This window comes from Parambassis ranga, chromosome 8, assembly GCF_900634625.1.
Source record: "Parambassis ranga chromosome 8, fParRan2.1, whole genome shotgun sequence".
NCBI classification, from domain to species: domain Eukaryota; kingdom Metazoa; phylum Chordata; class Actinopteri; family Ambassidae; genus Parambassis; species Parambassis ranga.
The window spans coordinates 17,000,637-17,121,946 of record NC_041029.1 but is presented as its reverse complement, the minus strand read 5'-3'; the positions used below and the strand labels follow the sequence as shown (position 1 = coordinate 17,121,946).

The window sequence follows — 121,310 nt, the reverse complement described above, 5'->3', positions numbered from 1 at the left end:
GATCCCTGTGAATGGGAGATAGGTGATGAGACCCAAGACCTCCACGCTGCTCTTTAAAGCTGCTCTTCAGAAATGTAAGGTTTAGCAGCATCCACCCTTTGTAAAGATGAACAGCATAACAGGTCCAAAAAGTCAGGCCAAACATCTGGACCGCCCCCTGCTGGCCAGCTACAATATGAGAGAGTTTATTTATTCAACGTAGAGAAGGTTGAAGCAAGGCGTCTGGACTTGTAGAGTTTTCTAGAAGACGTTTCGCTGCTCATCCAAGCAGCTTCATCAGTTCTAACTGTTTGGTGGGGAAACATGGTTTATATGTGGTTACAGACCTATGTGGGTGGGTCTGGGTAAAACTTACAAAACTTACAAACAATAGCACTAAATGTTTCCATACTTACCTGTGATGTTCTGGCTGACTGGGCCAGGTGTGTCTAACGACTGGCTAACGACTATGAAACTGCCGGAGGGGGACTGGTTGACCGCCCTTTGTTCTTACTGTGAGTATGTGCAAACTTCCTGGGAATGGATGGAATCACTGCATTGTATGTGGTGGAAAGATGATGTCTGAGGCCACCACCTCTGTTAAGGGAAGGTTTTTCCAGCTTAACATAGATGCTTCCTTGACTCCTCTTTCATACCACCTTTCCTCTCTGTCTAAAATGTGAACGCTGTTGTCCTCAAAGGAGTGTCCTTTGTCTTTGAGGTGGAGGTGAACAGCTGAGTCTTGTCCTGAGGAGGTGGCTCTCCTGTGCTGAGCCATTCTTCTGTGGAGTGGTTGTTTAGTTTCTCCAATGTACAGATCAGAGCATTCCTCACTGCACTGGACTGCATATATCACATTGCTGTGTTTCTCCCTGGGAATCTGATCCTTCGGGTGAACCAGTCTCTGTCTCAGTGTTGTCATAGGTTTGAAATGGACCGGTATGTCATGGTTGTTAAAGATCCTGCGGAGTTTCTCTGATACTCCTGACACATATGGAATGGAGATGTTCTTTCTCCGCCTGGTGTCGTCCTTCTTCTTGTTGTTTATTTATTCAAGCTAGTTTTTAGTCTTTCTGATCTGTTTTTAGGTGCTTGTTTTCACATCTATTTGCATATGTTTGGCTAAAAAAATAGACCATCCAAGATGGTGTCTTTCTCCAACATGGCGGAACCGCTTTGTTCATCTGTTAGGAGGGAGTCACCACACATATTTATACCGTCCATCTTTATTTACAGTCGATGGGGAGCGACTCACTTTTAGAAGCCATTCCATGAACTGCAACTGTGTTTGACCATTTCTGCACCACTGGCTTTATTTTTAAATAAAGATTTTTTTATATTCAAATTATATAGGTCATTTAATATTTTAGTATTTAAAATATTTTTTAAAAGTTTTTTCTTGTTGTAAATATTTTATTTCTATATTTATACATATGCACACTAATGCAATAACAGTTCAGTACTGAAGTCACTTTATTCTGTTATTTATTCATTCACCTTGTGTTTATTTCTATTTATCTATTTTTTTTTTTACATTTTTATATTGTTTGCTATTGTTTTTTCTTCTTACATGTGCTTCTACTGCTGTAACACTGTGAATTTCCCCTGTGGGGGAATAATGAAGGATTATCCTTATCTCTCCATCCTGCCCCCCGTGGACCCCTGGCCCGTCAAAGCGCGCGGTGCGGCCCTGGAGGTGGGCTTGGTTTTCACACGGAGAGCCGCGCGGCGCTCAGTCCGTCAGTAAGCCGACACCTGTCCGCCACGTCCCCCGCCTCCACCCCGGCCTGAGCGCGCTGACTTGTGCGGACATGAAGAACAAACACAGCCAGCAGGTGACGGCCGCGGACATGTCCAGCTTCGAGGTGTCTCTGCAGCAGCTCAACGACCTGCTGACGGACGACAGCGGCTTCTACAGCTGGCCCACCAAACACTTCCACGAGGTCCACGCGAGGATCTACGTGGGCAACGCGTGAGTCACTGTTATTGTTTACATTCACAGCTGACATGAACAACAAGCACAGACCCAGACACATTATTATTAGATGATCATATGTCTCTACATGGAGTCAGTGTCATCTCCTGCATGTGTTCTGGAACCATCTATGGAACCAGACTCCTTCCTGTGGCAGAACTCACAATGATTTTTATCATTTGTTTTTTTTTTATGTGCAGTAAATCTTATTTCGAACATGGATGCATGCTTTAAATGTTTCAGTAGAATGTTGTGGAATGGAGCAGAGCAGGGAGAGATGGCAGAGATGCAGGAGTTTAAAATAGCAGCTCCTGTATTTAACCCCTTATAGTCAGTCTTCCTGGAAACATCCACAGAGGCGTGCTCCATATTTATTTTTTTTTGGTGTGTCTGCAATTAACGACTCCAGTGACACAGTTTGGAAGAAAAGCACGGCGAGGAAGAGGAAGAGGAAGATGATGAAGACGGAGATACTTTATGGCGGAATGTTTGTCACCTTACAGTGATGATGATGTTAATAAATATCAAAACACCCTTACTGCTATTCTTGTATTGCGCACACACACACACACACACACACACACACACACACACACACACACACACACACACACACACACACACACACACCATAAATACGGTCATTCAGTTGAAAAGGCAGGTGTGTAACTCATGATCATGTGTTACAAAAACTACAAACGCACAAATTAATGAATTATTAAATTAATTAAACTTTAAATATTTAATAATTGCAAAGCAGGCTGGGCTTCTGCTTATGCTAATGTTAGCTAATCAACTGCTAGCCAACTGTCCATCCACACTGCATGGAACAGCTGAGCATTTTGTGTTATCCTGCACTGTATAGACACCATGTCCTCAGCTCTGAGCATCTGTTGATGAGAAGACATCAAAGTGTTGTGTTTTTATTTACATGTAATTTCATGATAACATGTAACAACAGGACTACTGGGATGTTATAAGTGTATGAAACGAGATCCGGCATGCAGCAGGATGACAACTGCTGACGCAAATTAGGAGGAAAACATGAATTTTACATGACTGAGCTAAAGGCTTCGCTGTTTTTAGGACAGTGAGTCATGGAGCTGGCCTCTGAAGAGAGTCTAGAATCCAAATGGGACATCAAGGACGAACTGAAATATGTGTCTGCTGTACTAAGGTCTTCACAGATGTAGGCTGACATATACAGTCTACAGCTGCGTGAAGCATCGATCTGAGTCTGCTCTGAGCTGTTTGGATGTTTGGATCCGTCCTCGCCCCCGTGCTGGATTCAGTATTAGCAACAGTCTGCTCTCGACTCTATTTTTAGCTCTCGACATCAAAAAGGCGGGAGGTGCCAAGAGATGCTGCAGCAGATCTCAGCATCAGGAGTTTTAGCTGGCACCATATATGTATATATATACTGTATATATATATGTACTTATCTACAGCTGTGTGGCTGTTTAAAAACATATACAGCAGAAAGTAGATCCATGGTTATAAGGTGCTGTTCCACTGCAGGAACTAGAGGAACTGCCCTCTAATGTGCCCCTCTGCTCTCCAGGTTCCTCTGGGATGTGGGATCTGTTACACTTCCCAAATCGGACACACACACTAACAAAACCTGCTCCTCCTCATCATCAGTCCATACCTGATACCCACACCATCCTCTGAGTTCTCCCTTTCTGTGGCTTCCATCTCTGAGTTTGACTCTAAGCGAACCGAGATGCTAAAATGAATCCGTTCCAGGCAGGTCGTCCATCGACCCTTAAACTTACTACAGCACTAAAAGACGGCCGACAGGGACACGCAGAGTTAATAGAGAACCATTGGGTCACCTAAACATCTGTGTGTGTGTCATGTGCCATCGGTCCAAAAACAAACAGGTTTTTTTTTTTAAATGCAGATTTGTGGCGACGAACGTGATGCGGCTGAAGCGACTGGGCATCACCCACATCCTGAACGCCGCGGAGGGAAACTCCTTCATGCACGTCAACACCAACGCCGAGTTCTACGCCGGTACAGGCATCATCTACCACGGCGTGCCAGCCAGCGACACCGACCACTTCGACATCAGCGTTTACTTTGAAGAAGCGGCGGATTTCATCGAGAAGGCGCTGGCGTACAAAAATGGAAAAGGTCAGCTGACCCGAAACTATTCTGTTTCAGAGACCGTCACGTCCACTAGAGAGGCCCAAGCTACAACTCACTAGGTTAAATGGTTAAACATTAGTGTCTCTCAGGACAAAGCCGGTTCAGATGATGGATGGATGTTAGCGAGTGATCAGAATTTTGCTGGTTAACTAAGGCATTGTTAGCATGGTGTTTGTCATGTCTAGCTGGACAAAAGGGACACTACATGATCCTTGACTACAAAAGTTAGCAGCTAGCTTGTATATGTTGCAGAATACTTGGCAGCTAACAATGCTAACTCAAACTTAGCTAAGCGGCGAGAGACTTTGACTCAAGTTTGTGAGTGAAAAACACATTAGCGCTGGTATGCTAACACTTTAGCCACCTTCACAAGCTGCATGTGTGTTGTGTGTGTTGTGTTACGTCTTCGGTCGTGCAGGGAAAGTGTACGTTCACTGCAGGGAAGGCTACAGCCGCTCACCGACCTTGGTCATCGCCTACCTGATGCTCCGCCAGAAGATGGACGTCCACGCGGCTCTGGCCATGGTGCGACGGAAACGAGAGATCGGTCCCAACGACGGCTTCCTGCAGCAGCTGTGCCGGCTCAACCAGAGGCTGGCCGCCGAGGGAAGGTTCTGGAACAAGTGAGGCCGACCAGGCGGCAGGCGGACTGGAAGAGAGGAGCAGAGAGGAGGCGCTGAGCTGCACGTCGGGTTCTGTGGTTTAATGAAGGAGCTGCAGGTCAATGAGGGAAAGTTCTAGAAAGGAGGCCGGTGGATCATTTATACCAAGGCTGACAGCTCGGCATGTATCTACAGTTCAAACACACAGTGTTTTAAATTGTACACTATATTCAGGTCCTCTGTATTTATGAGTGTTTGCCTGATGTTTCTTCTATATTCTGGATATTTATCATATTTCAGACCACATGTTTATGTATAGTTTGTTTCTGCTCAGTGTTTTCAAGGAATTTAAGGGAATTTGTGGAAAACAGTGAAAACAATATTGTGTAAATAGCGTTAAACTGCCTTTTGTCGTACAGCCTCGCTCCTGGACACACTGCCAAACGTCTGAAACGTCCCAGCCGCTCCTGAAGGAGACTCCGAGTGGACACTGTGATTTTTCATAATGATGATTAAATGTGTCTTGTGTTGTTTTGGGTAAACTGCACAGTTTTCTGAAGACGTGTGTGTGTCTGTGTGTAGTCACAGCGTGCTTTATCATGCCTGTACAGTGACGTGTGTGAATCATCCTGTGCGTCGCAGAGTAGGATGTGATGTGACCGCTGATGTCTGTAGGCTTTCCTGGAGTCTCACAGGGGACACGGCTCATGTGAAGTGCACTTTATCTACTGACACTGGTGATTGTTGTCGCTCTCTTTTCATACATTCAGAAATAAAATTATGAAAACGTCTTTTTTCCTTTAATGCACTTATTGACAGTGGTGGAAAGTAACGAAGTATTTGTACTTCGTTACTGTACTTAAGTCATTTTTATGTATTTCTACTTTACTTAAGTAAAAATAACAGCACATACTTTCTCCTCTGACTCCATGCTGCAGCTGTTACCTGTCCTTTCTCCTCCACTACATGTCTCCAGTGTCTGTAGTTCCTTGTTCCATGTGATGAACACAGTGCTGGACTGATGAGAGGTCAGACTCTGCATGGAGGTGGTGTCACGCTGCAGCTGTGTTTCTATAATGAGCCTCAGTCATGATGCCGGTGCTCTGGCTCAGTGAGCTAACTAGTTAGCTGCTGTCTGCTAACACAGGTCCATCCATGAATGTCTGATGAACATGAATCATCACATGAATCTACAGCAGGAACACTGACACAGTAAACATGCTGAATGCCTGTTTGTTATCAGCAGCCTCTCTGTTCACTTGATGCCCACAGCCTGCCTCATGACACACAGACCTGTCCACAGCTGCTTCTGGACTGAACATGGACATTAACTACACATGCTCCATTTTCATTTGATTATTTTAACCTGTTCACATCCTTTGCAATGGAAATCAATCATATATATTCAGTGTGTGAGTACTTTTACTTTGAATACTTTAAGCACATTTAAAAGTACTTAAGACTTTTACTTAAGTAGGTTTGTTGATGCAGCACTTCTACTTCTACTTAAGTACCAAGCTTCAGTACTTCCTCCACCTCTGCTTATTGACTACAGTCTGAAACCACTTGTACTTTGCAGCTCTGCAGAGCCTCCACTAGGGGGAGCAGCAGGGCTTCTGGAGTGCCAGTGCAGGCAGAGAGACAGAGTTCAGCAATTCATACTGCAAATACACAACTACACTCAAACCTAATATTATTAAATCAGATTTTATAACACAAATCAATAGCTTTCTAAGATACTTGTGTGATTGATAAGTTCATGGCCCCAATTAAATGCACCTTTACAGTGCAGGAGGTATAGAGAGTTATTGATGTCATCACTGTCAAACATGGCACCCACTCAGCTCCTCTCTGTCTTTAGGAACCTGGTAGTAGTTTTGAGGGGACGTGTATGAGAGGCGGTCTGATTCACGCTGATCTCCTCCCACAGATCAGCGTCGTCGGCCCCTGTAACAGCGTGACCTCTTTTTTCAGGTCATCCACCAGCAGGGTGTGAAACCAGCAGCCATCATGTCGGTGCAGACCTCACACATGATTGGTCTCATATCTTCATATATTACTAAACCACACAATAAATCATCGTGCAGGTAAATCGGTTGTGTAACTACATCCGCTGCCAGCTGAAAGCAGGCCGAGCTTCTTCACTGATGAACTGATCCAGCGTCTGTTTTTGTCTCGTGTGAGTATACAGCCGACATACTGATGTTTACAAATATTCACATTTAAAGGGGCAGTCCAGCATTTTACATAAAGGTTAACTGAGTATAAATATGATCACGTGTAGCTCTGGAAAAGAACCTGAGTGTAGTTCCCAGAACTGACACTAGAGGGAAAATGTGTGTCTTTTATTACTTTTATCCTGCTTCTAAATGTGTGTGTGTGTGTGCATTCCACAGATTTTGCAGGTCTGTAGTGCCCCCCCCCCTCTCCCCGATGTTTTTCTTTCCTTCTTGTCTTTGTCGGCTCGAGTTGACGCAAGGACATGTCTGTTAGTAGACGAGGGTAACTCTCTTACATAACAGCAGTCTGCATGAATGAACCCATGGGGGTGGGGCAGCTGTGTGTGTGTGTGTGTGTGTGTGTGTGTGTTCCACTGTGTGTCTAAAGCTGCAGCATTTGGAAGAATTTCCCCTCAGTGGGTCAGTCATTGAAATTATTTTGAAATTAATGTGACGTCAGACAGTGTGTAACTGCTAACATGCTAACATTAGCATAACATGTGATGTGGAGCAAACAGAAAAGGGTAACGGTTAAAGGTTAAAGGTTAAAGGTTAACCCAGTAAGCAGCATCTTTCACTTCTGGAACCTCATTTGAACCAATGCTGTGGTTCTTTTGATGTCACAGAGGGTCTGAGCGGGTATTTCTCTAAATATTGATCAGAGACTGCAGATTTTCAGAAGCTCTTTATGTAATGATGTCATATTTTATTCTCTTAAATGATCAGCACCATGTGTGGAAGATAAAATCATGTGCATCTTAAAAAATAGATCATAAAAAATTATTAAAATTATGAGCGCTGTCTGAGTGTGTGAGCATCATGAAAATACAGTGTTCTATATTTAGAGGCTTGCTGGGAGCGCTTTTCCTTTTGTTGAGGGGAAAAATCTGTAATGGATGTCCGGCTCTGTCAATCTGTGTCTGCATACAGGGGTGTGTGAGTGTGTGTGTGTGTGTGTGTGTGTGTGTGTCGACCTCACACACACACACACACACACAATCCATGGCAGTCTGCAGCATGAGTGTTATGTACCGACTGCCCTTGTGTGTGTGTGTGTGTGTTTTGGGGCAGTATGGAGGGGCGGGGCGGGGTGTGGGGGTGGTTGCTGGTGTTGGGCCTGGGAGACTTTGGATTGGTGGAAAGCAAAGCTGCTCGTTGTTACATCATCTCCTCCACAACAACCCTCGAACAAAATTTGACATCGACTGGCTTTCATGAGCCGCAGAGTTCGAAATAATTCAGCAGTTTGTTTCCAAACATGGCAACACAAGCAGATTATTTAATCTGTAGAGTTCAATACACTGCCCGTACTGACGTACAGATTATGTGGATTATTTAAGGATCGATATGTTTAAAAGTGGAATGTGGCTGTGGATTTAATTCAGTTTTGTGTACCTGCTCTAACAGTGCGAGGTTTAACTGTCAGACACAACAGCCTGCGGGATTATTCATGTCAGCTGACGCTAATCTGGAGGACTGATGTTACTCTTACAAAAGGGGACAGGATGAACGACCTTGCAGCGACTCCAGCACAGTAAAGTAATCACCTCCTGGCCGGCTGAAGTGGAAAATGTCGAACAAGACATTGTAACTGCAACATTAAACTGAATGTGACAGATGTCAGAGAGACTTTATGATGGGGGGGGGGGGGGGGGGGGGGGGTCTGAAACAACAGCCCACAGGGCGGAGAGAAGCGCCCAGGTCCACGCCACGAGAGAGATGCTCCCTCACAGACCTCGATGTTAAAATACTCTGCTTCAGAAATAAGATGTGTTTGATGTATACTTGTGCAAAAACATGACTTGAATGAATCAAGCACCGCCAGGATGGCGACACCCAGAGGGTCTGAGGTCACAGAGGGTCCGAGGTCACAGAGGGTCCGAGGTCACAGGGGGTCTGAGGTCACAGAGGGTCTGAGGTCACAGAGGGTCCGAGGTCACAGAGGGTCCAAGGTCACAGGGGGTCTGAGGTCACAGAGGGTCTGAGGTCACAGAGGGTCTGAGGTCACAGAGGGTCTGAGGTCACGCAGCCTTCATGACACATTTGCTGCAGCATTTTCTTAGCATCAGCCGGGTGTAGGCTACACTTCTGAGATCGGTTGTGCTCCTAGCTTGTTAGCAACAGCTAAAGCTATGTAGCTTGTTATTAGCAGCAGGAGTGAGTGCAAGAGCTTAAAACCTGTGTCTGAGGTTTACTTACTGATATGAAGTGGGTGAGGCGGGCCCAGCTCCTGCTGTCCTGCTGAGACCGTGCACGATGGCAGCACCCACGGTCACTGGGGGTTCACTTCTGGCTGGCTGTCACATCCTGTCCCATCACATGGCCCCGCCTCACAGGAGTTATGTTTCAACATGAGGATCCAGATGCAGCACACACAAACAAACACACCACAACTCTGAGAGCACAAAGCACGGCTGATGAGACGCAGGTGAAACCACTCAGGCGACCACAGGGGGACAGGAAGTAGAGACAAACATGAGATAACAGAAAATGACCTACCAAAATAAAACAGGAAGTAGCACACAGCAGTTAGCTCTCACTGTCTCACCACAGTTGACCTCCTCTTCACCACAGTTGACCTCCTCTTCATCACCACTGTGATGAGACAGTGGTGATGAAGAGGGTCGGCTCTCCCTCTCTCTACCTCCCACTTAGCCAGGCGTTTCAACAGAGAGCACCTCCTCCACCAATCAGCTGCGACCCGTCCCTCTCCTGCCCAATCACAGCTTAGCAAGAAATATAAAAAGTCTTCGTCTCTTCTCCAGCCGGCCTCTCCTCTTGCGCTTCCCCCTCTTCTGATGTGGTCTTTATGATTCTAATCATTGGACTATAACAAATCTTTTCTCATGCAGTTTGCTGAGTCTCTCATGATTGATGCCTGCCTTTAGCTTTTAGCATTAGCATCATGCTGGACCAGTCCTTGTAACCTACCACTAACCCACATCTCTAAGGCCCCGTTCACACTGGAGAGAGTCAGTCCAGCTAGAGTAGGATTGAATCCAGATCCAGCTAGATTCACCTCCAGGTGGGGAAAAAAATCTGGCTAAAGCGGGATTCGGGCCTATCCAGATGTTTTTTTCTGAGTGTGAACACCTCGAATCCGGCTGTATCCAGTTTGATTTCAATCCAGCTAGATCCACCCACGAGAGTTGGATCTAGCCGGATTGGCTCAAATGTGGCTCAGGTGTGAACGCAAATGTGGCTCGTGAATCCGGCTAGCGACATGCTACTTCCGGCTAGCGACATGCTACGTCCGGCTAGCGACATGCTACTTCCGGTTAGCGACATGCGCGACACGGGACAAAAAAACGCATGACGCATGACGCATGCGCACACGCGGTCCTACCGCAGCCTGAACGGACTCTGTATATTACGAGGCTCCACCTAGTGGTTTGGAGGACAGCGAACATGCTGGATGAAGCCGGATTGAGTGCGGACACAAGTGTGTGCTAGCCAGATTTGAAAATAGGTCTGAACGCATCCAGCTCAAAGGCTGTCTGGGCTCAATCCTACTCTAGCTGGAATGACTTTCTCCAATGTGAACGGGGCCTAAAACATCTCTAAATGTGCATTCAGTCCTTCAGCCTCCCGTTCCCAAATCCCGTTCATCCGTCACACAGAGACACAGCAGACGGGCTGATATCAAATCATTTTTATAATGTCCAAAATGAATGTCACATAGCCACAAACACAAACAGCTTTTGCGCCATTGAGATGCCATTCTCTGATTGTGCCATGAAGGATTTGTCACAGAAAACAAAGACAAACAACAACCGTGCTGTTTCTCCCATAATACACTGCTTCTCACGCGCCTTTACATTCAACACTGTGCTCTGCCAACAGAACCAAAGAAAACAACACATGATGGGGGGGGGGGGGGGGGGGTTTCCTCAGATACGCCAATCAGGGCCGCGTTGTTTGCATAAAGTCACTTTTTAAGTGAGTTTGCAGGGAACAAAAACAAAGAGAGAACAACTGCATCATGGGAATAGTAGTCCACCTACACCTCTCTGGTTCAAGGCACAATTTTTCTGGCCTGCATCATAAAACACAGGATGCACACAGTGACCTCTTAGCAGCTGCTAGGTGTGTGAGCCTGTCATTTAAGCTTTAAGCAGTAAATGCTTCATTTGGCGCGTCCAGCTCGTCTCATCCTGATGATGAGGCTGACGCCTCGGTCGTCAGGGCAACACACACATACAGAAGGGACCAACCGATGATGAAACACTGACAGCAAGGCTTCATATTTCATGCTGTCAAGATGATGTTTTTTTCTTTTTTTTAAGCCACAATGATGCATCTTAAACCCAATTATTTGACATAATTTAGGCTCATGTTTAATCATCTTCTTCTTTGTCTCATCACTCCGCTCCTCCGTTCAGCACACTGAGGTGTGAGTAGTTTATAAATCTCTCTCTTTTTGTATTTTTTGTATATAGAGGCCTATTTTCCATTAAAAGGCAATAATCACAACATTGAGATTTATACATGGAAGACCTGCACACTGCAGAAACGAGCGCTGATCTGAGGTCAGATTTTCATGACATCAGCTTCTTTCTGTCTTTATGACCCGGATCAGGTAAAAGAGCAAACACCCAGCGAGTGAACAGCAGCCCAAGCAGCCGTGCAGGACTCAGTTCAGTTCTAACTAACTCTGCTTTATTAATTGTGTTCAGGGACCAGTATGGACATTATTGGCAAGGAAATTGGATACAAGGGGTTAATTGTAAGTTACTATTAATGCAAAGATAATTTATCATAAAAAAAGTCAGAATAGCTCAACGGTTGGTTTGTAGTTTGCTCTTATTTCAGCTTCAGTAAATTGTCGGACAACAAGCCCGGCATATTAGCATATTAGCATATTAGCTAGCAGATTAAAGCATTCAGAAAAGTGATGTTATTTTGCACCATGCAGACAGATTTTAAAGAGGGGAAGCTATGACTGTTTGTACGGCCGGTGTCTTCTTTACAAGCTGACATGCTGAGAAAAAGACAGGAAACGTAAAATAAATAATTTTACTTCATCTTCAAAGACCAAATATGAATCTGTGGCAAAGTGTACAGCACTAACTGTTTCATATTCTGTCGCTCACATGCACACGGCGGCTCCTATTTACCTGAACCGTTAGCATTGGCTCGCTCTGATCACCAGATATGTGTAACTGGGACAAATGCTTCTTTATCGTTTGTCAATTAGCTCAAAACTGAAGGTGACGTTAACCCCGTGGCCCCTGGGTGATGATGTGTTTTAGCACTAGCTACCACTGCAGCAGTGATGGTCTGAGAGTGCACACACAGTCATATTCTCACAGTAAAGCATCGACACAGATACACATTCACTTACCAATAAAATCAGATGCAAATTAATAATGACAAAAAAATAAATCATCGTAATAAAACAGCTTTTTTCTCTTGTCCCTGCTGAAAGTCGCTTTAAGCTTTTCAGACATTACAAACATCTCATCAGCATCACGTCTGTCATGCTGGATCTGGATATTTTTTTTTTTTTTTTTACCCGACCTGCATCCATCGCAGAAGAAGCAGAACAACGAACACTTGGTGCACGACGAAAAGCAACATCAACAACATCAAAAAACAACATGAGTGTGGGACGTCACACCGTGTCTTTAATTGTACAATTTTCAGTATTTTACATTCCACATGTGGACATATTCCTGCAGGGATTGTCGTCTTTCCTCCACCAAAGAGTGATGGCGTGAGTCGGTAGGGATGGGGGAGGATTGTGCATTGGGGGGGGGGGGGGCTGAGGCGGAGGGGGCGGTCAATAGAGAAAAAGGGGGGATCTCAACTTATATAGGGAGGAAGGGAGGATGCTGACTTACACATGTTTTCCCTGGGTAAGTACTAAAAGCTGTAGCTGAGTGGTTGTTAAACGTGTGGTGCCATGCTGCAGCTGATCACATTTTAGATTATTGTAAACTTTAATCTCAGACGGTACAAAACAAAACAATTAGTGCAGAGAAGAGGAGGATTTTTTTTTATGTGTGTGTTTGTGTGTGTGCTGGAGGGAGGTTCCAGCCTGTGCACACACATTTTGCCTCAGTGTATTAGAACTTGGGCTGCATTCAAGCACACAAAGCCAATCAATGTTTCTATTTTCAGATCAGAAAGCAGGATTGTGTTTTGTAAATCCTCTGTCATGGATGCACGGCAGAGCGACGATAAAGGACTCCGTGTCATCAGTGTTTAACTGGTTGTGCCGTTACTTTGACAACCAAGGCCGTAAAAACAGCAAAAATGGACGCAGCTATTAAAATGTTCCTGTTTTGTTCAGATGTGTGTGTGTGTGTGTGTGTGTGTGAAGATGATGGTCGACGTCTCTCTGCTATGCTGGTGCGATGGCTGAAGGCAGTGTGCTCTGTGCTTGCTGGTGTGTTTTGTGAGGACAGGGAGAGGGTTTCTCCATGATCATTTGGCTGAGCGAGAGAGAGAGAGAGAGAGAGAGAGACAGGGAGAGAGAGAGAGGGGGGCTGGCCTGCCAGGTCGAATCTAAATCACAAATCTCTCAACATTTAGCGATCAAAACAACAAAAAGTTCAATAAATATGGCCGACGTTCATCAAGCGCCTCTTTGCTACACAGGTGATTTGTGATCTGATCGGAGCTGGCAGCATAGATCCAGCCCCTGATAGCCTCTAATGCCACATACAAACATAGATCTATCTATAAATATATGCTTCTTTACACCATGTATCTGTGGTAGCGACCTGTGCGAGGCACGTTAACACTGCATCACTAAAGCCAGCGCTTCCTGTCTGAGCCATGATCCGGAGCACGCTGCACGGCCTTCATTCACAGTGATAGTGAGCGGGGTACACACACAGTAGGCCTGTGTGAACCTGTACAGCTCCATCGTCCTATTGCTGTGAGTGTGTGTGTGTGTGTGTGTGTGTCCCTGTTTAAATACCCTGCCACATACTGTAGGTTAGTAACACTGAGAGCGGCGGCGCCTCCAGGCCGTGTGTCACAGTCCTGTCGGCTGTTTAAGAGATGAGATAACAGAGTGTGTGTGTGTGTGTGTGTGTGAGAGTGTGTGTTACAGTTAAGACTGCTACAGACAGGAGGAGATATATTGGTGGAGGAGAAAGGGGGGGCGGAGTTTGGGCGCTACTCAGGGATACAGACATTGTGGTTTTAGTGCAACAGAAACAAAACCTGATCATTGTTCGTGGTGGATGGCGTTTCGGGACACAGTTAGTGGAGATGTCTTCAGCAGTGTTTTCGTTCGTTCTGTGAGTTTCTGGCTCACTCAGAATGTCTCGGCGAGGAAGGGGAAGGATCTGGAGGTCCATCGCCACAGTCTGTTCGCTCGCCGTTTCCCCATCACTTCAGCCGGGATTCAAACACATCCACAGGCCAATCCTGCCGCCTCGTATTCACCACCCACCCATAAGAGTCTGTTGGCCTGACCCAACAGGGCCAAAACATGGCTTCAACTGGAGTCCCAGCTTCCAGCTGACAGTGTCCTGACAGTCCACACGGTCATGTGACAGATTCAGCCCCCGCCCCCCCTCAGTGTCGTTTCCACAGTAAAATCTCAAAGTGACTCTTGGTCTCGTTGTGTGTGATGAAAATGAAAAACAAAAATGGAGGAAAAATTACAAGGTCTGCCATGTCAGCTGTCAAGTGGCCCGTTCAGAAGATGTAGTGGGTCCATGCTGGCACTGCGTGTGTGCACTGTGTGCATGCATGCGTGTGTGTGTGTGTGTGTGCTGCAGACAGAGGGGCAGCTGCGCTGAGATGAGAGGTGAGGTAGAATCTGTCGGCTTCAGGCGGGATGTGAAAGGGGATCAGGTGAAAGAGGACGGGGCTGGAGGTGGTGTGGGGGGGAGGGGGTGGAGGGTTGGGGCCCCACCTCGCACCACCACAACCACCTACTGCATGCTGGGGGCTCCAGTGACACACACACACAGGAAGTGGAGACAGGAAGTATGTGCGGCCCAGTGGTTATCCAGAGGAGCAGGAGATGAGCAACAAAACGACTGAGGTACTGAGTGTGTGTGTGTGTGAGGTAATGAAAACAGGACTCTGTGCTGTATGTCAGCAAACATCCTGTGTAGGCTACGATAGTATGATAGTATGATATATATATATATATATATCATATATATATTTTAGATACTTTAGTAATCCCAGAGGGAAATTGTTTAAGGCTGCTGCCAATTTAGGGAGGAGTTGGGATTGAATCACCAACCTTCCGGCTATTGGACAACCCTGCTCTACCACTGAGCCACTGCTGCCCCAAATTTTAAATGCAAAAGTAGATGTGGTGAATATGGAACGAGGTTAGAGCGTCCTTCACTGCCTGCACCACCTGTCACTGACCACAGGGGGGGGGGGGGGGCTTCACAACATGAGGCGTCGCACTGTGCCACTTCTCACTGATACATTATGATCGACCAACAAATTATTAAATAAATTATTATTAAAGCTCCAACCGACAACATTATTTTATAAGTGCATTCGCCGGAGTGGGGCTAACTGATTTTTGGCCACTTGGGGGCACAACACTGACATTTCGCTGCTTCTTTAGCTGCTAAACGTTGCGCTACTAATTTGACTCGGCTTTACATCATAGCTAACAAGAGCTGTTGCTATGGAAACGCAGCTAATATTTGCTAATCAGCACAAATCAAGAGCACTTGAGCAGGATCTGTGTTTGTACACAGAGTTAGGATAATGATTTCCCCCTGTTTTGCTAAGCTATGCTAAGCTAAGCTAAGCTAACTAGCATGCTCCCTTCATCAGAGCACTGTGAGACTTCTCTTGTGGCTTCTCCTGAGCAGACAAGGATGGCCAAAAACCACACTCCATATTCACAGAGAGCATCATATTATAATAATAACATCTTATCTTATCTTAATAACATATTATTATTATTATAATACCTATAATGGCTGCAGAAGTGTCAAAAATAATATGTGTTCCCACTGTATCGTCTCCCAGCTGCGTGAGTCACAGGACTCTCGTTAGCCTACCCAACACACAACACACACATTTAACAAGGTATGAGGTAATAGTGTAAGGCTGTGTTTTGTGCATGTACCGTACACTGTGTGTGTGTGTGCACAAGAGAAAGGTAGAGGAGTCAGTACGTGGAGGGAGGTAGGTTGACAGACACTCACAGGGCCTGGGTGGGTCCAGGGACAGGAGGAGGAGGAGGAGGTGGGAGGGGCTAATGGTCAGGTCCCAGAGATAAATAAAAACAACAACACTTATCTGAGGTGACAGGTGCAGCTAGTGGAGGCGTAGCCCCTCGGTTTGCATTAGTCGCAGGAACAGTGCAGCTGTTTTCCATCCAGGTGCAAAAAGGGTTAACTGATTTGCATATAGATTTTTGTTTTTTATACTTTTATGGCAGTGTGTTTTTAAATGTGCGAATATTTATAGAAATCTTTACAATTGTGTGTGTGCAATTTTCCAGAGTGACAAAAAAAGCCTGATTGCCAGTGTGATGATGTTCATGTGTGTGTTTGCTGGTGGCAGGCGGTGGAATTAAAAAAAAAAAAAAAGGGCGACAGAACATAACTTACAGGGCATGTTCTCACTGAAGACAAAAAAAAAAATCATATTTTCCTTCTCCGTTTGTCTCTCACCCCCACCCAAAATATGTGTTCTTTTTTTTACAGGGGGTGGTGGAAAAGTCACACTTCCTGGTCCTCGAAGACCTCCAGGAAGAGCGGGGGGAAGAGTTCGTTGGGACACTCCACCTTCATGTGGAGGAAGCGGCTGGCGTGGCACGCCCCGATCATGCGCAGGTCCGTCACCTTCATCAGCAGCTTGGGCCAGAAGTGGGGAATGTTGTGCTTGCGGTAGTTGATGTAGTGCTCGAACGCCAGCAGGTAGGCCTCCTGGCACTGCTCGATCTTCTCCATGCTGGTCAGCCCCGAGCGATCTGCCATGAGAAATGATAGAAAATTAGCATGCTAACAAGCTAACGAAAGCACAAAAAAACATCCCTGTTCACTCCTCACCTGAGCTCATGAGCAGCACGGCCTGCATCAGCGCCACCTCCGAGTCGTCCAAGTTGAACAGCGCCAGGCTTTTGCCCAGATCAAAGATGGCGTCCGAAACCACGCCCAGCCCGCCGTTCTTCAGCTGCTCGCGTTTGACAGCCATCTCGCCGCTTAGTGTCAGCGTCTCGCTGTCTGGATCGTAGCGCACGGCGGCGCGCAGCGACATGATCTCCATGCAGCAGCCTTTCAGCAAGATGATCTGGTCTTCACAAGGCAGCTAGGAACCAACACAAGAGCTCATAAGAGAATATTGATCCCAATAATGGATAATTATGGGTCCATATTGTGTCCACACTAGGTTTCTGCTGCCCCTTGTGGCCAAATGCATGCAGCAATGTATTCATACCTTGAACTAAACATCACCTGTACTCAAAGTAGGTATGAGGTATTTGTGTATGTGTATTAATTGGTGGGCGGGGCATACTCTGGCTACGCCTGCTCTGACCAATCAGCGAAGGCTGGGATCACTATGGGGGTGGACTGCCTCTCAGCTAACACCTTGTTAGCTAACAAACTCTATAACTTTTAATATTTAACACAGATCTGATCATCACTCAGCCTTTTCACTGCCTTTGTCAGATGTGCTCTCACATCTTTTCCGCCACTCCCAACCAGTGGCGGTTTTGGGCACGGGCAAACCAGGTGGTCGGCCGCGGCGCGAGCAGTTGAAAAAAATATCATCTGTGAGGTTTTTTTATGTATATTATAGATCACTGTGTGGAGAATTGGCAAATTAGCGCCCCCTGCTTGCTGAGAAGTTGCCGTACAGAAGCTGTGAGAGGAGGGGGCGCGTGGGACAGCTCACCACTGGGGGGGCTTCTTGCCCGGGGAGTAATTCAATGTAGAACCGCCACTGCTCATCATACATCATTATTTCGGAGTGCTTCACGCAGAGAAAAGCTTATACTGACACTACAATCCCTCTGCCTGGGTTTATGTAACAGGGAAGCCCTTACAATATACATGAAAGCACCGACAGCAGAGCGATATCAGCGAGCGGTGAGTGGTGAGTCATCACTCCATCCAGAGATAGGGAGAGGGCTGGGCGGATGGGGCTGGATTATTGTTATTTAGTGTAATCCCAGTCGACAAGCAGCAGGACAAACGCAGAAGACAGAGGAAGTGCCCAATCAATAGATGATTCGTTTCTGTTAATTATTGATATTCACCACCAAGGTAAGAACATGTAAATCTGATGGAGGGCTACAGCTGACAATGAAGATTATTTATGATTCTTAATCTCTATTCACTGCTTACTAGGAAGGACACTTGATGTATTTAGGAAACTGTGAGTGCTAACCTAAAAGCTAAGGCAACCTTGTGAAAAGGTGTTATGAACCGAGTGTCTACTACACTGACTGTAACATTTGCTAACTAACCTCAGGTTAAAGGTCAGCAGTCTTACAAGCTACGTCTCTACAGAAGACACAAACAAAGACAGAATGTTCTCCTGCAGATGTAAATGTGATGGAGAACGGTAGCCACAGGGCTTTTGGCTGGTTAGCATGCGAGTAAGTAAGATGAAGGACTAAACGTAAAAAAAGCTGCGACAAAAACGCGTTCAGAGACTGGTCAGGTGTTGAGGAAGTGCTGCGGAGCAGCAGCGGCGCCAGCTTTCAGGATTAGGGTAAAACGTCAGAGGCTGATGAAAAAGTGTGAGTGACTCAAAACACATTTAAACCCACACACACACACAGACACCACCTACCTCTGAAAACATGGGCAATTTCTTGGCAAAGTCGACGACTCGAGTGATGGCGGGCGTCATGATCTTGGTGAACTCGCTGAAGGCTTCCAGGTCGACTTTATCGCCGTCTGAGGTGGGCACCATGGGACCCTGGCCGATATCATCCGGCTACAGAAAGAAGACACGTGCAGGTGATCAATGACTTTATCAAGTAGACAGACTCTGAAGGGGCAACATCCTGGAAACAGTGTGTGGACTGACCACTGATCAGGTCACACAACAACACGGACTTCACGGTCCCCTTACAAGGTTCACACACAGACATCTTAGAGGGGGTCACAGAGCTCATCCTTCCTCATCCTGTTTGGATCAAATGGGAAGTTGACAGGAAATAGCTTCAGCCAGTGATAGAGGAGCTTTATGAATCACTGGAGAGATGATAGAGGGTCGTGGATGGTCAGGATGTGGTGAAACAGGAAGTCAAACTAAACAGCAGTGAAATCAATAAAGTCCTCTACTCGTGTTCCGCTGGGTCTGCTCAGCATCAAGCGACCCCGTGAAACAAAAGCCTGCGCTCTGATTGGCTCTATCGCTCGTCCTTCTTCCCTCTTTGTTCACCAACTTTTTAAAAACAACATTCAACTGTAAAAAAAAAACGTCTTTTATCTTTCACAGAGCGGTTGCCTGGTAACTGTCGTCTCAACTCTGTGTCAAGGCAGCCGTCAGTAAAGGTTTGAGACACGTGCGTGTACGCGTGGCGCTGCTCACATGGGACGCCGCTGAGGAAGTTGCTGATGCAACAGAGAGCGAGAGAGAGAGAGAGAGCGATCAGATCTGTCTTCTTTTTGAAAATGAAAAGAAGTCTTTCAAGCTGTAGCTTGATTTTTGTGAAGTGGAAAAGACTTTCAACACACTGCGGGTAATGAGCTACATAAAAGAAGAACCCGACTGCTGTGAAGACGCACACTTCATTTGATACAGCTTGTTTTTTGGGTTATCTTGGTTTAATTAGAGGCCATACCTTCTGCAGGAGATCTGTGAGGAGGCGCCAGCCAGCCCTGAACATGTCATTGCTATTCACTTTCATCTACTCATCATTACACAGCAGCGCTCTGCTCCGTCTGAACGAGCTGAACGAGCGAGCGCTCGCGGCTAAAGAACTTACCAGAAACTTGCGCTTCTGTTTCCAGCTGGACCCCTGAGCGTTGGTGTGCCGGTGGGCCTCCGTCACCATCCTGATCAGCTCCCACTCGGCCGTGTCGGGCTCGGGCCTCTGCTGCATGGTCCGCACCATCTCCTCCCTCTTCCGCTTCTCTCGATTCTCCTCGATCAGACGCCGCTTGGCCACGCGCTTGGCCTCGTCCAACACCACTGATGAGCAGGACGGGAGAAGAGGAGGATGTAAAGTGATATAAAAGCAGAAACATGTGGTCATTCAACTCGGCGCATCCGGAGCCGCACTTTGTTTACTTCCTGATCTATGACCTGTCAGTGAATTTAATTTCCTCAGTGTCTACAGGGCCTCACAGGAGAGTGACATTAAAGTACCAGGTGGCTAATTGGAGGAGCCGAACACTTGCAATTATCATAGCAGGAGAGGATGGACTCACATGAACTGCATGCGATCGACCCTCAGGAGGAGACACACACACATGGAGGGACAAACTTTAACAGTGGACAGCACACTTCAAGGACTGAGTACAGAAGGTGTCTTTTCAGTGTGATCGTAGCGTCTCTCTTCACTTTACTGCACATTTGAGCTTTTAGATCAACCTGAAGGCACGAGGCCGCTGTGTGACTCACTCACTGAGCGCCTGTGAACTGACAGCTTCTTCAATGAGTGTTTTGTACGCAGCATCAGTGAAAACTTGTTGCTACGAGGACACGGACTAAATGAGTTTTAGCAAAAATAAAAAGCAAGTGATCTGAGTATTAAAATGATCAGCGTGGGGAATGTTTATGTATTGCATTGTGTTGCATAGTACTCCAAGCAGCTAAATAAGACCCCGTTCACTTTGGGGAACTCAATCCGCCTAGAGCGGGATTCAGGCCGTATCTGGATATATCTGGATTGATTTCAATTCACCTCTCAGAGGTGGATCTAGCCGGATTGGCTTACATCTGGCTCAGATGGCTTGAACGGACTCTGTATTAAGAGGTGCCACCTAGTGGTTTGGAGGACAACAAACAAGCCAGATTAAGCTGGATTGAGCGTGGATACATGTGTGTGATAGCCAGATTTGAACATAGGTCTGAATGTATCCAGCTTAAAGGCGATCTGGATTCAATCCTACTCTAGCTGGACTGACTCTCTCCAGTGTGAACGGGGCCTAAATGGTGTTGTTTACACCAGCTCAGTGACAGCTTCCAGTTTTATTGTGTGCATGATATGCCACAGTTGCAACAAGCATAGTTAAAAAAAGAAGTTCTGTGATGTCACCAAAGCACATTCTGTGTGGTTATGAGGTTATGTCTCAATAATCAGATTTATCTTTTTATTCTTTAATAAGACCTCCACTGCAACAGATTTTAAATTTAAATATTAAGTGCAGCGAGCGGGACGAGGAAGTCCAGATGTTCTGAATGCGTGTTTTCATCAAAACATCCTGAGGAAAGGAAACCTTTATCCACAGCAGCAGATGTACGGCTAAATTAACGTCATCGCAAACACAGAGCGGGATGATGCTGATAACAGAGAGTGAGTGTGTGTGTGTGTGTGTGTGAGTGTGTGTGTGTGTGAGTGTGTGTGTGTGTGTGTGCTCTGCTATTCATCTCTATAACTAATTAGACTGCGAGGCAGTGAGTGAATCTGTCAGCGTACACCTGTGAACACGATGTTATTATATATATATTTGAATCTAAAATTAGCCTTTAGCGCTGAGTTCCTACACAACAATGGAAATTACAAAGTAAACTGTGCTGCATTGAAAATAAATACACAAGCGCCGCTATGCTAACAAAGACACCAAAGCTGAATGCTGATGTTAAAGAACTCATATTACAGCCAGTAACACACAGGCTGCTTCAGTGTCCGTAGCTTTGAATGCTAATCAGATACTGCTGCGCTGTTTTGAAGAAGAAGGCTGCACCTTTTCCTGAGGCAAGAAGAACAAAACATAGGGCTCTCCCCTTATGATGTCATAAGGGGCTGCAAACCTGATTCAAGGAGAGAGTAAAAAAAATGAGGGGATGGTCTGTTGTAGTATTTGGCTCTCTAAGCTCAATTAGGCAGATTTAGCATCATACATGCTTTAACAGGTACTTTTTGTATCTGGCTCATCAAATTTAGATTAGCATGTTAGCATGCTAATCTAAAGATGATGCGTTCATCTTGCTCATCATCTTTAGATTAGCATGTTAGCATGCTAACACTTAAAGTGCCATCAGACTTTGCCATTAGGCTTTTAAAAATAGTGGGTGTGGTCAGCAGCGGCTCATTTCAGACATTCTAAGAACATGTGCGGTGCTTTGTAGGGTTTTTACAGAAATCTATTGACATGTTGTGAGGATACTTCAGCCTGGATCAAAGTGGAGTGGAGTGAAGGGTCACACACTGCGGCTAAAAATATGTCCGCTATGATGTAGCAGCCAGAGCCTCATAAATACTATACATGATAAGAGTTCAGGAGCTTATAATAACTCACAGTCCATGGCCATGCCCACGGAGATGCACTTTTTAAAGCGGCACAGCTGGCACTGGTTGCGGGTGATCTTGTCGATGATGCAACAGCCTTCATATTTACAGGAGTAGGACGGGTGGAGGTTCTTCTGGATGGTCCTGCGGAAAAATCCCTGGAGAGACAGAAAAAAAGAACGAAATCAAAGGCATGGAAGCAAATAAAACAGACATACAAAGAGCGTTCTGTGACGCAGCTCCGGAACGTCCAAATCAAATCCGCCAATTAAATGTTCTTGTGTTCTGATTAGCATAAAACAAGCGAATTAAATGGGTCGTGTCACATGGCAGCCTGCTGATTGCACGGCGGGATCCTCTCCTGCCAAGAATGTTTGAGTAATGAAGAGATGGCATGACTGAACATCTCCCATGAGCCGCTGAACAGAACACAGTCTGACAGAAACAACACTCTACAGCGTCATTAACAGCACTAACAGCCAGTGCCTGCTCCACCCTCAGCCCCAGCCTCACCTGGAAGAAACACCAGAACAACACAGGAAGGGTTTTTGGAAAGGAAAAGTTCATGTCTGCCTCTCAGTGGCACTGAGGCCTCTTTCCCCTCTGTGAGTACGTCAGGATTGTGCTGGTCAATCATCAGCTTCCATCTGCTTAATCACTACTGCAGCCGTTCACACTGAAGAGAGTCAGTCCAGCTAGAGTAGTGAATCCAGATCGCCTTTAAACTGGATACTTTCAGACCTATTTTCAAATCTGGCTATCACACACACGTGTCCGTGCTCAATCCGGCTTAACCCGGCTTGTTTGTTGTCCTCCAAACCACTAGGTGGCGCCTCGTAATATACAGAGTCCATTCAGGCCATGGTAGAACTGTGTGTGTGCATGTTTCGTGTGTTCTTCTGTTTTCTTTCAGTTCAAAAAGCAGTTTATTCCTCTGTAGCCCTGTGGAAAATAAACTTGGGGCAAAGCTGTCGTACGGTCGTTTACATACGGTTTTGTAAGCAACCCGGACACTGTACCTGTGAACCAGAAGTATCACGATGCAAGTGGGAGTCACTAGCTGCATTTGCGTTCAGACCTGAGCTATATTAAGTTGAAATCAATCCAGATATATCCAGATACGGCTCCAGCAGGATTGATTTCCCCAGTGTGGACACGGTACCTAAATACATTCATTACTGTCATTTTTAACATGAAATACAAACTTAAACCTGATTGGGACGGCCGTCACTGTGACTATCAGTGACATCATAAGGGGACTAAGCTCCTTGTTGGTTCCATTATGTTACATTTACACTCGACAGCTGTTAAATAAACAGCACTAACAGCTGTAATGAGTGGTGACACACCCTGAGGTCCTCAGATGCTAAGTGGTAGCTGCACCACTGAATAGTCTTTTAAATGAGTCCCAAAACCTTTGATCTGGGTGGGACGCCCCTACAAGAAACAAACAAATACATGTTAATCTAATACACTCTGTGCTAATATCCCTGTGATTGATCATGAAATGATCACTTAGAACTTCGGAGCCAGCCGATTGATTGACAGACAGCGTCCCTGAGTCATGCTGCTCAGTCACATGCGGACGGTTAACGACGTTTACATGTGCAGCACGGATCACCAACAGGGACGCCATTGTTATGGAAAGTGTGTGTCAGCAGGTGATCAGGCTGAGGGGTCGCTGACCAGCACGGCTTCATGCTAATGAGGCTGCTGCAGGCTCTGATCTGCTCCTGTGTATACATCACAAGTGGCCCACGTGACCACCGAAAGGAGGGATTGTTGTGGTAATGAAAGGGTTAATACAATACAAAGTTAGACTACTGTTAAACATCCTGGTTGTCTGTGTTTTTTTTGTCCCCTGCTGTCAGCACGTTCATCTGTCTGCAGCCATCAGAGCCTGTTTGAAGCTCGTCTTGCTGCTGAACGTTTCCTTGTTTTTTGATGTCAGCTGTCGTGGTGGTGCCACCGTCTACCTCCACCTCCTCCTCCTGTCAGAGCCATCACAGCTTATGACACTTGTCACACACACTCCGTATTTTTGGGCGGGTCTGAAAACAACTACCTCTGTGAACACCTCCACCTTAATCTACTCCTGTTGCTGCACTGATGAAGGCTACATGCTATGCTAACAGCACCAAGCTAACAGTGTTTCAGACTTGGCAGATGTTTTTTCAGCCACTGATTGGTTAAAGACGATTGTAACCTTTCCCTTAAGGACAAAATCTGGATTTTAGTGGGTCTTTGTTGCCCTGTGTGAAAGGGGCTTCTTCCCCACCTCTAGTCACATGGGTCTGTGCTGCTGTCTGTTGATTTTCTGGGGGTTAAAGAGGCGTTTGTGTACCTTGCAGCCTTCGCAGGTGATGCAGCGGTAGTGGTACCCGGTGGCCTTGTCCCCGCACACCACGCATGGCTCGTCCTTCTCCAGGTAGCTGGGGATGTACCCTGGAACAGAGACGCTAAGAGCTATAGGAGAGGAGGAGGAGATCGAAGAGGAAGGCAGGATGGAAGGGGGGGTGGAGGGGCCAGGCGGCGGCAGGGGAGGGGGTGGTGGAGAAGAAGAAGAAGAAGAGGAAGAGGAGGAGAAGGAGCGATGATGGGGAGAAGAAGTGGAGAGGGAGGGAAGGGGCTGAGCGTTATCACAGGGGCCTCCATGAAGCACCTGCACACAGGGGCCCCATGCACACACACAGACACACACACACGGCCGACAGGCCTGATATTATGACAACCTATGAGGCTTCTCATCTTCACATGTGCTTCTTCATCCCTCCTGAGACGTCTCCCTCGCTCACACTGCGCCTGTAATCTTCCTCTTTAGAACCTCTAAGCTGCCATGTTGCTGCACAGGGACTGACAGACTGAGCATGCTCAGAACGGCCACGTGAGTGGCCCGCTCGCCGCGGAGAGTCAGCAAAACACAAACGTGCATTAACGCGCACACACACACACACACACACACACACACACACACACACACACACACACACACACACAGAGCTATTCACAGTCAATCAGCTGCTCACACACACACAGACACACACACACGGGGGCTTCTAGAAAGCAGAAAAGCTGAGAGCACTCCAGAGGGAGAGTCTTGCTTTATTTAGTGCTGCTTTTAACCCTTGAAGCAACAGACAAACTTCATTTATTTAACTCTAAAGTCACATTATCAAATGAATAACTGTGTTATATGTGGTTTGAACCTTTAAAGCTCAAACTAATCTCACCTATGTGAGCTGACTTCTGCTCAACAAAGCCTCTGAGGGGCAAACATAATATGATGAGCGGGAGATTATCATATAAATGACAAGGACGACACCACTCAAAGCCCCGATGGAGCCGGAGCTGCACGTTAAACCCTCGGCCCTCACATCACAAGGCTTAAAAGAGCCCTGCTCGAAAGTGTGCTCACAACAAAACAACACAACAGGGCGGAGGTGATGATGATGATGATGATGATGATGAGTTCTTACCAGACATGCTCTTCACAGAACACTGGCTGTTCTTCCTCTTTCTCTTCGGCACATCTGGCCACCTGGGAGTGAGGAGGAGGAGGAGGAGGAGGAGATGAGAGGGGAGGACAAAAACACAACATGACTCCATGTTTGTACTCAGCCTTCGCTTTTTGCTGCCGACACTCAGTATGCGGCGGTGCTAACATCTCCAGTGGAACACCCATGGAGCTGTTAGCATGCTAGCATAGTCAACTAAGACCGACAAACATCAAAATGCTAATATTGTGCACACATACTAATTTAGAACTGACACGTTTAGCTAGTTACTAAACATCAACATGCTAACACTGTAACAGAGAGCATTATTAACAAGCTACCCATTAACATAACAAGCTAATGTGCTAATCTGACATGTTACATGCGTCATTAGCAAGCTAATAGACTAAACTAACACATTACTGTATGTTTACAAAGCATCAACATGCTAACACTGTAACTGCGCAAACTGTTAGCATCTGCTAAACATCAACATGCTACCGTTACAAACCCTGTTAGCATACTAAATGAACCCCTAGTGCCAACACTGTGAGGGTTATTAGCACACAAAGCTAACACAAAATGTGTGAGCCTACAAATTTAACAGCTGCTACAGATCAACATGATGACAGAGCGGGCACTGTTAGCACATTAAAGGGATAAACACCAAGCTTCAAGATGCTAGCATGTGAGCAATGTTAGCAAACTAGCAAACTAATGTAGCCTACTACATGGCGTACCTGCAGTGATCATATGTTATAATTCTGAACCCTGCTAAGCTGCTAATGTGAAGCTGGTTAAATATGCATAAAAATATCTGCTAGCATCAGACGGCTGGAGGTGAGTCTGGAGCCATGTTTTCCTTTTCTGCGGCCATTTTTGTGAATTCTTACATGACGCCACCATGTTGTTATCATTCACATCTTTGTATGTGTGTGTTATTTTCTTCAGATCGCTCTGAACTCGTATCACTTCTCACCATGCACTCACTCCAGGATACGGATAATTCCTCATCCCTCCTATCTCTGCCCATAATTCTCCATCCTTCCTCCTTCCTCTCACTTTTGCAGGATGGAGTTTGCATTTGCTTCTGGCGGCAGATTTGGATTATCACCCCCCCCCCCCTCTCTCTCTCTCTCCCGCCCTTTCTCTCCCTCTTTCTCTCTCCCCCCCTCTCTCTCCCTCTTTCTCTCTCCCCCCCTCTCTCTCCCTCTCTCTCTCTCTCCCTCGCTCTCCTCTCTCTCTCTCTCTCCCCCCCTCTCTCTCTCTCTCTCCCCCCCCCTCTCCCCCCCTCTCTCCCGCCCTTTCTCTCTCCCTCTTTCTCCCTCTCTCTCTCCCCCCCTCTCTCTCTCTCTCCCGCCCTTTCTCTCTCCCTCTCTCTCCCCCCTCTCTCTCTCTCTCCCCTCCCTCTCTCCCTCTCTCTCTCCCCCCCCTCTCTCTCTCCCTCTCTCCCCCCCCCCTCTCTCTCTCCCTCCCTCTCTCCCCCCCTCTCTCTCTCTCTCCACATGTCTGGGCCGCTTGCTTCACCCCCCACCTCCCACTCCGCTCTCCATCCGTCCCGCTCTCGTAGTACCGTCCCTCCTCTCCTCCACCACATCTCTCTCCTCTCCTCCCTAAACCTCCATCAGCAGTATTAGGTAACACCACTGTCCTCCCTTGCTCCTCCACCCCCACCCTCTCTCTCTCTCTCTCTCTCTCTGGCTGTCAAATCCACTCTCCTCATCCAACACACACACACATAAGAACAAAAAAAAACCCGTCTGATGTCTCTTTCTCGGCTCTTGCTGCTCTTCACGGTCGAGCGCACTCATTAACTTTATTGCGGCGCACATGGTCAGGCAGCAACATGGTGGGAAACTGTCTCCTCTGCTTGTGGATCAATGTGACCTGAACTACAATAACACAACATTTCATGCCCGAGTTCAGAAATAACAAGTTCACGTGTGTCCGTCTCCACAACGCCGGCAAAAATGTGTTTCGTGATGAGGGTGAATACACACAAAGCAGCACAGCTGACGTGTTAGCCGTCATTATGACACTTCTATGTGCTGTTAGCTAGCTAGCTAATTACACACATGTTAACTACAGTAAGCCGTTACACACATGACCCAACAAAACCCACAACAACAACAAAACAAGGTGCTCTTCATGCTGCGTCTATTTACTTCTGTCCACTAGGGGGCGACGGTGCAAACCAATAACACAACAATTTCAATTTCACCAACTTCTAGAGACGGTGGTAAAACTCTCTTTCACTACAAGCGCTCTTTAATGTGCTGTGTAGCTAGCTAGCAAGTCAATCAAATGCTAGCTGAAGTCTCAGACAGTAAGCTCCTCGCAAACATGCTAACAGCGCTGATTTGCGTATGAAGTGAGGCTTTTCCTCTTCTTCATCCCTCCTGAGACGTCTCCCTCGATCACACAGCGCCTGTAATCTTCCTCTTTAGAACCTCTAAGCTGCCATGTTGCTGCACAGGGACTGACAGACTGAGCATGCTCAGAGCCGCCCTCACGTGGAGGCAGCATTTTGATGTATTTACACAACATTTACCGAAAGTTGAAAGATGTTCAGTGCAACTTAAAGCAGCGTCCACGTCCTTCTGCCCCCATCATTAAACTTTAATTCATAAATATTAACATTAGTCTGAAGTTAAAACCACACAAGCGCAGTTCTGACAGCAGCTGATCGATCAAACGGCGGCTTCGCCCGGACAGACTTCTTCATTGTTGGTCGTAAGCTACTTACACACATGCTAATGCAGCTTTCACTAGAACACACACTCAATGCGCTTTAATCCAATTCTTACACCTTCACTCCAGGAATAAATAGAAACCTCCACCCAAACTCCACCCGTATTCCTCTTTTAAATCTGCAGAGTGTCACAGTCTGCCTGATGCTGTGGTCACACAAGAATAAATAAGTCATAATAATGATCACTGTGGCTTTAAACAAAGTGCGGCTCGTACGGCCGCGGACGTGAGGACGAACACGGGAGCCGGTCTGCAGCTCCATCCCTGCAGCGATCAGCTGAGTGTCAGTCATGGCCGCTCACACACACACCAGGCTCTCCACAGTGTGTGTGTGTGACTTTCAGGGAGTTTCCCCACGAGCCTGCAGATAAGGAGTTCTTCCTGAGGAGTCATGTGAATAAGTGGATGATTTATCTGAGCCTTTCTGTCACTTCATTAGATTACAGTGATTTAATGTCATCATAAAGTGGAGCTCTAACTCCTGGATTAGTGTGATGACCTGCAGGACTAACAGAATAACCCTCAGGCATGCAGAGTTCTGTTCTCAGAGCTGCCGGGTGGCAGCGGTGCCGCCGATCCTACCTGTTGATGCAGTACGGCTGTAAGATATGCATGTTGCTCCGTTCAGAGGAGGATCAGAGGAGGAGAGGAGGCTGCAGCCCGGCGGCTCTTTAGGCTTCTGCTACTCCAGCCTCCAGGGTCTGCTCACATGGACACAGGGGCTCAGAATCACACCCCCCCCACGCTGACCTGACGCGCTCCGGTTCAGATCAGTACAGTCCGGCTCCGGTTGCTGCGATCAGCTGAGCTCTCGGCGGCTCTCTGCCTCAGACTGGCAACTGGAAGGAACGGCCACTCTGTTTATGTCCCTCCTCCTCCCCCCTCTGCTTCCCCTCCCTTTCTGGTTGCTCCCTCGTCCAGCCTCCCTCCCTCCCTCCCTCTGCTCTGTTTGCATGCATGTGTAGCCCCCCCCCCCCACCCCCCACCGCCATCACACCAACCCCTCGTCATGCTCCCTGTGTTCTCCGTCATCACCTCCCTCTCATCATCCTTCAACCTTTCATGTCTTCTCCTCCTGCAGGAGATAACTTAAAAAAAGAATCGTCTCTACACCCAAACTCACTTAAGCTTTAATGCTAACTCGATTACGTAACAGCGGGCTGATGCAGCCTCTCCTGTGAAGTCTTCCGAGGACACGGAGATGTGAGGTATCTCATCAACTGAAGTAGACGCCGCTGTGATCTCTGTGTTTTTGCTCCGAGTGTTATCAAAACACACGTTCCGGTGAAGGCCGTGAAGGCTGCCGGGGAGTTGTTACCCTGAAGAGGGAGCGCTACCCAACAAGGTTCACCTGAGGACACAGAGAGCTACACAACGAGGAGCAGAGGCTGGGAAGTCTGAGAAACATCATCATGTCTGCAGTGAAGAACACGTTCATATGTACAGCACTGACAGAGAGGCAGCGTCTGGAAGGATCACTGCAGGAGGGATGATACGGGGACGAAGGCTCAGGCTGAACCTCATTGATTGCACATCAAACCCACATGGTTAGGTTTAACAAAAGATCAGAGCAGAGCCACACTATGAGGCACTCGTCTCATTAACATGCATCACAGCGATGTAATCACAGGCTGTATTGATCATCTCTGATCAGTGGATAAACATCGCAACGTGTTTATCGTATGATGAAAAATATTAGCTAAATATGACAAAGACCAGACAAGGTACAAGACTCAGAAACCAGGTCTGGACTTTCAGACCTTTTTCCAACGTTGCCACAGACACTACGGTTCAAAGGTTTGGGGTCTCCAGGCCAGTTCTACAGCTTCTCTGATCAGCAGAACAGGAGTTTTCTAATCATCAATGAGCCTGTTTAACATGATTAGCTAACACAATGTAGCATTAGAACACAGGAGTGATGGCTGCTGGGAAAGGGCCTCTGTACACCTTTGTATATATTCCAACAAAACAAGCCTTTCTAACTAGAACAGTCATTTACCACATGAACCTGGTCGCAGACACTGACCAATAAGATTTGACGCTCGGTCCACATTGTGCCCTGACCTAGTACCAGGGACTTTGCCTGAAAGACGCTCCGGATTTGAGGCGAGAGATTCAGCAGAACTTTTAGAAGATCAGCTGTCAGTCAAGGTGAGAAGGAGTCACTTCATACAGATTTGTGCCTCCTGTTAGAGGTCTACCGGAGCTAGCCTGGGTTAGCTTAGCATCAAATCTTTGGAGGCCTGACACCAGATGGACAAAAATAATTAAAAAAACACCAACATTAAAAACCTAAGCTGCATGATTCATACGGCCAAAACACAGTTAAACTCCACCAAACAGCTGTTAAAGGGAACAGTGATGGACCGATGCTGGCTAGCTAGGAGACATCTTCATTAAAGTAATAAGCAAGTAAGTAATAAGTAACAATAATAAGCCAATGAGACAGCAGAGAGCACAGCTAACTGTGAATGAATAAAATGATGCGATGAGTGATATCTCTGCCTCAAACTGGTTCACTCCATGGCAAAAATACTAATCTATCAAACATTTATATTTAGCTGCAACCGCAGTGGCAAGAGGGGAGATGAGGACAGGAGAGCGGGTACACAGAGTGCTACACTGCAGCACAGGAGGGGACACAACACAAAGCCGAATAAACTCCCAGAGATCGGGGTTAGAGTGTCGCCAAAGTGTGTCATACACAGACTGTTAGCAAAGATAGATGTACTCAGCATGTTTACTGCTCACCAACCTCTCCATCATTAAGTAACGCAGCCTCATACTGATGGAGCAGAGTGTTGCGGGACATGTAAAGAGCTGCTCAGCTGTCAGAGAGTGTCACTTTCACTCAGGAGATATGTATTTCAATCCGACTTCATTCTGTCTGTTTTTTTGTCATCTGTCATTCCACTCCCTTCATTTTCTTCTCCGCCTCTCACTTCCGCCAGCGCGTCCCTTTCATTTTACCGACAATGTCACCCTTTTGTCAGACACCAACCAAGCTCCGACTGTTTTAGCAACACCTCAAGGTAAATTCCACAGCGTCAGCGAGCTGTCAGGCGCCCGGTACAGAAGCCGAGCTGAAAAGCTTAAAAGGAAGTCATGCTCATATTTGTGTGTGTCGCTTATTGTTGCTTCATCAATTGTTGTTTTGTGTGTGTGTGTGTGTGTGGTGTGAACGTCACATGGCTGCTGGAAACCATGTGCCATGTGAAAAACTGATGAAGCCTTCATGGCTGTGACGAGCTTGTGAGTGTCATCAGAACAACAAAAATGAAGTGTGGGTTCTGACTCCTGTGAAAGTGTCCATAGAACCACACACACACACACAGAGTTACATCACCGCTACAGCTGTAACTCATAATTTAAGAGGACCTTGGAAATCAGCCAGATACAATAGGCAGTTTGATCCGTACAGCTACATGATGCACGTCAGATTTACAGGAAGTGTAGTTGATGCAGTGAGTGTGTTCAGAGGTCAGTGTGGTGACTCTTTCGAGAGTCTGGCTCCACTTTATGCCTGATTTTAAGGCCGATTTCAGCCCCAGCCCTGAACATCTGCAACAACCAATGGGAGTCAAGCCCCGTCCACACTGGAGAAAGTCAATCCAGCTAGAGCAGGATTGAACCCACATCGCCTTTAAGCTGGATACGTTCAGACCTATTTTCACTAGCTGCATTTGCGTTCACACCTGAGCCAGATGTAAGCCAATCCAGCTGGTATTTTTTAGGGCTTGGCGACAACTGTGAGACGTAATCTGATTGGATGAAGCTGCAGAGATAGGAAGCTAGCATGCGGCTGCAGTTCCATGAATGGCCACGTGGGAAAAATGTGAAATTTTCATGTAGCTCACCTGTTGGGATTATTATAGCTTCAAAAGTGATGCATCGCTAAGGGCACGACTATTTCGGAGGTAGGTGGGTGGTGTGCGCTGTCACCATGGCAACAGCCAGAGCCACCATGCTAAGCTGCAAAGCCGCTCTTCTTTAAGAGCATCATGGAAGTAAGCAGAGACGTCCGTGATATGTCTTCCCATTTAAGTTGTGTTTTATTTTGTTTTATTCATAATTTAGTTCTTGAAACGGTTCAGTGGTCACCTGAGATTCACTTTACTTCTCATGGCAGGTAACATTAAGCCAGGATAATGCGGTTTTTCAGCTTTAGAAGAACCCTCCCTCGTGGTTTTGAACAAAAACGTAGCATCAAAAAGCAGAGCTGTGATACCATCATTAGAGGTGCAGACTCCCAGGCTCTGTGTGGCACAGCTAACAGTCCTGAAATTGTCTTGGCCTGAGCCAAACTTCCTGAGCTGCCTCGGATGAAATATTCACAGCTGTGCCTTCTTAATAATCGCAGTTCCTGAGTGAAGATTGCATGACGGGTTCTCCGTACTGTGCTCTCTCTGCCTGGAACTTTCTCGTTCTGCCTCTTGTCGGTGGTGGAATGCTCGGCTGTAATCCGCCACCACCTGCTCGGTCTTACTGATGTTATGGGAGAGGTTATGTGTCTGGCAGATCTCTTTACGTTTGCCCTACAGGCTGCTGTTGGAGGTCCTCGCCAAAACAACTGATGGAGACGCCTCAGAGAGGGACAGCAGCCCACGAAAAATGTCTGCTGGTTATGGTTAATCTAAGCACAAAAACCTCCCGTGTTTGGGATAAATGTCACGCTAAAATTAAATGACAGAGTTTAAATTTCATTGAGGAGAAAGCCTGCCTGTAACCGTGGCGATGTTCCGTCACACTGCAGTCACATGGAGCCGAGCAAAAGCACCTTATGACACATAGTGCTGGGGGGGGGGGGGGGGGGGGCTCTGACCTCTGACCCGCAGCTTGTCACTAGGTCATCCTGTAAAACATTTAGGCCAACTTTGAAATAAGGTAGCTCAAGGTACTTTTGAGTATTGATGACAAAATCAAATCAATCAATCCTTTGCTCTAAGTGAACGTGGTAGGAACCAGGTTGGCCCACAGAACATGTCAACCCTTCAGATTCTGAGTGGATTTGACTTTAAGGATTTTCTTTGTATTTGTTTCTACTGACCCACTGCTGTGATTTATCCCAAGGCCTTCCTCCAGCTTTGCCTGAGGCACATGGACCCCTGCCTGGCATGTTTAGTCTTCCTCATGACCACAAACACAGCAGAAAAAAGGAGGGAAAAGATCAATGATGACAAAAGGAAAAAAACAAGGGAGAGAGAGGAGATAAAGACTGACGCTGTGTCCAAGGCCGCATGTGGGCCTGAGCAACAACAACTCTCTTCTCTGAGACACACATGAAAGTATCTGCAAGTATTTGCACATCTTAATACACTGAACGGCCCGAAGGCTCATGAATCAATACACAGCTGCTGTGCCTGTTCAGATATCAATACAAAGAAGAGCAGCCATTGCCACAGAGGGAAGAATGGCCTTTTATAAAGCAGTGAAGGACACATAGAGCCTGTTTGTCCCTGTAGCTACACTCATTATCTTCTGAGAGGAGATACGAGGAGGGATGTTTGGGAGGAAGACAGCATCGTCCAGCATGAAGCAGGGACCATCCCCTGCAGTGTGAGGTGTTGGAGGCACTTCCTGTTTCCTTTTGTTAAGTCTTCCTGTTTGGTCTGTGCTCCCCTGAGTCCAACCTGTGCTCAGGCCTTCTTCAGCCATGTGTTCTTGTCAGATTTGCGCCTGTATCACTGCCTGATCCATTTGACGGTCGTTGGATTTGAACCCTGCCTGCTGTGTTTGGGTTTTGATTGTTGCCTGTTCCCTGCCTGTTTTGTTGCCCTTTTATTAATCTGTGTTTTTGGATGTTTGACCTGTGCCTGTGGATTAAAGTATCTGGATTGTGGACCTTATGTTGCCTTTGGTGTGCTCGTGTCCTCTCTGCCACCGAGTCATTCATTGCCATGACCATGACACCCCCCACATGGCTGTTCTATAGAATGACTCTAGATCTAAAAGCATGAGTGCAGAATGCATCAGTGGCTTTTTCCACCAACAGCTCCCTGGAGAATAATGTGTTTGTGATCAGTGTGTGGGATGTGAGAGGTCTTCTCATCAGAATACACAGCGATGCGATCCAAACACTGGAATCTTGTTTTATGAGTTTTGGAGGCATGAAAAGACAAAAATGTTCAAACCGTCCAAAATTCGATTTATATAGTAGAAATGTATATTTAGTGGAAATGTAGAAGTGCACAGACGTTCTTCTGGAGGAGCTGTTGCTGTGGGTTCTGATCGCCAGGGGAAGAATTATGTTAGAAAAAAAAAAAGGACAGAAGTAAATTTGTTTTTTAAATTGATAATTTGCATTTGCTGGGTAAACATCAGGACCAGCTCCAGGCACATTATTCCTCATGTACTGCAGTGGCAATGCAAAGCTGTATGTAAACAAGAATTATTCTCATGTACTAGCCGCCATGTAAGCTCTGACCTCTGCCCTGCTGCACCAGCTGAAGCCCAATAACTAACTGAACATTAGGCCGCCATGTGATGATGGAAAGTTAGTCGGGGCTCAGACTTGAAGCCCATCAAGTGTCTAAACTTGTAGTTCACGCTGCAGCCACTGGGGGCTGGCTCCAGAAGCGAGTCATTTCCCATAGACTCCCATGTCAAAAAAAACATTCTGGTCTCAATGATAGGTTCTCTTCTAGTGTCGCTTGTACTCACTCGTTTTAATTATATTCTGACTTAAAATTACGCATAATTATGGGCGTCGCCGCTTTGAGTGACAGGCGGTTGCCGTATCACAGCGTGAGTTTCCTGTTTCCACAATCGCCCGCCCCCCTAAACCCCGCTCGTGCTCCCCTCTTTGTCCATATTTGGAGTTTTGGCGGACGTGACGCTGCCAACATGGCGGCGGTCAGAGCGTCCCGGAGCCTCCCACCGAGCCTCAAAACGGCTCTTCAGAAACAAACGGGTGACGTCACAGAAGCTCTGTCGACAGTTTTTACTGTCAATGGCCACATCACAGCGTGAGCCTGCCGTCCTCTTTGTCCATATTTGGAGTTGTTTGTTTGTTTTTTACTGCAGAAAAATCTCAGTTTTCTGTCTTCTAGATCAATAGGCCTCAGTATCGGTCAACCCTCAATATAAACACAGTTTCAGTGATCAGTTTAAACCTTTCTGTTCTAAATATGTGCAGGATCAATACGTGAGCAGGTCATGTACAGTACAACGAGACTGCTCTCTTATTCAACTCAGTATTTGATGTGCGAAGGCTTCCGTTTGAAAAAGGTTCCGTTTTAATATCCGATTCATGATCGATAAAATACTATGATACGTCCACCGCCCTCTGTAAGACACGAGGACACTACACCAAAACACAACCATCACATTTGCATTATAAAGAACCTACAAGGACTTCAACAGGCCAATAGACGCACACACACACGGTTGCAATCCTTCTATTTAGATGTTAATTGAATTGCGGCGGTGAAAGCCAACTGTCTCCTGAAATATTCAGAGGCTTCACACTGCAGTTAAATCTGAAACACACACACACACAAATTCTATTTCAGCACCCCTACACTCCAGGCTGTGTGTGTCTGTGTGTGTGTGTGTGTGTACATGGACATTTGTATCAAGAATGCTCCATGACTCAGAAATCACAGAGGGGAGGAGTCGGGGCATGAGGCAGCGCTCACAAGAACACGTGCGTGCTCAATGACACTGCCCGAGAAACACACACACAACACGCGCATGCGCACAAACGCACAGTGACAATCCCCTGTTGATGTCACATACTGAGGCGTCCTGAGCTGTTCTCTGCTTTCTGTGGCTCCATCTGCCCTCGCTGCTCCTAATCCAGCTCTCTGCACTCCACTAATCCACACACACAGACGTATGACGGCGCACACACACACACACACACACACACAGACGTATGACGGCGCACACACACACACACTCATACTGCTGCATAGATGCCCATGATGGGCATGAAGGTAATAAAGTCTGCATGTAGAGCAGCAGCTTTGAGTTTGTTGCTGTTGTTTTAGCTTTTCTGCTAAAAAATAAAAGTCTGAAACATTATTTTGAAAATATTCTTGTGCTCGTTTTACTTTGATGTGCGTGTGTATATGTCACAATTTATAAATACACAGTTATATATACATTTAATCAATCAGTGACAGGAGACTTAACTGTTTATAGGCTGTAAATGTGTTTATTCTGTTCAATGGGGACTTTTAGAACCGCCCTCTAGTGGCCGTTCATGGGAGGTGCAGTTTGGTGCTATATTTTTTTCACGTCTCAAGTTTATGGTGTTCTTGTTCCATTGAAGAGAAATATATTTTATATACCTATTCCTGTTTTTATTAATTTTTTAAAGCTCCACCCTCAAGTGGCCGCTTAAGGAACTGCAGTGTTTCGGGCATGGATGTTTGAGTGGTGCTTGAATAGAGGTGGAGAGAGAACAGTTGACTAAAAAATAATAAGATGCTGGAAAATAAACAGAAGAGTGTGTGTGTGTGTGTGTGTGTGTGTGTGCGTGTCGGGTTTATACCGCTGCTGTGTTCTCTAGCTCTGTTTGCATTTGACTTGTCATCATCTCCAAACTCTGTGTGAATTTATTTAATGAAGCAGTCAGAACAGTGTGTGTCTGTCTGTGCATGTGTGTGTGTGTGTGTTTGTGTGTGACTGCACGTGCCTCAGAAGCGTAGTGAGCACAGATGGCAGCATGACAGAACGTTCTGCCCTTTATTTTATCTGCCCTAAAAATACACTCCGTATCCTGTAGGCCCCTCCGCTCACCTCCACCTGTCTGTCTCACTACACATTGTTTATCAATCAGCTGTTGGCTTCCTGATCACTTCAATAATCAATTAATTTGTAGTTTAAAGAGTGTACGCTCCATCCATCCCTGCAGCCACGCTTTCATCTGTCATTGCCGTCAAACTGTTAATCTCTGCTTTCCTTTCATGTTTACATCAAAGATGGACAAACACACACACACACTCACACACAGACACACAGTCTTCCTCACCCTTTCTCGTCTCCCTCTGACGAGTTGCTGTCCTGCATGCTGCCTTCAGCCTCAGTCCCGTCCAGCAGCCAATCACAGGACAACGAGGCGGGCGGCCCGCTCAGCATTCGCCGCCGGCCGCTTCAGCAGTCGACCATCTGAGACGGTGGGAGGTGGTGATTGGCTGGGAGGAGCAGGAGGGGGCGGGCCAGACAGCTGGAGGGACAGAGAGTGAGGAACAGACACACAAATGTTAAATATTACAGTACATGCTGTTATATAACTTTACAGATGCTTGTGGTTTTTTTGTAATTTGTGTTAAATTTTAATCAGAAGTCAGACGATAGTGATATAAATGAACACAGAATGAAGAACTCCTCTGTCTTTAAATGGAATCCACTCCCTGTGGATGCATAGTTGTTCTTTTGATACTATTTTTCATTGGGAGCAGACAAACATGCAGAGTGAAGCTGCAAGTGTTCAAATACTTCAAATCAATCAATGGATGAAGGGAAACAAATAAACATTATATTATATTCTATTAAAAAACTGCCATTATTTTGCGAAACACACATAAATTGCTGTAAAAGTCGGATTCTTGTTTTTAAGAAAAGTTACAAACAAACAAAAAAAAGTTAAACAGTGAATATTTGTTTCTTTTTGTAAGAAATGAAGAAAGAGGAGGAGAGCAGCTAGTGCCCATCAGGCTGCATTTGTTCTTAAATCTGACATATTCACATTTTTTTAAATAGTGTGACATAAATCAATCATGGCTTCCAGCTGTGCTCAAAAGTACAGAATATTTTGGGTTTTTTTTGTTTGTTTTTGGCAATTTTTTTAAAAAGCTGCACATGATGCATTCAAAGACCATCGTAAAGTTGAAAATCAGAGGGATTTTTGCCATGCACTGTTCAAACTACCGTAGCTCTGGTTATGTTTGCATTATTGAAAAAATCTTGGAAAAATCTCAGCGAAAAACAGATTCTGAAAGCTGAGAAACGGCTCTTTCCATCGCTATTACATTCATTACGGTAATGACCACATTGCGTGTGTGCCGGGGGCGGGAGTTTAGTGGAGCGTAGGAGAGTTGATGTAAAATAGTTTGTTTAATCTTTGTCATCTCTTGTTGTCTTGTTGCTGCACATTTGTAGTTGTTTATAAAAAGAAATTTGATGAAAACTCAAATCTGTTTTTTACTTTTCTTGTTATTACACTGTTCTGAGCATTTATAACATAATAACAATGTGCCAGCTTTAGAAAGTTATATTTCATCTGTCAAGAAAAACAGTAAAATAATGAATACAAAGAACATTTTCTGACAGAATCATTAAAAAAAGAAGGCGAACTGTTATGATTACAGTAGTGAAAGGGTTAAAGATGAAAAAAGGCTTTTGGGATTCAGACAGACATTTTACATGGGATCAATCAATAGGTTTGATCCCTCACATATTGGACCTGCCAGCACTCTCCAGCTCAGTGGGAACACTCATGGTGACTGGGTGATAAAACAGAGTCCAGCCTGAGAACTGGTCTGAGTTTGTGAAGAAGCTTCTTGTGTGTTTGGAGCGCACCGATCAAAGGATGCGAATGTCTCACGGCTATATTTTTAGATTTAAGTAACTAATCAGCTCTGAGGGAGTTCATTTTAGAAACAATAAATAAATACATTAGATCATGTTGGGTCTTAAGTCTCGGCGCTCTCAGAGCGGAGACCCTTTGACCCGGCTGCTTGTACACCGACACGTACAATAACGGCTCTGTGCTGCGTTCGCTGCTACAATCCTGCGTCTATTGGAGGAAACACGCTGCAGCCAAATCTAATTTGCCATAAGCTACTTACAAGTCCTCTGAAAGGAATTTAGGCTAAATTGCACTCTGACATTTCCTGGGTGTTTTTCCAGCTTTTTTCTTTATTCTCTTAGTGTTCAGAGACGTTCAAAGCTCCAGGCAAATTGAAGCCTTACTGGCCAGGACGGCGTGTTTTCAACACATCATAAATTTAGCACTTAAAGATGTGTTTGTGCTCTGAATTTACAGCCCTGCAAAAAATAAAAAAAAAATGAAATAAGATTAAAGAGTCTTTTTTGCCAGCAGTGTTTGGATGTGTGTGTTTGACGGCGTGTGGGTGCAGATATCTGCCCTTCTGTGAGCTCGAACATGCAACAGGTACAAATCCTAAAGTACGATATTTTCAGCTGCATTGGGGCGAGTTTGTGTCTGATGATGAAGGGCCAACTAATGCTAAAACTGCAGTTCCACAAATGGCCACTTGAGGCTGGCTCCAAATGTGAGCCAATCTCCACAGAGCTCCAGCTCTTCAGCAGAAATACACATAAGACTCACTTCATGTTACATATTTACATGACTACAACATGGCAGGCTACGTAATGTGTTTAAAAAACTTTCGAGTAACAATATAAGAGGTCATGCTTAACACCAGTGGTGGAAAGTAACTAAGTATTTGTACTTTGTTACTGTACTTAAGTAATTGTTATGTATTTCTACTTTACTTAAGTAAAAATAACAGCACAGACTTTCTCCTCTGACTCCATGCTGCAGCTGTTACCTGTCCTTTCTCCTCCACTACATGTCTCCAGTGTCTGTAGTTCCTTGTTCCATGTGATGAACACAGTGTGGACTGATGTGAGGTCAGACTCTGCATGGAGGTGGTGTCACGCTGCCAGCTGTGTTTCTATAATGAGCCTCAGTCATGATGCCGGTGCTCTGGCTCAGTGAGCTAACTAGTTAGCTGCTGTCTGCTAACACAGGTCCATCCATTAATGTCTGATGAACATGAATCATCACATGAATCTACAGCAGGAACACTGACACAGTAAACATGCTGAATGCCTGTTTGTTATCAGCAGCCTCTCTGTTCACTTGATGCCCACAGCCTGCCTCATGACACACAGACCTGTCCACAGCTGCTTCTGGACTGAACATGGACATTAACTACACATGCTCCATTTTACTTTGATTATTTTAACCTGTTCAGATCCTTTGCAATGGAAATCAATCATATATATTCAGTGTGTGAGTACTTTTACTTTGAATACTTTAAGTACATTTAAAAGTACTTAAAACTTTTACTTAAGTAGGATTGTCGATGCAGCACTTCTACTTTTACTTGAGAATATATTTTGCTGGGTATTTGTACTTTTACTTAAGTACCAAGCTTCAGGACTTCCTCCACCTCTGCTTGACACCGACTGTCTGGAGGTCTGACTCTGCTCGATCTTAATCAACGACCAAATCAAATCATCAAATCAGATTATTTCTAGAAGGCTTCAGCATGTTTTTCCAGGGTCTGACAGAAATGCACTCTGCTTATTAATGGTTATTAACTGTGTCATGTTCGCTCCTGCTGGGTTCAGTGTGGATTATCCTGCTAACACCATGGACACTTGCCAGAGATTAAAATATTACTGTCTATTCATAGTTTAGAGCGACACTCATGATGCTGGTTTTTTGTGAGGAGGGGTCCTGTATCTTTAAATCTGCCCACATAATTTAGACAAACAAAGACACGTGTGTGACTAAGAAGCCACATAAGCATCACATGTTTGCCTTAAATTCCACACCATGTGCTGTATGTTCCCATGTGAGGAGCGGAGACGGCCAGATGAGGGCGCCAGCGTCGCCACAACACCAGGGGTCGGTGTCCCGAGCTGACCTGGTTCCTGCACAGATCCCTGGACGCCCACCTCACTGTTCCAAGGCCAGTTTAGCTCCTGGTTTCACGTTTTAGAATTTCTAACACCCTGTTTTTTTTTAAAGCAGCCTAATAATCTGATTCATTGATGTAAAATGGCAGAAAAACACTTTTTTTTTTTAATCAGAAAAGTTGATTTTTTTAGTCTTTTTTTTTGAATGAATAATATTTTTACGTTTTTGACCAATATATGAGCAAAGGAATCACATGTTGTTGTTATGGACTGTTCAGATTAAAGTAATGTTAACTACAACGACATAATCTGATGTTAGGATGAAATCATTTGGATTAATTGTAAAACGCATGTTGTAAATTGTGTTAATCTGATGATCCAACAGTCCAGAGAAACACATTTCATCATATCATCGGTGATATGTACGAAACACAGAGAACACATGTAAGTATATAAAAGGAGTCCTCACATAGGAGGGATTATGATTATGACTGCCATGCAGTCCTTATTGATCTGATTTGTTTTTGTTTTTTTTTGGTTTTTAATCCCGCCTGGTGGAGAAACGCTGAGCTCCACCGCTCCACATGTGACAGTAGATGGCATCAGAGCGTGAGAGATCGGATCATAACTGCACCAACACATGCTGTCCAAAAAACAGAGAAAATACATCATAAGTAAATAATGTAAAAAAAAAACACATCACAGAAATTATATATTAAAATTAAAAGAATAAAGGTTTGGATGGAAAGGCTGGAATTAACCCTTTCACTGCACAGTTCATTTTAATGATTCTTTCAGAAAATGTTCTTTGTATTAATTATTTTACTGTTTTTCTTGACAGATGAAATATAACTTTCTAAAGCTATTATATTATATTATATTATATTATATTATATTTACTATTATTATGTTATAAATGCTCAGAACACTGTGTAATAACAAGAAAAGTAAAAAAAAGGATTTGAATCTTCATCAAATTTCTCTTTATAAACAGCTATAAATGTGCAGCAACAAGACAAAAACTAAACCCAAACTATTTTACATCAACTCTCCTACGCCCCACAAAACTCTGCCCCTGGCACACATGCAGTGTGGGCATTACCGTAATGAATGTAATAGCGATGGAAAGAGCCGTTTCTCAGCCTTTAGAATCCGTTGAGATTTTTTCAATAGTGCGAACATAAGCAGAGCTACGGTAGTTTGAACAGCGCATGGCAATTTCTGTCGGCGACAGCTCCGTGTTAGAAGGGTTAAATACAAAAGACTTGTAGTGTAAACTATTTATTTAGCCATAGTTTCTATAGTGCTTCACTTCTGTAACTTTGTGTGAGTCTGTGACGCCACTGCAGCTTTAAAACGTGTCTATGAGATGGTGAATCTTTGGGTTCAACGAGTGCTCCTAACTGTTTATTATGTTGAAACTGTCGAGACAAACACAAAACAACACAGGAGAAGAGCTGAGAGGCTCAATGACCTTTTACACACACAGAGTACTGTGCACTGACCACAGAGCATCAGCTGTGCACCAGTCCGTCTGACAACAGGACCTGATTATCAAGAGATCATACATGATATTATAAAACACACACACACACTCCTGTCTCCAGTCTTTGGCTGAAACCCAGGCTGATTGGACGGCGTGAGGAAGCAGCAGTGTGATCCTCTGCTTCCTCCTTCCAGCTCCTCCTCTCTGACCTGACTCTCCAAACATGTCTGTCGCTCACACTTTCTTTACCAAATCTGTCAGCACACACCAAAGGTTGGTTAGCATGCTAACAAGCTCGCTGCACACCTGCCCACCACTGTTCACTCCCCAGTAGGGATGTAATGATGTTAGACATGTAGCAGAAGAATTACGCACTTCTCGTGCCCCGCCCTCCTCATATATAACAAAGAGGAAGAACAACCAACGTGTAGACATGTGCGTCCATGACCTGATTAACACACAACAACAACAACAACAACAACAACAACAACAGCAGCAAACTGCTCTGAAGGACCCCACAGCTCCAGAGGAGGTGAGCACCCCATACACAGCTGTGGATGACTGACAGTCCACGGGTGTGTGTGAATCGTGGGCGGCCTGGTCTGATCCTGGTCTGATCTTTGTCATGGATTCTGTATCAGCTGAATATTCTGTGCAGAATCAGCTGCAGCCTGATATCTGAGAGCTGCTGTCTGGTCTTAGAGGGCCAAGCAAGGTTAAAGGGATTAGGATGTACTGGGCTAAGATGATTTTATCACTGTAAACGAGTTAATGACTGTTGGCTACGAAGCCTTAGTTTGTTGCTTTAACCGGGTCTGGGTCACATGGCTGTGTGAGAGTACTTATCATGTTTGAGTAAAGGCTTATTTGTGAACTAACTTTACAGGCTTAGTGCTACCGCGCTAATGCTAATATGTGTAATCTGGACTGTCATCACCCATTAGCCGGGCACCTTGGCTGCTAATGTTCTGTGTGTTAGTGCTGAACCCAAAACTGGCCTCTTTAAAGCCGATACCTCAGCACCTCTAAATCGGAAGCCATGGTCCTACGCTGGAGAAGGGTGGAGGGCCCTCTCAGGACCGGGACAAGCTGCTACCTCCAGGAGAGGAGTTCAAGTGTCTCAGGTGAGCTCACAAGCTCTGAGCACGACACTGGGGCTGACCCAGGACATGGTGGAGGGATTATATCTCTTAAGCTGGCCTGGGAGGACTTTGGTATCTCCCCTGGATGAGCGGGAGCAGGTGGCTTGACAGAGGAAGTCCTCCCATTAGAACCAAGATCCAGGACCCACTGCTAGTCTCTTAAAGGGGCGGGTCAATGAAAAAAAATGTGTTGCGTCTTAAGAATCTTTGGTAAAACTCCCACCAGGAGTCTAGAAAAACTGGGATTATATGGATCTGTAATCCTAGTCTGCACGTGTAGTCCCAGTTTATGGAGTTTGTACAGGTCTTCTGTCGTTATCTTAGCATCCTTAGCAGAAATGTTGGCGCTCTATGAGCAAAATCTCCTTAATAACATGTTAAATGTGGGCTACGTGTCTGGTGTAAATTCACTCCAATGTCAAGAGCGCCCTCTAGGTGAATTGCAGACGATTCTGGAACACTAGCATTAATAAGCGGCAGACAGACCGTCCAAGGTTTGTCCGGACATTCCACCAAAAACCCTTAAAAGTTCCTCCTTCATTGAAACCGTGGACGTCTGGTACTCTGATCTACGTCACCATGTTTATTTGTGGACTCCACTCAAGAAAGAACATCTGCACCAGAACCAAACAGGTGGAGGCCAGTGAGGGAAGGGAGAAGCAGTCTGTGATGAAGGCCACACGGTGCCCACAGATAAATGTCTGAAGGTCACTCCGGTTTGATCACAACCTTTTTGGTTTCCTCCCTCTTCACCTGATGGAATTACCGCCGCCCCTTCGACATTTCTTTTTATTAAGTCGTTCCTGCTCTGAACACGCGGAGAAACAGTCGAGTCTTTTTTTTTTAAAGGAAACTTCAGACTTCAGAACCCTTGAACTCGTCCCTCCCTGTTTGCGCCGGCAGCTTCGTGTCCTCCTCCGCTCCTCCCTTGCTCCAATTTCATTCTTTTATTTACAGCAATCATCTGCAGTGTGTGTTCATTGTGTTCCCCGCCCTCATTGACTATGTATGGCAGCCTTTCCTCTGCCAGCAGCTGTAATTACCGAGCACTGTGTGTGTGTGTGTGCTGTGACTGTGGGGGTCTGCCTCCACAGTTAGCATGCCGCTCGTCCCTCTGGTTTGGATGTTGTGTGTACATGTTAGCGGATATTTCTGCGCACACATCGACCTGCTTATCTCTTTAACTAAAATCACACACATCTGTTTATCCAGGTCTGCACGGATGGATGGAAGATTAGAGAAGATCGACAGCAGCATGAGAAATGTGTCATATCACTGAAATGTGGTTTTAATGTGTACGTTTAAAATGAGCGATGGGAAGAGGTGCTCGGGTTTGATTCTTCTTCGAGTGGCCTCAAACTAAACGGCTCTCAGATTCTAAACAGAAGAAGCTCGCACAAACCTGTGCTGCCTTCATTCAAACTCTAACTATAAGAAATAAAGATTCATCAATAACAGTTTGAACATTTTTTGAATGTCTACCTGATCTAGGTCTATGAAACGCTTTTGTATAATGACTTGTTCCTTTAATGTTATGTCATTAATTTACCTTTCTGTTAGTGGTAAACTGTCTACAAAGTGAAGGAGGAGGAGAAAAAGTGTGCGTTTGATGTGTGAAATTTTATATTTGTGTATTTTTGCTCTCTGACAGCTAATGGTAGGCTATTACAAGGCTAACTTTGTGGCAACATTAGCATTAGCTAACATAAATATGGAGAGAAAGTAGAGTGAAAGCATGAGATGACGGCACTTTACTTGTATTTGTGTTGTTGGTTTTGCAGGTTTTGTATTTGTGTTGTTGGTTTTGCAGGTTTTGTATTTGTGTTGTTGGTTTTGCAGGTTTTGTATTTGTGTTGTTGGTTTTGCAGGTTTTGTATTTGTGTTGTTGGTTTTGCAGGTTTTGTATGTTTTGTATTTGTGTTGTTGGTTTTGCAGGTTTTGTATTTGTGTTGTTGGTTTTGCAGGTTTTGTATTTGTGTTGTGGGTTTTGCAGGTTTTGTATTTGTGTTGTGGGTTTTGCACTGGTGTGGCCCTTCTCGGCCACCGTAGTAAACAGTTCTGTCCAAGTACACAACAAGAACTCTGTTTAGAGTCAATCCACTACTCCACCAGGAATAACTAACTAGAATCGAGCACTGAGTAATGTCCACACTGCTTCCATCACTGTGAGTCCTCCTGTACAGACGTAGACAAAACAAAGAGCCCGTCAGGCCGCGCAGGCTAAGCCCAGCTGTTAGCATGCTAACCTCAGCTGTTAGCATGCTAACCTCAGCTGTTAGCATGCTAACCTCAGCTGTTAGCATGCTAACCTCAGTAGACAGCTCTGTAACGCAGAACATCCGAGGGAGAGCTGCAGAGGAACACTTTCCCCCACAAAAAGAGACAAAGCTTTGACGAAAATGTGCATCATGTTTCTCTTTATATTACTAAAATAACTTCTAACAGAATGTTTTGCATTTTTGTGTGTGTGTGTTTGCATAAAGTCACAAAGTCAACAAAGAAGCGGAAAACACAAACGCAGCTATGTTCTCTGCAGTTTGTTTTCATTTCCATTTACACACACACACAGTATTAATTAAATCCCTGCAGTCTGCACCTCACACTCATTCCTCTCCTCGCTGATCATCAAACAGTGTGAACATGTTTATATTTAGAGGTGGGAGTGTGTTCTGTACGCTAACGAAACTGGTCCTGCATATCAATCAATCAATCAATGCTTGGGCGGCTCTGATTGACAGTTATCGGATGTATTGATATGACACTACTCGACCTGACAGCATGTAATGAGCATGCACGGCATCAAGTGACTTTCTGTACAAGTTAAACAGCTCCATTCATCTTCAGAGATATAATTACCTCTCTGACACAAACAGCAGACATCAGAGGAGTGACCTTCTCCATCTGTCTCCATCTCCCTGCAGCCTCTCATCCTCCACCTCTCTTTCTTTGTCTCCTTGCTTCTCTAATGATCAGCCAGTACGAGCGCTGCCAAGAATGTAGCTGGGCCATGGCTGACCTTCCTTTGCTTCTCCGCTCGGCTTGTGTGGATGTGACTGCACTCCCCCTCATCTCTCTCTGTCCATGTTATTCATTGAGCAGAAGCCGCGGCCGCATAACTGACCCCTCTGCTGGAAACACGTAGGAACAAACACAATCTGCTGTCCAGGCCCGTAGACTCAGAGAGAACAAACACATGAAGGCACACTGGGGAGCAGCGATACTCGGTGAGCACTTATGTTTTATTGTAGCTGTGAATGATGTCAGCGAGGAGAGCAGCAGGATTTATAGGTCATAAGGGCAGCAGTGGCTCAGTGGTAGAGCAGGATTGTCCAATAACCGGAAGGTTGGTGGTTCAATCCCAACTCCTCCCTAGTCACTGTTGTGTGTCCTTGGGCAAGGCACTTTACCTGCATAGCCTCCAGTGTACTCACTGGTGTATGGCGCAATTTCCCCATTGTGGGGCTAATAAAGGTTTAAATTTAAGTACTGATTTAAGGAGAGGAAACTGTAAATATCATGATAAAACTGGTGCTAGCATGAGGCTCGTTTGGTCCAAGCTGTCCATAGACTGTGTTCCCCTCTGAACCACCCACCGAGCGTGCCTGCAAAGTGCTAACCTGCTGCTGATCGCTGCCCCTGTTGGAGACAAGTTCATCATTCTGAACAAAGCACTCAGGAAGTCAGGCACCAGAGGTGGAGACCGCACCGAGACTCCTTCTCATCTATCATGTTGATGGACAGGAGCACAATGAAACACAACAATGACCAAAGCTTTAGGTTAACAACCACTGAAGAACGGGATTAAGAGGAAAGGCTGATTGGCTTGTTTTTAGCCTAGCCTAGCCTAGCACAACAAAGTTACTTTCCTGCCTGCAACACTGTGAGATGCCTGCAGCAGGACTCACACAGGTTGGTTGTGTTGATGTCTGGAGACACTCAGATGTCCACATGCCCCAGAACTGAAAGAAGATGCAAAGAAAGCAGCAGAGACAACAGCTGGTCCATCTGAAGAACAGGTACTACCTGACTGGTGTGGATGACCTGTGACAGCACTGGTATTGGAGTTAACCCCCCGACCTCTCTTTCCTCATCTAATCCCTGCCTTATATGTGACCTTTAAATCCTTTCTAGGCTTCTCACTGGTGCAATCCAGTATTTGATATCAGTCCCTGTGAAAATACGACGGAGTCAGGAAGGGGAAGGAACCTAGAGAAACCCTGGATCCTGCTGCCAGCTGGTGTTTAAGGGGAGTGAGTCTAACCTTCACCTTCCTCTATCTCCTCACTGCTGATATATGCTTTTCTCCTTTCAGTTCTGTCCACCCTCTGAAACCACATCTCTGTGGAGACAAAGACGCAGCAGGATCTGATTTATTGTCCAGGGAGCAGGACAGACAGGCCTCACTTACAGCCCAGCAAGGAGCCACACTGCCTCCCCTGCTCACGAGGCTCAGGTGATGGACGGGAACTGGAGGCCTGGTCCTAAAAGAAAGCCAGCATTGTTTATCCAGCGGAACCTCATGAGCTAGCAGGAACCAGCTGCTCTGATGTCCACGTTTTCTCTGTGCTAGCACATGCTAGCTGCTTATGCTGTGCCGTGTCAGACTAAAGGCAGACTCACTAGCCTTCTAGTGGCTCAAAGTGGTATGACAGGCTCGTGGCTGTTTGGCTAAATATAAACAGGTTATGCAAAAAAGAAGAAAAAATGTAATTCAGACTTCATAAACCAAGCCTTTCCACAGCCAGCAGTCCCTCCACAGCAGCCCTGTGAGCTGCGAGGTCACCTGCTTGCAGCTGTGGAGAGCCTCTGCATTAAGTGTGAGGGTGTAAATAAACAGCTCTGCTGCAGAAGGCGTTCACTTTCGACCTGACACCATGAGCGCTGAAGCGTGTCAGGTGCTGCTTTTCTCTGAATGTGTGCTGGGGAATAACGGATTACATGTACCGATGTTATGTAATTAGAATACAAAACATGATTAACTGTTACAGTCACAGTCTAAAGAGAGGGGGAAATCAGTGGATTAAACGGCGGTACGTTCACGCATTTGCGCACTCTGCTGGATAAAGCGTGTTTAAAATGACCTTTGGTTGCATTGTTTAATAAAAACATTGACGCTATCAGCGGTGGGTTTAAAGGGTTAAATCTAGTCTCTGTGGTGACATTCCTAGAATCAAATGACTAAAGTCAGGGGAAGTCTGACAAACAGGCAGTGATATATAGATTGTGCAATTACTCTGACTGCCAGAAGGGGGAGACATAAATGGCATGCTGTAGCTTTAATGTCTGTTTTTAAAGGACTGTGAGGGGCCTGTGGTCTTTAAGGGAAACGGCTGGAACGACGTGCTCTTTCTGTTCATCGTTTACTCGGCCCAAACTTCCTTATATGTCAGATCGTGGCGCAGACGCCCACTCTGCCTGTGCTCAGTTCATACGCAGGTGTCAGGAGGTTACTATCCCTGCTGACGGAGGCTGGAGGTGATGGAGGTGCGTGTTAGCAGCCGGCTGTAATAGCACAGCTGGACGTAGCCAACGCTGCGCTCATGTGTCAGGTGGGATCAGTGGGCTGTGACAACAAGTGGAGGCAGAGAGATGAGAGACTGATTTAAAACAACAGAACTAAACAGTGTTGTGATTAAAAATGTCAAATTTGGAAAAATTTTCAAAAGATTATTATTTTATTCATTTAAAAAAAACAATAAAGGATGTAGTATTGTTTTTTTTAATCAGATCATTTTAAATACAGAAAATACCATTATATTAAAAACTAATTATTTTTAATATTTTATCATTTTAGTTCTTTTTGCCACATTTACAGAACAACCCTACAAAATATTAAAAATATAAATAGTAACATATTTGTTTTATTTTTCTTTAGTCAGTTTTAATATTTTGTGTCTTTCCTTTAATCTTATCTGCCTTGGAGTGTCATATTTTCAGGATGCATCCTCTGTTTTGTTTCATCTTTGAATTAATAATGAGTATTATTCATGTGGATGTTATAGGAGAGATGTAGAGCTGCTATAAAATGTTGGTTGTAGCTGAGGCGTTAACTGTAAGGGAACAGTTATGAACAGTTACCTAACATGGCGACGGCTGCACTGTTGGCCCCGTGTGCCCTTTTACGCGGCAGCAGGAAAAAGAAAAACGGCGCCAATTTACAATGTATGTGACCTCACACATGCTCATGTCTGACCCGCCTGATTGGTCCGAACACACTGGAAAGCTACACACACACACACAATAACACACGCTGGTAATCTCATTGGCTAACTTTGTCCTTATACATCACCATATATATCTGATCTACAGGTGGTGGAGGGGGAGGGCTGCGCGTTGCCATGGCAACTTGAAGCAGAGGGTGGTAAAGATGTGAGGAGACTATCAACGATGGAGGGAGGGAGGGGTGTGTGAGTGACAGAGGGAGGGATGCAGGGAGAGGAGAGGACGGGGGGTTCCTGCGGTGAGGCCGGCAGGACTTCTGGTGGACATCACATCCGTCTTTGTCTTTCTTCTGTCCTCCAACATACAACACACACATCCCGCTTTGAATCACTCCGTCAGTCATCCCCTTGGATGGATTTTTTTTTTCCTCCTTCATCAAGAACATGAGGAGTGGAGGGAGATTTATTGAAACAATCGCCTTATGACTCAGTAAAGCTGTTCCATATTTTAACAAAATATCACAACGCTAAGACGATTTCAGAAATCTAGGCCACATGGCTTCGTTTGATGCCTTTCTAAGATGTTCTTGTTAATCAAAAACATCTGCTTGTTGAGAAAAGAAAATGTCGTGTTGTGGTGGTTTATCAGAGGGATTCCTTAAACGACAGACAGCAGGATAATCCGAGACCCCCTTTCTTCTCCCAGCAGACCTCTAACACTAAATCCCAACCAACAAGAGCTCAAGCCGAGCAGACACTTGACCTGCATGCTAACTCCTTTCTACAAGGCCAGAACCTGATTCCTCAGTCCACACTGCGCAGCTCAGTTGACCTGTAACCATGTGAAGGTCACACTTAACATAACGAACCCCCCAGCTGGACTGAGCATACCATACAGCACGTCTTCTGACAGCAGCCATGTGTTTAATTGGGACGCTGGGAATGCTAAAACACATCCAACAGACTGTCTGAAGGGCAGATCTGTCGGAGTAACACCACTATGAAATACATTTTTAAAGACGTTTCCTCTCAGGATACAAAATGTGAGAACATATAAATGGCCACGTCTCAGAGATTTGATTGTTGGTTACATAACGTTAGCCATAGCTAGCAAAATGTCTTTAACTGTCCAACATCTTACACCTAAAAAAGGAGGTACTGGCTTGTTTTCCTAAGGAATAAACTATATTCACAACCTTAGAGAACATAGACCTTTTTATAAGAGCTACTAATAATGACCACACATTGTACAAGCTGCAAGATCAAGCCAAAGCAGAACTGTCAAAAACTGACATGAGGGTGGCTTCAGAAATGAGTCAATCCCCCTAATTATACCACGGAAATAAAGAGGGGACAAAATCTGTTTTTGGTGTGTTTATAGGGTCAAGCCTTTGTCCTGTACCCAGCCGTCAATGGGCGAGGGACAAGGTGCACCCTGGTCGCTATCATTGACAGTAAAAACTATGGACAGAGCTTCCGTGACGTCACCCGTTTGTTTCTGAAGAGCCGTTTTGAGGCTCGGTGGAAGGCTCCGAGCGCTGCCATGTTGGCAGCGACACAGTCCGCCAAAACTCCAAATACAGACAAAGACAGGGAGCACGAGCGGAGTTTAGGGGGGCGGGCGATCACGGAAGCAGGAAACTCGCGCTGTGATACGGCAACCGCCTGTCACTCAAAGCGGCAACGCCCATAATTATGCGTAATTTTAAGTCCGAATACAATTAAAACGAAAACTTATCCTTTAAGACCAGAGTGGTTTTTTGTACCAGGCTGTAAACATGTTCTTTTCTGCTGTGAAGTCGGCCATTTTAACATGGGTGTCTATGGAAAATGACTCGCTTCTGGAGCCAGCCCCTAGTGGCTGCAGCGTGAACTACAAGTTTTGACACTTCTGCATGGGCTTCAAGTCTGAGCCCCGAAGGCTGCTGCTTGGTCACTTCACTGAGCCTCAGGACCGCTCTAAGACTTTTTATTTGAGTCTATTGATGGAGAAGTTTTCTCACATTTCAAGGCGACGCTCGTCAGTGGGGCTCAGTGTGTGTCTGAAGTTGTTGAACAGTTCAAACTCAGGTAATGACCTTTCCTGTGCAGCCGTCTTTCCATCTCTGCTTAATCTCCAGCCTGCCTCCGCTCTGTATCATGTACTGCTACAGAAATGTCATTTAAATGTCAGTCAGAGATACAAAGAAATGAAAAACACAAAAACTGGAGGATATCAGGATCGGCAGATGACGTGAGCAGGCGAGGAATGAAATGTGATGTGTGTTTTGTCTTGTTCTCAACAGTCCCTGCATTATTTACTGAGAAGAAAGTGCACAGATAAAGAAAAGAAGAAAAAACCAAACTCACCGTCGCATCCCTCTCTCCTCCCGTCACACACGGTGGATCCTCTTTGTGGTTCTTCTCTCGGTGTGGATAATTCTCTGCTCGGGAACTTCTGTGTTCTTCGCCTGCAGCGTGACAAAAGCTGATGAGGCTCTTAGGAACTTCTCCAGCCCCTTGGTGTAGCTTTCTACCTCTGGAGGCTTTGTGAGGTGGAACTCATGGCAGAGAAGAGGGGTGTGGGGGTTGGGGGGGGGGGGGCAGAACTTCAGAGTAGGATCTCTGAAGGCCCCGGTGGGCAACAGATGTTTTATGCTACTGCTTAGATTGCGAGGCTTGAGTTTGATGTGACTTGGCTTCAGAGCAAATGAAGTGATGTTTCCTGCCAGGCGGATCTCCTGAGTCTCCTGCGCGGCTTCTCTGGAGGCCTCCCTGGCTACCGTTGCTATATTCAAGCCTCTGGGGCGAGTGGAAGAAGTTTACTTCTTGGTAGGTTTGAAGCTCCGGGCTTATGAGCACATGCAGAGCAGATTAAAGCTCAACAACTCTGATCGCTGTTGCTGAAAAGTCTCCTTCCGTTTCCTTGATTGAGCGTCACAGAAGTGTGTTTGCCGATTCAGAACGTTGCCTGCCAGATGCAGAGATGAGTGAGGCTGGTGTGTGTGTGTGTGGCTGCCCTCTTACTTCCTGTGGTAACCAGCTGCAGTGAGCAGGTCAGAGCTGGCAGTCGGATTAGAGGTCCGAGGTCATCGCTGGTCGTCACAGTTGCAGCGAGGAGAGCTTGAGAGGCAGTACAGGTTGTCACGGTAACAACAGTGAGAGGTCACGGGTGTGTTTTTTTTTTTTTTAATGCTCCGTGTTCCGGTCACCGAGTTGGCTGTTTCGGTGGAGGAGGTAGGCAGTGGGAGAAAATCCCTGAGGTAAAAAAAAAAAAAGGTTTTCTGGGAGGTAGAAAGCAGAAAGTGGCTTAATCTGACCGGATCAGAGAAAGATGGCAGGAGGTAAATCTGTGCTGTGTCAGGTTCTGAAAAATAATGCTGGTGGTTTGCCAGAGTCCAAAAAGGCTGAACAAGAGCGAGTATGGTTCTTCAGGGGATCCACCTGTGGAAGACAAAAACAACAAGTTAGCGCTCGTCCTTATACATAAACAACAGCGAACGCTAAAGCTAGCAAAGGTAGCAGCTTTTAAGATGACATATTCTGAAGACTGGGCTTCAGATGTGGCCGACATCTTTGATCCTTCATGAGATTTGTGCTCCTGTGCACTCGGTTTGAATCCAGGGTCCAGGCCCCACGCTGCAGCATAAAATGAGGGCACTTAGATCTTCCACCATCTCCTTCATCTTGGCAGAGATGGAGGCGGCTTCTACTTCACCGGTCCCTGGAGGCCTTCATGTTGATTATTAATATTTAAGGCGGAGGGAGCAGACTCACAGCTGTACCTACGCTCCTAACACAGGCAAACAGGTGCAGCGAGTGGAGCCTCGTACGAGGAGTTCTCTTCAAACACCTACGACTGATGATCCATCTCAACGATTTTAACCCTATTTTTAACCCTCTCAAAGAATTGAGCTGAACACAGCAGCTGATGCTACAGTGGACACTTACTCCTACACTCTCTCACACATTCAAATGAGATGTGGCCATCATGGTCGTATTTACCATCTGTAACACTCATACTTTGTCAATGGTCGCTTTAAGCTAAATGCTTACACACACAAAACACTGACAATGCTAAGTCCCATCCATTGACAGTAAAAACTATGGACAGAGCTTCCGTGACACCACCCGTTTGTTTCTGAAGAGCTGTTCTGAGGCTCGGTGGGAGGTTCCAGGACGTTGATGACCGCCGCCATGTTGGCAGCGTCACGTCCGCCAAATCTCCAAATACGGACAAAAAGGGGGAGCACGAGCGGGGTTTAGGGGGGCGGGCGATCGTGGAAGCAGGAAACTCACGTTGTGATACGTCAACTGTCTGTCACTCAAGCAGCAACGCCCATAATTATGTGTAATTTTAAGTCAGAATACCATTGAAACGAGTGAGTTGTAAAAAAATTCACCCCCCGTACAATTGACACTAGAAGAGAACCTATCATCTGAGACCAGAGTGTTTTTTTGTACCAGGCTGTAAACATGTTCATTTCTGCTGTGAAGTCGGCCATTTTAACATGGGAGTCTATGGGGAATTACTCGCTTTTGGAGCCACCCCCCAGTGGTTGTGGCGTGAATTACAAGTTTTGACACTTCATGGGCTTCAACTTTGAGCCCCGAAGGCTGCCGCTTGGTCCCATCGAGGCGCTAGAGACCAAAAGTAAATGGACAGTATGAGCATTAATAAATCTAATCTCAATACGTCAGTCCTATTGATGCAGCTGTCTGACACAGACGAATACATCCGGCCCTGGATACACACACAACATATGTTTAAGGAGAGGCACAGGGGAAATAACTGGAACCCGCTCAGACTCCGGTCGTTAATTCTGGCGAGCGGCGTCTTTCTTTTCTGCTTTCACAGCCAGTTTGGCAGCCCGCCAGCCTTCACAGCTCTTTTACTTTGTGACGCCTGTACTGTATTTCTGTAATGTACATTTGTCAGTGTAACTGATTGGGGGGGGGGGAGTCAGAATGATGCACAGTGTATGAATAACTCTCCCCTCACGGCCGCTCCTCTCTCCTTCTGTCTCCTTCATGAGATTAATCTGGCTGCTTCTTTCGTTCTGCGTTTCCTGCAGCCGGTTAATTAGGCCCCTCTGCTGAGCTCTCATTTGTTTGCCTGGGAGACGACGACTACAGTGAGGAGCCTGTTGTTCCTGGGTTTTTGCTGTAAAATGTAGAGGAGAGACGTAGCAGGGACGAAGGGCTTTATGTAACAGGAGACAGAAAGAGACACAGAGCAGCCTCAAAGAGACCGAAAATGATCACAAAGAATCATAAAGCAATGAAGACAAACAACATGACCACAAAGAGAGACGGAGATAACAGAGAACTCTGTACGAAGGGGTGGTGGAATGTCCTCAGTATGGTGCTGCTGGCACCAAAGGAGTTACGTGTCCTCTGTAGGTACTGCCTGCTGGCCTCTCCTTAAGGAACTGAAGGAGCTGTCAAACATTGTTCCCAGATATTTGCACTCCAACAGGTGTGCCAACAGGTGTCCACAAACTGCTTGAGCACCGGGTCATGGTGGTGAGAGCGGCCTGAGAGCGGGGACAGGAGAGCAGTGTCAGACTCAACCAGATGACACCGTGGAGGGGTGGACCTGCAGCCCTGAGGGGAACCAGTGGAGGTGGAGATGAGGTCTGAGAGGGTTTATGTCGTTGACCAGCCCTCTCTGTCATCTGTTGGCCAGGAAGTGTAGTAGATGCTCCGGCAGGTGGAAGCGATGGTGCAGTTTCTCTGCAGGATGTGCGGCTGCAGGGTGTTGAATGCAGTCGAGCGCTCTGCACAGTGCCGTAAGACACGTCCGCTGATGCTGTCAGGACCAGGTGCTGTGGTTGTTCCGGTCCTCTTCAGAGCTCTTACCTCCTCCTCCTCCTCCTCCTCCTCCTCTGTGATGAAGGTTTGTTCTACTTCTGCATTTGTGTGAGAGGAGCTAAAGGTTTCTTCTGTTCACCTCCCAACAAAGACACACAGACACCAAACACACTGATGACTGATCAGACCACACTTAACCGTTCACTGCCCAATGTTTCATCTGATTATTTTCCCACAGGACTGGTTTGTGCTGGTGGATGTTTGTTACCAGCTCACCGTGCAGTTTAATTTATGGAAATTAATGAATTGCATTCTGCATCCATCAGTTCCAGTGTTCAAACAGAGAGCATCTCCAGCTAATTAGGCAAATAACTGCACCGCTGACATCAACAGCCGAGGAGCTGCTGCAGGTTCTTCATGCAATAACCTCAAAAAAAAGTTCATCACAGTGACGCCTCAGCATCGGTGCGGCGTGACCTTTGACCCAAACCCGATGACCGAGTCATGCTGTGGTCAGCGGGGGGGGGGGGTTGTTGTTTCCGGGGACGAGGTTTCAATTGTCCTCCACGTTATCCAAACATGGCTGGAAGCCGAGAGCTGCTGTGTGAATGCAGCTGAACGTCGTTTGTGGAATGATGATTTGTTGTGCTGTCATGAACCATTCAGAGCGCCCCCCCCCTTAATTAAGCCTCGTCCAAGTGGAGCAAATTATGACATGATGAGTCTGATGCAGAATTTTACACCCAAACAAGCTCGGCTACACAAAACGACGCTGCCACACATGCAGAAGTACACAGGCCCATTTCCTCACAGTGTGCAGAGTGCAGAGCAGCATGAAGCCTGATACTGATGCCGACAGACACCGGCTGAGAGGGGACGAATCAATCAGACCGTACTCGTTCACTTTAACCTCTTAATGCATCAAAACCTGAACCTGACACTGAGATATTTCACTAAGCTGCTGGGTCCAGGTGGAACTGTGCTCAGGATGTCCGACCGAACAGAGGCTTCAGTTTGTGTGGGTATGTTTGCTTCCTGAAGTCTGTTCTGCTTCACATTATGGAGCAGTCAAAGAGGAAGTCTGGACTCAGAGGTGACTGCTGGGTCCAAGGTGTAGGAAACTAAGAGCATACAGGCGAGTCCATCGTCACTTTTAACCTGCACTGTCTGAATGGACTGCTAGAGAAGGCTCCTGCAGGAAGCTGCTCGTCTGGAAATGTCCATTAAATTATTTATTGATCTAAATGTAGGATAAAACAGTGGTGGAGGAAGTACTGGAGCTGGGATCTTAAGTAACAATACATTTACCCAGTGAAATATATACTCAAGTAAAAGTAGAAGTGCTACATCAACAATCCTACTTAAGTGAAAGTCTTAAGTACTTTTAAAAGTACTTAAAGTAAAAGTACTCACACAGTGAGGTGTCTCTGTATATCTAGGTGGAGCCATGTTGATAAAGAATGCAGATGTAGCTCAGGTGTAATGCTTCCGTCTCTACAGGTGTCACTGCGACCAAGCAGCCATTAAAATAAAAAAACTCTCACTTAGCAGGAACCTCTGGGCCTGCAGATCCGTCCTCATTAGATCTCTTTCAGGACTGTTAAAAGGTACTTTAGCTTAGCATGGTGCTAATTGGCTAAACTTATGCAATGTGCAGGCACAAAAGGAGGCCTGCGGAGCGGACGCAGCGATCAACAAAACAAAGGACAGAGACAGGGAAAGGTGGATCTATGATGATGTAACACTACTGGCTTCTTACATCTCAGATTAAGATCACCTCAGCGTCTCCTACACCACAACGGAAACACAAACACATGAGCTGACATTTCTATTGTGCTACTCCACCTGCAGCACTTCACATCCTAAGCTCCTGCGGTCAAACACCTCTGCCTGAAAGAAAGTTTGATACTTTTATGTGTTGTTAATGAACATTGCTTAAAGGTCGAGTAGCAGATTTCATTCTGATGCACTTTTTGTTAAATTTGTGTAACTTCTCTTTACAATCCGATAGCAACCGATTAGTTCGGCAGTTTCGCTTTAAAACGAAGAATATGAATCATCTGAAGCTATAAAACATAAAAACATCATCAATCCTCCGGGTGGACCCTGTAGGAGTATTGGCTGGTTGTCACTCTCTTCCTGCTCTGTGCACCAGAGAGGTACGTGCATGATGGCCGAAGTCACAGACCGCAGCTCGTCTTCAGGTGATGCGTCCATGTGATTGGAGGCGTGGCTTCGGGGTGAGCTCCGAGAGAAAGGGGCGTGTGTCTACTTTAAATCTGGCTGACTCACTGAGTTTTCAGAATCTCCTCCCCTACCTTGAAGCACTGAGTGTGTGTTATGTACTGGTATGTGTGTGTTTTAAGGGTTAACCTTATAAGGAGAAATCATTAAGGAACAGAAGAATGATGAACATGAAGGGAGAACTGAGTCTAAACCACGGCTCCTCCCCTAATTTACCAACCACTGGAAGAAAGTCTATGTGATGTTTGCTGGTACAAGCTAACTTATTCTTCCAATAAATCTTCAGGTGATGAACAGTTTCTGTCGCCGGCGTGCAGCATAAACCTGCTTTAAATTACATCAGCCACGTTCTGTCACGTCTCATCAGGGCGTCAGAGCGCCTGTGTGACTGCTGCTGCTGCTGCTCCACAGTCGCTCAGCGGGGGAATAAGAACATCGGCCGTTTCTCCCGGGGTGGTGCTACTTCACAGTCCTCTCACATACGAACACGCTGCGTGCGCTGCTACGCTAATTTAAAAAACAGTGGGTAAAAAATCTCCGTAACAAACACAGAGGACGGCGGATGATGAGGTCGTGTTTCAGTATCGACTGTGGAGAGATCACATTAACTCAGCAGAACCTCAGGATGAAACAAGCGTCTGTTTTATGTCTAATGTTAGAAGGAACGGCCCTGAACACTGCGAACATATATCAGCCATACACCACAACCCTGATGCTAAGATGCTCGCTAAGGAAAATAAGGCTAACAGGTGTCTGATGATATGTTATAAAAAATATTAACCCTTTCACTACTATCACCATCAACAGTTCGCTTCATGATTCTGTCAGAAAATGTTCTTTGTATTCATTATTTTACCAGTTTTTCTTGATTTATTATTATGTTATAAATGCTCAGAACAGTGTGTAATAACAAGAAAAGTAAAAAAACCGATTTGAATTTTCTTCTACAACATGTTAAAACTGACACCAGTGTGCTTAACGGCTGACAGTCTTTGCAGCTTTGTTTAAAGGCCAAATGATGTTAAAGCTGACGTATAATAAAGTAAATCTCTTCCCTATGCTAACATACAGGCACACTCTATACAACATAATTTATTATTAGCTGTTTAAATTGTAACGTTTGGCCCAACACGTTCTGTATGAATGCTGCTACAAACACAGCCCCTCAGCAGAAGGCTGCTGCGTGCCGTCCGCCCTGCAGACACACACAATAAAAACCTCTGATCCAAAGTACAGAGGAGCTGCATCAGGACACGGTAAGACATTGTTTTTATTTAACCTTTAACTATAACTTTTGATAAGTAAACAGAACCAACCTGGTGCTGTGGAGATGGAGGCCTGTCTCCTTTGTGGACAAAAACATCTTCGAGTCTTTAGATGTACAGTTTCTGCACCGGAATATCTGGAAAAAAAAGGACAAAAACAGAATCAGATATAATCCATACAACGCAAACTTCATCAATAATCCGTCTTGTTCAGGCCTCTTCACATGAAGGCTCCACTCACCAGGGGGCACCAGCGATATCAGCTTCAAGGCAAGTTTCTGAATGAAATCACATGAGGAAATATAGAACACTGCTGCGCGCGTGTGTGTGTGTCTGTGTGTGTGTGCGCGCCTCAGATTAAGCTGATTTAGTGAAAGTGAAAAGACTGAAAAAAGATCTCCCAACAATAAGAAGGCTAAGACTCTTTATAAACGGGTCAACTTGTGCCTCCAGTCAGATCACATGGTTCAGATGCTGAGGAGAACCCCCCCCCCCTCTGGTGGTTAAGCTCTGAGAGCTTAATGAAAAGTGAAAACAGATCTTATCGACACACTACTTTAACCGACTACTGTTGAATCAACTAGTGGAATTTTCATAAAGCATCATTGGGTTGAAACAGTCGCATGCTGGGAGTGTGGATGAACAGAGGAGGCATCTCCAGCATTCCTGTGGGAGTTTTTCAGCTGATTTCGGCAGATTCTGGACTAAACTAAAGAAACAATCCGTGCGTTTGTTCGACAAAAACAGAAAGAAAGGAAAACAAATCATTCTCTGAATTTATATTTTAAAAATGAGAATCACTGCTGTGGCTTTTCTGTCACGTCCTCTCACCTAAACCTGTATTTGTGTGCTGAGGTGCAGCCTGCGTACCCCCATCAGGGCTCCCCGGCCTGCTCTCCGTCCAAAATCCACCCGTGTGCACTCCAGCCTCACATGCTCAGCTACTAAACTCCTCGGACCTTACGATAATCTCCTCATTAACCATTCAGGTGTCTTCTCCTGTAACACTGTCGTGTTTTTGCCTCTTGCTCTGCTGCAGGCTGCTGCTTAACTACATTCAGACAAGAATGTGGGCTAAGCAGCACAGGCACATTGTGACAGGTGCACATTTCTGTTCTCTGTCATCCTTGGTAAACAACATGTAAAACCATGACTGCAAGTACACTAATCAGAAGCTAGCACCTAGCTTGGAGTCAGGATCTAATGAGATTTGAGCTGCCTTGTACGGTAAGAGGGCTAATGAAGTGGTGCCTCTCTCACTTCGCCGCAGACCGATCAGTGCGCCGGCCAATTAGTGAATCAACTGGGAGACAACAGCCCTACAGCAGATGAAGCTCGGTGCAGTTCTGCTCCGGTTGGGGCTCACAGGAGCAGGCGGGGACTGTGCCAAGTGTTTCCAGGATCCAGTTCTGCAGCAGCGCCTCCTTCATGATCCTGGTCTCCCAGCGGAGTCTCTCTGAGAACAGTGTGTGAGCTTTACTGTACAGCACCTCAGGGGGGAGCGTAGAGCTTGACTCTTCAGAGCAGTGTCTGCGCTTTTCATGGAATCCCTCCAAAGCATTCTACCCTTAAAGCAACACAAGCCCTGTGAGAGGTGCTACTAAACGAAAGAGAGACACAGAGAACAAGAGGGACGCCGTCACAACCTGGTCAGTGATGTCAAAGACGGCACAATCGAGAAATACATGACTCACAGCCAATCAGAGTCATTTAAATGCACGGAAGGGATGCATCGTTGATGAGATGCTAATTTGATCAAATCTGTGTGAGACATCAGCTCTGACATGTGGACAAACCTCTAGACCACCGATGCAGCAAATGTCCCTGCTGTGGGACAAATGAAGGTTTAAGGCCATCAAAGGTCTTTCAACACAACATTTCAAGAGACAACCTGCCATTTCTGAGGTTGATCCACAGATCAGACTTGAGTCCAACGCCTCCAATCAGAGACCAATCCAAACAGTGGAAGCAGTCAGAGTCTTTAAGAACCTTTCAGGCTGTATCCAGATCTGAACAGCACAAATCCAGTTAAAGAGAGATTGATCTGGCTAAAGTCTAAACGCAAATCTGGCCAGAAACGTCATACATCCAGGTTCACGGTATCCTGTTTGAGTTCAAAAGCCGTGTGTAAACACCTGTGGAACTACGGAAGCTTTGCCCGGAGTTTGTTTTTGTTTCTTTTTTTTACCCCCGAAAGAAACCGCCAACGCACGCACCCGGTCCTACCCCAGGATTGAACTATCCTTCTTAAAAGCTGTGCAGATCCAGATTCTATCCCACTCTAGCTGGATTGACTTTCCCCAGCCAGAAGGGGGGCTTCATCAGTAAGGTCTGCATCGAGATGATGGCCTTAGCACCCTTAGACAACTACTTCTTTCCAACATGATGAATGAGCTCATAGGATCACTTCCTGGGCGTCCAAGATGCTGACTCGTGCTCAGACAGGCTGCAGGATCAGAGGGGTAAATGCTTGCCTGCTTAGTAATGGGCGGCAGGGTTTTGAGCTCCCTGTAAGGAGAGTACAACCACATCAGAGCTAAAATATGAAAGACAGAACGACCCTTTTCATCTCAGCCTGAGGGAGGAGCCTGCGGCTAAAAAGACATCCACACAAATTGACTAACAATCCCCGTCCTGCCTCCAGAAGGAACTGATCGCTGTGTGTTCGGTGGAGTGGCAGAAAGCGCTTCCTCTCCCTGGTTTCATTAATTGATCACAGTTTGTAGAGATTTCTCGTCCAGCCTTACCCCTGCTACCACTTCAGGATATTAGAACTGAAGCCCTCTGTCATGGTCCTAAACCTCCCCGCCAGGACACATCTGAGTGCTCTGAACCCCGATTTAGGACCACGTCTTAGTCGACTTCTGCCAGATCGTCTCTGGCTCGCTGACTGAGGTCTGACTCTCTGTGTGTGGGAGATCAGGAATGTGACACAAGCTGCAGTGGATAAAGGAACGTTCTGCTCTAAGTGAGAAGAGTAAAAACATACCAGAGAAAGCAACACCTAAGCCCCGTGGCTCTGCATGTTTACCTCACTCCTGATGTGTGTGTGTGTGTGTGCACTTTAGGTACGGTGTGTTTTCAACTTCTGAATAAAATGCAGCTGCGCAACACTGGCGTTTCCCTTCAGGTGCTGTATGGAGGCGAGCCGCACGACCTGTTCTGGGTTTGTTTTTTGTCAGGTGTTGCATTATGTTCCTCTATCAGGTGAGGAGTTCGCTTTTTCCACAAGCGTATAGCTTTTATTTTTCCTAAATTAACCGTTTCTTTCATCCATAGGAGGAGTCAGAATCCTGCACATGGCCACCAGTCAGTGTACAGCTTGGAAAACATCACATGAATGACTTATACATATAGACAAGTAAAATGTACAGTCGCTCAGTGTACGCTTACACCGAGTGCAGGATTACCAAAGCCACTGCACAGAGTCCTTCTCCATCGCCACATGCGTTCTATTCAGTGACTTATTTACCAACACGGATGAGACGAATGGGCACAGCCGCTAATTAGGATAGTTTTTTATTTGTATTTATTTCTGAAGCAGCATGTGGGGGAAGTGTCTGAATACAAATCATGATTTCTTATTCCAGCACAAAGGAGGGGGGCGTCGGAGGAAATGATCATTAATAAAGCTGTCACCAGACAGAACAGAGGATGGAATTTAACTAATGATGATGATGCTGAGGGATAAATCACTGAGGATCCCCAGCTTCATGCATTTTCATCCTCAATTTGCAGTTACACATACAGCAGGAGGCGAGGCTCCTGAAGGCTGTCACCGTCGCCATGGCAGCATCACAGTCTGCCAAAACTCCAACTACAGACAAGGAGGAGGAGCATAGCGGAGTCGAGGAAGGAAGATACGAAACTTGATTGTTTTTTGTACCAGGCTGTAAACATGTTTAACAACATGGGAGTCTATGGGGATTGACTCACTTTTAGAACCAGCCCCTAGAGGCTGCGGGGTGAACTGCAGTTTCTTCCCCACTCACCGCACTGGCTTTTTGCTTCGGCCTCGGATGTTAGATGCATCCAATCATTGCAAACTGACTCTCAATATGCCTTTTAATACAAGTGAATCTGAATATGAACACGCTCCCTCTTGTGGCTCAAAGGTGCACTGCAGGCACAAATCTTCGGAAGACAATGGGACAAATGTGAGCACAAAGGTGGAGCAGGCACCTTAAAGTTATCATTTCATAATTCAGCTTTAAAGCCTCAACGGGATCTAAACAAGTTCAGTGTATTTTTTAATTTTCCTTTTAATTATAAGTCATTGTCTTGCTGAATGTAAATAAATGTCCCTTTGGGGATCAATGCAGTCCATTTTATTGACATTTTATTGGCTGAAAATAATTTTTAATCAGTCCATTTATGATGCTGGTGGGAATCTGCTCATGTGCAGCAGTTGGATGCACCATGACGGTGTTCACAGACCACAGAGCAGACCCCACCCTCCCATCATCTGACTGCATGTGAGCTCCGGGGAGCGGGCAGAGGCTGCCTCCACACAGCCCGGTGTTATGTAACCACCGTCACACACACTGTGGAGAGAGGGGGAGAGAGAGAGGGAGAGAGAGAGGGAGGTGGCGCTTGTTTTCTTTTCCTGTCTTTCTCTTCTCCCCCCCTCACCTTCATCCTCCCCCACCTCCCCCTTTGACTCGCTATACATTAGAGCTCGGGAAAACCAGGACGCCGACCTCGCTGCGACGGAGGGAGGGGGGGGGGGTGCGTCAAAAGAGGTCACGTCTGGCTGCCGGCAGAGATTACGGCTTTGTGCGTATGCATGTGTACATCACTGTGGTTGTTACATGGGCTCTTTGCTTTGTGATTTGCAGCCTTGGGAAAATAAATGTATTCTTTAATAACGTCCTGCTGGCCGGTGCCTGCACTTCATATATATATATATATATATATATATATATTTATATACTTCAGCTCCAGTGGATTTATTGGCTGTTATTGTGAAACAGCTACACTCTCCTCAGTCTGCAGGAGGAACTCACAACATACTAATAAATCTTCCTCAAGCTGCCACAGTCAGAACTGGGTTACTGGGGGAAAGTCCTGTAAACAGGTTCCTGTGCCTTCGTCTGAACGTCAGATATTTGAAACATATAACATGTAACATCACGTTGTTTCCTGCTGCAGGGTACAACAGGCTGTGATGCTCAGAGCTAGCAGCTTTACAACACAGAGGTTTCTTTCTGGATGTTTACTAGCTGCTATTTTTAACCCGACTTTCTTTTATTTCTACAGCGCGTCAACACAACACAAAAAGACGCTTCACAGTCACAGCAGGCCCTCAGCCCGCAGCGCTGCACAGTCGATGCTAAGCTAAAAACAAACCTCCTTCCTCTGTGTAATTAAACAAAGTGCTTTTAAGCTAACGTTTCTGTCGATATGAGTTATAAGACGACAAGCCCAGTGCATTCTGGGAGGGTGAACTTGCTTCTTACAGTTCTGCTCTTTGTGACGAGTACTCGAGTACTCGAGTAATATTCAGAGCAAAATGCATAGATGACTAATTTAGCATTCGATGACCCGTTAGTGACGTCAGCGAGAACAGTTCTCTGACTCGTGGTGCAGCAGGATGATCAGTGTTTTTTGGTGCAAGAGGCCGTGGGTCTGAAACCCGGGCGAGGCGGGTGCAGGTTGGACACAAACAGACGCACAGTTTTGGCGCCGGGTTTGGAGACGGTCGCGGGCGGAAGCAATGACAAAGCAGCGCGTCAAAGTAGGCGCCCACCAGTGAAGTAGCTATTAGCTGCAGCCGCATTTATGGGAAAACTATGATATTTACGCGTGATCCGATTACTCCAATAATCGCAAAAAATAATCGGCGACTACTCAAAATACTCGTGTGTTGCAGCCCTACTGTGTTTATCTATGCTTTATACTGAAGAAGACATTTCAGTCAATGGTCACAACATGTCGCTGCTTCCAGCTCAGTGTAGAAGTCGCAGTTTTTTACGCTGAACTTGCAGCTCTGATCGTCGAAGTGTCGACATTTTAATGGGTTAAATACGATATATTGATTCAATGATGACAACTTTCACAGAACACACCAGCTCACCGCCTTTAGTAGCTGTGATGCTAACACTGCTACATGTGCTGCAGACACATTATGTAATGATGCATGTTTTTCTGCATGCACAGAGTCCAGTCACAAAACCTGGCTCATATATTAGAATCTGAATAAGTCTTCATCCATAATCAGCAGCAGCAGCCCGGGCCCTCTGCTCAGCAGCAGCCCGCTGGTGCCGCTCAGCCCATCAGATCATCCTCTCCTCGGCCTCACCCTGCGCTGCGCCTACAGGCTGCGGAGGCGCAGTTCCTGTGCGCCTCATGCACCGCCTCGGAGCGGGTCCAGCGCACTTTGGCACACTTTGTACGCACAGACCTAGTTGTGTATGTCACAGCAAAGGAATGTGGCTGTAAATCACGCACACACACACACGCACACACACGCACACACACACACTGTATGTATCTGCATAAAGCTGCTAGAATGTAGTTCAGCAGGTTCCTTATTGCAGCAGGTCAGTCCTCTGTCAGAGGGCGCAGGGGGGACCGGGGGGACCGGGGGGACCGGCCGTGCCTCCCTGCCTGCCTCCCCCCCTGCCGTCACCTTCAGGTAGACTCCAGCAGGCCGGCGGCGCAGCGCCCGGGTTGACATGAGGACAGCAGCGCTCACCTTGCACCACGCCGTCCCCCCTCCTGAAACCAGCGTCCCCCCTCCTCCCTTCCCCTCCACGCTACAAGTGCATCAACACTCCCCGGCTCCTGCCGAACCCCACGGAGACACTTTCCACGCGAGACACAGCGGAAGAAGCGGAGTAAACACGCAGAAATGAACGCTTCCTTACCGTGTGCGTTCCGCCGCTTCGCCTCTCTTCCCCGACTCCTCTCCGGTGTTGACTTCCTCCCTCCCTCCCTCCCCCTTTCAGTCAGCTATCAGGTGCGTGGGGAGACGGGAGAGCCGAGCCGGAGCAGCTGAAGTCATGGCCGCGGTCTGCAGGGAAAACTCCACAGCGTCTACTCGCTGCCGTGAGCTCGGTCCTCCTCCCCCATGCCTGTACAGTGCGGCCGAATGCGGGTCAGGAGGAGCGGAGCGCCGCCGCCGGGAAGGATTCATTATCCACAAGGTCCACAGCGCCCCCACGGGCCGGGGAGCGGTACTGCTGCTGACAGAGGGGAATTACATAATCCCGAGAGCCCGGAGAATTAAAGGTGAACGGCTCTGTTAGAACAGCTGAGATTAACGAGTCACAGTGTTCTGTAGCTTCATACATCTCAGCTTTAATATCCGGCTTCTATATATAGAAGCTGGAGAATTTAACTTATTAATAACCAATCAGTGGTGAGAAATGATACAGACCTGTTTCAACTCATTTGATTGGTCTGTACTTAAATTTATAGTTTGTACAATAAATATAAATTTATTTTAAAATTTAAATTTTTCAAATTTAACATTTTTTGTATAATAAAACATATATTATATATAACATATATAATATATATATATATATATATATATATATATATATATATATATATATATATATATATATATATATATATATAAATATATAATATATTTTTATAAGTAAATTTGAATAAATAAAAAAATATTTGCTTTTACATTTGCTTTTTGACATTTTTTGTATAATAAAACAAATATATATTTATATATATATTTATATATATATATATTTATATATATATTTATATAATATATATTATATAAATATATAATATATTTTTATAAGTAAATTTGAATCAATAAAAAAAACATTTGCTTTTAAAATCAAAATCAATTAATTCAAAAATCATTAAAAAAACATATGTATTTATTTATGTATTAGTCATCCTTACATTTTAATAATTTTATATCATATTCATATTTACACTACTGTTCAAAAGTTTGGGGTCACTTGGAAATGTCTTTATTTAAAAAAAAAAGATAACATTAAAGTAATCAGATTACAGTCTAAACATTGTTCATGTGATAAATGACTGTTCTTTTTAATGGAATATATACAAAGGTGTAAAGAGGCCCTTTCCCAGCAGCCATCACTCCTGTGTTCTGATTAAATTAAATTAAATTAAGAAACCTTTATTAGTCCCACAATGGGGAAATTGCTTAAGGCAGCCCAGCAAAGAGCGCCATACACCAGTGAGTACACTGGAGGCTATGCAGGTAAAGTGCCTTGCCCAAGGACACACAACAGTGACTAGGGAGGAGTTGGGATCAAACCACCATCCTGAACTGTTCTGCTGATCAGAGAAGCTGTAGAACTGGCCTGGAGACCCCAGACCTTTGAACCGTGGTGTATATATAAGTGGAACTACAACACAACGCCACACAGTTGTCTCATAGGATGAAGCTAGTCTAACTCCATCCTATGAGACACCCGTGTGACGTTTCCAACAGGTCAGAGGTCACAGGTCAGCTTCACTTCATCATGTGGCCCCTCCAGGACTCCATATGTTCCTGCTACATCAAGTTTTGTGAGGTCACTGCAACCGTTGACCAAAAAACAACAAGTATGCTTCTTTGTGCATATGTGCTTTTTTATTGCAATCATACATCTGCATGTTGATATATATTTACACACACACACACACACACTGTCAATGATCAGATCAGAACGAAACGATGCATTTTTGAGCACTGAGAACATGACATGAGAAAAAAAACTGCTGCTACCAGCTGTTTCACACACGCATACACACACTCATGTTCAGAACACACCTACACACACACACACACACATGCACAACACACACGACACAAGTTGGAGTCCCCACGAAGAGCTGTTGAGATAAAGGTTGGATCAGTGCAGTTATTTTCCTTCTATGTTTAACACTGATGACGTCATGGCTACGCTACTGAACCGGACTGTAACAACCCCAACACCTACTGTCACTACTACACCTGGTGAAGCCTCCGGGAAGAAGAGTCATACTGAAGTACTCTCATGGTATACTGTATTTGTTTTTATATATATATTTATATATATATACTATGTACAGGACATACTGTATATTTAAAGGGATTACATTTACACATGGAACAGCCACTACACAGTTCACTACAAAGCCTCACATCGTAAATATTCAAATGTTTTGCGTGTGTTCTGTTTATACTGCTCGTGTGCCGCGAGGATACACGTCATACTGACGACAGCTACCGTTGGCATGACAACACATACGACAAATAGAAGTGCTAAAAACAAACATGTCTCCTTTTTTTGGATCGTTTTTTTTACGCACAATGCACAAAACTGCACTTTTTTTTTTTACAATCATCTATTGCATGTTCTTTACAGATAACAGACTCTTTTTTTTAAATTATTTTAAATAACAGTACAACTTCCAGTAGTGATATGTCGATAAGGGGATTTGATGATGTAGAGGAGGAGGAGGAGGAGGAGGAGGAAGCATGCGGAGGATGCTGTGTGTTCCTCTGACGGAGCAGCGGGTGAACAGACATGGACAGAGATCCTCTTCTTCCTCTTGTTGCGTGAAGATGGCGAGTGTGTTTCCTCTAGTGGTAAATGCTGCTGTCACTAAAAAGAGGAAGAAGAGCAAAAACAAACAAGAAGCAGGTTACCGTAAATGTTGTTTAAAGGCTCGGTTGCCATGGTAACGCCTGTCCCCATTATGTTTCACAGCATCACGGCTGCATCTTCATTACTGACAAGTTTATTCTCGGTACGAAATGATCTGGAAGCTTCTACACCTCTGAAGTGCCCAAACAGATTATTCAAAGATGTATTTTGAAATGTTTCTTTTTTTTTTTTTTTTTGGCCTCGTTCTCACAAAAAATGGAGCTAAAGACGTCCCTCCGGGGAGCAGACAGAACAGTAACAATCAGAGTTTTACCACGTTTTTCTCGTATGAATATTTAATGCAGAGAAGATCGTTCATCATTAATTTATGACCTACATGATGAAATACAGTGCTGCTGCTCCACAGCTCGTGAACCCTGTGAAATGTTTCTGTGTTTCTGCATAAATATGATGCAAAACATCCGCACACAGACTCTCACACAAGTCCTTCAAGTAGAAAATCAGAACCCGATCAAAGAAATGTTCAGAGACCATGATACCACCACCACCACCACTGTGTTAAACGGCTGGGATGGGTTCACATAATGGGGCTGCGGGGTCACTGTTTCTCCCAACATATTTTCCCAGCAGCCCCTGTGGCGTTGCAGACAGGCTGCAGTGTTCTTCCTGGAGACCACACACCACGGTGGGTCAGCGTTCTGCTGATGGTGGATTCTGTGTTCTGTGCTCGGAGGTCACCCGGGGTTCCTCTGTGACCTTGCAGCCTGTTACATGACTGGTTCTGGGAGCCATCTCACTCCTGTGGAGGGCAACAATGGGCTTGATTTTCATCCATTTGTACACAGTCGGTCTGTCTGTCAGTGTGGATTTGTAGAGTGCGTGGTTGTGTAACCTTTTCCAGTCTGATGAGCAGCAGCAACTGTTTGTATGAGGTGAAACATCCTGTGATTATCCCACAAACACATGTTGTGAAGCCCAGACTCCATCAGGCCGGCCTTCAAATAAAGGGCTAATCATTGAGGGTCACATAAATAAAAAATACATGCAGGACTGTGAACATCTGTTGATGTTTTGAGTCATATTTATGCAGAAATATCACATTTTAAAAGGTTCACAAATGTTCCAGCTGCCCTGCAGATGCCTGGTTCCCTCCATGCTCGGAGCTTTTGGGTTTGTATGGCTGCATATGTACTGACTCCTGTTCCTGGCAGAAGTTCACAACTTTCTCCCTTTAATTAATAAGACCGAACTCTTCAGCTGGAAGAATTGTGAGCCTGTGTGTTCATTAAACCCCTCAGTACCAGCACTTCTATTCACAGGCTGTGTGAACACTTGATAATGACGCTTTGCTTCCAGGACATTTAGGATGTCATGATACACACATTAAAAACAAATTAGAGCACTGTGTGAGGTGACCAAACAGCCATGAAAAAACATGTAGCAATTAAGCTAATGACAGGGGAGTGAACATGGAGGGAGGAGGGAGAAATGAAACGTTTAAATGCTCCATTTATTCACTGTTACCTTGCTACCTAAAGGTACTTCCACAGAAACTACAGCTAACTATCAGACTACAGCTCCTCTACTCACAAGCTGCAGGCTCTCGTCCCGTCACTCTGTCATTGATCTTACCAGTACACATCAAGAGAGCAACGGACATCTTAAATTCGGATTTGGTCGCCTTCATTCACCCTGGTGATTGCAAGATAAAAGCGTTAAGTTGTCTTCTAATAAGGACATCTGCTGTGTGAAGCCATACATATATATATGATGATTTAAAACAAAATGAACCGACAACATGAGAGGGAAGTTGATGAGAACAAAAGAAGGAGTGTGTAAGCTGATGGAGGCAGCGACAGGTGGAGTGTTTGTACTCACGCCCCCTCCTCTCTGAGCAGAGACAGGAACTTGGTCACTCTGTAATCCGGCTCCATCTGCAGGGATGAGAAAGAACAGGTCAGTTCCTTCTGGTGTCACAAAAAAAGACGACATGTTGTGGTTGTTTTTGTGTTTGAAGCCGAGGGGACTGTGTACCTGCAGAGACATCTCGATGAGCACCAGGAGTTTCTTGATGCCGATCCAGACCCGCTTCCCTTTCAGCTGCTGTGCGATGCTGGCTCGCTCTTTATCTGAGAAGCTCCCCAGCAGCTGCAGGCACAGAGGGAAGGTGGAGATTTTCAGACACAACCTTTTAATTGTGCATATGCAGCTTTTAGGACCTTGCAGATCTTTCAAGGCTGTGTGTGTGCTCCTGAGGCTGTGACGCTTCATCTGCGTGTCCTCGTTTCAGTTTCCTGTCTGACATGACTGCGTGTGTGCTCTCACCTCTAAGGCGTCGACGAGCTGCTCTCCGGTGGAGATGTTGGGGATGTGGATCGTGGTGCTGAAGGCGTCCAGCATCTCCATCTCCTGCAGGACGTCCTTCCTGCTGGTGGTGCCAATGATGAGCAGCTTCCGGCCCTGCAGAAGGAAAAGTGTAGTGTCAGCACGGAGAACTGCATTCATTTAGATGACTAAAGTGTGGTTACAACAAAAAATATTAAATTTAAAAACATGTATAAACAAAAGTATATATTTTTATCATCAAGGAAATTTCCTTAATGCATGATGTTAAATGCTTTTTTTCAACACAGCATTGTGTTAAGTTACTGCCCCATTTAGAGTAAAATAAACAACAAATAATACCTAAGACCCCGTTCACTCTGGGGAATCAATCTGGCTAGAGCGGGATTCGGATTCTGGATATATCTGGATTGATTTCAGTCCACCTCTCGGAGGTGGATCTAGCTGGATTGGCTTCCATCTGGCTCAGGTCTGAACGCAAATGCAGCTAGCGAATCCCGCTGGCAACGTGATATTTCCGGTTTACGGGGACAGTGTCCGGGTCGCGTACAAAAGCCGTTTGTAAACAACCGTCGAACTACGACAGCTTTGCTCCGAGTTTATTTTCCACAGGGCTACAAAGGAATAAACTGCTTTTTGAACCAAGAAAAAATGAAAGATCAAGCGACAGGGGTCCTACCGCGGCCTAAACGACTCTATATATAACGAGGCGCCACCTAGTGCTTTGGAGGACAAGCTGGATTTTGCGCTGACATGCATGTGTGCAGATTTGAAATTAGGTCTGAATGTTTCCAGTTTAAAGGCGATCTGGATTTAATCCCGCTCTAGCTGGACTGACTTTCTCCTAAAGGGCCAAACTAAGGGTAAAACAACATGTTTGCAACTCGTCGGCGAGCTGTGAAAGTAATATCATGGATGATCTCTGACCTTGGGTGGGGTTTTTTTCAGCAGCACCAGCAGAGCCTGAAGGACCAGGTTGGAGAAACGAGGACCGATGGGGACATAGTCCAGCAGACGCTCTATATCATCCACCACCACACAGCTGAGCTGGGACTTGTAGGCGTCGTCAAAGACCTGAAACAGGGAGAGATGGAGGAAGTATGAAGACAGGAGGAAAAGATAAAGAGCGGTAAGCAAGCACCTGAGGCTCGTACAGCCCAGCGGCGCTTACCTTTTTGATGGCCTGACATTTGGAGATTTCTGAGTGTCCAATCATCTTGTCTGGAGAGCAGATCTTAATGAAGGGGAACTGTGAGTCCTCTGCAATCTTAGCTGCCAGGGCGGTCTTTCCACTGTGGGGTGGACCTTGACGTGTGTGTAAAGAGAAGGGCTACAATTAGCTGCTCATCTTTGTACAGATTTTGTACAAAATCCCTGGAATATCCAGTGCAACACCTTCACAGCATGCGGTCCTTACCCTCCAGTAACACAGCCACCAGTGGCGTGCGATCGCTGTTCTTTGTCTGCTGCACCAGCAGCTCTCCATCATCCAGAACGTGGGTGACGGGGTCGCCCCATTTGATGATGCCATTCATGATGTAGCTGGAATAATCCTCCTGGTTTGTACCAAACGCCTGGAAAATTAAAAAAAAGGATATGAGGAATCATTCACAACACACACATAACATCCCCGTCTCTGAATGCTGCAGCTACGCACTGGTTTTATGTCGTTGTTGAGCGATCCCATGAAGTCGTCTCTGGTAACCTGCAGCTTCTCTGCCCTCTCCATGTCCACCTCAACTGTAGATGTAGCCTGGAGGAGAATGCAGTCAAGACAGTGTTAAGACATTTCTTATAGTAACTTAACCCACAATTTCTTTTTCAAATGATCGTTCACAACTTTCATGTTGTGAAAGTTCAACAATTTAGTTCCCATCATGCTTTTGGAGAACGATGTAAACAGGAAGTACAATATTGATCCATCCTTTGTTTTAGGCCACAGCATCAGACTACTATGACCTAAGGTGGCTAATGCTAATGCTAATTCCTGTATCTGTTTCTATGTTTACTTCCTGTTAGCTAGTTTATAGTGCAGTCTAGTTATTATTATCTTATTTTCTGTTCCGGCATGTACAAACAGCTGAAATGCTAATTATAATGCTAAAAGTGTGTTAGCGTGTAGCCTGGTAGCTAGCTATGGGTGTGAGTAGGAAACACTCTAAGTCAACCATCCCAGCTTGGTGTGTGTGTTAGGGACCTTGATGTGTCGGTTCATGGCGGTGGACTGCGCCGCCCTGACCAGACCCTCCAGCTCTGCACCGCTGTAGTTCTTGGTCTCAGCTGCCAGTTCTTTGATGTTGACGTCACCAGCGAGCAGGTTGAAGCTCCGCATCTTGTTGGTGTGGATGGTGAGGATCTGGACTCGGCCCTTCTCGTCAGGCAGACCTGGAGGACGGATGAAAGAATAGAAGACCTCTGTTTACATCAATACATATTATCACAAGACATCAAGGAACGCCGGAGAAAGTATGACAATGCAGGAAAGATGAAAGCAAGGTGTTAGATCGCTTAATTTGTTGGCTGTAGCTTGCTGGCTGCTTTAACTCTATTTAAGGGTTTTTCAAGTAATTAAGATTAAGATTAAGAATTACTTTATTAATCCCTGTAGGGAAATTAGGCTGTAGCAGAGGTGGAGGAAGTACTGAAGCTTTGTACTTAAGTAAAAGTACAAGTACCCAGCAAAATATATACTCAAGTAAAAGTAGAAGTGCAACATCAACAATCCTACTTAAGTAAAAGTCTTAAGTACTTTTAAATGTACTTAAAGTATTCAAAGTAAAAGTACTCACACACTGAATATATATGATTGATTTCCATTGCAAAGGATCTGAACAGGTTAAAATAATCAAAGTAAAATGGAGCATGTGTAGTTAATGTCCATGTTCAGTCCAGAAGCAGCTGTGGACAGGTCTGTGTGTCATGAGGCAGGCTGTGGGCATCAAGTGAACAGAGAGGCTGCTGATAACAAACAGGCATTCAGCATGTTTACTGTGTCAGTGTTCCTGCTGTAGATTCATGTGATGATTCATGTTCATCAGACATTCATGGATGGACCTGTGTTAGCAGACAGCAGCTAACTAGTTAGCTCACTGAGCCAGCATACATAATAAATACTCATAATTTGGCAGTAAATAGTACAATATTGTAACTATTAACACTATGCTGTGCTTTTATAAGGAGAATTAGTAGCTAGCTTAAACAGCTGGAGCTTTGTATTTTCAGCTAACCAGTCTAAATCTATGTTTATTGGCCTCTGACTGGATTTTAATGAGCCACAGCATCTAAAACGGACAGCAGAAGAAAAAACTCACCGATCTCCATCTTCACCTCAAACCTGCCAGGCCTCATCAGGGCATCATCTATCAGGTCAGGCCTGTTGGTCATACCTGGAGCGACAGGAAGGAGAGGTCATGGCACCAACTGCATATTTACTGTCTGAATATTTTTTCATAGGACTTCATCATGTGTGATACACGACAAGGAAAAGCTTTCTCTTCACACAGGTGAGTTTAATGACACCTGCTCAGTCCAGAGAGCCGTGCCGTGACGAACATCATCATAAACGGTAAAGCGATCTTCTAACGCCACTCACCGATGACCAGGATGTTGTTCAGCTGCTCCACGCCGTCGATTTTGGACAGAAGCTGGTTGACCACGGTGTCGTGCACGCCCGTGCTGCTGGCGCCCGTGCCTCTCTGCTTGCAGATGGCGTCCAGCTCATCAAAGATGATGATGTGGAGGCCGCTGTTCGCTCCCAGCTTAACATGAAAACACATTTTGTTGTTTGTTTCAGTGATGTTTTTACACACATGCAGAGAACGCACGGCGAGCCTCGCTCACCCTCTTCTGCTCCTCCTCCGCATCGGCGAAGAGCTTGCGGATGTTGGCCTCGGACTCTCCCACGTACTTATTGAGGATCTCGGGCCCGTTGACGATCTTGGGCTCACGGGCGTTGAGCATCTTGCCGATCTGCCTGGCCATCAGTGTTTTACCACATCCAGGAGGGCCGAACAGCAAAATACCCTTCACGTGCTTACAGCCTGGAGGGAGGAGAGGACAGGAAGAAGATGATGCATGTTATGAAATTCAGATTAATAAAGCGGATCCTAAACTCAATATAAAGTGTTATTGTGTGTGTGTGTGTGTGTGCACGAGGGGGAGGAAAAGCGGTTTCAGCGCTGTGACTAAACTCATTTCCTCCACTGTATATTACATTTGATACTTCAGAGAATACACAGAGCCGACCTCGGTTTTCCAGACAATAAACACCCCCCATGCTGCAGCTCATAAATAAAACTGACACATTTTCTATTGATCGTCAGTAAAGGGTTAATTAACCTGGAAAACCAGACTAATGTGGTGTCATGAATGAGGGAAAACACCGTCAGTTTCTCACCCATCTGCTCCACGATGTCAGGCGGGAACACTCGGGAAGCGAAGGCTCTGCGGAAAATGTCGGAGAATTCCTTATCCAGACCTCCAATTCCCATCTTCTCAAAGTTCCAGTCTGGGTTGATGATTGTCTGTCGTGCCTCCTTGGTCTTTGCCTTACCTGTTAAGAGAGTTATTGATTAAGCTAATGAAGCCACAGAAGAAGATGGAAAGGAAAGAATCTAAACCATGATGTGAACATGTGTTCTTGCTGCCACCTTGTGGTGCACATGTGTGTGTGCAGCAGCCTGAGCTTGCATCACAGCACTGAGGTCTCATGTATGCATGTTTGGATGTGAACATGAACATACCGACTAGTGTGAGGGAGGAACTTTCTGCCTTCTCAAAAATCACCTGGCTGTTTCCCACCATGAGGCCGATGTCGATCTGTCAGAGAGAGCAGAACTCCATCAGTGACATGTTCACACTCATTATCTGACAACACACCACTGCCTCTCCTCTGGAAATGCAGCAATAACGACACACAGTTTAATTTTTGTCATCTCTTGTTGTCGCTGCACATTTATAGTTGCTTATAAGAGAAATTTGATGAAAACTCAAATCAGTTTTTTTACTTTTCTTGTTATTACACACTGTTCTGAGCATTTATAACATAATAACAAATGTGTGCCAGCTTCTGAAAGTTTCATCTGTAAAAAAACAGTAAAATAATTAATACAAAGAACATTAAAAGAAGGTGAACTGTTGTAATTACAGTAGTGAAAGGGTTAAATGCAGTAGAATATAATCAGCTGCTGAGTTTTGGTGTGAAAGACCTCTCGTTTTCCTCTTTCTTTTTGGCTGCACACATTTAGCTCTTTGTTGAACTGATTGGGGAAACCTGCAGGTGATCTATTGATCTGTTGCAGTTAGCCTAGCCTAGCCTGTCTAATCAATAACAGAGGCCTTCGGCTATCCAATCAAACATCAGGCCATCAGACTCCTAAACAGCTGACAGGAGTCTGTAACGACGGACTGTACCCCGCACACACACATAATTTTGTCTTTCTTAAACCTTTATGGCATTCAGTGTGAGCAGCAAAGTAAGAATTTCATTATACTGGGAAACCAGTTTCCTTATTGTGCATATGACACTAAAAGCTTTTTTGAATATGTTTTGTTACCTTTGTTCTATAATCAAATATTTTGCCAATATTCCACTGTGTAGCTCAGGGTTGCTGGTTTGCTAACTATAGCCATGTTTGCTAGTGTGGCTTAATTTCTCTTTATGTTATGAACCTTTGCTTCTAACAGATCGTCAATTAAAACCTTAATGCTGCAGAACTTGCTGCTGATACATACCACACAGTGACCCAGACCTCAGCTCCACTGAAGCAGGAGCTCATTAAGTATCTGTATTGTTCGGCGTTTCTTCAGTGTTTGCACTTTGACTGGTGTTCTCTGTTAATGAGCATGTATAAATAATGGATGCAACATATTCAGACGTTTCTTCTAAGCTGCAGTAACACAGATCTGTGAATGGTTGTGTCCGGATGAGGACGAGCCTTTAATGGGGATCAATGATTCACCAGTAGCCATTAAGTACGCAGCATCTTTCAGCACGAACTGCAATATATCCAAATTTATGATGACCTGGCCCAGACGATATATGCAGCATTAATATTATATTTCCAGCTGACTCTCGGAGTTAAATCACAGGAGGACGATGCTTTGGTACCAAACCAACATGGACCCTCAGATATCTGAAAGAAGAATCGCCGTGTGGTCGTCTGTTACCTTTTGCTGCTTCGGCTTCCCACTAGGTGGTTCCCCTTTGAGGATGCTGGCGTCCATGGCCTCGATGTCCTTCACCACTAAACCAAACAGCTTGTCGCAGAAACTAAACACTAACTGAGAGACGCAGAGAAGCAAAAGAAGGGTTAAAAACAAGCCTTCAGTCGAACACCAACCTGTCTGTGTCTGAACACAAACCTGCTGGGTGACAGAGAAGGCCTGGTTGTTGAACTGCTGGATGAACTCGGCGGCCATTTTGTCTGAGTCGTAGGGAGAGGAGTCGGTGCTCTTCTTCTGCAGGAAGTCGATTTCAATTGTCATGGCGCCGATGCACTGCTTAGACTTGTCAAAGTTGTAGTTGGCCACTGAGGAAACAAACACAACGTCCACTGGTCAACTGCTGGTTGCTGGACGTCTTAAAACCACTAGTAGTGCTGTTTGTATAGTAGTATAGTGCACCTATATGCATGGCTCTCCACTAGCTGAGTATGCTAACATTAGAAGCTCTGCTAGCTCATTTCATGCTACAAATATGCTAACATTAGATGCTAGCTCAGTTAATGCTATAGCTGTGTTTGTGTAGCAGTCAGGAGGACTTCGTACCTTCCACCTCTTGGCCGATGGAGAGACCCGCCCATTTCCTCTACAGGAGACATAAAGGATGAGACGTCTGAACATCAGTCCACAGTGAATGAACCAGGTGTGTGTTTACGTGTGTTTGTGTGTTTGTGTACCTGCGGCAGGCTGAAGGCGATGGTCCCAGGCGCCACGGTGTGGTGTGTCTTGACTGTAAACGCAAACTTGTGGTTGGGTGTGGTCTTCACAGTCACATGTCTGCAGAGAGGGGCGACGGGTAGACTGGGATTATTACACGTTAAGTCAGTCTGTGAGACTGATCGATTATGATCCATTATAATCATCCAATTTCAATGAATGGCGCTGTGGGTTTGTCATAATAACAGATTCATTTCACAGCGTGCATAATCGTATCAATACCAGCTGATTACAAATATTGGCTGATTGGTTTTAATCTCCTCATCTACTCACACAACAGAGAATGTGACAGCACTCACAGTCACATCTCAGCAGGTGAGGACAAAACACGTCAGTGTGTTTCGGGACCACGCAGGACATTGTTTCAACTGAGGCATTATTGACGAGTGGTGACGGTTACTATGACAGCAGCAGTCATCCTTTCTTCTTCTAGACGACTACAGACTTCTTTACACCCTTCTTCAGCAGCACCACAGCTTTTCTCAGTGTGACTGAACAATAAAGACAAGGCTGCTGTTGCCATGGCAGTAAAATGAGCACTATTATGGTCTGTTATGATCATTCACTGCTTGTCCCGTATCAGAAGGTCGGCTGTGGCCTCCCAGATGAGTGACGGGTGATAACGTGGGTGGATGTGTGGGTGGATGTGTGGGTGGATGACTGTAGAGACAAACACGACAATAAAGAGGCGATGAATGACGACTCACTGTCCTGACTGCAGATCCTTCTCGCTCACTACGGCACAGTTAGTCAGCGACAGCTCGTCTGTTGGGCATCGCCCCGCTTGCATGGTCTGCAGAGAGGAGGAAGAGGAGGAGGAGGAAGAGGAGAATAAAGAGGAGGAGGAGGAGGAGGAAGAGGAGAATAAAGAGGAGGGGGGGGAAGAAGAGGAGAATAAAGAGGAGGAGGAGGAGGAGGAGGAGGAGTAGGAGAGAGAGGAGGAGGAAGAGGAAGAGTAGGAGGAGGAGAGAGAGGAGGAGGAAGAGGAGGAGGAAGAGGAAGGGGAAGAGGAGGAGGAGGAGGAGAAAAACACAACGTTTTTAAAAAACCTGGGATGACAAAGCACGATACACTGCAGCAAATCATGTGAGCGTCCTGTCAGGAGGCGACACAGACCAGTTCAGCAGAATTAATTAGTTTGAGCGAAGCAGAAACTAAATCAAATCAAATCAAACTAAATAAACTAAATAAAATAAATAAAGTAAACTAAAACTAAACAATTGCTTAATTTATCCGACAAGCTGTTATTTACTCTGAAGGTGACTTATTCATTATGTGAATTAAAACATGAAAGAAACAGAAAACATGGCCCCTAAAAGGAGCATGGTGCGACCCTTTAGAAGCCCTCGACCCATGGTTTGTGAACCGCTGCATTAGTATTGATGGTTAGTAATGGTTTCTGCGCCCTCGTGTGGTCATGTGAATAAGTGCAGTTAGAATCTGACAGGTGGGGGGGCGGGACTTGTCACCATGGTAGCCCAAAAAAAGGACAGAAACTGAGCTTGATCTGCAGAGTCATTCAAACTGCACCCTTTCCTGCACCTGCAGCCAGCAATGCCTCAAAAAGAAAACAGTTAGATGTAAGCTCTCATTGCGACACAAATTGAAGACCTTTTTGCAGAACATCCTCGTCTCCAGCAGAGCTGGAGCAGATACAGAAAATTCCAATGCATGAAGTGGTAACCATGGCAACTGCTTTAAGCGAACAGAGAGGCAGAGCCTCTGACGATACATCAGGCTTTACTGCTGGCTGATTTATCACAGCGGTGAATGGCAGCGTCACTCGGAAGCAAGCACCTCGGTCACAGTGCCACAAACGGTACAATAGGTTCCTGTGGAGACTGACGGCTTCTGGATCATGTCAACTGAAGCTCAAACAACACAGGAGGCAGCCGATAAGGCCTGTGATTGATCTGCGTCTGTCTATAAGTGTGCAACAACTCAAGGCATCAGAAGGATGCCTCCGGGGCCTGACAGTATCTGTAGGAATCTTTTCTTGGACTCATGGTATCAGCTGATTCCTCCAGCCGGCTGGGATCCAGCTGAAGGGAGTCGCCTCATTCCTCCCACAGTTGCCGTTTAATTTAATTGTCACCAAAGCTATGGACTGAAAACTGCTTCATGGACACACGTACTGAAAGAAAGTCTGCCAAATCCACCAAGAGTCTGCAGGCAGCCTGAGCCAGAAACACAAACAGCCAGACCAGGAGCTCACTGTGGAGCCAGAAATCAACATAAGCACTAAAGGCAGCGAGGTGGAGCTGAGACAGACACTGCAGTGCTGGCTCTGTGCCACATCACCTGCACCCCTGTAGTCTGTGCAGACAGAGGTGAGACCGAACCGACCGCCCTGTCATACAGCCTCAAGCCTGCTTATGAAACACTGGGAAAAAAAAAGAATATGTGAAAGTACCAAAAACTGTAATTCCCCACATGGCCACTTGAGGGTGGCACCAAGAGTGAGTCAGTCCCCATAGACCTCAGTGTTACATAGATATTTAGTTACAATAAATGCACTAATTATCATGTTTTATTAGCTACACCATCACTCAGATTTGAAGTGTCTCAAAATAAAGCTTAAAATAAAATAAAAGATTTTTAACGTAAAAATAAATCTAATGTTTTAGTCTTTTTGTTTTTTTTTTCTGAGAATATCCTCAATTAATGTCAACAGTGTAATTAGAGTGTATGAAAATGGTCTGCAGATCCTTCGTGATAAACCGAACCATTTCCTGGTGAAATGAGTGCGCCATAAAAAGGGATTAGACTGATGGAACAGAACACAAATGTGATATATGATGAGAAACATATTTGTGGTAATGGAGAGGAGAAATGTTGTTTTAAGCAGGGACAAAAATCAATATGAGTAATAGAGAAGAGCAGCAAGTACACAAGTTAACCTAGAAAGCATCCGGGTAACCTAGAAAACTGAAGATCAAGCATCACAACATGGTTTATTTAAAACCAAAGCGTGTGTCCTGCCCTACATTTTAGTTCAGAAATGTTTTCCAGGTCCATATATTAATACATCAAAGCATCTAAATCCAGATGTTTAAAGGGGACTCCTGAGGCAACAGTTACCAATATGAACTCTTCATATAATTCATAAATAACACACAGACACGAGGAAACCCCCAACTAGCTTTGTTTGGGTTTCATGCTAATGCTAAAACTGTTGCAATGAAGTGGCTAATATCTTCTGGTTAAGAGAAAAAAATGACATCATGATCTCCATTTAAATGTGTTAGCATGCTAAGGCTTGCTAATTGCTAATAAGACTTGTTTGTAATTGGGGACATTTGGGCAATTCATCATGGAGGTTTGTGGAGACTGACTCGCCACCTTCAGGTTTTGGTACTTTTGTGTTAGCTTCATCGATCACTTCATCACTCATCGGAATTAGCTGCTTGTTTGGCTTTAACATTGCTTTTCTATCCCAGTTGTTGAGCTTTAGCCGTTAGCTACGCCTCTTTCATTCTGTGCTTCTGTCGTTGCTTGGTCAGGTTCAGGTTTGGGGCCAAAGTGCAAACCACACATTAGATGGCGAAACTCATTATCTTCAGCTGCAACAAGCTTCTCCTCCACTTTCTTTTATGACTTGTAATGCAGTCTGTTGGAAAGCCCTGCACACTGGAGACGTTTCTGTGCCAAGTGTCCATATGTGAAGAGTGACAACACACTCAAAAAAGATAAACTTGTACACCCATGTAGGACTGAGGCCCTCCACCCAAACACATTCATGATATAGATCCCAAAACGTAGAGAACACCAAAGACATAAAGAATCCAGGTCCTACTTGTTGGCAGTGAGGGTGTTAATGACTCTGTCACCTGTGTGTCATCACCATGGCAGCTTTTAATACACAATTTGAACCAAACTTTGCTATGGTTGCTATAACACCGATCTACCTCTCGGGGTCACTAGCACCAGAATCAAAATGGCGGCTCCCTTAATGGGACAGATGCATTTCGTTCTGGGCGTCAGAGACTTGCAGTGCATCATGGGAGTTGATTAATGGATGCTAATGAGTTAGCGTTTCCATTCACTCAACACCAGCGTGACATTGCAGCTCCGTCACTGGGTTGCAATGGTGCCAGACTTTCTATGGTTTGCTGCTATGTGTACGTTGGCCTCAGCTCTCCTGAGGTCCTAACCAGCTATCAGGCCTGCAGCAGCAGAGAGGGGATGGGGAGAGAAGAAAAGCAGTGACGCACGTCTTCTATGCAACCAGCTCTCCAAGCCAGAGAGCCAGACAGACAGTTTGAGTGAAAAGCAGAGATACAGTCCACATGACGGAGAAGGTGGCAGGTCGCTTTGAGAGTTGAGTATCCATACATACCTTGAAAAATATAACGACCTTGTGGGCGCCAGCGTAGGCAAGCAGAGAGGAAGGACAGAAGACAGCATTTGAGACAGAGGGGGACAGAGAGCAGCGAGCTGCTGAAGCTGAGGTATGGGGCTGTGATGGTGCATTCAAGCTGCATTCACATGTTCATGCACACACACACACACACACAGGGGATCACCGGGGATGGTGTCAAGGGCATGCAGGCCAGAGTTGGAGTTTTAAAATCAGTTTTTTTCTTCATGTAAAATTACAAACTACACCCCAAGTCTGGTAGTTTATCCCAAACACACAGTGTTTCGCATCATCTCTTCCCCACATGAGAGGCCGGCGCTCCCAGTGTGGTGATAGGAGGTGATGGATGGATACAGTGGATGAAGTGATAAACTGCATTCGTGTGACCACAGCGACGATGGGAACCTTCAAATAGAATTTTACTTTTTGGTCAATCATGGAAAGCGAATTTAATTCCCTAATGGTGCAGGAGGGAGGGAGGGAGGGAGGGCTGATTCTGTTACTCCTTTGTCTGCAGTTTGTCCGGGTCAGTTAGCGTTAGCAGGCATGCTCATACAAGCAAAACATCACAGTGTACAAGATGTCAGCAGAAAACAGACAAACACAAGTGTAACATCAGTCTGGTGCTGTATTATTTCTGCTCCACAGCAGTGTTTTCCTTCAGGAAGCTGTGAACGCCCCCTGGCTGCTTAAAGACACGCTCTACAACTGAAAGGAAAAGCATCCTATAGGAGCGGAACAGGATGGTAACAACGTTCCTATAGCTGCTAACATCTGTATGCTATTTAATAGGCAGACACATGTTGGCAAATACAACTAAATGAGACTTGCTAGCAGTGTGTTAGCCTAGCTTAGCATAAAGACCTAGCCAAAACAACCAATGCACCTCTAAATATCAGGGCTAAAACAGAGACAGTGAGAGGTTCTCATCTGCAACAAGCTTCTCCTCTTATTTTCTTGGTCACCATGGTAACAAGTCAAGCCCCAGATTTTACGGTCACTGGGAGAGCCGGTTCTTCCGACTTTTGCTTTCTTCTTCAGGCTCATTTTGAACCATGAGAAGCTCCTGGATTATTTCTTGGCCAGGCGCCGTACCCCAAGGTTGGAAACTACATGAAATGGAAGAGGACTGTATCGACCTGCACCGTCTCAGGACAGGTTTCATCCACCTGAAAGGCTGCTGGGAGGCAACCTTCCAACCTCACTGACATCAAGCAAGCGATCACTGATCACCGTGGTGACGGTAAATATATAGTTGTTGACCTTTTATGGAGGGAGAGCAGTGATGGATCATGCTTCCCTCTGCTGCCCCCTTCCAGCCTCCTCCTCTTCCACTGCCTTTGTCACCTCTTCTGTTTGATCAGCTGTCTGGAGGCTTTCCTAGAAATGATTTTGGGTTCACCGTGCCGCCCTCCTCTGATCACATTGCCTCATCAACATCATTATCTCTGGGCTAAAATAAATCCCTGGTGACTCGTCATTATTAGGTTTTAAAGTGGACACGTTAGCTCCAACTTTTTCTTTCAATTACTTTTCAATTACTCCTCTTCCCTTTGCCTCCCGTGGGCCTCTAACAGGAGGACGTCTTCTCCTTTGAGGTGTGTGAACGTGCAGCAGCAGGGAGTGGCTGCTGAATAACAAACGGGTCACTCCCAACATCTTTCTAAATATTCCTCTGGTTCAAGCATCCCATTTAAATTATTCATCCTGCTGTGCCTCAGGGGGCATCATCCACTCAGATGTCTGCACATGTGCAACGAAGCTGCCGCTGCAGAGCCGATAGCTTATCATAGTGGGATGCTATTGTTTACCCACTGAGCTGCACCCATGCAGATGTTCGTAGGTACAGATCCATTTCTGAACATGGAGTAGATGTGGTTGTTGCCTCGTGCGCCATTTATTTATGTAAATCTGCACTGTCTGACATTAAAGCTGCACTATTTTCACGAGCAACAGATCACATGACTGGGAGTAATATAAAACAGGTCACTTATAAGATGAAAACAAACCTATTTATCATCCAACATCCAAAAATCCAACAATGTCCTGTGCAGCATTTTATCATCTTTAAGCCACAGACTGAGAGAAATGCATCACCAGTCCACACCCAGAGCAGGTTTTCAGTCGTCTGAGAGACAAAACAAGGAACGCTAGCTAGCTAAGTTAGTAGTTAGCTAGTTAGCTCTTGCTAACACATGGTAATTCTCTTAAAACAAAGAAAGATGATCTTTTTTTGACTTAGGTGGATTCTCTTTTGTCTCAGGCCAGACATGGAGATTGTTCTACTGATCATTATCATTTGTAAAATATTTTGAAAGAGACAATTATTTTTTACACATTTTTAAATAAACGATTGTTTTCTTGAGAACTGGAAGTTCGTAGGTGTTTTAGAAACCTTCCTTTGATACTGTTTAGCCTGCTTCTTCTCCGTTTCATTACAACATTAAATAATTTAATACTTATTCATCACGTTTCCATTACAATGTGAAACTGACGACACTCAGACATTTACAGAGTGCATAAACAAACTCAATATAAAGTAAAAAACTGGATCTGTGTTCCGGCTGTGTGATCCCACCACAGTAAAGAATCCAGAAAAATCTATATAAAACCCATTTTGTTGTGTTCGGTGAGGAAATTGGACCCAAATGCAGACCAAAGTAGCTTTTAAACAAAGGTGAGCTTTAATGGAGCCAAAAACACAGTCCAGGGTACAAGAAAGACCAAACTAAACTGCGACTGAGCAACAAAAATACAAAGCTATACAACAAACCTGGGGGGAAGAAGTTCATGGCACGGGGAGTGACAAACACAATGATCTGACTAAGACAAAGGGAAGCACAAGGCTTAAATAAGGAGGGTGAAACACAGGTGAACACAATCAGGGGGGAGCTAATAATCAGGGCGGAGGAACAGAAGGAGAGAGGGAAGGACTGAGGAAGAGCAGAGAAAGAGGAACCAAATCTCAAAAATACTAATAAATGACAAGAGGGATAAACAATAAGATTACAAAACCAGGAACAAACACAGGATCATAACACATTTGTTGCATTAGCTTCACTAAAATCAGGTTAGAAACCCTCCATGTCTGGCTGTTTCCAGTCCGAGTGAAAGAAACATCAGTTAATTCCAGCTCCGTGTGCTGTGGAATCATTTCCACTTGGTCAAACAGTGCAGTAAACACAGCAAAGACGGGAAACTCCCCAAGTCGTCCTGAAGCTCGAACAGTTCCTGGTGGCACCTGAAGCTGGCACGCTTCCACCAGCGCTCAGAGCACTTTAAGAAATTAATAAGCTGCTTCTGTAAGCCAACCTTATTTCCCATTTACATAAATCCCACTAAGTAATTTCTTAGTGGTCTAAAGTGTCATTAAATCAAGCTGGTTTCAGGGCACGCGAGCTGTAATGGTGCTTCCGTCTTCAGTGACTCTAACATAAAGAACGCAAACTAAAACAGTCTAATCTGAAAATCAAGTGACTCTCGCTGCTCATGCAAACTCAAATCTACGACTTCAGTAAACAAAACGCCACCTATGCAGTCAGTGAGGTAGACAAGAGGGGGCGGAAAAGTGTGGCTCTGCAGCTGTCTAATGGATCATTGGGTTCATGCATAATAACCAGCTGGATGTCACCAGGACAATCTTTCACAAACACACTCACTTCCATTGCCTGTGCAACGTTATTTACACAGTATCGACGACTTTGGACCGGTAATCTGTCATTGATTCGTGCTGCCACTTCAACGTATAAGGCTGAAGATCTTGGGCTGAAGCCCTCGGTTCATGCTTGTTTTTTTTCTTCTTCTAATTTTTTGGTTCCAACATCTGCCCAAAGCGCATTACTGCTGAATCTACATGGTTCTCATAGAGTCGGGTGTTGTGGCAGCACACAGCCACAACAGATACACATGCCCCTCTAAACCTCTAACACAGCACCAAGCTGCAACCGATAATTAACCTGTTCCCTACTATCTGTCTTCCCCGTGTGTGTGTGTGTGTTGTTGTTGTTGTCGGCTGCCCCACTGCAGAGTCGCTGCTTTCTAAATATAGCTGCAGCTCAGGGCTCACAGAGGATGCCCTGCATCCAGACAGCCAGGGATTAACCATTACTGCCTCTGAACTCACACACACACACAAACCCGTGTACATCACAGACATGATATTATAGATGCATCATTATATGAGCATACCAGGTGCCAGGTCGATAAAATAAATCATTTGTTAATACAAACGACTGCACTTAGAATCAGAATTAGGCACCAACACTGTGTGGTTAGGTCTGGTGAAAGATCGTAGTTTAGGTTGCACTGTATTTACATGACCACATGGGGGCAGTAGCCTTGTGAGGATGTGCTGTTCAATAAATAATGACAGTTTTGCATCCTTTTCATGTGTAGAAGTCGTTTCATGATTCAGGAAGTCGTGTTGACTGAAATCAATATGAATGCTGCACATTTTTTATGGCTGCAGTGTTTATGAGAGAAAGAAAACAGACGAGGTTGCTGTTCCACAGGCTGCAGGTGCAGCTGTTTGATCACAAGTCTAAAAAAAGGAGAAGAATAAAAACAGCAGAAAGCTGGAGGGAAGTGCAGACTGAGACGAGGTGCTCGATCTCACAGTGAGTGTGGGTGCTTTAACACAGACACTCCTGAGAAATGGCTTCTGAGCCAAAGATGCAAATAAACATTTTATTAAGGAGAGGAGGCGCTCATTATACAGCCCACTCACTTATTCCCCTGCACCATTCCAATCTGAGACTATAGCATCTAAAGCACCTCATCTCTGGCTATTGATCAAATCAATCAGACTTGTCCTTGAAAGCACCCACTCAGTACTTGTAAGGTGGATGAATAAACACTGGTAGAAATTCAATTCACACATAAAATCCTCACACTATTGGTGTCTAAAACACCTGCACAGTACGGCAGTAAGATCAGGCTACGTCAGGAATGCTAGTGTGGAGTGGCTGCTTCCTAATCCACACCCTGAGCAGATGGCTGGTAAGACTGTAAAAGGTCATCCCACCAGTGTGTCCTGGTGTCTCACTGACCCTTTTCAGCCAGGTCTGAACCTAAACTGAGGTCTGTGTTCACTTCAGACAGAACCCCCTCGAGTACCAGCTAACGCAGCAGATCAATAATCAATTACAGCACAAAAAAAACCTGCACAGACCCGTGTTAAAGACAGACAGGAAGCCTGAGCACTCTTTCATCTTCAAACTTTAACCAAAGACACACTGCTAGAGAAATTATCAAGGTAGCTTCAGCTAAAAACACAGTGCAGGAAATCGACACCTAAAGTAGCCATCCATCCATTTTCTGAACCACATCGTCCTCTAGAGGGTCGGGGGTGGGGGTCCTGCCAGGGTGATGCAATCGGTCTAACATGCGCCCTTTGAGCCATGTTTCAGTTCGTTAGGTACCTACTTATGTAGCTCCAGGGTCAGTTCAGCCAAAGTTGTCATACCCCCATCACCATATTGATTAATAATCACCCATAGATCCTTGCATATTTGTTATCATTATTGCCCAGTAACACTTTTTATTGCAGGATTCTGTCTCTAAGTCCATCACGCTGTCAGTTTGTGGAACTGTGTGCATTGTCCTGACTCATTCTGACAAGCTGCAGTACGCCCGGCAACAGTACATGGTCTGCTGGGCAAGCTAGGGCAAAGGGTGTGTGTGTGTGTGTGTCAGTGGCAGGGACATCACACAACACGCCAGTGGACACTTTTGACTCACACACACACACGTGTCAGCTCTGTTAGGGAAATGTGATACGTCACTATTTCATGATGCAGAGTCCAGCGTGCCCTCAGAGCAGACGTCTCCAGAGTTACAGCGGAAAAATGCTCCCTGTTCATTCTTGGTCCGGCTCACTGCTCTGTTTCATAACACGAACACGGCACTCGTCCTCAGGATGATTAGCATTACAGCGATGCTAACCTTTGACCACACATGTAGCTTTAGGTTTAGGCCCCGTTCACACTGGAGAAAGTCAATCCAGCTAGAGTAGGATTGAATCCAGCGCCCACTCTAAAGCTGCTCTCCGTTCCTCCTGAAAAGCCAGATAAATTAAGATGTAGGGTCGTTTAAAAGAAGTATTGACGGAGCTCCCTTGGGTGCTGCCACTCACAAATCAGCCAACGGTCACACTTCAAAGACCTGGTGGCCTGACTCGTAACAAAAAGCTGCTGCCGTAGTGTGTCTGCGCTCTGCAGTAAAAAAATAAACCCCAGAAACACTGTCAGAGAAAGTGCTCCCTCCGTCAGTGTGACGCAGCTCTCACATATTCTCTCTCTGTACAGTGTAAGACGCCATCTTTGCCTGTGCACCACCTCGATCATCATGGTGACTCTGCAGACTGCCCCCTCACCTTTCATGATGTCACCCAGAGTCTGGCTGCACTGAGTCCAACAACAAACTCAAAGAGTGTCAAGACAATTATATCTAAATAATATAAATATTATATTAAAAGTCATTTTAAGTCAGAAGGCTTTTTATTCAGAACTGAGGAAAAAAAGTCAGAATTTGCAATTAAAGTCTAAAAGTCTGACGTACTCTTAGAAAAATTATATATATATATAAACACACACACACACGTCAGAACCTTGCAGAACAAATTCAGCATATTTTAAAGCCTGAATTCTAATTTTCTGAATTTTTAGGTTTAAACTGAGCCAAGCCTTGTTTTTAACTCTTTATGCCATGATAATCTAACCAGCTGCCATCATCACATTAACCATCATACATAAGGAACAGTCAATCTTCTGTTTCAGGCCTCTGAAATAAAAAGATGAGGCGAACAGGATGCTACATTCGCTGCAGCCGCTGCTCAGCTACCTTAGCATACAGCCCAGATTACACCCAGTGTGTGTGGTTAATGTGTGCTTCTGCTGGAGGAGGCAGGCTGCTCTGTAACCTGCGCTGTGTGCTGCAGGGTCAGGGTCTGGGACCGACTGCCAGTGGAGCAGGTTGACGCTGGTTACCTGCTCCATCCTCCCTGTGCGTCGACAGGTTGAAGCCCACACACACACACACACACACACACACACACACACAGACCATGCATTAACCGTGCGCACGGTCCAGCAGGATGCGCTGCGCGTCTCTGCCGCTCCGCACCGCAGCGCAACAGCGCTCAGCTCGAAGGCTGGAGCGGCCACACTGTGTGTGTGTGTGTGTGTGTGTGTGTGTGTGTGTGTGTGTCGCTCGGACCACCTCGTGCATTCCACAGTAACACGTCCAGCCTATAATTTCGGATGCGTAAAAAGGTTTTGGTGTTTTTCACGCAGCAGCGTCAGCTCAAGGGCAAAGCAGCGCCTGGATCACAGACACGGTCCCGGGGAGGGCAGCTGCCAGCGGGCTGCAGAGGTTCTGCTGCTGACACGCAGCCCCGGCTTTGATTTCATCTCACAGCACAGGACGCATCGTGGGCTTCAGAATTAACGTGAAAAAATCACACTGCAGCGCGTGACATTCAGGAGAAACGCACCACTTTACAGCGAGATAAGGCTCGTCCGACATTTTGTTTTCCCCTGTTTATCATACAAGACAGAAACACTTCAATGGCTGTACTATAATTATTTAACATACATAAATGAAGCATATACATATATATATATATATATATATATAAAGAGGGAGATGTCTGTCTGTCTTACCCGGGCCGCCATCTTCACGGTTGCGGTAGATCAGGGATGCAGCTCGGGTCAGTGGCTCGCAGGACAGTGAAGGGAGAAGGTGGGCAGCAGATGGCTTTATAAGCCGCAGCGCACCTCGCTCTGATTGGCTCATTTGGTGCGGAAGCGTTTCAGAGCGTGGGCGGTGCCACCGTGAGCTCGCGTGCGTTTGAAGGAGAATCTCTCATCCTATAGCGTGTGGTCCGCGTGAGGAGGGTCACGTGGCAGATTGATAAACGCATGGACGTGTGAACGTCAAGCCGCCATCTTTATCCATAAAGACGCGGGCTTTTATTTTGGTACAGAGCTTTGTGCGTCAGTCAGCACCACGGACAGCGACGGCTGACACCATTCACACAGCAGAGCTAAAGTAGATGTTCAAAAATAAAGGAAATTAGACAATCATATTAAAATAAAACTAAAGTAACAGTTCAATAAAAATACAAGCATCTGAAATAATAATAATAATAATATAATAATAATAACAACAAGTAGAAGACGTTTGTTTGTTAGCTAGACGAACGTAGCTAGCTTCTATGCTAACAGTGCTAAAAGGCTAATCTGTGCAACTGAAACGGGTCAATAATATTAATATTAAAGAAGTAAGCTAACCAATGATCATCAAATGGGTGTTTAAAAGTTTCTCGATGTTCATATATGTATACACAGTGGTTTACGCTAGTAGCTAATCCAGCTAATATTTAGCTAGCTAGCTGACATTCTGACTGTGATGTGTGTTGATGTTAGCTTTGATGAGTTCTTGTGATGCTAGAAAAGGCAGATTATTAAACATAAAATCTGTTTAAATACATGAACTGAAAGTTGCATAAGTATCTTTAATTATACTTAATTTGATTAGAGTCAGAGGCAGCAGCAAAGGAAGTTAACGCTTGCCTGTTATACCAGCTAGCTAGCTGTTAGCATCACAATTTTCCCCTTAGCTCAGCTGTTGCATTATGTGTGAGTGCTAACAAACATAAATCTTACTTACTTGATGCAGCCCGCTTTGGTTAAAAATAGTTCCCTGGCTAGCCACGCCATGTTTTCAGCTCTGCTTAAAGATGTGGCATTATTAAAATGTAACTTAATTTTGATTGTAATGATAATGTGCAAAAGTACTGACCCCTTACACCCTCATAAATGTTAGAAGACCAACAAAAGTATCCCCATTGCCTGTTATGGGGCTTCCTCACAGAGAGAGCCTCACAAAACTTCCCAGATTCTCCTCAGCATCTTCACTCTAGTGACTCTCTACTGCCATGCTGTGGTCAAACTGAGAAATGTCTCTAAACTGAACCCATTAATAATAATAATAATAATAATAATAATAATAAAATGCACACAGGACACCGTGCTTGTAAATGTTTTTATATAAAGTACCTGTAACAGTTGATCAAAGTATTCATATTTCTCACATACATATTCATACATCCACATAGTAACAGATTGCAGCATCAGCACTCTAGTAACACTAGTAGCCTTGACTTTTGTTCAACAAAGATTCGTTTACACAACATGAGTCACAAATGAAAAGGAAGGAAACCCATCTTCATCGTCATTAGAAGCTTCTTATGTTACACGAGTTTTTGTCTTGTACGTGTCGCAAGATAAAATATGGCACATCTGTATGAGCTGAGGGTGGAGGCGACCCATACGTTTCCCACTGACTCTAAGAAAGAGGACAAGTTTGATTTACTTGTCTGTCAGAATAATGAAAAATATAATACATGGTGTGTGTGTGTGTGTGTTCTCCATGAAAGGGCATAAAAGAGAACAAGCAGAACTGACCCTCATGTAATGGCTCTCCATTCTTAGCTTAGCAACTGTTTGCAACACAACAGCTCTGTCAAGCTTTGTGCATAAAGTGAACCACTTTATTTTTCAAAGTGCAGGCTGAGCTTAGCATCCCTGACCTGCTTTTTATTGGATTTGTCTAACAGGAAAACATTCCTGTTGCTTATATTGGTCACAATATTCAGATAATATTAGCTCTGTATTGCTAACATGCTAACTTTAGTTCAAATGGTGCATGTTGAGCCCTGGTTTTGTAATGAGTCTGGAAAATTGACCGCTCCCAGCTGGAAATGGGACAGATGTTTTGTCTGTGTCTGTCTAATGATCGATTAAATATTGAGCTAACCTGTTTAATTATCCAGCCAGTGGCTGTAGTTGCCATTCAAGCTGGTAACTTTGACCGTTTGCCTGCCGGATGAGATCTGATTTCTCTTATTTTGAAGGATCAAACAAAACAGTTTTAGTTGCAAAGTGACCACCTATATCACCGTAAACTGTGAGAACAGAAAGCTTGACAGGTGTCGTGGAGCTCAGCAAAACGCTTTATCCAAAGGATCCTGGGACGTTTGTCATCTCCACCAACTTTTGTTGACGATTAAAATCACAACAGATTCTTGTTTTCTTGTTAGTCCATTAGCCTCGTCTGCATCAGTTGGAATCATCAAGTAGGATAATAAAAAAATGTCCAACAAGTGCCGTTGAGAGAAATGCTACTCGTCTACTGTTCGACCCGTCAGAGAAAGCTCGGAGGAGGGACGTGTAAACAGGCTTGTTGCTATGGATTCATTCTTTGTGTGCATATTTGTCTGACTCTGGATCGAGGCTACATGTTCATGCACCTGCTGCAGCCCAGTTAGTTTAGATGGAAGTAGGGGCCCACGCGCACACCCCCCGGCTTTTTATGCCACCTGATTTTTTTTTAACCCTTAAAGTGTCTTTAAGGGTAAGGCCTTTGCCCTTAAAAAACAGAGTCAAAATATAGTTAAATGTAATAAATAAGGATTCCATTGAATACCTTGGGTCAGCATTGTATGGAAAAATGTGTTCATTTGTCTCTGTAGGTTGTTTACATCACATTATGCCACTTTGTATATCATTTTTACATTTTTCTGGTTCGGGTTTGGTTCAGTAAAGGGTTAAAAATAAAGCCTTTGAGACATTATTTCAGCTTGGTACCCAATATGATCCACTTGAGGGATAAAGAAATAACAGGTGGTTGGAAAAAAACAGAAAGATAGTTGGTCCTCCACGCATCTTTTACACATTTTTTTGTTGTTTTTGTCCAGAAACAGATTCAAGATATAGTTAAATGTAAATAATAACTATTCCATTGAATTCCTTGGGTCAACATTGTATGGGAAAATGTGTTTATTTGACTCTGTATGCTCTTTATTCCACTTTCTGTATCATTTTCCGATTTTGTTTGGGCTTGGGTCGGGTGCAGTAAGTGACTGGGACATTATTTCAGCACGTGGACCCCTATTTCCATCTAGACTTTCACAAAAGTCACTTTCCATCTGAACACAAGCAGAATGAACGCGTCACCTGCGTCGCCGTGGAGACGCCCAGCCTGGAAACAGGCATCACAAACATCATCTCAAGTCAACAGGCTAAATGTCATCTGTCGTAAATAATACATCTGCTGGCAGAATGTCGAAGGCTCCAGTTTTGGATGACTCGTGACTTTTGGTATACGTACATTTGTTTTGTGACACATAAAACTTGACTGTGTGGTAGAACCAGCAGCCTTCCATCCTTCCATGCGTCTGTGCCGTATGGAGTCAGTCTCTTCTTCTGGGCTCTGTCTCTGACACACAGCGCAGCGTCGCTGTGAAAAAAAGCTAATCTGTGAGTCTTTGTTGTTCAGCAGAGATTCAGAGTTGGCTCATGTTTGTCTTTTTGTATGAAATAATGAGTCTTTAGGATGATATGGCACAATATGTCTGCCCCCCATCTGAGAAGGCAGAGGTCTTTTTTTCCATGAATTGAAGACAGTTTATTGGCTACGATTAGACTCAGTGATGTGACATGAAGTGATGAATCTCTCCAGAGGGAACGTGTGAAACACCTTTGTTTATCTTGGATAACATAATAAAAAAAGGGCAACCCACATTTTTTTTTCGTTTCTTGTGGACACCATGGGACCATTTTAGCTGCTTTTAGCCTATTAACACCATCTTTTGCCACTTTGTTCAGCTCCTTGCTATGCTGTGTCTGACATAGGTCCTGCTCCCTGCCTTAGGCTTTCCATGCATGCACACTTAAGCTTCACCAGCGTGCCTGTCACCTCACCTTAGATTCTAGGCATTTAAAGTCAAAATAACACCAGGTTTGGCTATTCTGGGAGCTGCTACTAAGTGAAAGGAGAGTTCTGTTGGTTCTGTAACGCTGAGCATAGACTATGTGATATTAGAAGCATTCCTTCATTGTTTTACCTCGACCTGAGTGCTCGAGCTGCACGTTCCAATCCCACTGTTGATGTTTGCCAATGAAGTTAGAGAGCTCTGAGCCACATGGATGCCAGCACTGATGCTACCAAAGCAGCTGAAGAACACCAGTTTTTTGATGTTAGTAGGAAACATAAAAGAGGCCACAACTAAAACAGCCTCCATGTTTGTATTGATTAATAAAACTGTACTGTGCAGGAGCTTAAAAATGTCTGACACCAGATAATGTCTGACACCAGACAACACCTGAAGAGGCTGAAAGTCTGCCTGACTCTAACATGAGTCAAAGATGAGCTCAACCTAAAACCACACAGTGCATGTCCAGCATGTAACAGGTTAAATCTAAATATGTGCATATTTTTATGAAATAAGGTTCTATGGTGGGTTCTGGATGGGGAGCATTCAGTGATCAAACAGAGTCTAATGAAAGATCCAGACCAGTGCATTATGGGAATTGAAGGATCAAACATTTTCAGAACTGCAGATGTTTTTCCTCTAATCTCTAATCTGATCTCTAATCTATGAATAAATCTCCATCACATTTGACCACAGTCCTGTTTGAATTTATGAGGAAACTCTTTAACCCCTGGAGGTGTTTTTCCTCTAACAGCACAATGAACATGGAGACCTGTGGAGATGTGAGTGGACGCCTTCACATGCTCCCCTCAGCCCCGTCACCTGGATGTCACATCACTCAGTCCACCTTTCAGCAGTTCAGCGTGCCGATACCGCTTCAGTCTCTTCTGTAACATGAGGTGCGGCGTGCCCAACACAAAGCAGCATGCTAGGAAACCTATAGAAGCACACATGCATGTCAAACGACTCAGTGAATAAAGAAGCCAACAGTTCAGCGCACCGGAGAGTCTCTAAAACAGGGGACGACTGGACTGGACTGGACTGGACTGCACCAGACGGGGACCAGGCAGGAGGTGACGGACAGACAGAGAGAGAGAGAGAGAGAGAGAGAGAATCCATGTTGGATCTGTTTGTGTGGGATGCTGTGGAGAGAAGTGAGCAGAGGAGAAAAGAAGGCGGGCCGGCGGGGGGGCGGGTTGTCTGGACTTCAAATGTCAGCTGAGGTCTCTGGAACCAACAGCAGCATCAAAGCGTTGGAAGAAGATTCCCATCCACACACCTGGAGGATCATCTCATCTTCTTTCCTTCCTAAACATGTCCTCCATGACCAAGCGCCGCCAGTCATTCATCGTACACACACGACACAAGTGCAGCGCTTTAAACAGGAACCTTTTTGTTCTTGTTCTTTCTCAGTGGTCAGCACCAATATGGACTGCAGGACGAAGTGCGGAGGGGGGGGAAAGAACTCGGACTGTTCCCTGTGTACAGACGTGCCCTGGAGAAGGGGGGGGCAGTATTGCATTTTTCCCATATTGTTTGTAATTGTAAACAATTATGAATCTTTTTTCGGAGAGGTTAGCATTTTATACTCTTAAAAATAGATAATTGGCTTCACAATTCTTTGAATTATACTGGATATAAACCCAAATGTTCCCTTTAAAAGTACAGTACTTTACATAATAAGCCCATGGACTAATCCACTACAGTACAATTACGCCAGATAGTTAATGCTCTTTTGATGACAGGGGCCCTCGCAGAGCCGCTCGGAGGTGAGTGCAATGAGCTTAGGGCAGGACTAAAAAGGTAAAAGGTAAAATGGAGTTGGCAATAAGCGAGTGGGCGTCTGCATAATGAAGTGACCGCATGCAACGTGGTTCCTTCCTCTAATGAGGAGAGCAGATCTGTGTTGTCTGGCGTCTCTGACACAGATCTCTCTGACTGAAACAAGCTGCAGGTCGGGCTGATGCTTGTCTCTGCGCCCGAGGCATAGAGATAAAAAACGATCTCTGCCAGCCGGTTAATGTCACAGGCGCTTGATAAAAAAAAAAACGCAGCTGTGGTTGTCGGTTACATTGTCGCTGAAATGATCGTATCTCTGCTTTGAAAATTGCTGCTCTCGCTTCAAGCTGAGCAACAAGTCCATCTTAAAAACTCAAATCTGATCCAATCATGTCAAATAAAGTGGGACTTGTCAGAGCAGCCCTTATTCTTCTGATCTGTTGGGGTGAAACACACAGCCTGAACCGGCTTCCAGGCAGCCGGTTAACGCGCCTCATTACACAGTTTAAATGTTTAATACTTGAAGCTCCTTCTTCTGGTTAATCATAAACCTGCAGAGACGCCAGACAACAGCGCTGCTCCAAGGTTAGCTCTACACTGCATTACATTCCTGTCCTCAGCCTAACAACTTTCCTCCCATCCATCCATCCATCCATCCTCCTCCTCCTCCTCCCCTACCCTCCTCCTCCCAGCTCCCTCTTATCGATCAAGGCCTATGAGGAGTTTGGTCTTCTCCTCCTCTTTCTTGCTCTCATTCTTCAGATCAGCAAACACCTGGGTAAAGAAGTGCGGGTCAGTGTTGATCTGCAGCATTTTGCCACTCATGCGGTTGATGATCTCCAGGCAGCGGTCCCAGAAGGCTTCCTTCTCTGCCTCCACCAGGAATGGCTTCAGCGGGTAGGAGATCTCGTTGCCCATGTAGGAGTAGGATAGATAGAGGCAGGTGAGCAGAGAGGCCTGCAGCTCGCGCTCTGAGGCCACCTCAGCCGAGACCACGTCGCGGCAGAGCATGTAGAGGAAGACCACGTTGGCCGGAGTGATGAAGCCCTGATCCTGCCAGCCTTGTAGAAGGAGGGAGCGGTCCACACTTCGCAGCCACAGGACCGGATCCGTCGGGGAGAGACGCTTCAATCTGTAACACCTACGGCAGAGGAACTCACCCAGGCTGCGCATCAGTTCACTGGTGGACGCCTGGGTTCAGAGAACAGAGAAAGATCATTAAACAGCAGTCAGAAGGGGTTTAAGAAAGAGGACTGGATGAGTTATGGTTACCTGGACAATGACACGTTTCGGGGTGCCAGCTGCGGTGGATGGTGGGATCCCGGTGCCTGTGAGGGAATTCTTTTTGGCAACGACGGTAGCTACGTTAGCCAGGGTCTTGGAGGTGGGCAGGTGGGAGGAGGTAGTGGTCGTGGTGGCTGAGGGATCCTGGCTGGACGTGTAAGACGAAAGGTTGGCACAGGACTGAGACTTCTTCAGCTTCAGGCTGTTGGAGTTGGCCGTAGCGGCTCCGTTGCCGTCCGGAGAGCTCCCCTTCCCGCCGTCCCCGCCTTCTGACTGCAGCTTCTTGGAGCCCTTCCTCTTTGCCGATACGGCCACGATGCGTTTCCATGGTAACACACTGATAATTGAGGGCCGTTTGAGGGATTTTGCAGCCGCGGCGGCAGCGTCCTTGGCGTTCTTGCTGTTCTGGACGGCCGTGTAGTGGCCCACCGTGGCCGGACCATCCTCAAACAGGGCCGCCTTGCGGTAGCTAGGAGACAGTGATAGCACTGTACCCATGATGCCTGGCGAGGGTCAGCAAAGGGACCAGGTGGAGTCGGAGGCAGCAGGGGGGAAAGAGCTTTGAGATGCGCAAAGTCTCACTTCTGGAGGAAGTTAAACCTGTGAGCCAATAACAGGAACAACAATATTCTCCGTTAGTAACTTAAACAATACATGATGCAGCCAATGGGCAACCGTATGAATGCAGAGCAGGCTTTTATGAACAGTGTTCTGTCATAACTGAGTCAGACTTCCTGGGTTTTCTCCCTAAGCTTCTAACCTAAACTCATCCTCCATGTGGATGTAACAGCACTGACAGATTCTTAAGAAACGTCCCCTAGTAACCATGACAACTCAAGAAGCTCTACATAGACCTGGATACACAGTTTAAGACCCCAACCAGAGCTGGCATGTGCACTATGAGTTTTCAAGGTCGCGACTTTCACGCCTGAGACTTTTACTTCTACTTTAACCATTTGGCTGTTTTTGTGAGACACAAACGATCATGTCATTTATATATATATATTTTGTACAATGTATACAATGGTGAGAAGTACAGAGTAATATACTGCAACAGGGATGCTCTTGTCCCCCGGTAACCATGGCAACCGTGTATGGAGGAAGAACCTGTCGTTTCATTGAAATCTTTTTTTTTTTTTTAAAAAGCTAGGAAGTGGACGATACATGAGGTGCTCAAGGTCTTGACTTCCACGTTTGAGATTTTACTTCATTTTTGTAAAAAGGAATGTTTGGCCAACAATGTTGATGAGACGTTTTTACCTTTGTAACCATGACAACCAAGGAGTCTCTGTCTCTTCAGGAGGACCCTGAAATGTAATCCAAAGGTTTTTGGGTGTGTTTACTTGTTTTAAAGTCAGTATTTTTCACCTCACCTATGCTTGTATCTACTCTGCATAGTAGGACTGAGAGACGTCATCGGGACGTGTTTTCCCTTTGAAAAGAGCTAACCAGTGGACTTTTCTAATTTCAGGTCAATGATCTGCTAACTATCAGTGTCTTCAGAGCTTTCTAATGCATCACAGCACTGACTTCCTTGGCTTTCCTTGGTAGCCTATACTTTGCTCTATATTTTCACAGGGATGGTGCCGTCTCCAGGTAACCATGACAACGATGTGTGAAGGAAGAACCTGAAATGGAAGCTGCTAAATTAAGATAGCTGTATCTGGACTTTTATACTCTACGTTCTGTTTCATTTTCTTTTTTGAGGAGTCAATACATTTTAGTGGGGAGAGAATCCCTCTATACCACCAAACATGGTTAACAAAAGGCCGTCAATGAGGTATGAGTGTGACACTGGAGGTTTTACTCTATCACACATGCAGAAATGTGTTGATCTGATATCATAAATCACCCCCATCTGCTGGCATTCCTTTACAGCAGCCGTCAGGCAGCCTGTGTAAAAACCCTGCACCTCTCCACACAGGAGGAAGCAGCGTATGGGATCACAGCCATCACCGCTCACGTCGCCCTAACACTGGACTGCTACTGCTCATCAGCATTATATAAGAACCAAGATAAGGCCACGGGAGGCAGAAAAAAGAAATGTGCGCAGGCATCCATCTTAGCTTCAAAATGGAAGCCTTGAAAACACCCCCACCCTCCACCACCTCAGCCTCCAACACAGCTTCACAAACACCACCTGCTAAGACTGTGTTTTCACAGACATTAAAATATCATTTATCTCTGCTGATGTGATGTGACGTGATTACCTTTGATGATCATTGCTTTGTGTTGTTTTTTTATTATTATTGTTGGCTTTAAGTCCTTTTATTGATTTATCAGCTAAAAATGCCAACAGCATTTGCAGAAAAACAAACCTCCATGTTCTCCTACCTTCAAATTAATCGTCTCTTCTTTTCAGATCCATGTATCACACCTTTGGACCCCCCCCCCCTTTTTGGCTGCTTGGCTGGGCTTTCTGTATCCACACCAACAACAGGAGCTGTCCAGGGTCCAGGGCGTGAAAAAAAGGGGGTCCCTGAAGGTGATGTAGAAACCTCCACAGGCCGAGACGTTTTCAGATCTTCATTTGTAAAGACTCCCTCGATCGTCGATGGGGATGCGGGCGCAAAGCAGATGCGAATTATGCTTCTGTCCTTCTCTCGGAGCGAGAGGAAAGATGTCTTCCATTGAGAGGCGAAAATCCACCCGTCCTCTGTTACAGGATGCTCACAGCTCCCTCAAACACACAAATAAAACAACTGAAAATCAAGACAAAAGCGAAAAGAGAGGCAGGAAAAATGGCCACTATGAATTCCAAAAATAGATGGCAGCTTATTCCCTCAGCAGACCTGCCAGAGAGAGAGAGAGAGAGAGAGAGAGAGAGAGAGAGAGAGAGAGGGACGCTGCTTTGATGCGGGCATCTGCAGTTATTCGGGTTGGATGTGGGAGAGAAGCGGCGCCTCCTCATTGGCTGAGGCCGGGATGCTGCTGCCGCTCCTGGGCGCCGCTGAAGCCATTGGTCACCGGCGGCCTGCAGCCTATCGCAGCGTTCGCTGTCCGAGGTGCTGAACCAGCCGACCAAACGTGTGGAAGCTGCTGCCGAGGCGGAGGAGAGGCCGGCCGGCTGGTTGCTGAGGGTTTTTGTGAATCAGTTTGAGTAGGCCGAGCCCCACTAACACCGCTTAATCCGCCTGCAAGGACATCAACACGCTCTGTGGGCTGCAATGGCAGCTTAAAGAAGGATGCTGTTTTTAGTGTACTCAAAAAAACATTTCATATTCCTTATTTAAGATAATCTGGATTGTTTTTAAATAATTGTATTTAATTAATAATATTAAATAATAAAAAGAAAGTACCACTTATATTTCTATAATATTGGTTTTATTTGTCTTAGTCTACATGTGCAGTGTCTCAGATGGAAAAGAATATTGTTTTTCAGCTTTCTTCTTCTGAGATTATAGTTTGACAACAACTTGATTAACTGACCAAGTAGTTAGTTAAACCTCAACTGGTAAAAACAAATTAAGAATAAATCAATTAACGGCCATTTTTCTGTAGGAAATGATGATCTACTGCTGTATCTAAGCAATATTCTAGCAGTAGGACTCATTTTGATAGAATTTTAGCCTATTGTTTAATTTAAATTAATTATCTAAACAATCAAACAAGTGGTCTTTTGTTGTACATAGGCATCCTCAATGCTTTTTTTCCAAAAATATTTAAAATGACAGGGTCTAAAATGTGAGCTAATCTGGAGTTTTTTTTTTAATTTATGTTTTTTTTTAATTGTTTAATTTTATATAATAAAAAAGAAATAACCAGTTTTTTACATTTTGGTTTATTTTATGAACAACAGTAGGTTGAATTGTTGCTTTATAAACACCATTACCTAAAACTACATATCCCATCATGCAGTGCGCGCAGGCGGAATCCACTTCCGGGACGCGGGGTTAAAAGCTGAAATGTTTTGATGTGGACGTCTTCTCCAACTTTACCTGGTGTATGTCCGCCGCTCTCCACGGAAACGTGAACATTTCCGTTACTTTTAATGGACGCTCTGCACAGACACCGTTCACTTTACAAAGGAACCACTCCTCCGTGGAAAGAAACGTACCGAAAGGTCCGTAAAGGAACCGGTTAGCAAGTGTTAGCAATAGCATGGTTGCTAACTAGCTGCTAGCTCTTGTTTTGTTGTCATCTTTACTTCTTTACTTTCACAGCGATGTGTAGACAGGCTGAAAAACAGTCGATCCAGGCTGCTGGACAGGTATCGACAGATGGGAGAGAGCCAGCAGCGGGGCAGCTCCGGGGCCTCCATCATCGTCCAGGAGGTGATGGAGGAGGAGTGGAACGCCCTGCAGTCAGAGGACCACAGGCTGCCCTCACTGTGGGGACCCGAAGGAATGTCAGAGGTCGGTCTGTCTCAGAAACCTCATCCAGTTTATGGGGCTTTATTATGATCATAATAAATCTGACTCCTCTTCCCACACGCAGCTGTTCGGCGTGGTGAAGGAGTATGATGAGCTGGCAGTGCTTGAAGAAATCCAACAGGAACTCATGGCTCACGGTGAAAAACTGATTTTTTTAAAATAAGATGAGATATACTAGAGATATCTCTTGTTGCATTAGAAATGTGGACTATATGAGCTGTTTTTTATGACCTGAATTTCCCTGAGGGACCATCCCAAAGGGATTAATAAAGTGTATTCTATTCTACCACTGTGCTACAGAAACGTCCATCATTGAAGAGTATGAGAAGAACCTGCAGTTCGAGCAGCAGTACATATCGTCTGTTGTGGATGGCATGGAAGAGACGAATATTATTTGCCCAATATGTCACATGTGAGTCCCAAAAATGACTGCTTTCCATACATATTTACAACCAATATCTTGTTTTCATTGACAAAAAAAAGATGTGTAGCTAAAAGTGTGTTTTTGCACTTTATTATTTTTCAGGAATCACTTGAACATCAACAGTCACTTCATATCCTGTCCGTGCGGACTGTACATTAACACTAAGGTTTGTTTTTTTGTATTTAAAGTATCGCATTTTTTCGATGTTTTGCTGTCATCCGTTAAAGTTTCTCCTAAACCGCCTCCTTCAGAAGCAGAACATCACCCCTGACATCCTGCGGCGTCTTCTGGAGTCCAGGGTGTCGGAACACTTGGAGGACTGTCTACACAACCCCGTTTTCTCCGTGGCTCCCAGTGTGGATACTAGCTCTCCCAACCTGATGATAAGCTGCAAGGTACGGCACACTCACATTTCCATTCAAAACAAACAAAGAAACAAATAATAATAATCCTGTAAGAACATGTCTAAATCATCCTAACATGCTCATTTTCTCTCTCAGGTGTGTGACTACCTGTCCATCGTCCTGTGAATACAGATGTTGAGCTGCTAAGCGTCTTTGCTGATAAAGCACTTTTTTCTTCTGTTTTTTTATGTGTATATGTAATAAAGGCTATTTTCTATATTTAATACATCAATGTTGTCATTTCCTTGATCAAAGTGAAACTTTGGTAACATCTTTACTATACTAAACAGAAGATGTAATCATATCATTGATGGTAACAGGAGAGCTATGTAAAACATGGCATCATTCTTTATTAATATGAGGTATGAGGTATACTGACAGCTCGTCAGATAATTAAAGTATAAAGAAAAAACATTTCCAAAACAGTTTTGGTTTGTATGTAAACATCAGCTCATAATAAGGGCTTAATTCAACTTCCACAATAAAAAATATAATAATTATAAATAATAAAGTAATATCTGATAAGTGAGGATAAAACGATAAAAAGTATTCTTGTGCATATTATATAGTTGTGGGACCATGAATCGCCCCAAACTTTGTTCATGTCCATGCTTGTGGGAGCGCTGTACTCCTCTCCACCTGTAGGGGGAAGCATTGCCCCGAACATGTCAACGACCTGACCGGAAAGCACCCTGGCAGAGTGGAGCGGAGGCAGGTAGAGGAAAGATGGCAGCCGCGGCAGTGGCTGAGTTTCAGAGAGCACAGTCTCTTCTTGGAACAGACCGGAATGCCTCTATCGATATCCTACATTCAATAGGTAATTATACTCGACAAGGCACCGCTGTAAGACAGACCGGGATTTTACGCTCATACAGGCTGCACTTTTCTCGGATCAGATGAGTTAGCAAGCTTTTGTGTTAGCTAACCAAGCTAGGCTAGGCTAGGTTAGCAAGCTCAATGCTTCCCGTCTCTTTTTTCCTCCCTGCTTGCACAGTGAGTCAGCAGCAGTGGGCTAGCCGGCTAGTAGCATACCGGCTAGCTTATCAGTTTTGCTAACCTTAGCTATCTCCGGCTCATTCATTTGAAAAGAACTTGTGTGACAGCTAGCTAGTGAACGTTAGCTTGAAGCCAGCGTTGGTAGCGTCTTGTCAGATGTCAGGCCGACAAGGAAATTGAAGTGGAACTGAGTTAGCTTTCTAATATTGCATTCTTTGTCATTATCTTGTGTCAGTGCTGCATGTTGTTCTTTTATACTGTCTATTAAAACCTAGCTGTGTAGCTGTCATTGCCATTTATTGTTGAATTGAACAGTTTCGATATTTCGCATTTGGCTAGTTGCCATTCACTCAAAGTCTATCCAAGATATTCTATCCTGACTTCACTAGCAGCCCGCACACACGGACGTAGGAGTGTCACATCAACAGTTTCACTATTTATATATCGCTTAGAGTCGTGTTTATACAGATCATTGAACATGAATCATTGTACGCTTGTGTTGTAGTGAAGCGGGACATCCAAGACAGCGATGAGGAGGCGGTGCGGGTTAAAGAGCAGAGCATCCTGGAGCTGGGAGGGCTGCTGGCAAAGACGGGGCAGGCTGCAGGTAACCAGGCCACAATGACCATGAGTCCATACACACACACATTCAGAATGTAACAGTGTGGCTGTCTGCGTGAACGTAGAAGAAATACACACGTGGTTCTGCATTTTTTTGGAATTTTAGTAGTGTTTATGTGAAAGGGTTAATGCCTAGATTTCTTAGTTTCTTTTTAATAAACCAAGCACAACGTTTTTCTCTCTCTCTTCCCTCTGACGGGTGGCCCTTCTACCCCACATGTAGTAGAGTAGTTTGGTCGTAGTTTGATCCCTGCCGTGCAAATATGTTTTTGGACAAAGACATTTAACCCAAAGTTGCTCCTCCCAGGGGTGTGCTGGTGTGTGTGAACGGGTAAATGTGAAGTGGTGTGAATTACTTTTGCAGTAAGTAAAGCAGTCTATAAGTTAGAGGTAGGGTAGGAGGTTTTGAAAACTCGGTGAGAGTCAGCCAGATTTAAAGTAAACACACGCCCCTTTCTCTCGGAGCTCACCCCGAAGCCACGCCTCCAATCACATGGACGCATCACCTGAAGACGAGCTGCGGTCTGTGACTTCGGCCATCATGCACGTACCTCTCTGGTGCACAGAGCAGGAAGAGAGTGACAACCAGCCAATACTCCTACAGGGTCCACCCGGAGGATTGGCTGATGTTTTTAGTGTTTTATAGCTTCAGATGATTCATATTCTTCGTTTTAATGAGAAACTGCCGAACTAATCGGTTGCTATCGGATTGTAAAGAGAAGTTACACTAATTTAACACAAAGTGCATCAGAAGGAAATCTCCTACCCGACCTTTAAGACCGTTTAACTTTATTTCTCATATTTCTTATTCTCAGAGCTTGGGGGCTTGCTGAAGTATGTGCGCCCCTTCTTAAATTCCATCTCCAAGGCCAAGGCTGCCCGGCTGGTTCGGTCCCTGCTGGACCTGTTCCTGGACATGGAAGCCGCCACGGGCCAGGAGGTGGAGCTCTGCTTGGAGTGTATAGAGTGGGCCAAGGCTGAGAAGAGGACCTTCCTCAGACAGGCTTTAGAGGTGAGTAGTGTTTGCGCTGCCTACCATGACTCATGTAGTTATGTTGTTTATATTGTTTGGATTTTTAGATGCCTAATTTGCTGCAGTATCTCACAAAAGTGAGCACACCTCTCACATTTCAGCAACCACTTTGTTATATGTTCTCAAGGGACAGTACCATAGATACTCTTACTCAGCTTGTTTGGAGATTTGGAGGGGTGTTTCCCTCAATGAACTGCACTCCCCAGTGCCTACAGTACTCATGCCCCTCCAGACAATGATGCTACCACCACCATGCTTGACTGTAGGCAAGAAACACAATTATCTTGGTGCTCTACTGCTACTGCATGCTGGACACCATCTGAGCCAAACAAGTTTATCTTAAAACCAGCTTCAGAAGAGGCTTCCTTCTGGGACAACGACCATGCAGACTGATTTGATGCAGTGTCCGTCGTATGGTCCAAGCACTGACAGGCTGATCTTCCGCTTCTTCAACCTCTGCAGCATCAGTGTGCCTCTGGATATAACATCGAGCACAAGGACTCAACTTCTTTAGTCGACCCTGCTCTGACTGGAACCCGCCATCCAGTGGCCAGTATGAGAGAATTGTACCCAAAGCACCAAATTTAACAGCCCTAATCCATGATAAATCCAGTCCAGCAGGCAAAACATGAGCATAATGTATAGGACAGGTGGCTTTGCATGTTTGCATGACATGTACAGGTATCACTGAGGGGTGTACTCGTGCTGCCAGCTATTTAGACGTTAATGGCTCTGTGTTAAGTCATTTACAGAGATAAGTAAATCTATAATACTATACAAGCTGCACACTGACTACTGACAACCACCTGTTTTAACTAGAAAACCATGTGTGGGTTTTCATCCTGAGATGGTGTTCATGTAAATAAGACACTAGTGCTAAATTTAACAGTAAAAAGCTCTGTGTGAAAGCTGGAGGGAGTCATTGAACATGATAAGTTAGAGGCTGGTGGGACATTAGTATAACATAACATCTCTTTCCTCTTCAGGCTCGACTTATCTCACTCTATTTCGACACAAAGTGCTACCAGGAGGCACTACAGCTTGGTGAGTGTAACATTTCCTGCAGTCTGTGTCTTCAGTCTGCTTTTTCATCTACAGAATATGACTTGAGGAGTAGAAACTTTGAGCAACAACCCCCATGTTCAACACTTTTTGTTTTCTTCCTTCTTCAGGCTCCCAGTTGCTCCAGGAGCTCAAGAAGATGGATGACAAGGCGCTGCTGGTGGAGGTTCAGCTGCTAGAGAGTAAGACATACCATGCGCTCAGTAATCTGCCAAAAGCTCGCGCCGCCTTGACCTCTGCCAGGACAACCGCCAACGCCATCTACTGCCCGCCCAAACTACAAGCAGCTTTAGACATGCAGTCAGGTAGCATCGCACAGCAGAGTGTCTGAAGAAATCACAGCATGAGCTCGCAGATCCATTAACTCACCTTTGATTTGGTTCTTCTCAGGGATCATTCATGCAGCAGAAGAGAAAGACTGGAAGACGGCGTACTCCTACTTCTACGAGGCCTTTGAGGGCTATGACTCCATTGACAGTCCGCGAGCCATCACAGCCCTCAAATACATGCTGCTCTGCAAAATCATGCTCAACGCGTAAGAAGCACAAATGTCACGATCATGTTTACTGGGAGAAAACTCAGAGTGGGTGTCAGGTTTTAGTGCTAGTGTGTCTGATATGGACTGTTTCCACTGTTTCAGGCCAGAGGACGTCCAGGCGCTCATCAGCGGCAAGCTAGCTCTGCGATACGCTGGCAGACAGGTATCACAAGAGTTTCTACTTTTAAAATCGCCTGTTTGCTGAACACTGATTTTGTAATAGTTTCCAAAGAGGCGTAGGGCCATGAAAAGTCATTAAACATGTGTTGTCTGGTCTTATATGTTTTTACATGTTGCCTACTCCTAGAAGAATGAGGTGACTCAATCAATGAAACTTGTACGGATTGTGAGCATGTGTAGTTTGGCTGTTATCAGTACAGGCGGTTCTTCAGCCTTGTAGTTCCAGTTCACTCACTGTGTAAACGTTTGTTTCCTACAGCCAGACTCGCTGAAATGTGTGGCACAAGCCAGCAAGAACCGGTCGCTGGCAGACTTTGAAAAGGTTTGTGTGCAGAATTTGATGCTGGTGGTTTGAATCTGATTGGATGCTGTTTTTCTGCATGCTTGGCCTTTTTTTTTTTTTTTAAATAAAGCTTGAAGTCCCAGATGCACCTGGCAGCGGTGAAGGCTGACTCTAGAGTCACCTCACATCATTTGTTTGTGGTGTCAGTGCCAAAATATGGCACTACAGCCAATATTTTGTATGTTCTGTGACATGTGGGAGAGGAAATAACCCTCCACACCAGCAGGGGGCGGTGAGCTGTATGTGTCATTTTTTACAGAGAAACAAAAAGAGGTAAAACTGCATTCATACAAACTGCCACCACTTTGTTTGGGGTCTGCACAGTCACCACAGACAGATGTGGTTGGTCAACACTGCCAGAAACATCACAAAGTAGATCTGCAGTCGCTCGTTGACAGCGGACCAAACAACACGTCACCCACATTTATTTATTTATTTACCAGGCATTAACAGAGTACAAAGCAGAGCTGAGGGACGACCCCATTATCAGCACCCACCTGACCAAGCTGTATGACAACCTGCTGGAGCAGAACCTCATCAGGGTCATCGAGCCTTTCTCCAGGGTCCAGGTGTGTCCTCCTCAGTGGGTTCAAACAAACACAGTCTGGTCCAGAGGTGATACGTGAAGACTAACGATTGTTTCCTCTTACAGATAGCACACATTTCCTCCCTCATCAAACTCCCCAAGGTGACGTTATTCTCATGTTTTTCCTAGTTACAGTAAGTTTTTATTTTCATAAGTAATCAGCCTGATTGCGTTTTCCTCGCAGGGAGAAGTGGAGAGGAAGTTATCACAGATGATTCTGGATAAGAAGTTTCACGGTAATATGCAGTTACATAAACAAACAGCTGCCACACAGATCAATGTTTTCTCGTCGTTAATCTGAGCACTTTCCCTACGCGACAGGTATTTTGGACCAAGGCGAAGGCGTGCTGATCGTCTTCGAGGAGCCAGTGGTGGACAAGACGTACGAGGCAGCGCTGGAGACCATTCAGAACATGAGCAAAGTGGTGGACTCGCTCTACAACAAAGCCAAGAAGCTTACATAAGGTAATGTCGGAGAACAGTCGATGTACAGTTCAAAGGATTGAACACGAGAGTAATAACATGACAAATAACAGCTATTGATTGGTTTAAATCTAGGGCCAAAACAACCAAGACAGTAGTGTATGTCAGAGGAAACGGTTTAATTTGAACTGTATCAATGACCTTGATCAGAAAAAATGTATTGTGCTAAAAGTTTAAATATCAATATGACTGATGATATTCATCAAACCAAAATGATGTCATTTGGACTTGAATTGATCACCACGTGGAGCAGGGACAGAAATCTTTAATCAACAGGAGAGAGAGAGAATTTTTATCTGTTACGTAATAAATTTGTAAAATTTTTTGTCCAATGTGATTCTCCTCAGAGAGAGACCATCTGTCCTCATCGATCGCTCACTTCAACCCGGGGAGGAGGGACGAGGGGGGAGGGAGAAGGACGAGGAGATTTCCAACACACTTCAACAAACCCAGCAAGCAAATAAACCAGCTGACCAACTGAAGACAACCCAACAGAACCACGGACCGACAGGAAGGACTCGTCCCTCGGCCCTCTGCTCCTCCAGCCCTCCTGTCACCGTCTCTTCCTTCCACTCTGTTTGGGGTTGGTCAGACACAAAGTGCTCCTCCCTGTGGACAGTTGCAGGCACTGCGCCCCTTCTTCTCTTCTCCCACCACTGGTTTCTACTGTATGTTACTTTGGACGAGCCCCCCCCCCCTTCTTCCTTCTCCCTTTTCTTTCCTGTTTCTCTCTGCGCTGGCCATCAGGGAATCTTGTAAAGTAACAGTAAAGAATACATATACAGCACTTATACATACATGTATTATATAAAAAAAAAAAAAAAGTCCGGTCTGTTCTCGGAGTGTAACGGGGGGGTTCTGCCTGTTCTGTACAGTTTGCCAGCCGGCCCTGAAACTGAATGTTTTGAATTTTGTTGATAAAAATCTTAGGATCTTAGGTTACCTGGGGAATGATTCTGAAAACACAGGGCATTGGACCACGACCCATTCCCTTCTCCTCACATCCTTACTGTGACTTTTGCTCCTTCGTCCCTCCTCCTCCCCTCCACCCTCACCCCCACCCCAGACCTTTCTTACATGGTCTCACTCGCTCACACACAAAAGGCATTTTGGGATTTTTGTGGACCATACAGGGAATTTGCTCTTCTGTCCACTCGGGGACCATGCCACAAAAGAAGAGGGAGACATTCCTCGCCTCACCCTCTACTCTGCACTCCCACTTCCTGTTTGTATATAACATTGCCAAGCGACCTCTGTTCATCCGAGGCCTGATGTATTCACACTGTCCCCCCCCATCTCCCCCCGCCTCCACCCCACCCTCTCTCCCCCTTCTTCTTCTTTTTGTTATTTTTACAAAGAACAGAGTAAACCTTGCCACCAAGAGCTTGGTCAGTCACACACTCGAGATGTGACTGAGGTGAGAACTCTGTGTTCTGAGATGTGGTGACTTGGTTGTGCAGAGAGGGAAAAAAAAACGGGGGGCAGGTGTTTGCTGAGGAAATTAAAAGCTGTACATTTCTGGAAACTTAATTTTGCAAGGACTCGAGGATTTACCATATATGACATAAAGAAAGACAAATGCTAATAAAAAAAATTAAACCTGCAACAGCTGTGTGATGTAAACAAAAAAAAAACCTGGAAATGAACATTCGGCATTTTCTGCTCTTTTGCGAGATATTTCTTTTCTTTTTTTAATATTAGTGAGTTAAAGCGATAAATGTGGGCCTGGGTAATCGAATATAGGTCACACAGATCTCATTACAGGCACACGGAGAAAGTTTGGAGTCAGTAACTTTTGTGGTGGATCTGTTTTGGGTTATTGAAAATTGTGAGTCAGCACTCTGACAAAATGGACGTCAGCAATCACTGTGTCTCATGGAGGAGGACATGGTGGCAGCGGTAGTGGCATTGTGCAGCTGTATGTAGCCGTAGTTGAGACTTTGGTCCACCGTTTCCAACCGAAAACGATCGATATCAGAGAAATCAGTGAGGTCTGCAGAGAAGTGACGGCCTCTGTTTACAGAGCGCTGCTGCTAGAGGCCAGTGGTGGAAAGTAACTAGGTATTTGTACTTCGTTACTGTACTTAAGTAAAAATAATAGGGATGTCCCGATCCGATCACATGATCGGAAATCGGGCCCGATTACGTGATTTCAGACTCGATCGGAATCGGACATTGCCTCCCGATCAGGACTCGGATATTTTTTTAGGGCTGTCAAAGTTAACGCCTTCTGTGCAGGGTGGCTCTGTGTCTTGTAGTGCAGGGGTATGACAGCTGCTTTTGGTGCGACAGGTCCTGGTTCGAGACCTCGATGTGCTGCGTGTGTGAAATCTCCCAGTGTGGCGGCACACGCACACACAGGCCTGTCGCGATAAACAATAAATCAATTAATTGCACGATAACTTTAAATGGGCTTGATAAGTTTTTCGGCCGCGATAAATTACATTTGCACGCTTGTTTGTTTTCCTCTCTCTCTCTCTCGCTGCCAAAGAGGCTGGATGACAAAAGGCGTCACCCGGTGCGTCGTAGCGTATAAAGTGTGCAAAGTCCGGCCGTCAGATTTAATATGGCCCGCGGCTTCTGTCTTAAAATGTGTCAAACCAACAGGTAGTTCTTATTTTTTTAACTCATTGTGTGACGTTTACCGGATGTTCTGAGCAGACCACAGTCAGCTCGCTGTCTGCGTCGCCACGGTGCGTCACAGCGCTGCAGGGCTTGGACGCTGGTTACAGCAACACAGAGAGCTGTGAAGCTGCACAACACCGGTTCAACACTTCGACACAATTCACCACAAGACTAAACATGAATACAACGTGCCATCAGAGAGAGTCCGCGTTGTACGGGTGAAGTCCTCTGCCTTCTTACTGGCGGCACTCGCTGCAGCGCCACCTAGTCTAGTCCTCTTGCCCAGTCCTCTGGTGCCATCTCTGCTATTTTATGTGTTTCTGTCTACATGGTGGCGTTTTTAAAATTCGCTGATGCGCATACAGACACGCAAACGCGTGCGCACACAAACACATGTGCGCACAGGTGAGCCCACTCCCAGCAGCAGGTAGAGTGCGTGTTTTTTGGCTCTGTTGCTCATGACGTGCTAGTTGGTTTGACTTAACTCCATTGACTATGCTCAGATAAGCCATGGTAATAGGCCTACCACTACTCATAATAATAATATTAATATCATTAATAATAACAATAATAATAATAATAGTGTTGATAATTGGGGGCCTTTCCAATGTTAAATGTTCTTTAGAAATTAAAGTTTATTGATCTTTGAAAGGGTGTACTTGCATTATATGTCATTATCATTATGTTAGTTGAACATTGATTTGACAATATTATCGCAATAATTTCTCTTGGCAATTAATCGCCCAGCAAAATCTGTTATCGTAACAGGCCTACACACACACACACACACACACACACACACACACACACACGGGTTTTGCCGCAATGAGTGCCTTTATAGAAAGTATCGGATCTGGACTCGGTATCGGCAGATACTCAAAATCAAATGACTCAGACTCGGACTCGAGGGCAAAAAAACCTGATCGGGACATCCCTAAAAAATAATAGTGCATAATTTATACTTTTACTCCATTACATGTTGCCTCAGTCACGATGCCGGTGCTCTGGCTCAGTGAGCTAACTAGTTAGCTGCTGTCTGCTAACACAGGTCCATCCATTAATGTCTGATGAACATGAATCATCACATGAATCTACAGCAGGAACACTGACACAGTAAACATGCTGAATGCCTGTTTGTTATCAGCAGCCTCTCTGTTCACAGACAGGTCCTCTGGGCAGGAGGGGGCACAGTGACTGTGTTATGTCAGCATATCAGTGTGTGATATGTGTGTATCTTCTGTTATCGGTATTATTAGTTTGATTATTAGTTTGACATTCCGGGTCAACTTCAAGTTTTTTTCAAAAAATTATAGTTTTTCAAATATTAAGGAATTTCGGTGTCATTTTTAACATGGGAGTCTATGAGAGAGCCCTTCAACGAGGGTCATCTGCCAAATGTATCTGCTCCTACAAATTTCAAGCTACAGACTCCATTTAGTCTTAAAACGCTCATTAGATGCTGCTCTATCAAACTTGTATTCAGAATTTTCTAATTCCGAATCATTTCCGCACGCCAGGCTCTTAAAGTTGGAGTGGTTTTTGAGGTCTCCTCTGCTGTTACCATGGTGACAGGCTGACACACAGAGGCATACAAAGCTCTGAATTGCTCTGATTCTCCAGCAATTCAGAGCAATCCTTCACATCAGCATTCAAAGCATTCTAGTATATATTAAGATAGTGTGGTAACTGATTCAAGCTACTGAAACCTGTTGGAAAGTTTGGAAATGATTTGCAGGCTTTTTCATATCTGAATAAAACACACAATGTTTCATATGAAAATTGAAAAACAAACATTTGTTTTTAAATGTTGCTATGACGTTATCATGATGACGTTTTGGTGATGACGTTTTGGTGATGACGCTCCTGATGACACAGGATAGAATGTTGATTTCACCATAGAGACGTATCAACAAAGCTTCAGTCTTTTGGGACACAACTCACCAACCTGAGTACTCACCGTTGTTTCTTCTTGTAAAGAAGTTGCATTTTCCTGCAAGAGATGGATCCTTTCACCTCATCATCCTTCACTGCAGTAAGTAACAAGCTCTTCTCATCTCTAACCCTCCTAATGTCCAAACTTCTTTTAGAGAAATAAATATGAATAATATACATTAAATCGATAGGTTATGCAGATTCAACTATCTAAATGTTCATCTCACAGAGGACATTCCGGGTCAACTCCAAGTTTTTTTTAAAAAATTCTAATTTTTCAAATATTAAGCAATTTCGGTGTCATTTTTGTAACATGGGAGTCTATGAGAGAGCCCTTCAATGAGGGTCATCTGCCAAATGTATCTCCTCAAAACTTGCATTTTCTTCAGGAAATGCCCTTTCTAGTTTCGTTTTTATTGTGTTTAAATTAGAAAACTGTTGCTATCCCAAGTATCCACAGTATCCCTTTATCACTGAACAATGAACTAAGCTTAAATCTATACATTTCTGAATTCTGAATCCTTATTTTAATACAATAATATATATTAAGATAGTGTGGTAACTGATTCAAGCTACTGAAGTTTGGAAATGATTTGCAGGCTTTTTCATATCTGAATAAAACACACAATGTTCCATATAAAAATTGAAAAACAAACATCTTTATATTTGTTTTTAAATGTTGCTATGACGTTATGGTGATGACGTTATGGTGATGACGTTTTGGTGATGACACAGGATAGAATGTGATTTCACCATAGAGACACAACTCATCAACCTGAGTACTCAGCTGTCATCTGCCGAATGTATCTCCTCCTACAAATTTCACGCTACAGACTTCATTTTAGTCTTAAAACGCTCATTAGATGCTGCTCTATCATTTATTTTTTCCCCTGAAAAACTTTAAAATTTGCTGACTTTTGAAACGCACAACGGAAAATGGCTCTATAGCGCCCCCTAAAGTGTTGCCCCGTTGTTTTAGCTTGGTACGTTGCCATGTCAACAGTCCACTGATATCATCAACGGAGACAAGACAAAAAAAAAAAAAACGCATCCCAAAACTCTTTCAAAAGTCTTACGGTGTGGCGGGGGCGTGGCCTCAAAGTTGACCATTCGCCATTACAAAGAAACACTGTATTTTCTGCAGTACCACCAACATACTTCATGCAATGTGGACAAAATCTTACAGTACTGCTATGGACCCAAGTCTGAACAGATACATATGCTAATAGGATGATACCGTCACAGTGCCACCTACTGGCAGCAGGAACTTTGATGGCCCCGCAGATTACAAGGTGTGCGAGGGTCCGCAATGCTGTTTGCAGCTTTCATTTTGAATTTGTTGCTAGTAGAATATAAGTTTGGACTTTAAATCTGGTAGATCATCTCATTAGTTATTTCATGTAAGTAACAAAATAACAACACATTCCTGTTGTTTCTGTGCTTAAATAGTTTCTTTTGTTTTAATAAAAAATAAAATAAAATTAACTTTTGTTTTCTGTTGGTCCTGTATTCCTAACAGTCTAAGTGCGTTGGTCCTAACTTGTTTTATTGGCTTGACCCACAGCGAACTGGAGGCCATGGTAACCCATATCATTATCGGGTCACCAATGAGTCCACCATCATGGACATAGAGCGGGCTGAGCGTACAAAAATGGCATCCATATCTGATCGAGCAGATCGACTGTATGCCTCAATTAAAGCCCGAAATGATGCTGTGCTGCAGAGAATGGGAAACTCAATTCAGAACAGGATTTTGTCAAAACCCCCTGCTACTCACAGCCAAAGGAAATCCTTCCTCCCGCACGGAAGGAGATTAGAAACTCTTTTGGTGGAACCACCAAGAAGGATGGATGAAACACCAGCTCGTCCTCCTGCCGCCCGACCACCAGACAAAAAGCTCGTCAAAGACGTGCAGCTCCACAGTGTGAAGAATAAAGGGGATTTTGATTTAGAAATGTGTCTGCAGGCTTTCTCCTGCCAATCACACAAACCCCAACCCCTTACAAAGACAGCTGCAGGAGCAAGAACCCAACCCACAATATTCCCGCAAATTACAAACAGAAATAGTGAAGAAGGTAAGTTGGTGTGTTTTGTATACTTGTACATTATATACAACACTTTGAATGAGGGCAACAAGTATTCTTCTGTCTAGCGGGCAAAAAGACAGCCAGTGACTGCAGCATGAACAAGATAAAAAGTGTAGCTGAGCTCTATCCTCTGGCCAACCCTCAATCGAGCCTGTTCAGCTGCTTCACCCTGCTGCGTTCAGATGACTGGTAAGACAGGGACACTGTAGCTGAAGCAGCTACAATATAACATATGCAGACCTGCATATCGTGTAGTTCCTGAAGTCACATTAACATATATATCTATTAAACAGGGAGGAGAAAATGGATGGTATGAACACCATCCAAGCTCTGGCGCAGCACCACGCACAGACGCTGATAACCAAACTGCATGAAGTTTGTCTGCTGCTCAATAAGGAGGTATTGTCCTATTGTCCGATTGTTTTTTGTATCATTGATGGAAATTGCATGAAACATATGACAGCTGTGGCTGATGGTTCTCATTCTTACTATACAGGTGAACAACCAGCGCTCAGCAGTGGCCTGTGAGGCTATAGACACCATAGCAAAGCTGTATGTTCAGTTACAGCAGACTATGGATCCGGAGGTAGAGCTGACCGGACGAGCCCTGCTGCTCAAACTGGCAACAATCCACCCCCTTATCCAACAGAAGGTCGACTTGGCGTTGGATGCCATGGTGGAAAACTGCAGCCACAGACGGACAGTCAGCACTCTCCTTAACAACGGACTGAGGTAAATGTACATGAGAGGAACCATTCAGATGTGATGTCAGCTGCCTTATGTCCTGCTCTTGTCCCTCTGCAGTCATCGCAGTAGCGCCGTTAGAAGCAGCACGGCAGCACACCTGCAGCAAGTTGGCAAGAAAATCGGAGCAGATCACATCCTGTCAGGAAGAAGCTTCTCCAGGCTCTTCCTGATTGCTGTGTCCAAAATGTCAGCGGATGCTGCTCCAGATGTGAGGTGGGTTATCAACTTATACATATCTACTTACTTTTGTTTACATTGTGTTTTTTTTTCACAGTTGTAATAATTTCAAACCTAATGCAATTCCCCACAGACACTATGGACAAGCCATGCTTAAAGACCTGTCTCTGCATGGTGAGTTTCTGCGCCTGTGGACCAAGTTCGTCCCAAAGGAGGAAAGATGGCCCCTGCAAAGGTTAATGATGCAGGATGCTACAGCACCCCTTTTACCTACTTTTACATAGTTACAACTAACTAGTAATCCACTCCTCTCTGTCCTGGCCTGCCGATACCTATCAGCTGCTTCAGGAGTCCCACAAGCCAACCAGGCCCGATAGGACTCCTTCAGCTTGACGGCATCCCTGACTTCCGGTGTCCACCACCAGGTCCGGGGATTGCCGCCGCGACAGGCACCGGAGGCTTTGCCTCCCACACAGCGGGGTGCCCAGTCAGAATGTAGGGGGGACCCCGGGCAGCAGGGAAATGGTGCTCCCTGGCCGAGCAGCCCACCTCCATGTGCCCTGTCAATAACAATACTATTTCGTGCGCATTACATATTTCATATGTCTTCAGAGGGGCTACATAATAATAAAAACTACAGTAGTTGACATTTGTTGTTGTCTTGAATTTTTGGACAACTTGATGACATTTTAAACCTCTTCTTGTTGATTACCACATACAAATACTTCAGATGATTAGTAGAAGGTAATGAACGTCATGAGGATCTGAGGATCTCTCAACAACCTTTAACTTTTAATATATACTGCTGTGTACTTTCCCTTTAATCTTAACATCTATTTGTAGGTTATACAATACAGATTTAATGTTGTATCCCAAAATTTGCTGATTTTTGTCCTCTTTGTCGGAGACTAAAGCACCAATCTGAGGTATTTGTGTATGGGAACCAACACTTCAGATATAGATTAACATTATTAGTGTTATTATATATATAGCGCATTTTACAATCACTGTCTCAAAGCGTTTCACCCAGAGCCTGAACCCCCTTAGGAGCAACAGTGGCAAGAAAAACTCCCTTTAAACAGGAAAAAACCTTAAGCAGGACCTGAGTCATAAAGAAGAACCTTTCTGTTGCCAGTTGGCCGGGTAGAGGAGGAGAAGAAGAGGGAGACGATGAAGAAGAGAGAGAGAGAGAGGAACAACATGCACAACCAGCACTGCTAGTGTAGTGGTATCATACAAGACTCCCATTCTTGTGACCTGGGTACAATGATCTCTGTGGTGATGCGCATACACACACGCAAACGCGTGCGCACACAAACACATGTGCGCACAGGTGAGCCCACTCCCAGCAGCAGGTAGAGTGCGTGTTTTTTGGCTCTGTTGCTCATGACGTGCTAGTTGGTTTGACTTAACTCCATTGACTATGCTCAGATAAGCCATGGTAATAGGCCTACCACTACTCATAATAATAATATTAATATCATTAATAATAACAATAATAATAATAATAGTGTTGATAATTGGGGGCCTTTCCAATGTTAAATGTTCTTTAGAAATTAAAGTTTATTGATCTTTGAAAGGGTGTACTTGCATTATATGTCATTATCATTATGTTAGTTGAACATTGATTTGACAATATTATCGCAATAATTTCTCTTGGCAATTAATCGCCCAGCAAAATCTGTTATCGTAACAGGCCTACACACACACACACACACACACACACACACACACACACACGGGTTTTGCCGCAATGAGTGCCTTTATAGAAAGTATCGGATCTGGACTCGGTATCGGCAGATACTCAAAATCAAATGACTCAGACTCGGACTCGAGGGCAAAAAAACCTGATCGGGACATCCCTAAAAAATAATAGTGCATAATTTATACTTTTACTCCATTACATGTTGCCTCAGTCACGATGCCGGTGCTCTGGCTCAGTGAGCTAACTAGTTAGCTGCTGTCTGCTAACACAGGTCCATCCATGAATGTCTGATGAACATGAATCATCACATGAATCTACAGCAGGAACACTGACACAGTAAACATGCTGAATGCCTGTTTGTTATCAGCAGCCTCTCTGTTCACAGACAGGTCCTCTGGGCAGGAGGGGGCACAGTGACTGTGTTATGTCAGCATATCAGTGTGTGATATGTGTGTATCTTCTGTTATCGGTATTATTAGTTTGATTATTAGTTTGACATTCCGGGTCAACTTCAAGTTTTTTTCAAAAAATTATAGTTTTTCAAATATTAAGGAATTTCGGTGTCATTTTTAACATGGGAGTCTATGAGAGAGCCCTTCAACGAGGGTCATCTGCCAAATGTATCTGCTCCTACAAATTTCAAGCTACAGACTCCATTTAGTCTTAAAACGCTCATTAGATGCTGCTCTATCAAACTTGTATTCAGAATTTTCTAATTCCGAATCATTTCCGCACGCCAGGCTCTTAAAGTTGGAGTGGTTTTTGAGGTCTCCTCTGCTGTTACCATGGTGACAGGCTGACACACAGAGGCATACAAAGCTCTGAATTGCTCTGATTCTCCAGCAATTCAGAGCAATCCTTCACATCAGCATTCAAAGCATTCTAGTATATATTAAGATAGTGTGGTAACTGATTCAAGCTACTGAAACCTGTTGGAAAGTTTGGAAATGATTTGCAGGCTTTTTCATATCTGAATAAAACACACAATGTTTCATATGAAAATTGAAAAACAAACATTTGTTTTTAAATGTTGCTATGACGTTATCATGATGACGTTTTGGTGATGACGTTTTGGTGATGACGCTCCTGATGACACAGGATAGAATGTTGATTTCACCATAGAGACGTATCAACAAAGCTTCAGTCTTTTGGGACACAACTCACCAACCTGAGTACTCACCGTTGTTTCTTCTTGTAAAGAAGTTGCATTTTCCTGCAAGAGATGGATCCTTTCACCTCATCATCCTTCACTGCAGTAAGTAACAAGCTCTTCTCATCTCTAACCCTCCTAATGTCCAAACTTCTTTTAGAGAAATAAATATGAATAATATACATTAAATCGATAGGTTATGCAGATTCAACTATCTAAATGTTCATCTCACAGAGGACATTCCGGGTCAACTCCAAGTTTTTTTTTTAAAAATTCTAATTTTTCAAATATTAAGCAATTTCGGTGTCATTTTTGTAACATGGGAGTCTATGAGAGAGCCCTTCAATGAGGGTCATCTGCCAAATGTATCTCCTCAAAACTTGCATTTTCTTCAGGAAATGCCCTTTCTAGTTTCGTTTTTATTGTGTTTAAATTAGAAAACTGTTGCTATCCCAAGTATCCACAGTATCCCTTTATCACTGAACAATGAACTAAGCTTAAATCTATACATTTCTGAATTCTGAATCCTTATTTTAATACAATAATATATATTAAGATAGTGTGGTAACTGATTCAAGCTACTGAAGTTTGGAAATGATTTGCAGGCTTTTTCATATCTGAATAAAACACACAATGTTCCATATAAAAATTGAAAAACAAACATCTTTATATTTGTTTTTAAATGTTGCTATGACGTTATGGTGATGACGTTATGGTGATGACGTTTTGGTGATGACACAGGATAGAATGTGATTTCACCATAGAGACACAACTCATCAACCTGAGTACTCAGCTGTCATCTGCCGAATGTATCTCCTCCTACAAATTTCACGCTACAGACTTCATTTTAGTCTTAAAACGCTCATTAGATGCTGCTCTATCATTTATTTTTTCCCCTGAAAAACTTTAAAATTTGCTGACTTTTGAAACGCACAACGGAAAATGGCTCTATAGCGCCCCCTAAAGTGTTGCCCCGTTGTTTTAGCTTGGTACGTTGCCATGTCAACAGTCCACTGATATCATCAACGGAGACAAGACAAAAAAAAAAAAAACGCATCCCAAAACTCTTTCAAAAGTCTTACGGTGTGGCGGGGGCGTGGCCTCAAAGTTGACCATTCGCCATTACAAAGAAACACTGTATTTTCTGCAGTACCACCAACATACTTCATGCAATGTGGACAAAATCTTACAGTACTGCTATGGACCCAAGTCTGAACAGATACATATGCTAATAGGATGATACCGTCACAGTGCCACCTACTGGCAGCAGGAACTTTGATGGCCCCGCAGATTACAAGGTGTGCGAGGGTCCGCAATGCTGTTTGCAGCTTTCATTTTGAATTTGTTGCTAGTAGAATATAAGTTTGGACTTTAAATCTGGTAGATCATCTCATTAGTTATTTCATGTAAGTAACAAAATAACAACACATTCCTGTTGTTTCTGTGCTTAAATAGTTTCTTTTGTTTTAATAAAAAATAAAATAAAATTAACTTTTGTTTTCTGTTGGTCCTGTATTCCTAACAGTCTAAGTGCGTTGGTCCTAACTTGTTTTATTGGCTTGACCCACAGCGAACTGGAGGCCATGGTAACCCATATCATTATCGGGTCACCAATGAGTCCACCATCATGGACATAGAGCGGGCTGAGCGTACAAAAATGGCATCCATATCTGATCGAGCAGATCGACTGTATGCCTCAATTAAAGCCCGAAATGATGCTGTGCTGCAGAGAATGGGAAACTCAATTCAGAACAGGATTTTGTCAAAACCCCCTGCTACTCACAGCCAAAGGAAATCCTTCCTCCCGCACGGAAGGAGATTAGAAACTCTTTTGGTGGAACCACCAAGAAGGATGGATGAAACACCAGCTCGTCCTCCTGCCGCCCGACCACCAGACAAAAAGCTCGTCAAAGACGTGCAGCTCCACAGTGTGAAGAATAAAGGGGATTTTGATTTAGAAATGTGTCTGCAGGCTTTCTCCTGCCAATCACACAAACCCCAACCCCTTACAAAGACAGCTGCAGGAGCAAGAACCCAACCCACAATATTCCCGCAAATTACAAACAGAAATAGTGAAGAAGGTAAGTTGGTGTGTTTTGTATACTTGTACATTATATACAACACTTTGAATGAGGGCAACAAGTATTCTTCTGTCTAGCGGGCAAAAAGACAGCCAGTGACTGCAGCATGAACAAGATAAAAAGTGTAGCTGAGCTCTATCCTCTGGCCAACCCTCAATCGAGCCTGTTCAGCTGCTTCACCCTGCTGCGTTCAGATGACTGGTAAGACAGGGACACTGTAGCTGAAGCAGCTACAATATAACATATGCAGACCTGCATATCGTGTAGTTCCTGAAGTCACATTAACATATATATCTATTAAACAGGGAGGAGAAAATGGATGGTATGAACACCATCCAAGCTCTGGCGCAGCACCACGCACAGACGCTGATAACCAAACTGCATGAAGTTTGTCTGCTGCTCAATAAGGAGGTATTGTCCTATTGTCCGATTGTTTTTTGTATCATTGATGGAAATTGCATGA

At 44.9% G+C, this 121,310-nt stretch overlaps 6 protein-coding genes and 1 long non-coding RNA gene across 9 annotated transcripts; 3 read left to right on the top strand and 4 right to left on the bottom strand.

The window, feature by feature from the left end:
- The first annotated feature begins 1,727 nt into the window (after positions 1-1,727).
- On the top strand, positions 1,728-5,437 carry LOC114440278 (dual specificity protein phosphatase 3-like). The gene is made up of 3 exons (XM_028412623.1): positions 1,728-1,951; positions 3,858-4,090; positions 4,524-5,437. The coding sequence occupies exons 1-3, from the start codon at positions 1,791-1,793 to the stop codon at positions 4,730-4,732; spliced, it is 603 nt and encodes a 200-aa protein (XP_028268424.1). The 5' UTR covers positions 1,728-1,790; the 3' UTR covers positions 4,733-5,437.
- Positions 5,438-10,715: 5,278 nt separating this feature from the next.
- LOC114440275 (thyroid hormone receptor alpha) lies at positions 10,716-29,348 on the bottom strand. Its single transcript, XM_028412621.1, has 8 exons — positions 29,112-29,348; positions 25,761-25,822; positions 24,629-24,750; positions 22,295-22,442; positions 19,816-20,021; positions 18,672-18,818; positions 16,922-17,180; positions 10,716-16,842 (listed from the first exon to the last, which is right to left on the bottom strand). Exons 1-8 carry the CDS (start codon positions 29,141-29,143, stop codon positions 16,592-16,594), a joined length of 1,227 nt encoding a protein of 408 aa, XP_028268422.1. The 5' UTR covers positions 29,144-29,348; the 3' UTR covers positions 10,716-16,591.
- An 8,177-nt stretch (positions 29,349-37,525) lies between these two features.
- On the bottom strand, positions 37,526-66,248 carry LOC114440210 (uncharacterized). The gene is made up of 4 exons (XR_003671105.1): positions 66,111-66,248; positions 59,293-59,378; positions 52,289-53,362; positions 37,526-37,701 (listed from the first exon to the last, which is right to left on the bottom strand). It is a non-coding gene; the product is annotated as an uncharacterized LOC114440210 (long non-coding RNA).
- A 1,637-nt stretch (positions 66,249-67,885) lies between these two features.
- Positions 67,886-90,180, bottom strand: nsfa (N-ethylmaleimide-sensitive factor a). 3 transcript variants are annotated; one of them, XM_028411667.1, is made up of 21 exons: positions 90,123-90,177; positions 82,441-82,458; positions 78,809-78,894; positions 78,062-78,161; positions 77,931-77,970; positions 77,526-77,692; positions 77,331-77,444; positions 75,905-75,980; positions 75,559-75,714; positions 75,003-75,202; positions 74,755-74,920; positions 74,474-74,548; positions 73,360-73,547; positions 72,820-72,915; positions 72,580-72,736; positions 72,334-72,467; positions 72,090-72,236; positions 71,145-71,279; positions 70,854-70,967; positions 70,698-70,753; positions 67,886-68,816 (listed from the first exon to the last, which is right to left on the bottom strand). In XM_028411667.1, the coding sequence occupies exons 1-21, from the start codon at positions 90,132-90,134 to the stop codon at positions 68,795-68,797; spliced, it is 2,259 nt and encodes a 752-aa protein (XP_028267468.1). In that variant the 5' UTR covers positions 90,135-90,177; the 3' UTR covers positions 67,886-68,794. The 3 variants fall into 3 exon arrangements, with proteins under 3 accessions (XP_028267468.1, XP_028267469.1, XP_028267470.1); XM_028411668.1 differs by lacking the exon at positions 82,441-82,458 and having other exon boundaries at positions 90,123-90,180; XM_028411669.1 differs by lacking the exon at positions 67,886-68,816 and having other exon boundaries at positions 70,694-70,753.
- Positions 90,181-96,715: 6,535 nt separating this feature from the next.
- On the bottom strand, positions 96,716-99,751 carry LOC114440229 (cyclin-dependent kinase 5 activator 1-like). Its single transcript, XM_028412559.1, has 3 exons — positions 99,635-99,751; positions 97,289-97,900; positions 96,716-97,207 (listed from the first exon to the last, which is right to left on the bottom strand). The coding sequence occupies exons 2-3, from the start codon at positions 97,796-97,798 to the stop codon at positions 96,716-96,718; spliced, it is 1,002 nt and encodes a 333-aa protein (XP_028268360.1). The 5' UTR covers positions 97,799-97,900; positions 99,635-99,751.
- Positions 99,752-101,188: 1,437 nt separating this feature from the next.
- rpain (RPA interacting protein) lies at positions 101,189-102,725 on the top strand. The gene is made up of 7 exons (XM_028412473.1): positions 101,189-101,363; positions 101,464-101,655; positions 101,738-101,810; positions 101,974-102,085; positions 102,200-102,263; positions 102,349-102,492; positions 102,598-102,725. Exons 1-7 carry the CDS (start codon positions 101,292-101,294, stop codon positions 102,625-102,627), a joined length of 687 nt encoding a protein of 228 aa, XP_028268274.1. The 5' UTR covers positions 101,189-101,291; the 3' UTR covers positions 102,628-102,725.
- A 462-nt stretch (positions 102,726-103,187) lies between these two features.
- On the top strand, positions 103,188-109,949 carry LOC114440385 (26S proteasome non-ATPase regulatory subunit 11A). The gene is made up of 13 exons (XM_028412812.1): positions 103,188-103,318; positions 104,003-104,104; positions 104,934-105,130; positions 106,138-106,195; positions 106,324-106,518; positions 106,604-106,748; positions 106,854-106,914; positions 107,191-107,253; positions 107,718-107,843; positions 107,927-107,962; positions 108,045-108,096; positions 108,182-108,325; positions 108,691-109,949. The coding sequence occupies exons 1-12, from the start codon at positions 103,228-103,230 to the stop codon at positions 108,322-108,324; spliced, it is 1,269 nt and encodes a 422-aa protein (XP_028268613.1). The 5' UTR covers positions 103,188-103,227; the 3' UTR covers position 108,325; positions 108,691-109,949.
- The last annotated feature ends 11,361 nt before the right edge of the window (positions 109,950-121,310 follow it).

Coding starts and splice junctions, on each gene's coding strand:
- nsfa (XM_028411667.1), bottom strand. Junction 75,203..75,558: donor TGACATCGTGGAGCAGATGG/GTGAGAAACTGA, acceptor TCCTCCCTCCAG/GCTGTAAGCACGTGAAGGGT. Junction 72,737..72,819: donor TCAACAACGACATAAAACCA/GTGCGTAGCTGC, acceptor TTAATTTTCCAG/GCGTTTGGTACAAACCAGGA.
- LOC114440275 (XM_028412621.1), bottom strand. CDS start 29,143: ATGCATATCTTACAGCCGTACTGCATCAACAG. Junction 24,751..25,760: donor TTCTGTGAAGAGCATGTCTG/GTAAGAACTCAT, acceptor CCTCTCCTATAG/CTCTTAGCGTCTCTGTTCCA. Junction 16,843..16,921: donor CGTGCTGCTCATGAGCTCAG/GTGAGGAGTGAA, acceptor TTCTCATGGCAG/ATCGCTCGGGGCTGACCAGC.
- LOC114440229 (XM_028412559.1), bottom strand. CDS start 97,798: ATGGGTACAGTGCTATCACTGTCTCCTAGCTACCGCAAGGCGGCCCTG. Junction 97,208..97,288: donor CGAAACGTGTCATTGTCCAG/GTAACCATAACT, acceptor CTCTGAACCCAG/GCGTCCACCAGTGAACTGAT.
- LOC114440278 (XM_028412623.1), top strand. CDS start 1,791: ATGAAGAACAAACACAGCCAGCAGGTGACGGCCGCGGACATGTCCAGC. Junction 1,952..3,857: donor AGGATCTACGTGGGCAACGC/GTGAGTCACTGT, acceptor TTTTAAATGCAG/ATTTGTGGCGACGAACGTGA. Junction 4,091..4,523: donor GGCGTACAAAAATGGAAAAG/GTCAGCTGACCC, acceptor TCGGTCGTGCAG/GGAAAGTGTACGTTCACTGC.
- rpain (XM_028412473.1), top strand. CDS start 101,292: ATGGACGCTCTGCACAGACACCGTTCACTTTACAAAGGAACCACTCCT. Junction 102,086..102,199: donor ATTTGCCCAATATGTCACAT/GTGAGTCCCAAA, acceptor ATTATTTTTCAG/GAATCACTTGAACATCAACA. Junction 102,264..102,348: donor GACTGTACATTAACACTAAG/GTTTGTTTTTTT, acceptor CGCCTCCTTCAG/AAGCAGAACATCACCCCTGA.
- LOC114440385 (XM_028412812.1), top strand. CDS start 103,228: ATGGCAGCCGCGGCAGTGGCTGAGTTTCAGAGAGCACAGTCTCTTCTT. Junction 104,105..104,933: donor AAAGACGGGGCAGGCTGCAG/GTAACCAGGCCA, acceptor TCTTATTCTCAG/AGCTTGGGGGCTTGCTGAAG. Junction 106,915..107,190: donor TGCGATACGCTGGCAGACAG/GTATCACAAGAG, acceptor TGTTTCCTACAG/CCAGACTCGCTGAAATGTGT.